This window comes from Pseudophryne corroboree, chromosome 10, assembly GCF_028390025.1.
Source record: "Pseudophryne corroboree isolate aPseCor3 chromosome 10, aPseCor3.hap2, whole genome shotgun sequence".
NCBI classification, from domain to species: domain Eukaryota; kingdom Metazoa; phylum Chordata; class Amphibia; order Anura; family Myobatrachidae; genus Pseudophryne; species Pseudophryne corroboree.
The window spans coordinates 140,595,480-140,739,658 of record NC_086453.1 but is presented as its reverse complement, the minus strand read 5'-3'; the positions used below and the strand labels follow the sequence as shown (position 1 = coordinate 140,739,658).

Sequence of the window (144,179 nt, the reverse complement as noted above, 5' to 3'; positions counted from 1 at the left end):
GGGATGTAACTTGAATTAGTTTGTATATAAATTTCTCCAATTAACTATAACTCCTTTGCTTAACTGTACTGTGCTGGTACTCCTTAGATGAGTCTCAGAACTGATAAAAATTATTTTCTATTCACTTTAGCTTGCTACAGCTTGCAGGGGAGTCTTTCTGTGCTTAGATCAGGATGACAAGATAGCAGAGTGAATGGCTGATATAGCTATTATTTTCTGTGTCTGTGCTGCTGCTGCTGCGGTAAGTCTATCTCTATCTGAAGCCAAAATACGTTGGTTTTACTGACTGGCTTTTGGTCCTTAACACCATGTAATATTGTCTCCTTTTACTTTAAATAGCCAATTTCATTAGAAATCTTCCCCAACTGTCCATTCAGGCTACATGCATGTCAAACTGTGAGGTACTGTGCTAAATTCCCTTCAGGATGAGGACCCTATAAACCAGTCTCTAGTGTGGTATTAGGGTAAATCCCCTTCAGTGTAAGGTCTTTTTCCAGAGTCTATGCAGGACCACCCCAACCCTTATATGGGGTGTCTGGAGCCACCTCCCGCTATCTCCTGTACATACACTCACTGCTACTGCATCAGCGTTGCTCCAGCCAGGTTGGTTACAGAGGTTTGGGCCACCTCGCTGAAGGCATCTCTGGGGCTGGATCACCCAGCGCTACCCAGTCAGGTCTTTCCTCGTACACCTCCGTCACTGCTACAGCTGCACCTCAACAGGATGCCCTCCTCAATGGGATAACAGCAGGAGACTGCCGGAGACGAAGTCAGGTGAGTAATCCGGTTCTCCTTCACCTCTGTTACTGGCAGCGGCTCTCCCTCGCTCGGATGGTCACCCGGCTCTGACAGCGCAGCTCCGCCATCACTCAGGATCCCCTCAGACTCTTCTCAACGGTCCTCCCATCTCTTGTTTTCAAAGCTCCATTTCAGGCACCCGGATCAGTCCCTCCAGCCACTCTCTGCTCGCGCCGGCTTTTTCCTCCCGTCAGAGGCGCCCAGAGCTCCCCTATAATCCTGTTAATGGATCAGTCCTGGGGCCATGAGCCCATATAACTCATGGCACATTAACTGTTCTGCCCAATCCATTTACCCTCCGTGGGGGTCCATAACTAAAAGTCTATCCCCTCTATGAGGGGAACATAAATTTATAAAAGTATTTTCCCTCTGTGATTGTAACATAAGTCAATAGAAGTCCCTTTCCCTCTGCGAGGGTAACATAAAATTTAATAATTACCCCTGTAAGTGGTACCACTTTAACTTAGGTCCTATTCTTTTATAATATATTCCATAGACAAAAAACCTTACGGTTTCACATGTCCCATTAAGGCTTCTTAGACATAATCGAAATTTCAGAAACCTGTTGTAACTCTTCCACTCAAACTCCAAAAAGCAATGAAATTCCGATCATTAAGGCTGACGCCTTAATGGACGTGTTCCTTGCGCAATGCAGATATGGTGTGCCATCACAGCCTGTGGGTAAGTGCAGATTCAGCACTCTCACAGAGTGAGATTGCTGTCACTCACACAATGGTGGAGCTGCTAATTCACAGATTTGTGTGCTCATTGGAATACACACATGCAGTCTATGCAACTGAAGGTCTGAGCAGTTATGTGGTACTCCCATCACACACAGTGCCCACAACCATCCCATTCGGTCACCACAACAATCCCACCTTGTTACAACATCCTTGTTACTCCATATATCCATCTCACTTAGTATACACATTTTGCTCCCTCAAACATCTTGGTTAAGTGCTAAAACTTTAATACCTCATCTACGGTCTATGCATATACACATACTTCCCCTATACACCCCCATGCTGCTCTGTTTTCCCCAATCCCTACTGCTGTGTTCTCCCATCTGTGCTAGTCTTTACTAAATTATCTGCACCATCTGTCTTTCCCCACCTGTGCCTTGTCTGTACCGCCATTTCCTTCTCTCTGTGCTGCTCAGTGTTTCCCTCTTCAATGTCACTCTGCCTCCTCCAATACATGGCACACTGTCTTCTCTCCCATCTGCACCAGTTTTCTATCCATCCGTGCCAGTGTTTTCAACCCATCTGCATCGTTGCCCCCATCCGCACCACTCTGTCTCCCTTCCCATATTTGCTGCTTAATCTACCCCCTATCCATACCACTCTTACCCCATTCATGTAGCTGACATGCTGAAGGTAAGTTTCGTGGGTCACTATTGGGGGGGGGGGGGTTTGCCCTATCCTACCCACCCAAGGATTAAACCTAGCTGCCACCCACGAAGGGAAGGTAAAAATACTTATCCCCTCCGATGTTGGGACTGTATTCCCCTCATCCATGCTGCTCTGCCTTCCTCATCCGTGCCGTTTCTTTCCATCTGTACTGCTCTTACCCCTCCCACATCTGTGCTGCTATTTCCCCCTCATCCACACGGCACTGTCCACCCATCCACACAGCTCTGTCTCCCCACCACTGTCTTTCCCCCATCTGTTGCACTCTTTTACCTCCCCTAATTCAGAGTTGATCGTAGATGTGCTAAATTTAGTACATCTGTGATCATTTACTCTAACATGCGGGGGGACGCCCAGCACAGGGCTAATTTGCCCCGCATGTCAGGCCCTACCCCCCCCCCCCCACGGGTAGCAGCTCCAGCGCTCTTGGCAGGGGGGTAGCCTCTGCAGCCTGCCCCCCCAATGGTCCGTAAGCGCCTCCGTTGTGCTGACCATGCCCCGCCAATGGCGTTCTAACGCCGTTGGTATGCCTCCCTCCTTCCCCGCAACTGCCTCTACCTGTCGATCAGGCAGGGCGATCGCAGCCAGTGAGATGCTGATAGCATCTCTCTGGGCTCCCAGGGTACACACGCACAGTGCGGCCGTTGCGCGTGCGCACCCCACAAACTAATTCAGACTGCGATCGCTGCCGCTGCAGTCTGAGTTATCCCATGTTTCATTGTCCCCCCCATCAGTGCTGCTTAGTCTTCCCTCTATCCACACACTTTTGTTTCCCCATCCACACTGCTCTGTCTCCTCCCTCCAATCAACAACACTCTTACCTCATCCGAGCAGCTTTGTCTTCCGCTCAGACCTTCAGTTGCATAGACTGCATGTGTGTATTCCAATGAGCACACAAATCTGTGAATTAGCAGCTCCACCATTGTGTGAGTGACAGCAATCTCACTCTGTGAGAGTGCTGAATCTGCACTTACTGTGATGGCATACCATATCTGTATTGCGCAAGGAACACGTCCATTAAGGCGTCAGCCTTAATGATCGGAATTTCATTGCTTTTTGGAGTTTGAGTGGAAGAGCTACAACAGGTTTCTGGAATTTCGATCATGTCTAAGAAGCCTTAATGGGACATGTGAAACCGTAAGGTTTTTTGTCTATGCAATTTCATAGCTTTTTTTCAATTTATTTTTTTTAATTCAGAAATGTAAAAATTTCATTGTAAGAATAAAGATTTGATTTTTTAAATGTTTAATGAAAATGTTCGTATAACATCACTGTTCTGTGCAAAATGCAAAAATAATTTTATTTACCAAACAGAATTGTTATACTTTTAACTTTGGACAAAATACTTTGCTGCCTTTGCGGATGATGCAGGGAGGGGGTAGGTGGCAGCAGCCTGTGACTGAGGCTGGAGGCATGTGTGATATGCCTTGTGTGTACGTGTGTGCCAGGTGCCGTGTATATATGTGTTTGTCAGGTGCTATGTGTATATATATATATATATATATATATATCTTTGTGTGTCTGGTGCCGTGCGAATATATGTGTGTGTGTGTGTGTGTGTGTCAGGTGCCGCGCGTATATATGTGTGTATCAGGTGCCGCGCGTATATATGTATGTGTCAGGTGCCGTGCATATGTATGTGTCAGGTGCTGCGCGTATATATGTGTGTGTGTCAGGTGCCCCGCGTATATATGTGTGTGTGTGTGTGTGTGTGTGTGTGTGTCAGGTGCCCCGCGTATATATGTGTGTGTGTGTGTGTGTGTGAGGTGCCCCGCGTGTATATATATATATATATATGTGTGTGTGTGTCAGGTGTCGCACATATATATGTGTGTATCAGGTGCCCTGCGTACATATGTGTGTGTCAGGTGCACCGCGTATATGTGTGTCAGGTGCCGTGCGTGTATATGTGTGTGTGTCAGGTGCCGCGCGTATATATGTGTGTGTGTCAGGTGCCGCATGTAAATATATGTGTGTGTGTCAGGTGCCGCGCGTATATATGTGTGTGTGTGTGTGTGTGTCAGGTGCCGCGCATATATATGTGTGTGTGTGTCAGGTGCCGCTGTATATATGTGTGTGTGTCAGGTGCCGCACGTATATATGTGTGTGTGTGTGTGTCAGGTGCCACGCACATATATGTGTGTGTCAGGTACCGCACGTATATATGTGTGTGTGTGTGTGTGTGTGTCAGGTGCCGCGCATATATGTGTGTCAGGTGCCGCACGTGAATATGTGTGTGTGTCAGGTGCCGCGTATATATATATGTGTGTGTGTGTCAGGTGCCGCGCGTATATATGTGTGTCGGGTGCCGCGCGTATATGTGTGTGTGTGTCAGTTGGCGCGTGTGTATATATATATATATATATGGGTGTGTGTTTTTCAGGAGCCGCGCGTGTGTGTGTATCAGGTGCCGCGCATGTACATACGTACATGTATGTGTGTGTGTGGTGCCGCCACGCATGTATGTGTGTGTCAGGTGCGGTGCGTGTATATGTGTGTTTGTTAAATGCTACATCTGTGTATATGTGCATGTGTGCCAGGTGCTGCGTAAATACAATGTGGGTGTGTGTGTGTCAGGTGCTGCGTGTTTGTGTGTGTCTGGTGCTGCGTGTTTATGTGTGTGTGTGCCAGGTGCTGCATGTTTGTGTGTGTGTACCCCATGGTACTAAATGGAAACCCAGCATCCTCTAGGATGTAAGAGAAACACACTCTTCAAACAGTTAAACCATTCGGCCTGAACGATATGCTGTCATATACCTGTTTTTTATGAATTGAGTAACTCTGTCTTATTACTTATATTGCATACTTTTGCATTAATTGCTATTACTTATTAGTATTAACCACCACAGCTACGTTCATTTTCATTATGCCGACTGTTTGGGTTCAGGTCTGATTGCATTAACTGTCACATTTAGTTTTATTTCAGCATGTTTACTGCTTATCCTCATTTGCTACATAGTATTGCTGCCTCTCCGTTCAATCCGTTTTGCATTTTCACTGCTAATGTTCCTTTCCAGCCCCCTTACACTTGTTCCCATGGTGATGGTACACATCCTTGTTCCACGCCCCCTGGAGACGCCGGGGCGCCGGCGCCGGCGCGCGCCTATGACGTCAGCGGGTCTCCCGGTGAGCGGCGGTCGTCTACACATGTGGTGCTTTTGGTAATGTATAAATTTATGTTCTTTTGTCTGTAAAGTTAGTCTTGATAAAAGGGCAATGCCCTGAAACGTTGACCTTTAACTACAGTATCTGTGTCATTTTTTGCAAGTCTCTGAGAGTGCCAGCATTTTTTCCTGTATGTATACTTTGCAGTCGTGACTGTCGCAGGGCACCGGAGCAATCTGCATATGCTTACTGGGAGTGCCAAGCAATACTCTGTTATATTTCTCCTGCCGGTTCTTGCACCATTGGGAGTAGTTTGGGCACCCTGCATTTTTCACTTCAAGTCTGGACGATTTTTTTCTTTCCTATTTTTTTCTCACCATTTTTAACCTTTTGGGCGCTGGACAAGTTATGTCATCCACGGAAGCAGTACCTGGATATAGCAGCATTTCTTTACCAGTGGGTGAAGCACTCGTCCTTACTGATTCGGACGCAGAATCCATCCTATTTACGGATAAATTCCAAGACTCCTGTGGGAGTGAAACCACTGAACAAATATTCCTGACACTTAACAGACTCAAAAAACGGGAAATTGACTTCTATTATCACGGAGTGACACTCTCCGATTACTATCGGGATAAAAAAATCCCCCGTGGGTTCCGTATACGCAATACCCCCACCATCGGCCGACACAACCCAGATTTTTGCCGACGCTGGGCGGCCGTACTAAACAAGTGTTCGTACGATTTGATTCTCCTGGTGATAGAGGAATCTCGCAGAGAACTCAATCTTGCCAAAGAAAAAATTACCACATTTGAGGCATCTCACCAGGATATACTAAAATCTTCAACCGCACAGGATCTTGTTAATAAGCTGACGACGGACATTGATAAATACCGCACAGAACTAATCCAGTTCAAAAAATCCAAACGGGTTACAGTGGACAAAGACTATTCAGAACATAAGGTCTACGCGTGGGCCTACAACCGTAATCCCACTACTGACAGAAGACCAAGGTTTAGACGACACAAGAAGTTTAATTTGGACACCGATAATTCCAGTGCAAGATCTTCCAGCGATACGGAATGTGCAGAAGCAACTACTTCATCAAAAAACTCCAAAAGACCCCCATCGGGGGTCACCACCAGGGCAAAGCGAGCCCCCAAAAAAGGCGTTATACCCGTCGAGGTGGACAGTGGACGAGGATCTTCAAAAAAGACCGCCAACAAGAAGACATAGTCTTCAATTTGTCCACTCGTACCCTCACCCCAGAGGAAATAACAGTCCTCAACAAAGGACTGTCCTTCGTCCCGACACATAAATCCGACGCCTTTCAGAACAAAGTAGACCTATTTAAATTTGGCAGACGAGTACGCCTTAAAGAATTCTTCAGCGAGGAGATCACTCCCCCTGCACCTATGGCTCCAGTGTCCAAACCTTCTACCTTTGACCCTGTATCAAATAACCCGAATATCAAATGCTTTGTCAATCACATGAGCAACATGTATGATCACATTGACAAGCAACATGTCCCCGTTAAGGGTAATCTCAACAAGTCCGAGTACGAAGCTTTAAAAAATCTGGGTACTTATACTGACATAGTCATACGTCCCGCCGACAAAGGCGGCGGCGTGGTCATACAGGACCTCACGGCTTACAAAAGTGAAGTCTATTCTCAACTACAGGACGGTGCTACATATTCATTATTGTCGAATGATCCCACAACGACGTACAAAAGGGAGTTGGATGACATTCTCCAGCAAGCTAACATGGAGCACATTATTGATAACAAAGTGCTAGAGGCACTGAAACAGGATTGGCCTACTACTCCAGTACTATACACCATACCCAAGCTCCACAAGAATCCTGTTAGCCCCCCTGGGCGTCCGATAATTGCTGCTCGTGATTCCCTGTACTACATGGTATCCAAATATTTGGATCACTTTCTCCAACCTGTAGTACAAAGTCAGATCACTTGCCTCAAGGACACCACAGCCTTTTTATCTAAATTGGCTACCCTCACTCCACTTCCTGAGCGACTACTGATGTGTACAGTTGATGTGGTCAGTCTTTATACCAACATCCCCCATCAACGCGGCCTTCAGGCCATCAGGAGGGCCATCTCTGGTAACATCAACTACACTGGCCCTGATGTCAACTTTTTCATCCAACTACTTGAACTGACCCTGACCCGTAACTATTTTATTTTTGATAATCGCATCTACCTACAAATGTCTGGATGCGCAATGGGGTCTTGTGTGGCTCCGAGCCTAGCCAATTTATTTATGTGCGAGGTCGAACAAGACTTGTTCCTGTCAAACCCCACAGTAGCGCATAAAATTAAGGCATATTTTCGCTACATTGATGACATCTTCTTATTATGGGATGGCTCGGAGGATAGCTTCATTAAGGCTATGCAAGATATCAACACTCTGGACTCATCTATCAAATTCACCTTTACCTCCAGCTTTGAGCAAATCCATTATCTGGATGTCACCATCAGTCAAGATGAGGCCCATAGACTCCACACATCTCTGTTTGTAAAACCAACAGATAGAAACACCTCCTTGCATGCAGTTAGCTATCACCCGCCAGCTTTAAAATGGGGCTTACCATATTCTCAATTTATCAGAATTTTACGCATCTGTAGTGACCGCCATGATGCCATTTTTCACATTGACCAGATGTCACGCAAATTCCTCAATAGAGGATACCAATGGCATCACCTGAAGAAAGCGAAGGAAAGAGCACTATTGCAGGACCGCACGACACTTTTACAGACCACTCCCAAGAGTCAGCCACAGAACAGAATTCCATGGCCTCAAGATTTCTCTGCCACTAGCAGCACAGCCATGAGAACGGCTAAACGTCTATGGCCCATCATTTCAGAAGATAAACAGCTTCCTAGATTGAGTAAATCTAGAATTTTACCCTCATTTCGCAGAGGTAGAAACATTAAGGACATAGTGGTCCACAACGACATCTCTAAGATGAAATCTTCTGTGCCCATGCATTTCCTTTCGCGCAAGGCAGGTAACTACAAGTGCTTAGGCTGCACTACGTGTAGCAGCCTAGAAACCGGCGATGCTTTTTTTCACCCCAGATCTGGCAAAAAATTTAATATTACTCAATCCTTCACCTGTTCCAGTCGTTACGTGATTTATTACATCAAATGCCCTTGTGGGCTGCTTTACATTGGCAAGACTATAAGACAATTTAAGGAGCGCATTGCGCTGCATCGCTCCAGTATACGGGCCGCCCTGGATGGACGTGGGTCAGACCAACCCGTTGCCCGTCACTTCAAAGAACTCCATCACACTCTTGCCTCTATTCGGTATAAAATAATCGACGGAATTCCAGATAATGCCAGAGGGGGTAATCGGGGTCGCCGCCTTCTACAGAGAGAAGCCCGCTGGATCCACACTCTTCAAACAGTTAAACCATTCGGCCTGAACGATATGCTGTCATATACCTGTTTTTTATGAATTGAGTAACTCTGTCTTATTACTTATATTGCATACTTTTGCATTAATTGCTATTACTTATTAGTATTAACCACCACAGCTACGTTCATTTTCATTATGCCGACTGTTTGGGTTCAGGTCTGATTGCATTAACTGTCACATTTAGTTTTATTTCAGCATGTTTACTGCTTATCCTCATTTGCTACATAGTATTGCTGCCTCTCCGTTCAATCCGTTTTGCATTTTCACTGCTAATGTTCCTTTCCAGCCCCCTTACACTTGTTCCCATGGTGATGGTACACATCCTTGTTCCACGCCCCCTGGAGACGCCGGGTCGCCGGCGCCGGCGCGCGCCTATGACGTCAGCGGGTCTCCCGGTGAGCGGCGGTCGTCTACACATGTGGTGCTTTTGGTAATGTATAAATTTATGTTCTTTTGTCTGTAAAGTTAGTCTTGATAAAAGGGCAATGCCCTGAAACGTTGACCTTTAACTACAGTATCTGTGTCATTTTTTGCAAGTCTCTGAGAGTGCCAGCATTTTTTCCTGTATATATATATATATATATATATGGGTGTGTGTTTTTCAGGAGCCGCGCGTGTGTGTGTATCAGGTGCCGCGCATGTACATACGTACATGTATGTGTGTGTGTGGTGCCGCCACGCATGTATGTGTGTGTCAGGTGCGGTGCGTGTATATGTGTGTTTGTTAAATGCTACATCTGTGTATATGTGCATGTGTGCCAGGTGCTGCGTAAATACAATGTGGGTGTGTGTGTGTCAGGTGCTGCGTGTTTGTGTGTGTCTGGTGCTGCGTGTTTATGTGTGTGTGTGCCAGGTGCTGCATGTTTGTGTGTGTGTACCCCATGGTACTAAATGGAAACCCAGCATCCTCTAGGATGTAAGAGAAACATATATATATATATATATATATATAGTGGAAAGCAACACTCAGGGCACAGGGGACTTTACTGAAGGGGGCAACAAGCAAGGCACGGGACTGGACGGGGGGCGGCACGCAGGCACAGGACTGTACGGGGCATCGACACTCAGGGCACAGGGGACTATACAGGGGGATGACACATATGGCGCAGGGGACTATACAGTGCGGAAATGCACAGGGCGCATGGGACTATACAGGGGGACAACACACAGGGTGCAGAAGACTGTATAGGGGGCGACATACAGGGTGCAGGGGACTGTTAGGGAGGGGTTACACGCAAGGTGCAAGGGGACTGTATGGGGGGGGGCAACACGTAGGGCACAGGGACTTATGGGGGTACGCAGAGGACTGTAAGGGTGGGGGTGACATGCAGGGTGCAGGGGACTGTACAGGGGGGGCAACACGAGGGGCACAGGGGACTGTATGGGGAGGCTGCACGCATGACGCAGGATATTGTACAGGGGTTACACGCAAGGCGCAGGGGACTGTACAGTGGAGCAACACGCAGGAGGTACGGGGGGTGACACACAGAGGACTAAGGGAGTAGGGCAACATGCAGGACGCAGGGGACTGTAGACTGTACGGGGTGGTGACACGCAGGTGCAGGGGACAGTATCGGGTGTAAGCGACACGCTGGGTGCAGGGGACTGAACTGAGGGGTTCGACATGCAGGGTGCAGGGGACTGTCCAGTGAGGGCAACATGCAGGGCGTAGGGTACTGTAAGTGGGACAACATGCAGGGCCAGGGGACTGTACGGGGGGGTGCGGCGACAGAGAGGGTGCAGGTAACTGTACGGGTGTGTGGGCAACATACACGGAAATGTACAGTGGTAGGGTGACCTGCAGGATGCAGGGGACTGTACGGGCATGTGTGACTTGAAGGGCGCAGGGGACAGTACCGGGTAAAGCAACACGCAGGGGACTGTACTGAAGGGGGGGCGACATGCAGGGCGCAGGGGATTGTACACGCAGGATGCAGGGGACAGTACCAGGGGAAAGCGACACTCAGGGTACAGGGGACTGTACTGAAGTGGGGACTGTATGGGGGAGCAGAATGCAGGGCGCAGGGGACTACGTGGGGACTGACACGCAGGGCGCATGGGACTGTACATGGGGCAACACGGAGAGCGCAGGGGATTTTACAGGGAGGGGGGTAACGCAGGGCACATGGGGACTATACGGTGGAGGTGACACGCAGAGCACAGGGAACTGTACAGGAGGTGACATGCAGGACACAGGGTACTGTACGGGGGGTGACATGCAGGGTGCAAGGGACAGTATCGGAGGAAAGGAACACGCAGTGTGCAGGGGACTGTATTGAAGGGGGCGACATACAGAGCGCAAGGGACTATACTGAAGGGCTCGACACGCAGGGTGCAGAGAACTGACTGTACAGGGGTGGGCAACACGCAAGGCGCAGGGGACTGTACGGTGGAGGAAACACACATAAGGCGCAGGGGACTGTACCAGGGGAAAGGGACATGCAGGGCACAGGACTGGGTGAAAGTGACATGCAGGGGACAGGCAGGGTACAGAGTACTGTATGGGTGGGGGCAACACGCAGGGGAGTGTACAGGGGTAGGGTGACATTCAGGACGCAGAGGACTGTACGTCTAAGGGGGGGGGTGGCACGCAAGGGACAGTGCTGGGGAAAACGACGCACAGGGCACAGAACATGGGGAAAGCAACACGCAGGGCAGGGTGCAGAGGACTGTACTGAAAAGAGGGCCACTGGATGGAGAAGCCGCTGGATGCCGCCGGAGAAGAGGCAGCCGCCAAAACCGCTTGAGACTGAAACACCGGTAAGCTTGTACACAACACACATAGTTAAATGAAAAAAAAAAATTGCGTGGGGTCCCCCCTCCTAAGCATAACCAGCCTCGGGCTCCCTGAGCCGGTCCTGATTGTAAAAATTCAGGGGAAAAATTGCGTAGGGTTCCCCCATATTAAAACAACCAGCACCGCGCTCTGCGCCTGGTCCTGGTTCCAAAAATATGGGGAACAAAAGATGTAAGGGTCCCCCGTATTTTTAAAACCAGCACCGGGCTCCACTAGCCAGAGAGATAATGCCACAGCCGGGAGACACTTTTATATAGGTCCCTGCGGCCGTGGCATTACCCCCCCAACTAGTCACCCCTAGCTGGGGTTCCCTGGAGGAGTGGGAATCAGGGGTGAAGCCCGAGGCTGTCCCCCCCATCCGTGGGTGGTGGATGGGAGGCTGATTGCCTTTGTGTAAAAAATAGAATATGTTTTTTGTGGTAGAACTACAAGTCCGAGCAAGCCTCCCCCGCAAGCTGGTACTTGGAGAACCACAAGTACCAGCATGCGGGGAAATAACGGGCCCGCTGGTACCTGTAGTTCTACTACAAAAAAAATACCCCCAGAAAAACACAACGCACACACCATGAAAGTACAAGTTTATTACATACATGCACACCTACATACACACATACTTACCTATGTTGATACGAAGCCCCTCGGTCCTCTTCTCCAGTAGAATCCACGGGGTACCTGTAAATAAAAATCATACTTACAAACAATCCTTGCGTAGTTCTGTCCTCTTCTTTTCCGATGCAATCCACAAACTTGATTAAAATAAAAAAACGGAAACCCGATCCATGAGACTAAAGGGGTTCCATGTTTACACATGGAACCCCTTTTTCCGAATTTCAGGACCCCCCGTGACTTCTGTCACTGAAGGTCCCTGTAGCCAATCAAGGAGCGCCACATCATGGCACTCTCCTGATTGGCTGTGCACTCCTGCCCTGTCAATCAGGACGAGCGCACTGCCTAGAATGGAGGGGAGTGCTCCTCCACTCTAGTCAATGATGGGAACTTTGCGGCCTACGGTAGGAGGGTGGGTGGCCGGACACACAGCGGGAGAGGGGGGGTGGCCGGACACACAGCGGGGGGGGGGGGGGGAGACCGGACACACAGCGGGAGGGGGATGGGGGGGTGGCCGGACACACGGCGGGAGGGGGATGGAGGGTGGCCAGACAAACGGCGGGAGGGGGATGGGGGGTGGTGGACACACAGCGGGAGGGGGATTGGGGTGGCCGGATACACAGCGGGAGGGGGGGAGGTGGCCAGACACACAGCGGGAGGGAGGTGGCCGGACATACAGCGGGAGAGGGGGGGAGGAGACCGGACACAGCGGGAGAGGGGGGATGGCCGGACACACAGCGGGAGAGGGAGGGGTGGTCAGACACACAGCGGGAGGGTGGGGGGGGTGGCCGGACACACAGCAGGAGGGAGGGAGGTGGGGGTGGTCGTACAAACAGTGGGAGGGAGGGGAGGGATGGCCGGACACACAGCGGCAGGGGGATGGGGGGTGGCCGGACACACAGCGGGAGGGGGGGAGCAGGGCACACAGCGGGAGGGAGGTGGCCGAACACACAGCGGGAGAGGGGGAGAGGAGACCGGACACACAGCGGGAGAAGGGGAGAGGAGACCGGACACACAACGGGAGAAGGGGGGATGGCCGGACACACAGCGGGAGAGGGGGGTGGCCGGACACACAGCAGGAGGGAGGGAGGTGGGGGTGGGCGGACACACAGCAGGAGGGAGGGAGATGGGGGTGGTCGGACACACAGCGGGAGGGAGGGAGGTGGCCGAACACACAGCGGGAGAGGGGGGGAGGAGACCGGACACACAGCGGGAGAGGGGGGGGGACCGGACACACAGTGGGAGAGGGGGGGAGGAGATCGGACATACAGCGAGAGAGAGGGGAGGAGCCCGGCCACACAGCGGGAGAGGGGGGGGATGGCCAGACAAACAGCGGGAGAGGTGGGGGTGGTCGGACACACAGCAGGAAGGAGGGAGGTGGGGGTGGTCGGACACACAGCAGGAGGGAGGGAGATGGGGGTGGTTGGACACACAGTGGGAGGGAGGGGAGGGATGGACGGACACACAGCAGGCGGGGAGGGGGTGGCCGGACACTGTGGGAGGAGGGGGAGGGTGGGGTCGGACACACATCAGGAGGAGGAGGGGTGGCCGGACACACAGCGGGAGAGGGGGGGATGGCCGGACAAACAGCGGGAGAGGTGGGGGTGGTCGGACACACAGCAGGAGGGAGGTGGGGGTGGTCGGACACACAGCAGGAGGGAGGGAGATGGGGGTGGTCGGACACACAGTGGGAGGGAGGGGAGGGATGGACGGACACACAGCGGGCGGGGAGGGGGTGGCCGGACACTGTGGGAAGAGGGGGAGGGTGGGGGTCGGACACACAGCAGGAGGAGGAGGGGTGGCCGGACACACAGCAGGAGGGAGGGAGGTGGTCGGACACACAGCGGGTGGGAGGGGAGGGATGGCCGGACACACAGTGGGAGGGGGATGTGGGGTGGCCGGACACACAGCGGGAGGGGGGGAGCAGGGCACACAGCGGGAGAGGGGGGGGAGGTGGCCGAACACACAGCGGGAGAGGGGGGGAGGAGACCGGACACTCAGCAGGAGAGGAGATCGGACACACAGCAGGAGAGGGGGGGAGGAGACCGGACACACAGCGGGAGGAGGGGGTGGCCGGACACACAGGGGGGGTGGCCGGACACACAACAGGAGGAAGGGAGGTGGGGGTGGCCGGACACACAGCAGGAGGGAGGGAGGTGGGGGTGGTCGGACACACAGCAGGAGGGAGGGAGGTGGGGGTGGTCGGACACACAGCAGGAGGGAGGGAGGTGGGGGTGGTCGGACACACAGCAGGAGGTGGATGGGGGGTGGCCGGACACACAGCGGAAGGGGAATGGGGTGTGGCCGGACACACAGCGGGAGGGGGATGGATGGTGGCCGGACACACGGTGGGAGGGGAATGGGGGTTGGCCGGACACAAAGCGGGAGGGGGATTGGGGGTGGCCGAACACACAGACGGAGGGGGATGGAGGGTGGCCGGACACACAGCGGGAGGGAGGGAGGTGGCCAGATACACAGCGGGAGGGAGGGAGGTGGGGGTGGTCGGACACACAGCAGGAGGGAGGGAGGTTGGGGTGTTCGGACACACAGCAGGAGGGAGGGAGGTGGGTGTGGTCGGAAACACAGCAGCAGGGAGGAAGGTGGGGGTGGTCGGACACACAGCAGGAGGGAGGGAGGTGGGGGTGGCTGGACACACAGCGGGAGAGGGGAGGAGGAAACCGGACACACATGGGAGAGGAGGGAGGAGACCGGACACACAGCAGGAGAGGAGACTGGACACACAGCAGGAGAGGGGGGGGGGGGGAGACCGGACACACAGCAGAAGAGGGGGGAGGAGACCGGACACACAGCGGGTGGGAGGGGAGGGATGGCCGGACACACAGCGGGAGGGGGATGGGGGGTGGCCGGACACACAGCGGGAGGAGGATGGAGGGTGGCCGGACACACGGCGGGAGGGGGATTGGGGGTGGCCGGACACACAGCAGGAGGGGGATTGGGGGTGGCCGGACACATAGAGGGAGGGGGATGGTGGGTGGCCGGACACACAGCGGGAGGGAGGTGGCCAGACACACAGCAGGAGGGAGGGAGGTGGGGGTGGTCGGACACACAGCAGGAGGGAGGGAGGTGGGGGTGGTCGGACACACAGCAGGAGGGAGGGAGGTGGGGGTGGTCTGACACACAGCAGGAGGGAGGAAGGTGGGGGTGGTCAGACACACAGCAGGAGGGACGGAGGTGGGTGTGGCTGGACACACAGCAGGAGAGGGGAGGAGGAGACCGGACACACAGCAGGAGAGGGGGGGGAAACCGGACACACAGCGGGAGAGGAAGCCGGACACACAGCGGGAGAGGGGGGGTGGCCGGACACACAGCAGGAGGGAGGGAGGTGGGGGTGGCTGGACACACAGCGGGCGAGGGGAGGAGGAAACCGGACACACATGGGAGAGGAGGGAGGAGACCGGACACACAGCGGGAGAGGAGACCGGACACACAGCGGGAGAGGAGACTGGACACACAGCAGGAGAGGGGGGAGGGAGGAGACCGGACACACAGCGGAAGAGGGGGGGAGGAGACCGGACACACAGCGGGTGGGAGGGGAGGGATGGCCGGACACACAGCGGGAGGGGGATGGGGGGTGGCCGGACACACAGCGGGAGTAGGATGGAGGGTGGCCAGGCACACGGCGGGAGGGGGATGGGGGGTGGCCGGACACACAGCAGGAGGGGGATTGGGGGTGGCCGGACACATAGAGGGAGGGGGATGGTGGGTGGCCGGACACACAGCGGGAGGGAGGGAGGTGGCCAGACACACAGCAGGAGGGAGGGAGGTGGGGGTGGTCGGACACACAGCAGGAGGGAGGGAGGTGGGGGTGGTCGGACACACAGCAGGAAGGAGGGAGGTGGGGGTGGTCGGACACACAGCAGGAGGGAGGAAGGTGGGGGTGGTCGGACACACAGCAGGAGGGACGGAGGTGGGTGTGGCTGGACACACAGCAGGAGAGTGGAGGAGGAGACCAGACACACAGTGGTAGAGGAGGGAGGAGACCGGACACACAGCGGGAGAGGAGACCGGACACACAGCAGGAGAGGGGGGGGAGAACGGACACACAGCGGGAGAGGAAGCCGGACACACAGCGGGAGAGGGGGGGTGGCCGGACACACAGGGGGGAGGTGGCCGGACACACAGCAGGAGGGAGGGAGGTGGGGGTGGCCGGACACACAGCAGGACGGAGGGAGGTGGGGGTGGTCTGACACACAGCAGGAGGGAGGGAGGTGGGGGTGGTCGGACACACAGCAGGAGGGAGGGAGATGGGGATGGCCTGATACACAGCAGGAGGGAGGGGAGGGATGGCCGGACACACAGCGGCCGGGGAGGGGTGGTGGCCGTACACACAGCGGGCGGGGAGGGGAGGAGACCGGACACACAGCGGAAGAGGGGGGGAGGAGACCGGACACTCAGCGGGTGGGAGGGGAGGGATCGCCGGACACACTGCGGGAGGGGGATGGGGGGTGGCCGGACACACAGCGGGAGGAGGATGGAGGGTGGCCGGACACACAGCGGGAGGGGGATGGGGGGTGGCCGGACACACAGCAGGAGGGGGATTGGGGGTGGCCGGACACATAGAGGGAGGGGGATGGTGGGTGGCCGGACACACAGCGGGAGGGAGGTGGCCAGACACACAGCAGGAGGGAGGGAGGTGGGGGTGGTCGGACACACAGCAGGAGGGAGGGAGGTGGGGGTGGTCGGACACACAGCAGGAGGGAGGGAGGTGGGGGTGGTCTGACACACAGCAGGAGGGAGGAAGGTGGGGTGGTCGGACACACAGCAGGAGGGACGGAGGTGGGTGTGGCTGGACACACAGCAGGAGAGGGGAGGAGGAGACCAGACACACAGTGGTAGAGGAGGGAGGAGACCGGACACACAGCGGGAGAGGAGACCGGACACACAGCAGGAGAGGGGGGCGAGACCGGACACACAGCGGAAGAGGAAGCCGGACACACAGCAGGAGGGAGGGAGGTGGGGGTGGCTGGACACACAGCGGGAGAGGGGAGGAGGAAACCGGACACACATGGGAGAGGAGGGAGGAGATCGGACACACAGCGGGAGAGGAGACCGGACACACAGCGGGAGAGGAGACTGGACACACAGCAGGAGAGGGGGGAGGGAGGAGACCGGACACACAGCGGAAGAGGGGGGGAGGAGACCGGACACACAGCGGGTGGGAGGGGAGGGATGGCCGGACACACAGCGGGAGGGGGATGGGGGGTGGCCGGACACACAGCGGGAGGGGGATGGGGGGTGGCCGGACACACAGCAGGAGGGGGGGAGGGAGGTGGCCAGACACACAGCAGGAGGGAGGGAGGTGGGGGTGGTCGGACACACAGCAGGAGGGAGGGAGGTGGGGGTGGTCGGACACACAGCAGGAGGGAGGGAGGTGGGGATGGTCTGACACACAGCAGGAGGGAGGAAGGTGGGGGTGGTCGGACACACAGTAGGAGGGACGGAGGTGGGTGTGGCTGGACACACAGCAGGAGAGGGGAGGAGGAGACCAGACACACAGTGGTAGAGGAGGGAGGAGACCGGACACACAGCGGGAGAGGAGACCGGACACACAGCAGGAGAGGGGGGAGAACGGACACACAGCGGGAGAGGAAGCCGGACACACAGCGGGAGAGGGGGGGTGGCCGGACACACAGGGGGGAGGTGGCCGGACACACAGCAGGAGGGAGGGAGGTGGGGGTGGCCGGACACACAGCAGGACGGAGGGAGGTGGGGGTGGTCGGACACACAGCAGGAGGGAGGGAGGTGGGGGTGGTCGGACACACAGCAGGAGGGAGGGAGATGGGGATGGCCGGACACACAGCAGGAGGGAGGGGAGGGATGGCCGGACACACAGCGGCCGGGGAGGGGTGGTGGCCGTACACACAGCGGGCGGGGAGGGGAGGAGACCGGACACACAGCGGGAGAGGAGACCGTACACACAGCGGGAGAGGAGACCGGACACACAGCGGGAGGAGACCGGACACACAGAGGGAGAGGGGGGGGGTGGCCAGACACACAGTGGGGGGTGGTTTGGCCGGACACACAGCGGGGGGGGGGGGGGGGAGGAGACCGGACAGACAGCGGGAGGGGGATGGTGGGTTGCCGGACACACAGCGGGAGGGGGAAGGAGGGTGGCCGGACACACAGCGGGAGAGGGGGGATGGCCGGACACACAGCGGGAGAGGGAGGGGTGGTCAGACACACAGCGGGAGGGTGGGGGGGGGTGGCCGGACACACAGCAGGAGGGAGGGAGGTGGGGGTGGTCGTACAAACAGTGGGAGGGAGGGGAGGGATGGCCGGACACACAGCGGCAGGGGGATGGGGGGTGGCCGGACACACAGCGGGAGGGGGGGAGCAGGGCACACAGCGGGAGGGAGGTGGCCGAACACACAGCGGGAGAGGGGGAGAGGAGACCGGACACACAGCGGGAGAAGGGGAGAGGAGACCGGACACACAACGGGAGAAGGGGGGATGGCCGGACACACAGCGGGAGAGGGGGGGTGGCCGGACACACAGCAGGAGGGAGGGAGGTGGGGGTGGGCGGACACACAGCAGGAGGGAGGGAGATGGGGGTGGTCGGACACACAGCGGGAGGGAGGGAGGTGGCCGAACACACAGCGGGAGAGGGGGGGAGGAGACCGGACACACAGCGGGAGAGGGGGGGGACCGGACACACAGTGGGAGAGGGGGGGGACCGGACACACAGTGGGAGAGGGGGGGAGGAAACCGGACACACAGCGAGAGAGGGGGGGAGGAGACCGGCCACACAGCGGGAGAGGGGGGGATGGCCAGACAAACAGCGGGAGAGGTGGGGGTGGTCGGACACACAGCAGGAAGGAGGGAGGTGGGGGTGGTCGGACACACAGCAGGAGGGAGGGAGATGGGGGTGGTTGGACACACAGTGGGAGGGAGGGGAGGGATGGACGGACACACAGCGGGCGGGGAGGGGGTGGCCGGACACTGCGGGAGGAGGGGGAGGGTGGGGTCGGACACACATCAGGAGGAGGAGGGGTGGCCGGACACACAGCGGGAGAGGGGGGGATGGCCGGACAAACAGCGGGAGAGGTGGGGGTGGTCGGACACACAGCAGGAGGGAGGTGGGGGTGGTCGGACACACAGCAGGAGGGAGGGAGATGGGGGTGGTCGGACACACAGTGGGAGGGAGGGGAGGGATGGACGGACACACAGCGGGCGGGGAGGGGGTGGCCGGACACTGTGGGAAGAGGGGGAGGGTGGGGGTCGGACACACAGCAGGAGGAGGAGGGGTGGCCGGACACACAGCAGGAGGGAGGGAGGTGGTCGGACACACAGCGGGTGGGAGGGGAGGGATGGCCGGACACACAGTGGGAGGGGGATGTGGGGTGGCCGGACACACAGCGGGAGGGGGGGAGCAGGGCACACAGCGGGAGAGGGGGGGAGGTGGCCGAACACACAGCGGGAGAGGGGGGGAGGAGACCGGACACACAGCAGGAGAGGGGGGGAGGAGACCGGACACACAGCGGGAGGGGGGGTGGCCGGACATACAGGGGGGGTGGCCGGACACACAACAGGAGGAAGGGAGGTGAGGGTGGCCGGACACACAGCAGGAGGGAGGGAGGTGGGGGTGGTCGGACACACAGCAGGAGGGAGGGAGGTGGGGGTGGTCGGACACACAGCAGGAGGTGGATGGGGGGTGGCCGGACACACAGCGGAAGGGGAATGGGGTGTTGCCGGACACACAGCGGGAGGGGGATGGATGGTGGCCGGACACACGGTGGGAGGGGAATGGGGGTTGGCCGGACACAAAGCGGGAGGGGGATTGGGGGTGGCCGAACACACAGACGGAGGGGGATGGAGGGTGGCCGGACACACAGCGGGAGGGAGGGAGGTGGCCAGATACACAGCGGGAGGGAGGGAGGTGGGGGTGGTCGGACACACAGCAGGAGGGAGGGAGGTTGGGGTGTTCGGACACACAGCAGGAGGGAGGGAGGTGGGTGTGGTCGGAAACACAGCAGCAGGGAGGAAGGTGGGGGTGGTCGGACACACAGCAGGAGGGAGGGAGGTGGGGGTGGCTGGACACACAGCGGGAGAGGGGAGGAGGAAACCGGACACACATGGGAGAGGAGGGAGGAGACCGGACACACAGCAGGAGAGGAGACTGGACACACAGCAGGAGAGGGGGGGAGGAGACCGGACACACAGCGGGTGGGAGGGGAGGGATGGCCGGACACACAGCGGGAGGGGGATGGGGGGTGGCCGGACACACAGCGGGAGGAGGATGGAGGGTGGCCGGACACACGGCAGAAGAGGGGGGGAGGAGACCGGACACACAGCGGGTGGGAGGGGAGGGATGGCCGGACACACAGCGGGAGGGGGATGGGGGGTGGCCGGACACACAGCGGGAGGAGGATGGAGGGTGGCCGGACACACGGCGGGAGGGGGATTGGGGGTGGCCGGACACACAGCAGGAGGGGGATTGGGGGTGGCCGGACACATAGAGGGAGGGGGATGGTGGGTGGCCGGACACACAGCGGGAGGGAGGGAGGTGGCCAGACACACAGCAGGAGGGAGGGAGATGGGGGTGGTCGGACACACAGCAGGAGGGAGGGAGGTGGGGGTGGTCGGACACACAGCAGGAGGGAGGGAGGTGGGGGTGGTCTGACACACAGCAGGAGGGAGGAAGGTGGGGGTGGTCAGACACACAGCAGGAGGGACGGAGGTGGGTGTGGCTGGACACACAGCAGGAGAGGGGAGGAGGAGACCAGACACACAGTGGTAGAGGAGGGAGGAGACCGGACACACAGCGGGAGAGGAGACCGGACACACAGCAGGAGAGGGGGGGGGGAACCGGACACACAGCGGGAGAGGAAGCCGGACACACAGCGGGAGAGGGGGGGTGGCCGGACACACAGCAGGAGGGAGGGAGGTGGGGGTGGCTGGACACACAGCGGGAGAGGGGAGGAGGAAACCGGACACACATGGGAGAGGAGGGAGGAGACCGGACACACAGCGGGAGAGGAGACTGGACACACAGCAGGAGAGGGGGGAGGGAGGAGACCGGACACACAGCGGAAGAGGGGGGGAGGAGACCGGACACACAGCGGGTGGGAGGGGAGGGATGGCCGGACACACAGCGGGAGGGGGATGGGGGGTGGCCGGACACACAGCGGGAGGAGGATGGAGGGTGGCCAGGCACACGGCGGGAGGGGGATGGGGGGTGGCCGGACACACAGCAGGAGGGGGATTGGGGGTGGCCGGACACATAGAGGGAGAGGGATGGTGGGTGGCCGGACACACAGCGGGAGGGAGGGAGGTGGCCAGACACACAGCAGGAGGGAGGGAGGTGGGGGTGGTCGGACACACAGCAGGAGGGAGGGAGGTGGGGGTGGTCGGACACACAGCAGGAGGGAGGGAGGTGGGGGTGGTCGGACACACAGCAGGAGGGAGGAAGGTGGGGGTGGTCGGACACACAGCAGGAGGGACGGAGGTGGGTGTGGCTGGACACACAGCAGGAGAGTGGAGGAGGAGACCAGACACACAGTGGTAGAGGAGGGAGGAGACCGGACACACAGCGGGAGAGGAGACCGGACACACAGCAGGAGAGGGGGGGGAGAACGGACACACAGCGGGAGAGGAAGCCGGACACACAGCGGGAGAGGGGGGGTGGCCGGACACACAGGGGGGAGGTGGCCGGACACACAGCAGGAGGGAGGGAGGTGGGGGTGGCCGGACACACAGCAGGACGGAGGGAGGTGGGGGTGGTCGGACACACAGCAGGAGGGAGGGAGGTGGGGGTGGTCGGACACACAGCAGGAGGGAGGGAGATGGGGATGGCCGGACACACAGCAGGAGGGAGGGGAGGGATGGCCGGACACACAGCGGCCGGGGAGGGGTGGTGGCCGTACACACAGCGGGCGGGGAGGGGAGGAGACCGGACACACAGCGGAAGAGGGGGGGAGGAGACCGGACACTCAGCGGGTGGGAGGGGAGGGATGGCCGGACACACAGCGGGAGGGGGATGGGGGGTGGCCGGACACACAGCGGGAGGAGGGTGGCCGGACACACAGCGGGAGGGGGATGGGGGGTGGCCGGACACACAGCGGGAGAGGGGGGGGACCGGACACACAGTGGGAGAGGGGGGGGACCGGACACACAGTGGGAGAGGGGGGGAGGAAACCGGACACACAGCGAGAGAGGGGGGGAGGAGACCGGCCACACAGCGGGAGAGGGGGGGATGGCCAGACAAACAGCGGGAGAGGTGGGGGTGGTCGGACACACAGCAGGAAGGAGGGAGGTGGGGGTGGTCGGACACACAGCAGGAGGGAGGGAGATGGGGGTGGTTGGACACACAGTGGGAGGGAGGGGAGGGATGGACGGACACACAGCGGGCGGGGAGGGGGTGGCCGGACACTGCGGGAGGAGGGGGAGGGTGGGGTCGGACACACATCAGGAGGAGGAGGGGTGGCCGGACACACAGCGGGAGAGGGGGGATGGCCGGACAAACAGCGGGAGAGGTGGGGGTGGTCGGACACACAGCAGGAGGGAGGTGGGGGTGGTCGGACACACAGCAGGAGGGAGGGAGATGGGGGTGGTCGGACACACAGTGGGAGGGAGGGGAGGGATGGACGGACACACAGCGGGCGGGGAGGGGGTGGCCGGACACTGTGGGAAGAGGGGGAGGGTGGGGGTCGGACACACAGCAGGAGGAGGAGGGGTGGCCGGACACACAGCAGGAGGGAGGGAGGTGGTCGGACACACAGCGGGTGGGAGGGGAGGGATGGCCGGACACACAGTGGGAGGGGGATGTGGGGTGGCCGGACACACAGCGGGAGGGGGGGAGCAGGGCACACAGCGGGAGAGGGGGGGAGGTGGCCGAACACACAGCGGGAGAGGGGGGGAGGAGACCGGACACACAGCAGGAGAGGGGGGGAGGAGACCGGACACACAGCGGGAGGGGGGGTGGCCGGACATACAGGGGGGGTGGCCGGACACACAACAGGAGGAAGGGAGGTGAGGGTGGCCGGACACACAGCAGGAGGGAGGGAGGTGGGGGTGGTCGGACACACAGCAGGAGGGAGGGAGGTGGGGGTGGTCGGACACACAGCAGGAGGTGGATGGGGGGTGGCCGGACACACAGCGGAAGGGGAATGGGGTGTTGCCGGACACACAGCGGGAGGGGGATGGATGGTGGCCGGACACACGGTGGGAGGGGAATGGGGGTTGGCCGGACACAAAGCGGGAGGGGGATTGGGGGTGGCCGAACACACAGACGGAGGGGGATGGAGGGTGGCCGGACACACAGCGGGAGGGAGGGAGGTGGCCAGATACACAGCGGGAGGGAGGGAGGTGGGGGTGGTCGGACACACAGCAGGAGGGAGGGAGGTTGGGGTGTTCGGACACACAGCAGGAGGGAGGGAGGTGGGTGTGGTCGGAAACACAGCAGCAGGGAGGAAGGTGGGGGTGGTCGGACACACAGCAGGAGGGAGGGAGGTGGGGGTGGCTGGACACACAGCGGGAGAGGGGAGGAGGAAACCGGACACACATGGGAGAGGAGGGAGGAGACCGGACACACAGCAGGAGAGGAGACTGGACACACAGCAGGAGAGGGGGGGAGGAGACCGGACACACAGCGGGTGGGAGGGGAGGGATGGCCGGACACACAGCGGGAGGGGGATGGGGGGTGGCCGGACACACAGCGGGAGGAGGATGGAGGGTGGCCGGACACACGGCAGAAGAGGGGGGGAGGAGACCGGACACACAGCGGGTGGGAGGGGAGGGATGGCCGGACACACAGCGGGAGGGGGATGGGGGGTGGCCGGACACACAGCGGGAGGAGGATGGAGGGTGGCCGGACACACGGCGGGAGGGGGATTGGGGGTGGCCGGACACACAGCAGGAGGGGGATTGGGGGTGGCCGGACACATAGAGGGAGGGGGATGGTGGGTGGCCGGACACACAGCGGGAGGGAGGGAGGTGGCCAGACACACAGCAGGAGGGAGGGAGATGGGGGTGGTCGGACACACAGCAGGAGGGAGGGAGGTGGGGGTGGTCGGACACACAGCAGGAGGGAGGGAGGTGGGGGTGGTCTGACACACAGCAGGAGGGAGGAAGGTGGGGGTGGTCAGACACACAGCAGGAGGGACGGAGGTGGGTGTGGCTGGACACACAGCAGGAGAGGGGAGGAGGAGACCAGACACACAGTGGTAGAGGAGGGAGGAGACCGGACACACAGCGGGAGAGGAGACCGGACACACAGCAGGAGAGGGGGGGGGAAACCGGACACACAGCGGGAGAGGAAGCCGGACACACAGCGGGAGAGGGGGGGTGGCCGGACACACAGCAGGAGGGAGGGAGGTGGGGGTGGCTGGACACACAGCGGGAGAGGGGAGGAGGAAACCGGACACACATGGGAGAGGAGGGAGGAGACCGGACACACAGCGGGAGAGGAGACTGGACACACAGCAGGAGAGGGGGGAGGGAGGAGACCGGACACACAGCGGAAGAGGGGGGGAGGAGACCGGACACACAGCGGGTGGGAGGGGAGGGATGGCCGGACACACAGCGGGAGGGGGATGGGGGGTGGCCGGACACACAGCGGGAGGAGGATGGAGGGTGGCCAGGCACACGGCGGGAGGGGGATGGGGGGTGGCCGGACACACAGCAGGAGGGGGATTGGGGGTGGCCGGACACATAGAGGGAGAGGGATGGTGGGTGGCCGGACACACAGCGGGAGGGAGGGAGGTGGCCAGACACACAGCAGGAGGGAGGGAGGTGGGGGTGGTCGGACACACAGCAGGAGGGAGGGAGGTGGGGGTGGTCGGACACACAGCAGGAGGGAGGGAGGTGGGGGTGGTCGGACACACAGCAGGAGGGAGGAAGGTGGGGGTGGTCGGACACACAGCAGGAGGGACGGAGGTGGGTGTGGCTGGACACACAGCAGGAGAGTGGAGGAGGAGACCAGACACACAGTGGTAGAGGAGGGAGGAGACCGGACACACAGCGGGAGAGGAGACCGGACACACAGCAGGAGAGGGGGGGGAGAACGGACACACAGCGGGAGAGGAAGCCGGACACACAGCGGGAGAGGGGGGGTGGCCGGACACACAGGGGGGAGGTGGCCGGACACACAGCAGGAGGGAGGGAGGTGGGGGTGGCCGGACACACAGCAGGACGGAGGGAGGTGGGGGTGGTCGGACACACAGCAGGAGGGAGGGAGGTGGGGGTGGTCGGACACACAGCAGGAGGGAGGGAGATGGGGATGGCCGGACACACAGCAGGAGGGAGGGGAGGGATGGCCGGACACACAGCGGCCGGGGAGGGGTGGTGGCCGTACACACAGCGGGCGGGGAGGGGAGGAGACCGGACACACAGCGGAAGAGGGGGGGAGGAGACTGGACACTCAGCGGGTGGGAGGGGAGGGATGGCCGGACACACAGCGGGAGGGGGATGGGGGGTGGCCGGACACACAGCGGGAGGAGGGTGGCCGGACACACAGCGGGAGGGGGATGGGGGGTGGCCGGACACACAGCAGGAGGGGGATTGGGGGTGGCCGGACACATAGAGGGAGGGGGATGGTGGGTGGCCGGACACACAGCGGGAGGGAGGTGGCCAGACACACAGCAGGAGGGAGGGAGGTGGGGGTGGTCGGACACACAGCAGGAGGGAGGGAGGTGGGGGTGGTCGGACACACAGCAGGAGGGAGGGAGGTGGGGGTGGTCTGACACACAGCAGGAGGGAGGAAGGTGGGGTGGTCGGACACACAGCAGGAGGGACGGAGGTGGGTGTGCCTGGACACACAGCAGGAGAGGGGAGGAGGAGACCAGACACACAGTGGTAGAGGAGGGAGGACACACAGCAGGAGAGGGGGGGGAGACCGGACACACAGCGGAAGAGGAAGCCGGACACACAGCAGGAGGGAGGGAGGTGGGGGTGGCTGGACACACAGCGGGAGAGGGGAGGAGGAAACCGGACACACATGGGAGAGGAGGGAGGAGACCGGACACACAGCGGGAGAGGAGACCGGACACACAGCGGGAGAGGAGACTGGACACACAGCAGGAGAGGGGGGAGGGAGGAGACCGGACACACAGCGGAAGAGGGGGGGAGGAGACCGGACACACAGCGGGTGGGAGGGGAGGGATGGCCGGACACACAGCGGGAGGGGGATGGGGGGTGGCCGGACACACAGCGGGAGGGGGATGGGGGGTGGCCGGACACACAGCAGGAGGGGGATTGGGGGTGGCCGGACACATAGAGGGAGGGGGATGGTCGGTGGCCGGACACACAGCGGGAGGGAGGGAGGGAGGTGGCCAGACACACAGCAGGAGGGAGGGAGGTGGGGGTGGTCGGACACACAGCAGGAGGGAGGGAGGTGGGGGTGGTCGGACACACAGCAGGAGGGAGGGAGGTGGGGGTGGTCTGACACACAGCAGGAGGGAGGAAGGTGGGGGTGGTCGGACACACAGTAGGAGGGACGGAGGTGGGTGTGGCTGGACACACAGCAGGAGAGGGGAGGAGGAGACCAGACACACAGTGGTAGAGGAGGGAGGAGACCGGACACACAGCGGGAGAGGAGACCGGACACACAGCAGGAGAGGGGGGGGAGAACGGACACACAGCGGGAGAGGAAGCCGGACACACAGCGGGAGAGGGGGAGTGGCCGGACACACAGCGGGAGAGGAGACCGGACACACAGCAGGAGAGGGGGGGGAGAACGGACACACAGCGGGAGAGGAAGCCGGACACACAGCGGGAGAGGGGGGGGGGCGGACACACAGGGGGGAGGTGGCCGGACACACAGCAGGAGGGAGGGAGGTGGGGGTGGCCGGACACACAGCAGGACGGAGGGAGGTGGGGGTGGTCGGACACACAGCAGGAGGGAGGGAGGTGGGGGTGGTCGGACACACAGCAGGAGGGAGGGAGATGGGGATGGCCGGACACACAGCAGGAGGGAGGGGAGGGATGGCCGGACACACAGCGGCCGGGGAGGGCGGACACACAGCGGGAGAGGAGACCGGACACACAGCAGGAGAGGGGGGGGAGAACGGACACACAGCGGGAGAGGAAGCCGGACACACAGCGGGAGAGGGAGGAGACCGGACACACAGCGGGAGAGGAGACCGGACACACAGCAGGAGAGGGGGGGGAGAACGGACACACAGCGGGAGAGGAAGCCGGACACACAGCGGGAGAGGGGGGGTGGCCGGACACACAGGGGGGAGGTGGCCGGACACACAGCAGGAGGGAGGGAGGTGGGGGTGGCCGGACACACAGCAGGACGGAGGGAGGTGGGGGTGGTCGGACACACAGCAGGAGGGAGGGAGGTGGGGGTGGTCGGACACACAGCAGGAGGGAGGGAGATGGGGATGGCCGGACACACAGCAGGAGGGAGGGGAGGGATGGCCGGACACACAGCGGCCGGGGAGGGGTGTTGGCCGTACACACAGCGGGCGGGGAGGGGAGGAGACCGGACACACAGCGGAAGAGGGGGGGAGGAGACCGGACACTCAGCGGGTGGGAGGGGAGGGATGGCCGGACACACAGCGGGAGGGGGATGGGGGGTGGCCGGACACACAGCGGGAGGAGGATGGAGGGTGGCCGGACACACAGCGGGAGGGGGATGGGGGGTGGCCGGACACACAGCAGGAGGGGGATTGGGGGTGGCCGGACACATAGAGGGAGTGGAATGGTGGGTGGCCGGACACACAGCGGGAGGGAGGGTGGTGGCCGTACACACAGCGGGCGGGGAGGGGAGGAGACCGGACACACAGCAGGAGGGAGGGAGGTGGGGGTGGTCGGACACACAGCAGGAGGGAGGGAGGTGGGTGTGGTCGGACACACAGCAGGAGGGAGGGAGGTGGGGGTGGTCTGACACACAGCAGGAGGGAGGAAGGTGGGGTGGTCGGACACACAGCAGGAGGGACGGAGGTGGGTGTGGCTGGACACACAGCAGGAGAGGGGAGGAGGAGACCAGACACACAGTGGTAGAGGAGGGAGGACACACAGCAGGAGAGGGGGGGGAGACCGGACACACAGCGGAAGAGGAAGCCGGACACACAGCAGGAGGGAGGGAGGTGGGGGTGGCTGGACACACAGCGGGAGAGGGGAGGAGGAAACCGGACACACATGGGAGAGGAGGGAGGAGACCGGACACACAGCGGGAGAGGAGACCGGACACACAGCGGGAGAGGAGACTGGACACACAGCAGGAGAGGGGGGAGGGAGGAGACCGGACACACAGCGGAAGAGGGGGGGAGGAGACCGGACACACAGCGGGTGGGAGGGGAGGGATGGCCGGACACACAGCGGGAGGGGGATGGGGGGTGGCCGGACACACAGCAGGAGGGGGATGGGGGGTGGCCGGAAACACAGCAGGAGGGGGATTGGGGGTGGCCGGACACATAGAGGGAGGGGGATGGTGGGTGGCCGGACACACAGCGGGAGGGAGGGAGGTGGCCAGACACACAGCAGGAGGGAGGGAGGTGGGGGTGGTCGGACACACAGCAGGAGGGAGGGAGGTGGGGGTGGTCGGACACACAGCAGGAGGGAGGGAGGTGGGGGTGGTCTGACACACAGCAGGGGGAGGAAGGTGGGGGTGGTCGGACACACAGTAGGAGGGACGGAGGTGGGTGTGGCTGGACACACAGCAGGAGAGGGGAGGAGGAGACCAGACACACAGTGGTAGAGGAGGGAGGAGACCGGACACACAGCGGGAGAGGACACCGGACACACAGCAGGAGAGGGGGGGGAGAACGGACACACAGCGGGAGAGGAAGCCGGACACACAGCGGGAGAGGGGGGGTGGCCGGACACACAGCGGGAGAGGAGACCGGACACACAGCAGGAGAGGGGGGGGAGAACGGACACACAGCGGGAGAGGAAGCCGGACACACAGCGGGAGAGGGGGGGTGGCCGGACACACAGGGGGGGGTGGCCGGACACACAGCAGGAGGGAGGGAGGTGGGGGTGGCCGGACACACAGCAGGACGGAGGGAGGTGGGGGTGGTCGGACACACAGCAGGAGGGAGGGAGGTGGGGGTGGTCGGACACACAGCAGGAGGGAGGGAGATGGGGATGGCCGGACACACAGCAGGAGGGAGGGGAGGGATGGCCGGACACACAGCGGCCGGGGAGGGCGGACACACAGCGGGAGAGGAGACCGGACACACAGCAGGAGAGGGGGGGGAGAACGGACACACAGCGGGAGAGGAAGCCGGACACACAGCGGGAGAGGGGGGGTGGCCGGACACACAGGGGGGAGGTGGCCGGACACACAGCAGGAGGGAGGGAGGTGGGGGTGGCCGGACACACAGCAGGACGGAGGGAGGTGGGGGTGGTCGGACACACAGCAGGAGGGAGGGAGGTGGGGGTGGTCGGACACACAGCAGGAGGGAGGGAGATGGGGATGGCCGGACACACAGCAGGAGGGAGGGGAGGGATGGCCGGACACACAGCGGCCGGGGAGGGGTGGTGGCCGTACACACAGCGGGCGGGGAGGGGAGGAGACCGGACACACAGCGGAAGAGGGGGGGAGGAGACCGGACACTCAGCGGGTGGGAGGGGAGGGATGGCCGGACACACAGCGGGAGGGGGATGGGGGGTGGCCGGACACACAGCGGGAGGAGGATGGAGGGTGGCCGGACACACAGCGGGAGGGGGATGGGGGGTGGCCGGACACACAGCAGGAGGGGGATTGGGGGTGGCCGGACACATAGAGGGAGGGGGATGGTGGGTGGCCGGACACACAGCGGGAGGGAGGGAGGTGGCCAGACACACAGCAGGAGGGAGGGAGGTGGGGGTGGTCGGACACACAGCAGGAGGGAGGGAGGTGGGGGTGGTCGGACACACAGCAGGAGGGAGGGAGGTGGGGGTGGTCTGACACACAGCAGGAGGGAGGAAGGTGGGGTGGTCGGACACACAGCAGGAGGAGACCGGACACACAGCGGGAGAGGAGACCGGACACACAGCAGGAGAGGGGGGGGAGAACGGACACACAGCGGGAGAGGAAGCCGGACACACAGCGGGAGAGGGGGGGTGGCCGGACACACAGGGGGGAGGTGGCCGGACACACAGCAGGAGGGAGGGAGGTGGGGGTGGCCGGACACACAGCAGGACGGAGGGAGGTGGGGGTGGTCGGACACACAGCAGGAGGGAGGGAGGTGGGGGTGGTCGGACACACAGCAGGAGGGAGGGAGATGGGGATGGCCGGACACACAGCAGGAGGGAGGGGAGGGATGGCCGGACACACAGCGGCCGGGGAGGGGTGGTGGCCGTACACACAGCGGGCGGGGTGGGGAGGAGACCGGACACACAGCGGGAGAGGAGACCGTACACACAGCGGGAGAGGAGACCGGACACACAGCGGGAGGAGACCGGACACACAGAGGGAGAGGGGGGGGGTGGCCAGACACACAGTGGGGGGTGGTTTGGCCGGACACACAGCGGGGGGGGGGGAGAGGAGACCGGACAGACAGCGGGAGGGGGATGGTGGGTTGCCGGACACACAGCGGGAGGGGGAAGGAGGGTGGCCGGACACACAGCGGGAGAGGGGGGATGGCCGGACACACAGCGGGAGAGGGAGGGGTGGTCAGACACACAGCGGGAGGGTGGGGGGGGGGGGGTGGCCGGACACACAGCAGGAGGGAGGGAGGTGGGGGTGGTCGTACAAACAGTGGGAGGGAGGGTAGGGATGGCCGGACACACAGCGGCAGGGGGATGGGGGGTGGCCGGACACACAGCGGGAGGGGGGGAGCAGGGCACACAGCGGGCGGGAGGTGGCTGAACACACAGCGGGCGGGGAGGGGAGGAGACCGGACACACAGCGGAAGAGGGGGGGAGGAGACCGGACACTCAGCGGGTGGGAGGGGAGGGATGGCCGGACACACAGCGGGAGGGGGATGGGGGGTGGCCGGACACACAGCGGGAGGAGGATGGAGGGTGGCCGGACACACAGCGGGAGGGGGATGGGGGGTGGCCGGACACACAGCAGGAGGGGGATTGGGGGTGGCCGGACACATAGAGGGAGGGGGATGGTGGGTGGCCGGACACACAGCGGGAGGGAGGGAGGTGGCCAGACACACAGCAGGAGGGAGGGAGGTGGGGGTGGTCGGACACACAGCAGGAGGGAGGGAGGTGGGGGTGGTCGGACACACAGCAGGAGGGAGGGAGGTGGGGGTGGTCTGACACACAGCAGGAGGGAGGAAGGTGGGGTGGTCGGACACACAGCAGGAGGAGACCGGACACACAGCGGGAGAGGCGACCGGACACACAGCAGGAGAGGGGGGGGAGAACGGACACACAGCGGGAGAGGAAGCCGGACACACAGCGGGAGAGGGGGGGTGGCCGGACACACAGGGGGGAGGTGGCCGGACACACAGCAGGAGGGAGGGAGGTGGGGGTGGCCGGACACACAGCAGGACGGAGGGAGGTGGGGGTGGTCGGACACACAGCAGGAGGGAGGGAGGTGGGGGTGGTCGGACACACAGCAGGAGGGAGGGAGATGGGGATGGCCGGACACACAGCAGGAGGGAGGGGAGGGATGGCCGGACACACAGCGGCCGGGGAGGGGTGGTGGCCGTACACACAGCGGGCGGGGAGGGGAGGAGACCGGACACACAGCGGAAGAGGGGGGGAGGAGACCGGACACTCAGCGGGTGGCCGGACACACAGCGGGAGGGGGATGGGGGGTGGCCGGACACACAGCGGGAGGAGGATGGAGGGTGGCCTGACACACAGCGGGAGGGGGATGGGGGGTGGCCGGACACACAGCAGGAGGGGGATTGGGGGTGGCCGGACACATAGAGGGAGGGGGATGGTGGGTGGCAGGACACACAGCGGGAGGGAGGGAGGTGGCCAGACACACAGCAGGAGGGAGGGAGGTGGGGGTGGTCGGACACACAGCAGGAGGGAGGGAGGTGGGGGTGGTCGGACACACAGCAGGAGGGAGGGAGGTGGGGGTGGTCTGACACACAGCAGGAGGGAGGAAGGTGGGGTGGTCGGACACACAGCAGGAGGGACGGAGGTGGGTGTGGCTGGACACACAGCAGGAGAGGGGAGGAGGAGACCAGACACACAGTGGTAGAGGAGGGAGGACACACAGCAGGAGAGGGGGGGGAGACCGGACACACAGCGGAAGAGGAAGCCGGACACACAGCAGGAGGGAGGGAGGTGGGGGTGGCTGGACACACAGCGGGAGAGGGGAGGAGGAAACCGGACACACATGGGAGAGGAGGGAGGAGACCGGACACACAGCGGGAGAGGAGACCGGACACACAGCGGGAGAGGAGACTGGACACACAGCAGGAGAGGGGGGAGGGAGGAGACCGGACACACAGCGGGAGGAGACCGGACACACAGAGGGAGAGGGGGGGTTGGCCAGACACACAGTGGGGGGTGGTTTGGCCGGACACACAGCGGGGGGGGGGGGAGGAGACCGGAAAGACAGCGGGAGGGGGATGGTGGGTTGCCGGACACACAGCGGGAGGGGGAAGGAGGGTGGCCGGACACACAGCGGGAGAGGGGGGATGGCCGGACACACAGCGGGAGAGGGAGGGGTGGTCAGACACACAGCGGGAGGGTGGGGGGGGGGTGGCCGGACACACAGCAGGAGGGAGGGAGGTGGGGGTGGTCGTACAAACAGTGGGAGGGAGGGGAGGGATGGCCGGACACACAGCGGCAGGGGGATGGGGGGTGGCCGGACACACAGCGGGAGGGGGGGAGCAGGGCACACAGCGGGAGGGAGGTGGCCGAACACACAGCGGGAGAGGGGGAGAGGAGACCGGACACACTGCGGGAGAAGGGGAGAGGAGACCGGACACACAACGGGAGAAGGGGGGATGGCCGGACACACAGCGGGAGAGGGGGGGTGGCCGGACACACAGCAGGAGGGAGGGAGGTGGGGGTGGGCGGACACACAGCAGGAGGGAGGGAGATGGGGGTGGTCGGACACACAGCGGGAGGGAGGGAGGTGGCCGAACACACAGCGGGAGAGGGGGGGAGGAGACCGGACACACAGCGGGAGAGGGGGGGGACCGGACACACAGTGGGAGAGGGGGGGGAGGAGACCGGACACACAGCGAGAGAGGGGGGGAGGAGACCGGCCACACAGCGGGAGAGGGGGGGATGGCCAGACAAACAGCGGGAGAGGTGGGGGTGGTCGGACACACAGCAGGAAGGAGGGAGGTGGGGGTGGTCGGACACACAGCAGGAGGGAGGGAGATGGGGGTGGTTGGACACACAGTGGGAGGGAGGGGAGGGATGGACGGACACACAGCGGGCGGGGAGGGGGTGGCCGGACACTGCGGGAGGAGGGGGAGGGTGGGGTCGGACACACATCAGGAGGAGGAGGGGTGGCCGGACACACAGCGGGAGAGGGGGGGATGGCCGGACAAACAGCGGGAGAGGTGGGGGTGGTCGGACACACAGCAGGAGGGAGGTGGGGGTGGTCGGACACACAGCAGGAGGGAGGTGGGGGTGGTCGGACACACAGCAGGAGGGAGGGAGATGGGGGTGGTCGGACACACAGTGGGAGGGAGGGGAGGGATGGACGGACACACAGCGGGCGGGGAGGGGGTGGCCGGACACTGTGGGAAGAGGGGGAGGGTGGGGGTCGGACACACAGCAGGAGGAGGAGGGGTGGCCGGACACACAGCAGGAGGGAGGGAGGTGGTCGGACACACAGCGGGTGGGAGGGGAGGGATGGCCGGACACACAGTGGGAGGGGGATGTGGGGTGGCCGGACACACAGCGGGAGGGGGGGAGCAGGGCACACAGCGGGAGAGGGGGGGGGAGGTGGCCGAACACACAGTGGGAGAGGGGGGGAGGAGACCGGACACACAGCAGGAGAGGGGGGGAGGAGACCGGACACACAGCGGGAGGGGGGGGTGGCCGGACACACAGGGGGGGTGGCCGGACACACAACAGGAGGAAGGGAGGTGGGGGTGGCCGGACACACAGCAGGAGGGAGGGAGGTGGGGGTGGTCGGACACACAGCAGGAGGGAGGGAGGTGGGGGTGGTCGGACACACAGCAGGAGGTGGATGGGGGGTGGCCGGACACACAGCGGAAGGGGAATGGGGTGTGGCCGGACACACAGCGGGAGGGGGATGGATGGTGGCCGGACACACGGTGGGAGGGGAATGGGGGTTGGCCGGACACAAAGCGGGAGGGGGATTGGGGGTGGCCGAACACACAGACGGAGGGGGATGGAGGGTGGCCGGACACACAGCGGGAGGGAGGGAGGTGGCCAGATACACAGCGGTAGGGAGGGAGGTGGGGGTGGTCAGACACACAGCAGGAGGGAGGGAGGTTGGGGTGGTCGGACACACAGCAGGAGGGAGGGAGGTGGGTGTGGTCGGAAACACAGCAGCAGGGAGGAAGGTGGGGGTGGTCGGACACACAGCAGGAGGGAGGGAGGTGGGGGTGGCTGGACACACAGCGGGAGAGGGGAGGAGGAAACCGGACACACATGGGAGAGGAGGGAGGAGACCGGACACACAGCAGGAGAGGAGACTGGACACACAGCAGGAGAGGGGGGGGAGGAGACCGGACACACAGCAGAAGAGGGGGGGAGGAGACCGGACACACAGCGGGTGGGAGGGGAGGGATGGCCGGACACACAGCGGGAGGGGGATGGGGGGTGGCCGGACACACAGCGGGAGGAGGATGGAGGGTGGCCGGACACACGGCGGGAGGGGGATTGGGGGTGGCCGGACACACAGCAGGAGGGGGATTGGGGGTGGCCGGACACATAGAGGGAGGGGGATGGTGGGTGGCCGGACACACAGCGGGAGGGAGGGAGGTGGCCAGACACACAGCAGGAGGGAGGGAGGTGGGGGTGGTCGGACACACAGCAGGAGGGAGGGAGGTGGGGGTGGTCGGACACACAGCAGGAGGGTGGGAGGTGGGGGTGGTCTGACACACAGCAGGAGGGAGGAAGGTGGGGGTGGTCAGACACACAGCAGGAGGGACGGAGGTGGGTGTGGCTGGACACACAGCAGGAGAGGGGAGGAGGAGACCAGACACACAGTGGTAGAGGAGGGAGGAGACCGGACACACAGCGGGAGAGGAGACCGGACACACAGCAGGAGAGGGGGGGGAAACCGGACACACAGCGGGAGAGGAAGCCGGACACACAGCGGGAGAGGGGGGGTGGCCGGACACACAGCAGGAGGGAGGGAGGTGGGGGTGGCTGGACACACAGCGGGAGAGGGGAGGAGGAAACCGGACACACATGGGAGAGGAGGGAGGAGACCGGACACACAGCGGGAGAGGAGACCGGACACACAGCGGGAGAGGAGACTGGACACACAGCAGGAGAGGGGGGAGGGAGGAGACCGGACACACAGCGGAAGAGGGGGGGAGGAGACCGGACACACAGCGGGTGGGAGGGGAGGGATGGCCGGACACACAGCGGGAGGGGGATGGGGGGTGGACGGACACACAGCGGGAGGAGGATGGAGGGTTGCCAGGCACACGGCGGGAGGGGGATGGGGGGTGGCCGGACACACAGCAGGAGGGGGATTGGGGGTGGCCGGACACATAGAGGGAGGGGGATGGTGGGTGGCCGGACACACAGCGGGAGGGAGGGAGGTGGCCAGACACACAGCAGGAGGGAGGGAGGTGGGGGTGGTCGGACACACAGCAGGAGGGAGGGAGGTTGGGGTGGTTGGACACACAGCAGGAGGGAGGGAGGTGGGGGTGGTCTGACACACAGCAGGAGGGAGGAAGGTGGGGGTGGTCGGACACACAGCAGGAGGGACGGAGGTGGGTGTGGCTGGACACACAGCAGGAGAGTGGAGGAGGAGACCAGACACACAGTGGTAGAGGAGGGAGGAGACCGGACACACAGCGGGAGAGGAGACCGGACACACAGCAGGAGAGGGGGGGGGGACGGACACACAGCGGGAGAGGAAGCCGGACACACAGCGGGAGAGGGGGGGTGGCCGGACACACAGGGGGGAGGTGGCCGGACACACAGCAGGAGGGAGGGAGGTGGGGGTGGCCGGACACACAGCAGGACGGAGGGAGGTGGGGGTGGTCGGACACACAGCAGGAGGGAGGGAGGTGGGGGTGGTCGGACACACAGCTGGAGGGAGGGAGATGGGGATGGCCGGACACACAGCAGGAGGGAGGGGAGGGATGGCCGGACACACAGCGGCCGGGGAGGGGTGGTGGCCGTACACACAGCGGGCGGGGAGGGGAGGAGACCGGACACACAGCGGAAGAGGGGGGGAGGAGACCGGACACACAGCGGGTGGGAGGGGAGGGATGGCCGGACACACAGCGGGAGGGGGATGGGGGGTGGCCGGACACACAGCGGGAGGAGGATGGAGGGTGGCCGGACACACAGCGGGAGGGGGATGGGGGGTGGCCGGACACACAGCAGGAGGGGGATTGGGGGTGGCCGGACACATAGAGGGAGGGGGATGGTGGGTGGCCGGACACACAGCGGGAGGGAGGGAGGTGGCCAGACACACAGCAGGAGGGAGGGAGGTGGGGGTGGTCGGACACACAGCAGGAGGGAGGGAGGTGGGGGTGGTCGGACACACAGCAGGAGGGAGGGAGGTGGGGGTGGTCTGACACACAGCAGGAGGGAGGAAGGTGGGGGTGGTCGGACACACAGCAGGAGAGACGGAGGTGGGTGTGGCTGGACACACAGCAGGAGAGGGGAGGAGGAGACCAGACACACAGTGGTAGAGGAGGGAGGAGACCGGACACACAGCGGGAGAGGAGACCGGACACACAGCAGGAGAGGGGGGGGGGGACCGGACACACAGCGGAAGAGGAAGCCGGACACACAGCAGGAGGGAGGGAGGTGGGGGTGGCTGGACACACAGCGGGAGAGGGGAGGAGGAAACCGGACACACATGGGAGAGGAGGGAGGAGACCGGACACACAGCGGGAGAGGAGACCGGACACACAGCGGGAGAGGAGACTGGACACACAGCAGGAGAGGGGGGAGGGAGGAGACCGGACACACAGCGGAAGAGGGGGGGGGGAGACCGGACACACAGCGGGTGGGAGGGGAGGGATGGCCGGACACACAGCGGGAGGGGGATGGGGGGTGGCCGGACACACAGCGGGAGGAGGATGGAGGGTGGCCAGACACACGGCGGGAGGGGGATGGGGGGTGGCCGGACACACAGCAGGAGGGGGATTGGGGGTGGCCGGACACATAGAGGGAGGGGGATGGTGGGTGGCCGGACACACAGCGGGAGGGAGGGAGGGAGGTGGCCAGACACACAGCAGGAGGGAGGGAGGTGGGGGTGGTCGGACACACAGCAGGAGGGAGGGAGGTGGGGGTGGTCGGACACACAGCAGGAGGGAGGGAGGTGGGGGTGGTCTGACACACAGCAGGAGGGAGGAAGGTGGGGGTGGTCGGACACACAGTAGGAGGGACGGAGGTGGGTGTGGCTGGACACACAGCAGGAGAGGGGAGGAGGAGACCAGACACACAGTGGTAGAGGAGGGAGGAGACCGGACACACAGCGGGAGAGGAGACCGGACACACAGCAGGAGAGGGGGGGGAGAACGGACACACAGCGGGAGAGGAAGCCGGACACACAGCGGGAGAGGGGGGGTGGCCGGACACACAGGGGGGAGGTGGCCGGACACACAGCAGGAGGGAGGGAGGTGGGGGTGGCCGGACACACAGCAGGACGGAGGGAGGTGGGGGTGGTCGGACACACAGCAGGAGGGAGGGAGGTGGGGGTGGTCGGACACACAGCAGGAGGGAGGGAGATGGGGATGGCCGGACACACAGCAGGAGGGAGGGGAGGGATGGCCGGACACACAGCGGCCGGGGAGGGGTGGTGGCCGTACACACAGCGGGCGGGGAGGGGAGGAGACCGGACACACAGCGGGAGAGGAGACCGTACACACAGCGGGAGAGGAGACCGGACACACAGCGGGAGGAGACCGGACACACAGAGGGAGAGGGGGGGGGTGGCCAGACACACAGTGGGGGGTGGTTTGGCCGGACACACAGCGGGGGGGGGGAGAGGAGACCGGACAGACAGCGGGAGGGGGATGGTGGGTTGCCGGACACACAGCGGGAGGGGGAAGGAGGGTGGCCGGACACACAGCGGGAGAGGGGGGGATGGCCGGACACGCAGCGGGAGAGGGGGGTGACCAGACATGCAGCGGGAGGGGGGGTGGCCGGACACACAGCAGGAGGGAGGGAGGTGGGGTGGTCGGACACACAGCGGGAGGTAGGGGAGGGATGGCCGGACACACAGCGGGAGCGGGGGGCAGGGCACACAGCGGGAGGGAGGTGGCCGAACACAGCGGGAGGGGGAAGGAGGGTGGCCGGACACACAGCGGGAGAGGGGGGGATGGCCGGACACGCAGCGGGAGAGGGGGGTGACCAGACATACAGCGGGAGGGGGGGTGGCCGGACACACAGCAGGAGGGAGGGAGGTGGGGGTGGTCGGACACACAGCGGGAGGGGGATGGGGTGTGGCCGGACACACAGCGGGAGCGGGGGGCAGGGCACACAGCGGGAGGGAGGTGGCCGAACACAGCGGGAGAGGGGGGGAGGAGACCGGACACACAGCGGGAGAGGGGGGGAGGAGACCGGATACACAGTGGGAGAGGGGGTGGGGTGGCCGGACACACGGGGGTAGGGGGGGGGGTGGCCGGACACACAGCAGGAGGGAGGGAGGTGGGGGTGGTCAGACACACAGCAGGAGGGAGATGGGGGTGGTCTGACACACAGCAGGAGGGAGGGTAGGGATGGCCGGACACTGCAGGAGGAGGGGGAGGGTGGGGGTCGGACACACAGCGGGAGGAGGAGGGGTGGCCGGACACACAGCAGGAGGGAGGGAGGTAGGTGGCCGGACACACAGCGGGTGGGAGGGATGGCCGGACACATAGCGGGAGGGGGATGTGGGGTGGCCGGACACACAGCGGGAAAGGGGGGGGAGCAGGGCACACAGCGGGAGAGGGGGGGAGGTGGGTGAACACACAGCGGGAGAGGGGGGAGACCGGACACGCAGCGGGAGAGGTGGCCGAACACACAGCGGGAGAGGGGGGTGGTGGCCGAACACACGGGGGGAGGGGGAGGGCCGGACACACAGCAGGAGGGAGGGAGGTGGGGGTGGTCGGACACACAGCAGGAGGGAAGGAGGTGGGGGTGGTCGGACACACAGCAGGAGGGAGGGAGGTGGGGGTGGTCGGACACACAGCAGGAGGGAGGAAGGTGGGGGTGGTCAGACACACATCAGGAGGGAGGTAGGTGGGGGTGGCCGGACACACATCGGGAGATGGGGGGAGGAGACCGGACACACAGCGGGAGGGGGTGGCCGGACACACAGGGGGGGGGTGCCCGACACACAGCAGGAGGGAGGGAGGTGGGGGTGGTCGAACACACAGCAGGAGGGAGGGAGGTGGTCGGACACACAGCAGGAGGGAGGGAGATGAGGGTGGTCGGACACACAGTGGGAGGGACGGGAGGGATGGCCGGACACTGCGGGAGGAGGGGGAGGGTGGGGGTCGGACATACAGCGGGAGGAGGAGGGGTGGCCGGACACACAGCAGGTGGGAGGGATGGCCGGACACACAGCGGGAGGGTGATGTGGGGTGGCCGGACACACAGCGGGAGGGGGGGAGGTGGCCGAACACACAGCGGGAGAGGGGGGGAGGAGACCTGACATGCAGCGGGAGAGAGGGGGGGAGGTTGCCGAACACACAGTGGGAGGTGGGGGGGGGGGGGGGGTGGCCGGACACACAGGGGGGGGTGGCCGTACACACAACAGGAGGGAGGGAGGGAGGTTGGGGTGGTCGGACACACAGCAGGAGGGGGGGAGGTGAGGGTGGTCAGACACACAGCAGGAGGGAGGGGGGTGGTCGGGCACATAGCAGGAGGGAGGAAGGTGGGGGTTGTCGGGCACACAGAAGGAGGGAGGGAGGTGGGGGTAGACGGACACCAGAGCCGGCCCTAACCAATATGATGCCCTAGGCAAGATTTTGGCTGGTGCCCCCTAGCACCGCCGCTAATTCTGCAGGAGATGCCTGGCATGAGTCAGCTGGCAGCTCTGCTAACGTCGGGGATTTTTTGTTTATGAAAATGCATCTTATTTGCATTACTATGTGGCCAGGACGCACAAACAGCTTCTGCTGATTAAAATGATATGCAGCATGTCTATATTCTGTGTGCGACTGCGGCTGTATCTGCATACGAAATGCTACATTACAGTGATTTCCAGGAATACACTGCAACGTAGCATTTCGTATGCAGATACAGCCGCAGTCACACACAGAATATAGGCATGCCGCATATCATTTTAATCAGCAGAAGCTGCTGGTGCCCCTAAGCATACCAAATGCCCTAGGCATTTGCCTAGTTTGCCTATGCCTAAGGCCGGCTCTGACGGACACACATCGGGAGAGGGGGGGTGGAGACCGGACACACAGCGGGAGAGGGGGGGAGGAGACCGGACATACATCGGTGAAGAGGGGGGGCTGAGACCGGACACACAGCGAATGTGGAGACCAGACACACAGGGGGAGAGGTGGGTAGGAGACCGGACACACAGTGGGAGATGGGGGGAGGAGACCGGACACACAGCGGGAGAGGGGGGAGGAGACCGCACACACAGCGGGAGAGCGCTGGAGGAGACCACACACACAGCGGGAGAGGGGTGGAGGAGACCGCACACACAGCGGGAGAGGGGGGGAGGAGACCGGACACACAGCGGGAGAGGGGGGGAGGAGACCGCACACACAGCTGGAGACGGGGGAGGAGACCGGACACACATCGGGAGAGGGGGGGGGGGGACCGGACACACAGCGGGAGAGGGGGGTGGTGGCCTGACACACAGTGGGAAGAGTGGCCGGACACACAGCGGGCGGGGGGTGGCCAGACACAGCGGGAGGAGGGGAGGGGGGTGGCCCGACACAGCGGGAGGGTGGGGGTCGGACACACAGCGGGAGGAGGGGGAGGGTGGGGGTCGGACACAAAGCGGGAGCAGGAGGGTGGAGGGGTGGCCGGACACACAGCAAGAGGGAGGAAGGTGGGGATGGTCGGACACACAGCAGGAGGGAGGAAGGTGGGGGTGGTCGGACACACAGCGGGAGAGGGAGGGATGAGACCGGACACACAGCGGGAGAGGAGACCAGACACACAGCGAGAAGCGGGGGGGGACGAGACCGAACACACAGCGGGAGAGGCGGGGAGGCGACCAGACACACAGCGGAAGAGTTGACCGGACACACAGCGGGAGGGGGGGAGGAAACCGGACACACAGCGGGAGAGGGGGTAGGTGGCCGGACACACAGTGGGAAGGGTGGCCGGACACACAGCGGGTGTGGGGGGGGGGGGTGGCCGGACACAGCGGGAGGAGGGGGGTCGGACACACAGTGGGAGGAGGGAGGGTGGGGGTCGGACACACAGCGGGAGGAGGAGGGGGAAGGGGTGGCCAGACACACATCGGGGGGGGGGGGGGAGGGTGGACACACAGGGGGGGGCTGGACACACAGCAGGAGGGAGGGAGGTGGGGGTGGTCGGACACACAGCAGGAGGGAGGAAAGTGGGGATGGTCGGACACACAGCAGGAGGGAGGAAGGTGGGGGTGGCCGGACACAGCGGGAGAGGGGGGGAGGAGACCGGACACACAGCGGGAGTGGGGGGGAGGAGACCGGACACACAGCGGGAGAGGGGGGGTGGAGACCTTACACACAGTGGGAAGGGTGGCCGGACACACAGCGGGTGGGAGGCTGGCCGGACACAGCGGGAGGGGGTGGTGGCCGGACACAGCGGGAGGGGGGGGTGGCCGGACACAGCGGGGGGTGGGGTCAGACACACAGCGGGAGGAGGGTGGGGGTCGGACACTTAGCGGGAGGAGGAGGGGGGAGGGGTGGCCGGACACACAGCGGGAGAGCGGGGGAGTAGACCGGACACACAGCGGGAGAGGAAGGGAGGAGACCGGACACACAGTGGAAGGTTGGGGAGGGATGGCCAGACACACAGCGGGCAGGGAGGGGGTGGCCGGACACTGCGGGAGGAGGGGGAGGGTGGGGGTCGGACACACAGCGGGAGGAGGAGGTGGTCGGACACACAGCGGGTGGAAGGGATGGCCAGACACACAGTGGGAGGGGGATGTGGGGTGGCCGGACACACAGCGGGAGGGGGGGAGCAGGGCACACAGCGGGAGAGGGGGGGAGGAGACCGGACACACAGCGGGAGAGGGTTGGGGTGGCCGGACACACAGTAGGAAGAGTGGCCGGACGCACAGCGGGCAGGGGGTGAGGGTGGCTGGACACAGCAGGAGGAGGGGAGGGGGGTGGCCGGACACAGCAGGAGGGTAGGGGTCGGACACACAGCGGGAGGAGGACGGGGGAGGGGTGGCCGGTCACAGAGCGGGGGTCGGCGTCGGCGTCCCCAGCACTCATACAGCCTGCAGCAGGAGACATAGAGGCACAGCAGGAGCACCCTGTCGGGCCGTGAGGAGGGGAACGGAGCCCGGCGGTCAGCGGCTGTCTGAGGCGCCTACTACTCCCAGCCGCACCCTGTCAGCCCACGGCACCACAGACCCAGGGAGGAGAAGCAGGCAGCCTCTAGGGATGGTCCGGCGGATGGCTGGTTATCTGGACACACAGCAGCTGGCTGGGATGGTGGTGGGGGGACACAGCGGGACTAGCTGCCCGCTCTTTCCTCCTATCTCCCCGCCCCCCGTTACCGTGCTGAGGCCGTGCTGTCCTCCTGTCCGCTGATCCGGATGTCTTCTTCCGTGCGGCGCAGCTCCAGATACCTCCTCTCCTGCCGCGGATCCCGCTTCGGGTAAGGGGGGAAGCGCTGTCAGTCAGGACCAGATGTCTCCTCCTCCTGCGGCGCAGCTCTGGCCATTCCTCCTGCTGCAGCTCCTCTCCGCTCTGTAGGGACTTGAGGAGAACGCAGTAAGCACACACCCAGGGTACCGCTGGCTCTCCTCCTGCCACCAGCAGCTACTTTTATAACCTCTCCTCAGCTTGCACGAAACCCCTTCCCTCACTCTCGCTCTCCTGGCGGCCACTGCGCGGCCGCTACAAATTGAAAAGCCCTATCTTTATAATGGGGCATAGGGGTGGTCTGACACACAGCAGGAGGGAGGAAGGTGGGGGTGGTCTGACACACAGCAGGAGGGAGGAAGGTGGGGGTGGTCGGACACACAGCAGGAGGGAGGGAGGTGGGTGTGGCTGGACACACAGCAGGAGAGGGGAGAAGGAGACCAGACACACAGTGGGAGAGGAGGGAGGAGACCGGACACACAGCGGGAGAGGGGGGGGTGGCCGGAAACAAAAGGGGGAGAGGGTGGCCGAACACACAGCAGGAGGGAGGGAGGTGGGGGTGGTCGGACACACAGCAGGAGGGAGGGAGGTGGGGGTGGTCGGACACACAGCAGGAGGGAGGAAGGTGGGGATGGTCAGACACACAGCAGGAGGGAGGAAGGTGAGGGTGGCCGGACACAGTGGGAGAGGGGGGGAGGAGACCGGAAACAGCGGGAGAGGGGGGAAGAGACCGGACACACAGCTGGAGAGGGGGGGAGGAGACCGGACACACAGTGGGAAGGGTGGCCGGACACACAGTGGGTGGGGGGCTGGCCGGACACAGCGGGAGGAGGGGAGGGGGGTGGCCGGACACAGCGGGGGGTGGGGTCGGACACACAGCAGGAGGAGGGTGGGGGTCGGACACTTAGTGGGAGGAGGAGGGGGGAGGGGTGGCCGGACACACAGCGGGAGAGCGGGGGAGTAGACCGGACACACAGCGGTAGAGGAGACCGGACACACAGCGGGAGAGGAAGGGAGGAGACCGGACACATAGTGGAAGGTTGGGGAGGGATGGCCGGACACACAGCGGGGAGGGAGGGGTGGCCGGACACAGCGGAGGAGGGGGGGTGGCCGGACACAGCGGGAGGAGGGGGGGGTGGCCAGACACACAGCAGGGGAGGGGAGGGTTGCCGGACACACAGCAGGGAGAGGGTGGCCGGACACACAGCAGGGAGGGTGGGGGTACCCGGACACAGCGGGAGGAGGAGGGGGGGTGGCCGGACACAGCGGGAGGAGTGGCCGGACACACACAGCAGGGAGGGCGGGGGGGGGACACAGCAGGGAGGAGGGGGGTTGGCCGGACACAGCAGGAGGAGGGGAGGGTGGCCGGACACACAGCAGGGAGGGGGGGGCGGACACACAGCAGGGGAGGGGGTGGCCAGACACACAGCAGGGGAGGGGGTGGCCGGACACACAGCAGGGAGGGAAGGGGGGGTGGCCGGACACACAGCAGGAAGGGGAGGGTGCCGGACACACAGCAGGGAGGGGGGGGGCGGACACACAGCAGGGAGGGCGGGGGTTCACACAGCAGGGAGGGCGGGGGGGGGATGGAAGGACACACAGCAGGGCGGGGGGGGACACAGCAGGGAGGGCGGGGGGACGGACACACAGCAGGGAGGGCTGGGGGGGACACAGCAGGGAGAGGGGGGGACGACGAATGGACATACAGCAGGGAGGGCGTGGGGGCTGGACGGACACACAGCAGGGAGGGCGGGAGGGGGGGACGGACGGACACACAGCAGGGAGGGCGGGGGGGGACGGACACACAGCAGGGAGGGCGGGGGGGGGGACACACAGCCGGGAGGGCGGGGGGGGGGGGACACACACAGCAGGGAGGGCGGGCGGGGACGGACGGACACACAGCAGGGAGAGGGGGGGGGCGAACGGACACACAGCAGGGAGGGCGGGGGGGGATGGACGGACACACAGCAGGGAGGGCGGGGGGACGGACGGACACACAGCTGGGAGGGCGGGGGGGGGACACACACACATGGACACACAGCAGGGAGGGCGGGGGGGGGAATGGACACACAGCAGGGAGGAGGGGGGGTGGACGGACAAAGCGGGAGGAGGGGAGTGGACGGGGGGGGCGGACACACAGCAGGGGAGGGGGTGGCCGGACACACAGCAGGGGAGGGGGTGGCCGGACACACAGCAGGGAGGGAGGGGGGGTGGCCGGACACACAGCAGGAAGGGGAGGGGGCCGGACACACAGCAGGGAGGGGAGACGGACACACAGCAGGGAGGGCGGGGGGGGTTTCACACAGCAGGGAGGGCGGCGGGGGACACACACACACAGCAGGGAGGGCGGGGGGGGGGCAGAAGGACACACAGCAGGACGGGCGGGGGGGATGGACACACAGCAGGGAGGGCGGGGGGGGGGGGGGACGGACACACAGCAGGGAGAGGGGGGGACAAACGGACACACAGCAGGGAGGGCGGGGGGGGACGGACACACAGCAGGGAGGGCGGGGGGGCACGGACACACAGCAGGGAGGGCGGGGCAGGGGGGTGGGGGACGGACACACAGCAGGGAGGGCGGGGCAGGGGGGGACACACAGCAGGGAGGGAGGGCCGGACACAGCGGGAGGAGGGAGGAGGGGCCGGACACAGCGGGAGGAGGGAGGAGGGGCCGGACACACAGGGGGGGGTGGGGGGCCTCCACAGCAGGAGACATACAGTGCTGCGGGAGCTCCCAGTTGGAACCGAGTCCGGCGGTCAGTGGCTGCCCGAGACGCCTCCTACTGCCAGCCGCACCCCGTCAGGAGCGACAGCAGCAGGCAGCCCACGGCACCACAGACGCGGGGAGGAGACGCAGGCAGCCACCAGGGGCGGTCCGGCGGGCGGCCGGGCACACAGCGGGAGGGAGGGCACGGTCGGGAGGGGAGGGTGGCCGGACACGCGGGGGGGGGGGGGAGGCGGGGAAAAGAAACTGGGCACACAGTGGAAGTGGAAGCTGGGTACACAGTGGGGGGCTGCCTGACAGAACTCAACCAGCGCTGCGCAGCTCCGGCTATCTCCTCCCGCTTCATGGACCTCAGTGAACTCACAGCCTCACACCCTGGGAACCGCTGGCTGTCCTCCTGCAGCTCCACGTGACTCCTTCCCTCTCTGTTTCCTCGTGCCCAACTGCCAGTGTATAGGCTACTAGAGCTACTCTCTGTACACCCCCTGCTGGCGGCCACTGCGCAGGCGCAACAAATTGAAATGCCCTATCTCTATAATGGGGCATATTTCTCTTAATTAAAAAAACCTATAACTTTCTGAAAAACCACAACCCCAAAAGGCACTACACTGGGGCATACTCTATCTAATAAAACAAACCCCATGGGGTTTATTTACTAATATTCGTGTTTTGTCCGTTTTGAAGGGTGTTTGAACTCGAATGGTATCGGGTGCATTTTAGAGATGAGCGCCTGAAATTTTTCGGGTTTTGTGTTTTGGTTTTGGGTTCGGTTCCGCGGCCGTGTTTTGGGTTCGAACGCGTTTTGGCAAAACCTCACCGAATTATTTTTGTCGGATTCGGGTGTGTTTTGGATTCGGGTGTTTTTTTCCAAAAACACTAAAAAACAGCTTAAATCATAGAATTTGGGGGTCATTTTGATCCCAAAGTATTATTAACCTCAAAAACCATAATTTACACTCATTTTCAGTCTATTCTGAATACCTCACACCTCACAATATTATTTTTAGTCCTAAAATTTGCACCGAGGTCGCTGTGTGAGTAAGATAAGCGACCCTAGTGGCCGACACAAACACCGGGCCCATCTAGGAGTGGCACTGCAGTGTCACGCAGGATGTCCCTTCCAAAAAACCCTCCCCAAACAGCACATGACGCAAAGAAAAAAAGAGGCGCAATGAGGTAGCTGTGTGAGTAAGATTAGCGACCCTAGTGGCCGACACAAACACCGGGCCCATCTAGGAGTGGCACTGCAGTGTCACGCAGGATGGCCCTTCCAAAAAACCCTCCCCAAACAGCACATGACGCAAAGAAAAAAAGAGGCGCAATGAGGTAGCTGTGTGAGTAAGATTAGCGACCCTAGTGGCCGACACAAACACCGGGCCCATCTAGGAGTGGCACTGCAGTGTCACGCAGGATGGCCCTTCCAAAAAACCCTCCCCAAACAGCACATGACGCAAAGAAAAAAAGAGGCGCAATGAGGTAGCTGACTGTGTGAGTAAGATTAGCGACCCTAGTGGCCGACACAAACACCGGGCCCATCTAGGAGTGGCACTGCAGTGTCACGCAGGATGTCCCTTCCAAAAAACCCTCCCCAAACAGCACATGACGCAAAGAAAAAAAGAGGCGCAATGAGGTAGCTGTGTGAGTAAGATTAGCGACCCTAGTGGCCGACACAAACACCGGGCCCATCTAGGAGTGGCACTGCAGTGTCACGCAGGATGTCCCTTCCAAAAAACCCTCCCCAATCAGCACATGATGCAAAGAAAAAGAAAAGAAAAAAGAGGTGCAAGATGGAATTATCCTTGGGCCCTCCCACCCACCCTTATGTTGTATAAACAAAACAGGACATGCACACTTTAACCAACCCATCATTTCAGTGACAGGGTCTGCCACACGACTGTGACTGATATGACGGGTTGGTTTGGACCCCCCCCAAAAAAGAAGCAATTAATCTCTCCTTGCACAAACTGGCTCTACAGAGGCAAGATGTCCACCTCATCTTCACCCTCCGATATATCACCGTGTACATCCCCCTCCTCACAGATTATCAATTCGTCCCCACTGGAATCCACCATCTCAGCTCCCTGTGTACTTTGTGGAGGCAATTGCTGCTGGTCAATGTCTCCGCGGAGGAATTGATTATAATTCATTTTAATGAACATCATCTTCTCCACATTTTCTGGATGTAACCTCGTACGCCGATTGCTGACAAGGTGAGCGGCGGCACTAAACACTCTTTCGGAGTACACACTTGTGGGAGGGCAACTTCGGTAGAATAAAGCCAGTTTGTGCAAGGGCCTCCAAATTGCCTCTTTTTCCTGCCAGTATAAGTACGGACTGTGTGACGTGCCTACTTGGATGCGGTCACTCATATAATCCTCCACCATTCTATCAATGTTGAGAGAATCATATGCAGTGACAGTAGACGACATGTCCGTAATCGTTGGCAGGTCCTTCAGTCCGGACCAGATGTCAGCATCAGCAGTCGCTCCAGACTGCCCTGCATCACCGCCAGCGGGTGGGCTCGGAATTCTGAGCCTTTTCCTCGCACCCCCAGTTGCGGGAGAATGTGAAGGAGGAGATGTTGACAGGTCGCGTTCCGCTTGACTTGACAATTTTGTCACCAGCAGGTCTTTCAACCCCAGCAGACCTGTGTCTGCCGGAAAGAGAGATCCAAGGTAGGCTTTAAATCTAGGATCGAGCACGGTGGCAAAAATGTAGTGCTCTGATTTCAACAGATTGACCACCCGTGAATCCTTGTTAAGCGAATTAAGGGCTGCATCCACAAGTCCCACATGCCTAGCGGAATCGCTCCGTGTTAGCTCCTTCTTCAATGCCTCCAGCTTCTTCTGCAAAAGCCTGATGAGGGGAATGACCTGACTCAGGCTGGCAGTGTCTGAACTGACTTCACGTGTGGCAAGTTCAAAGGGCATCAGAACCTTGCACAACGTTGAAATCATTCTCCACTGCACTTGAGACAGGTGCATTCCATCTCCTATATCGTGCTCAATTGTATAGGCTTGAATGGCCTTTTGCTGCTCCTCCAACCTCTGAAGCATATAGAGGGTTGAATTCCACCTCGTTACCACTTCTTGCTTCAGATGATGGCAGGGCAGGTTCAGTAGTTTTTGGTGGTGCTCCAGTCTTCTGTACGTGGTGCCTGTACGCCGAAAGTGTCCCGCAATTTTTCTGGCCACCGACAGCATCTCTTGCACGCCCCTGTCGTTTTTAAAAAAATTCTGCACCACCAAATTCAAGGTATGTGCAAAACATGGGACGTGCTGGAATTTGCCCATATTTAATGCACACACAATATTGCTGGCGTTGTCCGATGCCACAAATCCACAGGAGAGTCCAATTGGGGTAAGCCATTCCGCGATGATCTTCCTCAGTTGCCGTAAGAGGTTTTCAGCTGTGTGCGTATTCTGGAAAGCGGTGATACAAAGCGTAGCCTGCCTAGGAAAGAGTTGGCGTTTGCGAGATGCTGCTACTGGTGCCGCCGCTGCTGTTCTTGCGGCGGGAGTCCATACATCTACCCAGTGGGCTGTCACAGTCATATAGTCCTGACCCTGCCCTGCTCCACTTGTCCACATGTCCGTGGTTAAGTGGACATTGGGTACAACTGCATTTTTTAGGACACTGGTGAGTCTTTTTCTGACGTCCGTGTACATTCTCGGTATCGCCTGCCTAGAGAAGTGGAACCTAGATGGTATTTGGTAACGGGGGCACACTGCCTCAATAAATTGTCTAGTTCCCTGTGAACTAACGGCGGATACCGGACGCACGTCTAACACCAACATAGTTGTCAAGGACTCAGTTATCCGCTTTGCAGTAGGATGACTGCTGTGATATTTCATCTTCCTCGCAAAGGACTGTTGAACAGTCAATTGCTTACTGGAAGTAGTACAAGTGGGCTTACGACTTCCCCTCTGGGATGACCATCGACTCCCAGCGGCAACAACAGCAGCGCCAGCAGCAGTAGGCGTTACACGCAAGGATGCATCGGAGGAATCCCAGGCAGGAGAGGACTCGTCAGACTTGCCAGTGACATGGCCTGCAGGACTATTGGCATTCCTGGGGAAGGAGGAAATTGACACTGAGGGAGTTGGTGGGGTGGTTTGCGTGAGCTTGGTTACAAGAGGAAGGGATTTACTGGTCAGTGGACTGCTTCCGCTGTCACCCAAAGTTTTTGAACTTGTCACTGACTTATTATGAATGCGCTGCAGGTGACGTATAAGGGAGGATGTTCCGAGGTGGTTAACGTCCTTACCCCTACTTATTACAGCTTGACAAAGGGAACACACGGCTTGACACCTGTTGTCCGCATTTCTGGTGAAATACCTCCACACCGAAGAGCTGATTTTTTTTGGTATTTTCACCTGGCATGTCAACGGCCATATTCCTCCCACGGACAACAGGTGTCTCCCCGGGTGCCTGACTTAAACAAACCACCTCACCATCAGAATCCTTCTGGTCAATTTCCTCCCCAGCGCCAGCAACACCCATATCCTCCTCATCCTGGTGTACTTCAACACTGACATCTTCAATCTGACTATCAGGAACTGGACTGCGGGTGCTCCTTCCAGCACTTGCAGGGGGCATGCAAATAGTGGAAGGCGCATGCTCTTCACGTCCAGTGTTGGGAAGGTCAGGCATCGCAACCGACACAATTGGACTCTCCTTGTGGATTTGGGATTTCAAAGAACGCACAGTTCTTTGCGGTGCTTTTGCCAGCTTGAGTCTTTTCAGTTTTCTAGCGAGAGGCTGAGTGCTTCCATCCTCATGTGAAGCTGAACCACTAGCCATGAACATAGGCCAGGGCCTCAGCCGTTCCTTGCCACTCCGTGTGGTAAATGGCATATTGGCAAGTTTACGCTTCTCCTCCGACAATTTTATTTTAGGTTTTGGAGTCCTTTTTTTTCTGATATTTGGTGTTTTGGATTTGACATGCTCTGTACTATGACATTGGGCATCGGCCTTGGCAGACGACGTTGCTGGCATTTCATCGTCTCGGCCATGACTAGTGGCAGCAGCTTCAGCACGAGGTGGAAGTGGATCTTGATCTTTCCCTAATTTTGGAACCTCAACTTTTTTGTTCTCCATATTTTATAGGCAGAACTAAAAGGCACCTCAGGTAAACAATGGAGATGGATGGATTGGATACTAGTATACAATTATGGACGGACTGCCACGGTTAGGTGGTATAAAAAAACCACGGTTAGGTGGTATATATTATAATACAATTATGGATGGACGGACTGCCTGCCGACTGCCGACACAGAGGTAGCCACAGCCGTGAACTACCGCACTGTACACTGGTTGATAAAGAGATAGTAGTATACTCGTAACAACTAGTATGACACTATGACGGTATACAGAATGAAAAAAAAACCACGGTTAGGTGGTATATATTATAATAATACAATTATGGATGGACGGACTGCCTGCCGAGTTCCGACACAGAGGTAGCCACAGCCGTGAACTACCGCACTGTACACTGGTTGATAAAGAGATAGTAGTATACTCGTAACAACTAGTATGACTGACTATGACGGTATAAAGAATGAAAAAAAAACCACGGTTAGGTGGTATATATTGTAATACAATTATGGATGGACGGACTGCCTGCCGAGTTCCGACACAGAGGTAGCCACAGCCGTGAACTACCGCACTGTACACTGGTTGATAAAGAGATAGTAGTATACTCGTAACAACTAGTATGACTGACTATGACGGTATAAAGAATGAAAAAAAAACCACGGTTAGGTGGTGTATATTGTAATACAATTATGGATGGACGGACTGCCTGCCGAGTTCCGACACAGAGGTAGCCACAGCCGTGAACTACCGCACTGTACACTGGTTGATAAAGAGATAGTAGTATACTCGTAACAACTAGTATGACTGACTATGACGGTATAAAGAATGAAAAAAAAAACACGGTTAGGTGGTATATATTATAATACAATTATGGATGGACGGACTGCCTGCCGACTGCCGACACAGAGGTAGCCACAGCCGTGAACTACCGCACTGTACACTGGTTGATAAAGAGATAGTAGTATACTCGTAACAACTAGTATGACACTATGACGGTATAAAGAATGAAAAAAAAACCACGGTTAGGTGGTATATATTATAATACAATTATGGATGGACGGACTGCCTGCCGACTGCCGACACAGAGGTAGCCACAGCCGTGAACTACCGCACTGTACACTGGTTGATAAAGAGATAGTAGTATACTCGTAACAACTAGTATGACACTATGACGGTATAAAGAATGAAAAAAAAACCACGGTTAGGTGGTATATATTATAATACAATTATGGATGGACGGACTGCCTGCCGAGTGCCGACACAGAGGTAGCCACAGCCGTGAACTACCGCACTGTACACTGGTTGATAAAGAGATAGTAGTATACTCGTAACAACTAGTATGACTGACTATGACGGTATAAAGAATGAAAAAAAAACCACGGTTAGGTGGTATATATTATAATACAATTATGGATGGACGGACTGCCTGCCGACTGCCGACACAGAGGTAGCCACAGCCGTGAACTACCGCACTGTACACTGGTTGATAAAGAGATAGTAGTATACTCGTAACAACTAGTATGACACTATGACGGTATAAAGAATGAAAAAAAAACCACGGTTAGGTGGTATATATTATAATACAATTATGGATGGACGGACTGCCTGCCGACTGCCGACACAGAGGTAGCCACAGCCGTGAACTACCGCACTGTACACTGGTTGATAAAGAGATAGTAGTATACTCGTAACAACTAGTATGACACTATGACGGTATAAAGAATGAAAAAAAAACCACGGTTAGGTGGTATATATTATAATAATACAATTATGGATGGACGGACTGCCTGCCGACTGCCGACACAGAGGTAGCCACAGCCGTGAACTACCGCACTGTACACTGGTTGATAAAGAGATAGTAGTATACTCGTAACAACTAGTATGACTATGACGACGGTATAAAGAAAGAAAAAAAAATACCACGGTTAGGTGGTATATAATTATACAATTATGGATGGACGGACTGCCTGCCGAGTGCCGACTGCCGACACAGAGGTAGCCACAGCCGTGAACTACCGCACTGTACTGTGTCTGCTGCTAATATAGACTGGTTGATAAAGAGATAGTATACAACAATATACTACTATACTGGTGGTCAGGCACTGGTCACCACTAGTCACACTGGCAGTGGCACTCCTGCAGCAAAAGTGTGCACTGTTTAATTTTAAATTAATATAATATTATGTACTCCTGGCTCCTGCTTAGAGATGAGCGGGTTCGGTTTCTCTGAAACCGAACCCGCACGAACTTCATGTTTTTTTCACGGGTCCGAGCAGACTCGGATCCTCCCGCCTTGCTCGGTTAACCCGAGCGCGCCCGAACGTCATCATGACGCTGTCGGATTCTCGCGAGACTCGGATTCTATATAAGGAGCCGCGCGTCGCCGCCATTTTCACACGTGCATTGAGATTGATAGGGAGAGGACGTGGCTGGCGTCCTCTCCATTAGAAATTAGATTAGAAGAGAGAGAGAGATTGTGCAGAGTCAGACAGAGTTTACCACAGTGACCAGTGCAGTTGTTGTTAGTTAACTTTTATTTATTTTAATATAATATATCCGTTCTCTGCTATATCCGTTCTCTGCCTGAAAAAAAACGATACACAGCAGCAGCCAGTCACACAGTGTGACTCAGTCTGTGTGCACTCAGCTCAGCCCAGTGTGCTGCACATCAATGTATAAAAGGCAAAGCTTATAATAATTGTGGGGGAGACTGGGGAGCACTGCAGGTTGTTATAGCAGGAGCCCCCAGGAGTACATAATATTATATTAATTTAAAATTAAACAGTGCACACTTTTGCTGCAGGAGTGCCACTGCCAGTGTGACTAGTGGTGACCAGTGCCTGACCACCAGTATAGTAGTATATTGTTGTATGTATTGTATACTATCTCTTTATCAACCAGTCTATATTAGCAGCAGACACAGTACAGTGCGGTAGTTCACGGCTGTGGCTACCTCTGTGTCGGCAGTCGGAACTCGGCAGGCAGTCCGTCCATCCATAATTGTATTACAATATATACCACCTAACCGTGGTATTTTTTTTTCTTTCTTTATACCGTCGTCATAGTGTCATACTAGTTGTTACGAGTATACTACTATCTCTTTATCAACCAGTGTACAGTGCGGTAGTTCACGGCTGTGGCTACCTCTGTGTCGGCAGTCGGCAGGCAGTCCGTCCATCCATAATTGTATTATTATTATAATATATACCACCTAACCGTGGTTTTTTTTTCATTCTTTATACCGTCATAGTGTCATACTAGTTGTTACGAGTATACTACTATCTCTTTATCAACCAGTGTACAGTGCGGTAGTTCACGGCTGTGGCTACCTCTGTGTCGGCAGTCGGCAGGCAGTCCGTCCATCCATAATTGTATTATTATTATAATATATACCACCTAACCGTGGTTTTTTTTTCATTCTTTATACCGTCGTCATAGTGTCATACTAGTTGTTACGAGTATACTACTATCTCTTTATCAACCAGTGTACAGTGCGGTAGTTCACGGCTGTGGCTACCTCTGTGTCGGCAGTCGGCAGGCAGTCCGTCCATCCATAATTGTATTATTATTATAATATATACCACCTAACCGTGGTTTTTTTTTCATTCTTTATACCGTCGTCATAGTGTCATACTAGTTGTTACGAGTATACTACTATCTCTTTATCAACCAGTGTACAGTGCGGTAGTTCACGGCTGTGGCTACCTCTGTGTCGGCAGTCGGCAGGCAGTCCGTCCATCCATAATTGTATTATTATTATAATATATACCACCTAACTGTGGTATTTTTTTTTCTTTCTTTATACCGTCGTCATAGTGTCATACTAGTTGTTACGAGTATACTACTATCTCTTTATCAACCAGTGTACAGTGCGGTAGTTCACGGCTGTGGCTACCTCTGTGTCGGCAGTCGGCAGGCAGTCCGTCCATCCATAATTGTATTATTATTATAATATATACCACCTAACCGTGGTTTTTTTTTCATTCTTTATACCGTCGTCATAGTGTCATACTAGTTGTTACGAGTATACTACTATCTCTTTATCAACCAGTGTACAGTGCGGTAGTTCACGGCTGTGGCTACCTCTGTGTCGGCAGTCGGCAGGCAGTCCGTCCATCCATAATTGTATTATTATTATAATATATACCACCTAACCGTGGTTTTTTTTTCATTCTTTATACCGTCGTCATAGTGTCATACTAGTTGTTACGAGTATACTACTATCTCTTTATCAACCAGTGTACAGTGCGGTAGTTCACGGCTGTGGCTACCTCTGTGTCGGCAGTCGGCAGGCAGTCCGTCCATCCATAATTGTATTATTATTATAATATATACCACCTAACCGTGGTTTTTTTTTCATTCTTTATACCGTCGTCATAGTGTCATACTAGTTGTTACGAGTATACTACTATCTCTTTATCAACCAGTGTACAGTGCGGTAGTTCACGGCTGTGGCTACCTCTGTGTCGGCAGTCGGCAGGCAGTCCGTCCATCCATAATTGTATTATTATTATAATATATACCACCTAACCGTGGTATTTTTTTTTCTTTCTTTATACCGTCGTCATAGTGTCATACTAGCTGTTACGAGTATACTACTATCTCTTTATCAACCAGTGTACAGTGCGGTAGTTCACGGCTGTGGCTACCTCTGTGTCGGCAGTCGGCAGGCAGTCCGTCCATCCATAATTGTATTATTATTATAATATATACCACCTAACCGTGGTTTTTTTATACCACCTAACCGTGGCAGTCCGTCCATAATTGTATACTAGTATCCAATCCATCCATCTCCATTGTTTACCTGAGGTGCCTTTTAGTTCTGCCTATAAAATATGGAGAACAAAAAAGTTGAGGTTCCAAAATTAGGGAAAGATCAAGATCCACTTCCACCTCGTGCTGAAGCTGCTGCCACTAGTCATGGCCGAGACGATGAAATGCCAGCAACGTCGTCTGCCAAGGCCGATGCCCAATGTCATAGTACAGAGCATGTCAAATCCAAAACACCAAATATCAGAAAAAAAAGGACTCCAAAACCTAAACTAAAATTGTCGGAGGAGAAGCGTAAACTTGCCAATATGCCATTTACCACACGGAGTGGCAAGGAACGGCTGAGGCCCTGGCCTATGTTCATGGCTAGTGGTTCAGCTTCACATGAGGATGGAAGCACTCAGCCTCTCGCTAGAAAAATGAAACGACTCAAGCTGGCAAAAGCACAGCAAAGAACTGTGCGTTCTTCGAAATCCCAAATCCACAAGGAGAGTCCAATTGTGTCGGTTGCGATGCCTGACCTTCCCAACACTGGATGTGAAGAGCATGCGCCTTCCACCATTTGCACGCCCCCTGCAAGTGCTGGAAGGAGCACCCGCAGTCCAGTTCCTGATAGTGAGATTGAAGATGTCAGTGTTGAAGTCCACCAGGATGAGGAGGATATGGGTGTTGCTGGCGCTGGGGAGGAAATTGACAAGGAGGATTCTGATGGTGAGGTGGTTTGTTTAAGTCAGGCACCCGGGGAGACACCTGTTGTCCGTGGGACGAATATGGCCGTTGACATGCCAGGTGAAAATACCAAAAAAATCAGCTCTTCGGTGTGGAGGTATTTCACCAGAAATGCGGACAACAGGTGTCAAGCCGTGTGTTCCCTTTGTCAAGCTGTAATAAGTAGGGGTAAGGACGTTAACCACCTCGGAACATCCTCCCTTATACGTCACCTGCAGCGCATTCATAATAAGTCAGTGACAAGTTCAAAAACTTTGGGTGACAGCGGAAGCAGTCCACTGACCAGTAAATCCCTTCCTCTTGTAACCAAGCTCACGCAAACCACCCCACCAACTCCCTCAGTGTCAATTTCCTCCTTCCCCAGGAATGCCAATAGTCCTGCAGGCCATGTCACTGGCAAGTCTGACGAGTCCTCTCCTGCCTGGGATTCCTCCGATGCATCCTTGCATGTAACGCCTACTGCTGCTGGCGCTGCTGTTGTTGCCACTGGGAGTCGATGGTCATCCCAGAGGGGAAGTCGTAAGCCCACTTGTACTACTTCCAGTAAGCAATTGACTGTTCAACAGTCCTTTGCGAGGAAGATGAAATATCACAGCAGTCATCCTACTGCAAAGCGGATAACTGAGTCCTTGACAACTATGTTGGTGTTAGACGTGCGTCCGGTATCCGCCGTTAGTTCACAGGGAACTAGACAATTTATTGAGGCAGTGTGCCCCCGTTACCAAATACCATCTAGGTTCCACTTCTCTAGGCAGGCGATACCGAGAATGTACACGGACGTCAGAAAAAGACTCACCAGTGTCCTAAAAAATGCAGTTGTACCCAATGTCCACTTAACCACGGACATGTGGACAAGTGGAGCAGGGCAGGGTCAGGACTATATGACTGTGACAGCCCACTGGGTAGATGTATGGACTCCCGCCGCAAGAACAGCAGCGGCGGCACCAGTAGCAGCATCTCGCAAACGCCAACTCTTTCCTAGGCAGGCTACGCTTTGTATCACCGCTTTCCAGAATACGCACACAGCTGAAAACCTCTTACGGCAACTGAGGAAGATCATCGCGGAATGGCTTACCCCAATTGGACTCTCCTGTGGATTTGTGGCATCGGACAACGCCAGCAATATTGTGTGTGCATTAAATATGGGCAAATTCCAGCACGTCCCATGTTTTGCACATACCTTGAATTTGGTGGTGCAGAATTTTTTTAAAAACGACAGGGGCGTGCAAGAGATGCTGTCGGTGGCCAGAAAAATTGCGGGACACTTTCGGCGTACAGGCACCACGTACAGAAGACTGGAGCACCACCAAAAACTACTGAACCTGCCCTGCCATCATCTGAAGCAAGAAGTGGTAACGAGGTGGAATTCAACCCTCTATATGCTTCAGAGGTTGGAGGAGCAGCAAAAGGCCATTCAAGCCTATACAATTGAGCACGATATAGGAGATGGAATGCACCTGTCTCAAGTGCAGTGGAGAATGATTTCAACGTTGTGCAAGGTTCTGATGCCCTTTGAACTTGCCACACGTGAAGTCAGTTCAGACACTGCCAGCCTGAGTCAGGTCATTCCCCTCATCAGGCTTTTGCAGAAGAAGCTGGAGGCATTGAAGAAGGAGCTAACACGGAGCGATTCCGCTAGGCATGTGGGACTTGTGGATGCAGCCCTTAATTCGCTTAACAAGGATTCACGGGTGGTCAATCTGTTGAAATCAGAGCACTACATTTTGGCCACCGTGCTCGATCCTAGATTTAAAGCCTACCTTGGATCTCTCTTTCCGGCAGACACAGGTCTGCTGGGGTTGAAAGACCTGCTGGTGACAAAATTGTCAAGTCAAGCGGAACGCGACCTGTCAACATCTCCTCCTTCACATTCTCCCGCAACTGGGGGTGCGAGGAAAAGGCTCAGAATTCCGAGCCCACCCGCTGGCGGTGATGCAGGGCAGTCTGGAGCGACTGCTGATGCTGACATCTGGTCCGGACTGAAGGACCTGACAACGATTACGGACATGTCGTCTACTGTCACTGCATATGATTCTCTCAACATTGATAGAATGGTGGAGGATTATATGAGTGACCGCATCCAAGTAGGCACGTCACACAGTCCGTACTTATACTGGCAGGAAAAAGAGGCAATTTGGAGGCCCTTGCACAAACTGGCTTTATTCTACCTAAGTTGCCCTCCCACAAGAGTGTACTCCGAAAGAGTGTTTAGTGCCGCCGCTCACCTTGTCAGCAATCGGCGTACGAGGTTACATCCAGAAAATGTGGAGAAGATGATGTTCATTAAAATGAATTATAATCAATTCCTCCGCGGAGACATTGACCAGCAGCAATTGCCTCCACAAAGTACACAGGGAGCTGAGATGGTGGATTCCAGTGGGGACGAATTGATAATCTGTGAGGAGGGGGATGTACACGGTGATATATCGGAGGGTGAAGATGAGGTGGACATCTTGCCTCTGTAGAGCCAGTTTGTGCAAGGAGAGATTAATTGCTTCTTTTTTTGGGGGGGTCCAAACCAACCCGTCATATCAGTCACAGTCGTGTGGCAGACCCTGTCACTGAAATGATGGGTTGGTTAAAGTGTGCATGTCCTGTTTTGTTTATACAACATAAGGGTGGGTGGGAGGGCCCAAGGATAATTCCATCTTGCACCTCTTTTTTCTTTTCTTTTTCTTTGCATCATGTGCTGATTGGGGAGGGTTTTTTGGAAGGGACATCCTGCGTGACACTGCAGTGCCACTCCTAGATGGGCCCGGTGTTTGTGTCGGCCACTAGGGTCGCTAATCTTACTCACACAGCTACCTCATTGCGCCTCTTTTTTTCTTTGCGTCATGTGCTGTTTGGGGAGGGTTTTTTGGAAGGGACATCCTGCGTGACACTGCAGTGCCACTCCTAGATGTGCCCGGTGTTTGTGTCGGCCACTAGGGTCGCTAATCTTACTCACACAGTCAGCTACCTCATTGCGCCTCTTTTTTTCTTTGCGTCATGTGCTGTTTGGGGAGGGTTTTTTGGAAGGGACATCCTGCGTGACACTGCAGTGCCACTCCTAGATGGGCCCGGTGTTTGTGTCGGCCACTAGGGTCGCTTATCTTACTCACACAGCGACCTCGGTGCAAATTTTAGGACTAAAAATAATATTGTGAGGTGTGATGTGTTCAGAATAGGCTGAAAATGAGTGTAAATTATGTTTTTTGAGGTTAATAATACTTTGGGATCAAAATTACCCCCAAATTCTATGATTTAAGCTGTTTTTTAGGGTTTTTTGAAAAAAACACCCGAATCCAAAACACACCCGAATCCGACAAAAAAAATTCGGTGAGGTTTTGCCAAAACGCGGTCGAACCCAAAACACGGCCGCGGAACCGAACCCAAAACCAAAACACAAAACCCGAAAAATTTCCGGCGCTCATCTCTACTCCTGCTATAACAACCTGCAGTGCTCCCCAGTCTCCCCCACAATTATTATAAGCTTTTATACATTGATGTGCAGCACACTGGGCTGAGCTGAGTGCACACAGACTGAGTCACACTGTGTGACTGCTGTGTATCGTTTTTTTCAGGCAGAGAACGGATATAGCAGAGAACGGATATATTAAATAAAAGTTAACTTAACAACAACTGCACTGGTCACTGTGGTAAACTCTGTCTGCACAATCTCTCTCTCTCTCTCTCTCTTCTAATCTATTCTAATGGAGAGGACGCCAGCCACGTCCTCTCCCTATCAATCTCAATGCACGTGTGAAAATGGCGGCGACGCGCGGCTCCTTATATAGAATCCGAGTCTCGCGAGAATCCGACAGCGTCATGATGACGTTCGGGCGCGCTCGGGTTAACCGAGCAAGGCGGGAAGATCCGAGTCGCTCGGACCCGTGAAAAAAAAAGTGAAGTTCGTGCGGGTTCGGATTCAAAGAAACCGAACCCGCTCATCTCTAGTGCATTTTACTGCAACTTTTTGAATCCTGATACGGTCATTCACTAAGCTGCCGAGTTTTGCACAATCGTTTTTTCCGATGTCGATGTGATTCGTAATATCAGGAAGTGTTTAACGGGAGTGATAAGTAAAACACTGCCTGAAAAAACACAAGGAAACCCGTCCGGATCTGTGATATCCGTGCAGGGCTTCATTGTGTACCTTAAAAAGTTCATTTAAGTCTTTAAAATCCTGGAAAAAATTGCGTGGGGTCCCCCCTCCTAATCATAACCAGCCTCGGGCTCTTTGAGACGATCCTGGTTGAAAAAATATGGGGTAAAAAATGACAGGGGTTCCCCTATATTTAATCAACCAGCACCGGGCTCTGCGCCTGGTCCTGGTTCCAAAAATACGGGGGACAAAAAGCATAGGGGTCCCCCGTATTTCTGAAACCAGCACCGGGCTCCACTAGCTGGGGAGATAATGCCACAGCCGGGGGACACTTTGATATCGGTCCCTGCGGCCGTGCCATTAAAACCCCAACTAGTCACCCCTGGCCGAAGTACCCTGGAGGAGTGGGGACCCCTTCAATCAAGGGGTCCCGCCCCCTCCAGCCACCCAAGGGCCAGGGGTGAAGCCCGAGGCTGTCCCCCCCCCCATCCAAGGGCGGCGGATGGGGGGCTGATAGCCTTTTTGAAAAAATTTGAATATTGTTTTTAGTAGCAGTACTACAAGTCCCAGCAAGCATCCCCCACAAGCTGGTGCTTGGAGAACCACAAGTACCAGCATGCGGTGGAAAACCGGGCCCACTGGCACCTGTAGTACTACTACTAAAAAAATACCCCAATAAAAACAGGAGACACACACCTTGAAAGTATAAGTTTATTACATACATGCACACCTCCAAACATACATACTTACCTATGTTCACACGAGGGTCGGTCCTCTTCTCCATGTAGAATCAATGGGGTACCTGTGGGAAAAATTATACTCACATAATCCAGTGTAGATCGGTCCTCTTCTGTTCTCTGTATAATCCACGTACTTGTCAAAAAAATAAAACGCAAACCCGACCACGCACTGAAAGGGGCCCCATGTTTTCATATGGGACCCCTTTCCCCGACTGCCAGGACCCCCCCCCCCCCTGAATCCTGTCTAAGAGGGTTCCTTCAGCCAATCAGGGAGCGCCACGTCGTGGCACCCTCCTGATTGGCTGTGTGCTCCTGTAGTGTCTGTCAGGCAGCACACGGCAGTGATACAATGTAGCGCCTATGAGCTTCATTGTAACCAATGGTGGGAACTTTGTGGTCAGCGGTTGACCGAAAGTAACCTCACCGCTGTCCACAAAGTTTCAGAAATATGGGGGACCCCTACGCTTTTTGTCCCCCGTATTTTTGGAACCAGTACCAGGCGCAGAGCCCGGTGCTGGTTGATTAAATATGGGGGAACCCCTGTCATTTTTTCCCCCATATTTTTTCAACCAGGATCGGCTCAAAGAGCCCGAGGCTGGTTATGATTAGGAGGGGGGACCCCACGCAATTTTTTTTTCTGATTTTAAACTAAACAGACCCTTTCCCATAGATAACCATGCACAGATCTCACTGATCCATGCATGGTTATCCAAACTCGACTGGAAAAAGCAGGTCTATTTTTTTGCTGCTTTTTTTAACGATTCGAAAAAAAACAGACCCGCACTTGAGCACTCAGAAACTAACACCCAAATACGAATGAATAGTGAATGGCCGTATTCTATGAAATAACAGCCGCTTTTGACCGATGGTCTATTCATTCGTATTTCGGGACGTTGTCATTCAAACCATTACGAATAGACCAGACACTGCCGAGATTGGTGCTTAGTAAATTCCCGGATTGGGACTTAGAAAAAAAAACACAAATCGACCAAACTCAGATTTTCAGTAAATACTGGCCCAAGTCTTTCTTTGTCCTCTACCCTGAGTTATGCCTTCCCAAAAATCTTTCCATTGACTATATGAGAAAACCATGCTCAAAAGTCACACAGGAAGTCGCAGAAAAAAACTGACAGTTGGAACTTTAGGTTACTCCCAATTCCTCATTTTTTATTATTTTGCCCTGAAATTTGGCATGCAGCACTGGGTGACGATTCTACGCGCCCATGCCAAATTTCAGCTCAGTACGTCCACTCACTTTTGAGGTGTAGTTCCTCAAACACCATGCCCCCATCTCAGAAGTTCCCTATGGGAGAATTCCGTTTGTTCGATTCAGCCTTAATATAAGGGCACGACCGTGCCCTTATAATACGCAATCATGCCCCTCATTAACACCAGGGCATTACACCCACACTCAGGGGGTCATTCTGATCCATCCGCACATAGCGGTTCTTTGCTGTGGAGCGAACGGATCGGAAATGCGCATGCATGGCGGGTGTATTGCGCATGCGCATCAGTGCCTGGCGACGATCGTCACCGGGCAACAATGCCACCAGCGACAAATGTGATCGCAGCAGCGATTGCAAGAAGATGGACAGGTGGGAGGCATTCCGGGGCAGATACTCACCGTTTCCAGATGTTTTCTGTGAGTGGTAAGAAGAACGCAGGCATGTCTAGGCGATCGGAGGGCGGATGTCTGACGTCAGGACCGGGACTTTCATCGCTGGATCCGTCGCACTGGGTAAGTAGATGCAGGGCTGGTCTTGTTTTGAGTGAAACTTTTTTAGCATAGCAGGGCTGCACAAGCATTCGCAGCCCTGCTATGCTAAAATACACTGCTCCATAGGCGGCTTCTAGTTGATCGCATGAGCAGCAAAAAGTTGCTACGTGCGATCAACTCGGAATTACTTCCTCAGTTTTAAGTTCTGGCACCAGATTTGTGGGCATTACATATGTAAACACATACAATTAAAGTGATGCAGTTAGCATCCCTGCAGACGGGATGCCGGCGTTCAGAATACCGGCATCAAAATCCCAACACCTGTCAGAATGCAGATGCCGAAATCCCGACAGCTGACATCCTGGATGTTAGTGCGCCAGGGTTAGACTGCAGGGAGGGAGGGTTGGGGAAGGGCAGGTTGACCCAGAGCCGTAACTACGTGTGTCATAGGTGTGCCTGGCACACAGCGCAGTTGCCCTGAGTTGTCCTTTGCCTAAAGTCAGCGGCATAGTAGTGAGTCAAACTGACTCATTATAAGCCGCCTGTGTGTGTGCGCTGCCACCGGAGAGTAGCAGCTCCAGGGGCAGGGGAGGAGGAGGGAGGGGGACTCCGTAGCCACAGCAGCGCTATGTAATTGGTGGCGGCGCCGCTGCAGCTGTCCCTCTCCTTCACATTGGCTGGCTGCGATCACTCACTCCCTGCTCCTGGCACACTTCTGCCAGGGAGCAGGGAGGGAGCGATTGCAGCCAGCCAATGTAAAGGAGAGGGACAGCTGCAGCGGAACCACTGGCGGTATGGCCCAGATGAAGTCAGAAGTGCCCACAAAGAGTAACTGCTTGTCCTCATAGCTGCGGCAGGTGACTGAAATTGGATCGCCGCTGCAGTGCTGGGGTTAAGGGTAGGCTGCTGGAGGAGGACATGGAGCAGGAGAGGACACTCCACTCTGTGTGCTTTCAGCTGCTGCTGCTGTTGCCACCGATGTACTGTCCATCCTCTTCCGGTGCCCCCTGGTCACTGTCCCGCAGCCTCTGCTCTGTGGATGTCGGACCCGGGTGGGGGAGATGACTGCAGCGCCGGCCTGGAGGCAGATCCTCAGGTGCCACTGCTGCTGGAGGATGGCGATGACCCCCGGCTGCTGCTCTGGGGGATAAGAGTGCCCACGAAGTTCCTGTATGATCCGCAGGTGTGCTGGTGAAGAGGAGCATGCTGAAAGGTGACACACTCTCTCTCTCTCTCTGTCTCTCTCTCTCTCTCTCTCTCTATCCCCCCCTCTCTCCTGTCCTAATGTGTAAAAAGTGGACTCTGCCTGCCGTAATGTGTAAAAAAGGGGGACTCTGCCACCATAATGTGTAAAAAGGGGACGCTGCCTGACGTAAAGTGTAAAAAGGTGGATTCTGCTACCTAATGTATAAAAAGGTGAACTCTTCTGCCTAATGTGTAAAAAGGGGGACTCTGCCTGCCTAATGTGTAAAAAGGGGGACTCTCCTGTTGTCATGTGTAAAAAGGGGGACTCAGCCTGCAGTAATGTGTAAAAAGGGGACTCTGCCTGTCGTAATGTGTAAAAAAAAAAAGGGGACTATGCCTGCCGTACTGTGTAAAAGGGGAAGCTACCTGACATAATGTGTGATAGGGGCTCTATCTGGAGTATGTGTAAAATGGGACTCCACCTGGTGTAATGTGTGTTAATGGCGCTACTTAAGCGCCTTGAGTCCTATTGGAGAAAGAGCGCTAAATAAATAAAATTATTATTATTATTACTGTGCAGTGTAATTTGAACAATGGAGACTTCTGTACAGCGTAATAATATGAATTCTTTTTTCGCCACACCCCTATATTTTTGGCACGCACCAACGGCGTGTACTGGCCCTGTTTTGTATATGGGGGGGCGCTGATGCTTCTTCTTGCACACAGCACTAAAATGTCTAGTTACGGAACTGGGTTGGCCATAGGGCTCGCCAGGAAGATTCCTGTTAGGTTGACGTGTCTGTGGAGCCTGTTTTGTGTGTCGTCACACACAAAACAGTGGGGTATGCAAGGGGGTTTCTGAGCACCAAGAAACCTCCCCGCACCCCCTGACAGACCAATTTTTTTTTTAATGCAATGGAGTCACCTGCCATGGCCTGCAATTAAGCCCCGCCCCTCTTCAAAACACCCACAAATCACGGGTTGTGCAGAGAACAGATAGCAAGCTAGATGGGATGTAATAATTGATGTTAAGTACCCATTAGCACCTACGGAGTGATAACACAGTACAGCCTAGCAAGAGTAATTGCTGTTATCATCAGACAGTTGTATACAATTCATCTCAGTATACTGTAAAGGCCCATATAGACGGGCCGATGCGGGAGAGATGTGTGCTGAGCGGTTCGCTCAGCACACATCTCTCCCGCCACTCAGCACAGATCGCGCTGGGGGGGGAGACGGGGGACCGCTCACTTCACCCAGCGGGTGAAGTGAGTGACCCGCTAGATTGGCCTGCACGGCAGGCCAATCTAGCACCAGCGATAGCGATGCGCAGGGCTGCGCATCGCTATCGCTGTTAGGGCTACACACGGAGCGATCTTGCTGAAAATCTAAGCAATCTAGTCAGATTGCTTAGATTATCGCTCCGTGTGTACCCCCCTTAAGTCGTCACTACCAAGTGCCTCAGTTAGTGCTCAGTTTTACCTGGATTTATTCAGTAACAGTTCACTTTGTACAATACGGAGTAATTTTATGACACCTCATAGGGAACTTAATAGAGAGTTTAGCCAGGAGTACCCTTCATCGTATGTAACAAGTTGACACTGACTGTGTCCAGGCTCAGACTGGGCCACCGGGAGCCGGTGAACTCTCCAGTAGGCCCTGCCGAGTATTAGCCATGCCCTCTTTTGTGTGAGGGTGGGGCTTACAAGAGTCGGATGGAGGGGGCATCTGTGTATTTGGCACTGCTGGGGGCATCCGTGTATCTGGCACTACACTACTGGGGGCATCTGTGTATCTGGCACTACTGGGGTTATTATTTGTATCTACTGTTCTGTCCCGGTATAACCCAGGAGTGTATACTACTGTTCTCTCCAGGTGTAACCCAGGCACATATACTACGGTTCTCTCCTGCTGTAACCAAGGCGCATATACTACTATCACTCCCGGTATAACCCATGTGCATATACCACTGTTCTCTTCAGGTGTTTCCCAAGCACATACATAACAGTCTGAAGTGGGCGGCGAGGTAGAGCTCTTTTTCGTTATATACTATGCTAGGTGGCGCCTATAATGGCTGGCCACTCATCTTTGGTCATGTGGCTACACCCCTTCCAGCATATGGCAACACTCCTTAGTGGGCCCCTGTTATTGCATTTCCCTGGTGTGCCCTTCATGCCCCAATCCAACACTGACTGTGTCTCACATTTGACGCTATTAATTAACAAGAACTTCATGTGCACCAATGCGATGGCCATTAGAAACTGTGCAGTATAGACTATAAGGGGAGATAATATTGATTGATATCCTTTCTAGTATAGATATAAAGGTATTTATTGCCAGTGCCGGCTCTTTTTAGTAATGTTTATGTAAAAGTTGCCAATAGCAAATGGGGTATGGGTCATTAGGTCGACCACACTTAGGTCGACAGTCATTAGGTTGACCACTACTGGTCAACATGCATTAGGTCGACATGGTCATTAGGTCGACATGAACATGGTCGACATGGAAATAGGCCGACATGAGGTTTTTTTACTTTTTTTGGTGTTGTTTTCTTCGTAAAGTGACGGGGAACCCCAATTAGTGCACTGTGTCCCCTCGCCATGCTTTGGGCAAGGTGACTCGCTGCGCTCGGCACAGGTTACTATTCCCAATCGTAGTCCACGTGGATCATAAAGTATGAAAAAGCAAAAAAAATGAAAGAAAGAAAAATGTGAAAAACGTATGTCGACCTTTTTCCATGTCGACCTAGTGACCATATCGACCTAGTGCATGTCGACCAATAGTGGTCGACCTAAGTGTGGGCGACCTAATGACCGTATCCCAGCATATGTATCCACCTGATACTATTTCAGGCGAGTTAGTTTGTTGCATTTAACTTAAAAGCATTTTGCTCCTTTAGGAAGGAAACAACTGAGAATACCAGTGACTGTGAAATAAATCCTTTTGTTTCGTTGTTGTGTAATTACCTGTTGAACGCGAACTATAGAACTAATTGCTATTAGTATTGATATTGCAGTTAGCAGCTGTTTAATAGGGGTATCTTTAAGCCCTATTATTAGAAAATAAAGTGAAGTGTTTATTCCAAGCAACCAAACTATTGTCTGGAGTGCCTTAATCATACTCACCTCTCTGTGAAGATCAGGACAACTGAAAGAAACCAGGGCCCTCATTCCGAGTCGTTCGCTCGTTCTTTTTTTTCGCATCGCAGTGAAAATCAGCTTAGAGCGCATGCGCAATGTTCGCACTGCGACTGCGCTAAGTAATTCTGCTATGAAGAAAGGATTTTTACTCACGGCTTTTTGTTCGCACCGGCGAACGTAATGTGATTGACAGGAAATGGGTGTTACTGGGCGGAAACACGGCGTTTTATGGGCGTGTGGCTGAAAACGCTACCGTTTCCGGAAAAAACGCAGGAGTGGCCGGAGAAACGGGGGAGTGTCTGGGCGAACGCTGGGAGTGTTTGTGACGTCAAACCAGGAACGACAAGCACTGAACTGATCGCACAGGCAGAGTAAGTCTGGAGCTACTCTAAAACTGCTAAGTTTTTTTTGTTCGCAATATTGCGTAAACTTCGTTCGCACTTTTAAGATGCTAAGATACACTCCCAGTAGGCGTAGACTAAGCGTGTGTAACTCTGCTAAATTCGCCTTGCGACCGATCAACTCGGAATGAGGGCCCAGGTACGGCTATCCGAATATACAGCATACTCAGTATCATTCTTACATTGGGACTGGTGTCATAACCGTTAAGAGAGATTTACATATATATATATATATATATATATATATATAAAAACAGCAGTATCTTTATCTCGCGCCAACCTAGAAGCGGCACCATGGGAGAGATCTTTGTTGGGAGACCTCAAAAGCATACAAGAAAAAACACAAATTCCCAAGTGCGCTAAAGTGGAATGTAATTACACAGTTCTTCCAGCGTTATTTTCGGCGGAATGTAGACTGGAGGGTATTTAAATCTGGGGACCTGTAACAGACACCCCTCACCAAATAGTCACCCAAACAAGAGGCCAACAGGCCAATTAGTAAAAAGTTATTTTAATAACGTATACACAGTTCAAAGTATAAAATTGTGTCAATAATATGCAACTAAAAGAGTACACAGCCAACACGTTTGTAAGGTGGAATCTAGATATCCCCTCACCTTTTGCAAGGTGCGAGCTCGACAGGGAGTATCTTTACAGACTAGGTTGTGATTCTCTGACTGACAACCCAACGCGTTTCGCCTTATCGACTTCATCAGGGGTAACAAATATAGGAAAAGGCTAATTTGCTCATGATGAATTAATATAAAGGATCATAACCTCTAATGTACGATTATTCAGAATCTCCTATATCTGGACTTAGTGGATGAAGCTCTTATATCAGGGCTCCTAATTAGAGCTTAAGAGGTATTCCTTCTTAAATGTGTAATCGGTTGGATAATGGTGTTTTGTATAAACTACCTTAAAACTAATTGGGCGTAAATCCTTACAGGGTTGCCTAGGAATACTATTGGTTATAATCTCTTAGGAGTGCTGACAACCATATGTCGGCATTTTTGCAAACTACCTAAAGTGTGGTGTCCAATTTTAAATTCAAGACTATTTCTGATTCGGATGTTGACCAACGTACAACGAAATTCAAGAATTATATAGCTGGTTTAACAATCTCAAAAGTACAAGTGGTGTGGCTTCCTCAATAGGTCTCACAGAATAGATCCTGGGAGAGATTTGGCTGCATGTGGAAATCACAGAATCTGTGATTTCCACATGCAGCCAAATCTCTCCCAGGATCTATTGCAGATGGGGGAGGGGTCCGGAGGCACTGCAGGTGGGGGAGGGGCAGGGGTGCCACGGCTGGGGAAGGGGCAGGTGCGGGGATGTTGCGGATGGGTGAAGCGTTCCGGAGGTGCTGTGGGATGGGAAGGGGCAGGGGTGCCGGGGTTGGGGTAGGGGTCCGGAGGCATCGCGGGTGGGGGAGAGGCAGGTGTGGGTGGTGCAGCGGATGGGGAAGGGGGTCCGGAGGCACTGCAGATGGTGGAGGGGCAGGTGCGGGGCTACCGTGGGTGGGGACCGTGGATGGAGGAGGGTATCTGCAGATGATGTGGGTGGAGGGGGGGCAGGTGTGGGGGGAGACATGTATGGGGGGTGGATGGTGGAGGGGATCTGGAGGTGCTGTGGGTGGTGGAGGGGCGGGGGAGTGGGAGCCGCAGGTGGTGGAGGGCGTCTGGAAGCACAGCATGTGGGGGAGGGGTGGAGTGCCGCATGTGGTGGAGGGGAAGGTGCGGAGGTGTGGTGAATTGGGGAGGGGTCTGGAGGCGCTGCGGGTACTGTACCTGCCAAAAAGGTAGTTGGAGGGTATGCAGTAACAGGGCCAGGACAGGGGTGACAGGGTCAGAACAGGGGTGACGGGGCCAGGACAGGGGTGACAGGGCCAGAACAGGGGTGACGGGGCCAGGACAGGGGTGACGGGGCCAGGACAGGGGTGACGGGGCAAGTACAGAGGTGACGGGGCCAGGACAGGGGCAACGGGGCCAGGGCAGAAATTACATGGACAGGATAGGGGTGACAGGGCCAGGGTAGGGGCGGCAGGACCAGGACAGGGGTGACAGGGCCAGGATAGGGTTAACAGGGCAAGCACATGGGTGACAGGGCCAAGATAGGGGTAACAGGGCCAGGATAAGGGTGACAGGGCCAGGATAAGGGTGAAAGGGCCAGGATAAGGGTGACAGGGCAAGGCCAGGGGTGACAGGGACATGACAGAACACAGGGCACGGGAGAGATTGGTATTAGGGACAAAACAGTGGTGACAGACAGATGTGTCTTACCGGAGTCACTGCTGCTGGCTGCTGCTGTTCCACTCCAACCTGTTGGGATCTGCTGCTGGTGGAGAATTGGCATGGCTGTCTCTCTCAGGCTGGAGTCCTGCTTCCTCTGCCCGTCCGCATCCCTCCCCCCTCTCCTCAGTCACACACCGCGGACCTCACGCGGCTGCCGGGCACTGTGGTAAGAGGAGACTGGGAGTGATTGGTTAGCCCCCAGGAGACGCTGTGGCTGGAGGGAGGAGGGGGTCATAGCAAGCAAGTGGCGCGGACCTCGCGGCTGCCGGGCACTGTGGTAAGGGGAGACTGGGAGTGACTGGTTAGCCCCCAGGAGACGCTACGGCTGGAGGGAGGAGGGGGTCGGAGCCTGCAAGCAGCGCGGAATTCTGCAGCGCTGCCCGCCGGCTAAAGTTTGTGAAGGAGCTGGGCGCACCTCACTGCGGGCGGTAGCGCTGCAGCTAGCGGTGGGGTTGCTGGGGCTGGAGATAACAGAGGCAGTACGGAACCTGCACAGCAGCAGGTGCCCCACAAAACTGCAGCTAAGAAGCGTGGAGTGTCCAGAAAGTGATGCTCCTCCATGCCAGGGAGCCCCTGCTGAGTATGCTGATGTGAGGGGTCAAGCACACAGTGAGCCGGTGCCCATCTGTCTGTATGGCATCCCCCCTTTCACACACACCCATACCTCCCAACTGTCCCGATTTTCGCGGGACAGTCCCATTTTTTTGGGTCTGTCCCGCTGTCCCACCCACGGGCCGCAGTGTCCCGCGGTGTGTGTGTGGGGCAGTTGGGAAGCTCCTGTACTCGCTGTTCTGCTTAGCAGAGCAGCTGTGAATAGACGCTGTGCGCATGCGCACAGCGTCTATTTAGTAGAGGGAGAGGGGGCATCAGGGGGTACGGATTAAGGGTTAAGGGAGGTTCCAGCAGCAGAGCCGGATTAAGTGAGGGCCCAGGGGGTACATACTGCGGGCCCCACAGATTTAGGGGGCCCCGCGGCTGGAGTAGCTCTGTCCAGCTCTGAAGCTCCCCCGTCCTGCCAGCAGCAGCAGCATTGTGCTACAGTCAGCACACGCTGCTGCGTGTTGGCAGGTCTGTGGTGTTTTCTTCTGCCTGTGCAGGTGTGTAGGGGAAAGCGACCATCCCCTCTGGATTTACCCGTAGCTGAGGGGCCAAAATCCCATTTAAAAAAAATGACATTTGCATAAGGGGGCGTGGCCACGCGGGCCGCGATTAGGCCATGCCCCCAAACTCACAGCAGGCACAGCAATGAGATAGGGCCGCCCTGTCTCAAGTGTCTGGGCCACCCGGACTCATGATCCGCCCCTGGGGGCATGCCAGCAGCTCACAGAGCGCTGGGCATGCCATCTCACTGACGAAAACAGGGGCGTGGCTCACAATCACGGGTCCTCCCGTGAAGCCACGCCCCTTTTCATTGGCCACGCCCCCTTTTGCCACACATGTGTCCCTCCTTCTGCCTGAAGAAAGCTGGGAGGTATGCAGTTGCACCCCTGCCTGTGCCATGCCCATACCATTTGCTTGTGCTCCTAGTCTCCTATAGATTTGGCCAGATCTGTGACTCATTTGACTAACTCCGCCCAGTGTTGTGACTCCGCCCAGCGTTAGCAAATGAGGCACAAAGTCACAGAAGTCTATAGATTTGCCCAGATCTGTGACTCATTTGACTAACTCCGCCCAGTGTTGTGACTCCGCCCAGTGTTGGCAAATGCGGCACAAAGTCACAGATCTGGGCTATTATATAGGAGATGCCTGTGATACAGTACACCACACACTATCATGCCTGTGACACATTATGACACACTCCACAATGCCCGTTATACATTATGCCACACACTGTAATACCTAGAGATGAGCGCCTGAAATTTTTCGGGTTTTGTGTTTTGGTTTTGGGTTCGGTTCCGCGGCCGTGTTTTGGGTTCGAACGCGTTTTGGCAAAACCTCACCGAATTATTTTTGTCGGATTCGGGTGTGTTTTGGATTCGGGTGTTTTTTTCCAAAAACACTAAAAAACAGCTTAAATCATAGAATTTGGGGGTCATTTTGATCCCAAAGTATTATTAACCTCAAAAACCATAATTTACACTCATTTTCAGTCTATTCTGAATACCTCACACCTCACAATATTATTTTTAGTCCTAAAATTTGCACCGAGGTCGCTGTGTGAGTAAGATAAGCGACCCTAGTGGCCGACACAAACACCGGGCCCATCTAGGAGTGGCACTGCAGTGTCACGCAGGATGTCCCTTCCAAAAAACCCTCCCCAAACAGCACATGACGCAAAGAAAAAAAGAGGCGCAATGAGGTAGCTGTGTGAGTAAGATTAGCGACCCTAGTGGCCGACACAAACACTGGGCCCATCTAGGAGTGGCACTGCAGTGTCACGCAGGATGGCCCTTCCAAAAAACCCTCCCCAAACAGCACATGACGCAAAGAAAAAAAGAGGCGCAATGAGGTAGCTGACTGTGTGAGTAAGATTAGCGACCCTAGTGGCCGACACAAACACCGGGCACATCTAGGAGTGGCACTGCAGTGTCACGCAGGATGTCCCTTCCAAAAAACCCTCCCCAAACAGCACATGACGCAAAGAAAAAAAGAGGCGCAATGAGGTAGCTGTGTGAGTAAGATTAGCGACCCTAGTGGCCGACACAAACACCGGGCCCATCTAGGAGTGGCACTGCAGTGTCACGCAGGATGTCCCTTCCAAAAAACCCTCCCCAATCAGCACATGATGCAAAGAAAAAGAAAAGAAAAAAGAGGTGCAAGATGGAATTATCCTTGGGCCCTCCCACCCACCCTTATGTTGTATAAACAAAACAGGACATGCACACTTTAACCAACCCATCATTTCAGTGACAGGGTCTGCCACACGACTGTGACTGATATGACGGGTTGGTTTGGACCCCCCCCAAAAAAGAAGCAATTAATCTCTCCTTGCACAAACTGGCTCTACAGAGGCAAGATGTCCACCTCATCTTCACCCTCCGATATATCACCGTGTACATCCCCCTCCTCACAGATTATCAATTCGTCCCCACTGGAATCCACCATCTCAGCTCCCTGTGTACTTTGTGGAGGCAATTGCTGCTGGTCAATGTCTCCGCGGAGGAATTGATTATAATTCATTTTAATGAACATCATCTTCTCCACATTTTCTGGATGTAACCTCGTACGCCGATTGCTGACAAGGTGAGCGGCGGCACTAAACACTCTTTCGGAGTACACACTTGTGGGAGGGCAACTTAGGTAGAATAAAGCCAGTTTGTGCAAGGGCCTCCAAATTGCCTCTTTTTCCTGCCAGTATAAGTACGGACTGTGTGACGTGCCTACTTGGATGCGGTCACTCATATAATCCTCCACCATTCTATCAATGTTGAGAGAATCATATGCAGTGACAGTAGACGACATGTCCGTAATCGTTGTCAGGTCCTTCAGTCCGGACCAGATGTCAGCATCAGCAGTCGCTCCAGACTGCCCTGCATCACCGCCAGCGGGTGGGCTCGGAATTCTGAGCCTTTTCCTCGCACCCCCAGTTGCGGGAGAATGTGAAGGTGGAGATGTTGACAGGTCGCGTTCCGCTTGACTTGACAATTTTGTCACCAGCAGGTCTTTCAACCCCAGCAGACCTGTGTCTGCCGGAAAGAGAGATCCAAGGTAGGCTTTAAATCTAGGATCGAGCACGGTGGCCAAAATGTAGTGCTCTGATTTCAACAGATTGACCACCCGTGAATCCTTGTTAAGCGAATTAAGGGCTGCATCCACAAGTCCCACATGCCTAGCGGAATCGCTCCGTGTTAGCTCCTCCTTCAATGCCTCCAGCTTCTTCTGCAAAAGCCTGATGAGGGGAATGACCTGACTCAGGCTGGCAGTGTCTGAACTGACTTCACGTGTGGCAAGTTCAAAGGGCATCAGAACCTTGCACAACGTTGAAATCATTCTCCACTGCACTTGAGACAGGTGCATTCCACCTACTATATCGTGCTCAATTGTATAGGCTTGAATGGCCTTTTGCTGCTCCTCCAACCTCTGAAGCATATAGAGGGTTGAATTCCACCTCGTTACCACTTCTTGCTTCAGATGATGGCAGGGCAGGTTCAGTAGTTTTTGGTGGTGCTCCAGTTTTCTGTACGTGGTGCCTGTACGCCGAAAGTGTCCCGCAATTCTTCTGGCCACCGACAGCATCTCTTGCACGCCCCTGTCGTTTTTAAAAAAATTCTGCACCACCAAATTCAAGGTATGTGCAAAACATGGGACGTGCTGGAATTGGCCCAGATTTAATGCACACACAATATTGCTGGCGTTGTCCGATGCCACAAATCCACAGGAGAGTCCAATTGGGGTAAGCCATTCGGCGATGATCTTCCTCAGTTGCCGTAAGAGGTTTTCAGCTGTGTGCGTATTCTGGAAAGCGGTGATACAAAGCGTAGCCTGCCTAGGAAAGAGTTGGCGTTTGCGAGATGCTGCTACTGGTGCCGCCGCTGCTGTTCTTGCGGCGGGAGTCCATACATCTACCCAGTGGGCTGTCACAGTCATATAGTCCTGACCCTGCCCTGCTCCACTTGTCCACATGTCCGTGGTTAAGTGGACATTGGGTACAGCTGCATTTTTTAGGACACTGGTGACTCTTTTTCTGAGGTCTGTGTACATTTTCGGTATCGCCTGCCTAGAGAAATGGAACCTAGATGGTATTTGGTACCGGGGACACAGTACCTCCAACAAGTCTCTAGTTGGCTCTGCAGTAATGATGGATACCGGAACCACGTTTCTCACCACCCAGGATGCCAAGGCCTCAGTTATCCGCTTTGCAGTAGGATGACTGCTGTGATATTTCATCTTCCTCGCAAAGGACTGTTGAACAGTCAATTGCTTACTGGAAGTAGTACAAGTGGGCTTACGACTTCCCCTCTGGGATGACCATCGACTCCCAGCGGCAACAACAGCAGCGCCAGCAGCAGTAGGCGTTACACGCAAGGATGCATCGGAGGAATCCCAGGCAGGAGAGGACTCGTCAGACTTGCCAGTGACATGGCCTGCAGGACTATTGGCATTCCTGGGGAAGGAGGAAATTGACACTGAGGGAGTTGGTGGGGTGGTTTGCGTGAGCTTGGTTACAAGAGGAAGGGATTTACTGGTCAGTGGACTGCTTCCGCTGTCACCCAAAGTTTTTGAACTTGTCACTGACTTATTATGAATGCGCTGCAGGTGAGGTATAAGGGAGGATGTTCCGAGGTGGTTAACGTCCTTACCCCTACTTATTACAGCTTGACAAAGGGAACACACGGCTTGACACCTGTTGTCCGCATTTCTGGTGAAATACCTCCACACCGAAGAGCTGATTTTTTTGGTATTTTCACCTGGCATGTCAACGGCCATATTCCTCCCACGGACAACAGGTGTCTCCCCGGGTGCCTGACTTAAACAAACCACCTCACCATCAGAATCCTTCTGGTCAATTTCCTCCCCAGCGCCAGCAACACCCATATCCTCCTCATCCTGGTGTACTTCAACACTGACATCTTCAATCTGACTATCAGGAACTGGACTGCGGGTGCTCCTTCCAGCACTTGCAGGGGGCATGCAAATAGTGGAAGGCGCATGCTCTTCACGTCCAGTGTTGGGAAGGTCAGGCATCGCAAACGACACAATTGGACTCTCCTTGTGGATTTGGGATTTCAAAGAACGCACAGTTCTTTGCGGTGCTTTTGCCAGCTTGAGTCTTTTCAGTTTTCTAGCGAGAGGCTGAGTGCTTCCATCCTCATGTGAAGCTGAACCACTAGCCATGAACATAGGCCAGGGCCTCAGCCGTTCCTTGCCACTCCGTGTGGTAAATGGCATATTGGCAAGTTTACGCTTCTCCTCCGACAATTTTATTTTAGGTTTTGGAGTCCTTTTTTTTCTGATATTTGGTGTTTTGGATTTGACATGCTCTGTACTATGACATTGGGCATCGGCCTTGGCAGACGACGTTGCTGGCATTTCATCGTCTCGGCCATGACTAGTGGCAGCAGCTTCAGCACGAGGTGGAAGTGGATCTTGATCTTTCCCTAATTTTGGAACCTCAACTTTTTTGTTCTCCATATTTTATAGGCAGAACTAAAAGGCACCTCAGGTAAACAATGGAGATGGATGGATTGGATACTAGTATACAATTATGGACGGACTGCCACGGTTAGGTGGTATAAAAAAACCACGGTTAGGTGGTATATATTGTAATACAATTATGGATGGACGGACTGCCTGCCGAGTGCCGACACAGAGGTAGCCACAGCCGTGAACTACCGCACTGTACACTGGTTGATAAAGAGATAGTAGTATACTCGTAACAACTAGTATGACTGACTATGACGGTATAAAGAATGAAAAAAAAACCACGGTTAGGTGGTATATATTATAATACAATTATGGATGGACGGACTGCCTGCCGACTGCCGACACAGAGGTAGCCACAGCCGTGAACTACCGCACTGTACACTGGTTGATAAAGAGATAGTAGTATACTCGTAACAACTAGTATGACACTATGACGGTATAAAGAATGAAAAAAAAAAACACGGTTAGGTGGTATATATTATAATAATACAATTATGGATGGACGGACTGCCTGCCGAGTTCCGACACAGAGGTAGCCACAGCCGTGAACTACCGCACTGTACACTGGTTGATAAAGAGATAGTAGTATACTCGTAACAACTAGTATGACTGACTATGACGGTATAAAGAATGAAAAAAAAACCACGGTTAGGTGGTATATATTGTAATACAATTATGGATGGACGGACTGCCTGCCGAGTTCCGACACAGAGGTAGCCACAGCCGTGAACTACCGCACTGTACACTGGTTGATAAAGAGATAGTAGTATACTCGTAACAACTAGTATGACTGACTATGACGGTATAAAGAATGAAAAAAAAACCACGGTTAGGTGGTATATATTGTAATACAATTATGGATGGACGGACTGCCTGCCGAGTTCCGACACAGAGGTAGCCACAGCCGTGAACTACCGCACTGTACACTGGTTGATAAAGAGATAGTAGTATACTCGTAACAACTAGTATGACTGACTATGACGGTATAAAGAATGAAAAAAAAACCACGGTTAGGTGGTATATATTATAATACAATTATGGATGGACGGACTGCCTGCCGACTGCCGACACAGAGGTAGCCACAGCCGTGAACTACCGCACTGTACACTGGTTGATAAAGAGATAGTAGTATACTCGTAACAACTAGTATGACACTATGACGGTATAAAGAATGAAAAAAAAACCACGGTTAGGTGGTATATATTATAATACAATTATGGATGGACGGACTGCCTGCCGACTGCCGACACAGAGGTAGCCACAGCCGTGAACTACCGCACTGTACACTGGTTGATAAAGAGATAGTAGTATACTCGTAACAACTAGTATGACACTATGACGGTATAAAGAATGAAAAAAAAACCACGGTTAGGTGGTATATATTATAATACAATTATGGATGGACGGACTGCCTGCCGAGTGCCGACACAGAGGTAGCCACAGCCGTGAACTACCGCACTGTACACTGGTTGATAAAGAGATAGTAGTATACTCGTAACAACTAGTATGACTGACTATGACGGTATAAAGAATGAAAAAAAAACCACGGTTAGGTGGTATATATTATAATACAATTATGGATGGACGGACTGCCTGCCGACTGCCGACACAGAGGTAGCCACAGCCGTGAACTACCGCACTGTACACTGGTTGATAAAGAGATAGTAGTATACTCGTAACAACTAGTATGACACTATGACGGTATAAAGAATGAAAAAAAAACCACGGTTAGGTGGTATATATTATAATACAATTATGGATGGACGGACTGCCTGCCGACTGCCGACACAGAGGTAGCCACAGCCGTGAACTACCGCACTGTACACTGGTTGATAAAGAGATAGTAGTATACTCGTAACAACTAGTATGACACTATGACGGTATAAAGAATGAAAAAAAAACCACGGTTAGGTGGTATATATTATAATAATACAATTATGGATGGACGGACTGCCTGCCGACTGCCGACACAGAGGTAGCCACAGCCGTGAACTACCGCACTGTACACTGGTTGATAAAGAGATAGTAGTATACTCGTAACAACTAGTATGACTATGACGACGGTATAAAGAAAGAAAAAAAAATACCACGGTTAGGTGGTATATAATTATACAATTATGGATGGACGGACTGCCTGCCGAGTGCCGACTGCCGACACAGAGGTAGCCACAGCCGTGAACTACCGCACTGTACTGTGTCTGCTGCTAATATAGACTGGTTGATAAAGAGATAGTATACAACAATATACTACTATACTGGTGGTCAGGCACTGGTCACCACTAGTCACACTGGCAGTGGCACTCCTGCAGCAAAAGTGTGCACTGTTTAATTTTAAATTAATATAATATTATGTACTCCTGGCTCCTGCTATAACAACCTGCAGTGCTCCCCAGTCTCCCCCACAATTATTATAAGCTTTTATACATTGATGTGCAGCACACTGGGCTGAGCTGAGTGCACACAGACTGAGTCACACTGTGTGACTGCTGTGTATCGTTTTTTTCAGGCAGAGAACGGATATAGCAGAGAACGGATATATTAAATAAAAGTTAACTTAACAACAACTGCACTGGTCACTGTGGTAAACTCTGTCTGCACAATCTCTCTCTCTCTCTCTCTCTTCTAATCTATTCTAATGGAGAGGACGCCAGCCACGTCCTCTCCCTATCAATCTCAATGCACGTGTGAAAATGGCGGCGACGCGCGGCTCCTTATATAGAATCCGAGTCTCGCGAGAATCCGACAGCGTCATGATGACGTTCGGGCGCGCTCGGGTTAACCGAGCAAGGCGGGAAGATCCGAGTCGCTCGGACCCGTGAAAAAAAAAGTGAAGTTCGTGCGGGTTCGGATTCAAAGAAACCGAACCCGCTCATCTCTAGTAATACCCCTGAGACATTATTGCACATATCACAATGCCTGTGATATAGTATACCATACACCGTAATGTCTATGACACATACCACAATGCCCGTTATACCTTAGACCCCACACTGCAATGCACATTATACATTATGCCACACACTGCAATGCCCCTGAGACATTATACAACATACCACAGTGCCCGTGATATAGTATACCACACACCGTAATGCCTGTGACACATTATGACACACACCGCAATGTCCGTGATACATTATCCCACACACCACAATGTACGTGATACATTATTCCACACACCGCAATTCCCATTACACATTAAGCCCTTCAGTAAGGCTTCTAATTACTTTTGAATTACCTGCTCATTGCCAGGGATCTCATCATGCTCTTGGTTCCATGCACGTTGCCAGGGGTTTTCATGCTCAGGGTGTCATGCTTGTTGCCAGAGGTATCATTTGCTGGGTGTCAAGCTCATTGCCAGGGGGTAATATTCGTTGCCAGGGGTTTCATGCACTGGGTGTCATGCTTGTTGCTAGGGGATAATGCTTGTTGCCAGGGATTTCATTTGCTGGGTGTTGTGCTTGTTACCAGGGGGTAATGCTTGTTGCTAGGGCTGTGCTCCCAGTGCCACATATGCCCCCAGTGCCAGATATTCCCCCACAGTGCCAGATAAAAAATATGCACCCATAATGCCAGAAACACATATGTCCCCAGTGCCAAATATGCCCCCCCCCCCCCTCCCCAGTGCCAGATACACTTATGCCAGGTACACACCCTCCCCTGCTGCTGTGAGTCCGGGAAGGAGCCGGAGGGCACAGCGCGTGCCTCTCATGGCTGTGTTCGTCCTGTGTCTCCAGTGGTGTGTCTGTCAAATGAAGTGCTGGTTCATGAGACAATCAGAGCTCACGGACCAGCAGCTGCCAGTCCGCGAGCTCTGATTGGCTCACGAACCGGCACTTCATTTGACAGACATGCCGCCGCCAGAGACCCAGGAGGGACACACAAGAGAGGCACGCGCTATGCCCTCTGGCTCCTTCCCAAAACTCACAGCAGCAATCAGTGGCGACAGCGCCACCGCAGTGGATGCGGGGATAGGAGTTACGCCTCTGATATAGTGTATATATACTGTACATGTATCTATATACACATGTTTAACAGACCAGGTATATACTGGTTCACCTCAGTCTCAACCCCCATGCTTGGCTCCACCCCTCTCTGGAACCCCCCTTGATAATCCTGCACTTGCCCCTGCAAAACAGCAGCCCACTGCACTCAGTATACTGCCCCAATTGTCCCAATTTCATTCTGTTATTCCATCTCTGCAGTACAGCAACTCTTGTACTGCCCATGTTGGGCCACTTCTACAAAATTTTACAGGACCACTTTAACTTCCCAATGCGCCCCTGGTCTCAGACACGACTGCAGCAAAAGATGCAAGGAAGGCCGCAACTGCATATAATCAGGCCCTATGAGTAGGAATCCTGCCCCCTCAGCAGATCCTACCCCCTCATCAGACCACACCCCCCATTAGGGCTGCTTCCATAAATTTCCCGAGCTGGTTTTCCATCCCAATTTGCCCCTGGGGAAAGGTAAGGGTTCATTAATTTCATTAAAAATGTCAGTATGACGATGGTCAGGATGCCATTGTCGGTATTCTGACCATTGGCATCCCATACCCAGCCCCAATTAAATATCCACACTAGACCCCATATACAGTGTGTGTATATATATATATATATGTATATATATATATATATATATATATATATATACATACACTGCTCAAAAAAATAAAGGGAACACTAAAATAACACATCCTAGATCTGAATGAATGAAATATTCTTATTAAATACTTTGTTCTTTACATAGTTGAATGTGCTGACAAAAAATCACACAAAAATTATCAATGGAAATCAAATTTATTAACCCATGGAGGTCTGGATTTGGAGTCACCCTCAAAATTAAAGTGGAAAAACACACTACATGCTGAGCCAACTTTGATGTAATGTCCTTAAAACAAGTAAAATGAGGCTCAGTAGTGTGTGTGGCCTCCACGTGCCTGTATGACCTCCCTACAACCCATACAAGTGGCTCAGGTAGTGCAGCTCATCCAGGATGGCACATCAATGCGAGCTGTGGCAAGAAGGTTTGCTGTGCCTGTCAGCGTAGTGTCCAGAGCATGGAGGCGCTACCAGGAGACAGGCCAGTACATCAGGAGACATGGAGGAGGCCGTAGGAGGGCAACAACCCAGCAGCAGGACCGCTACCTCCGCCTTTGTGCAAGGAGGAACAGGAGGAGCACTGCCAGAGCCCTGCAAAATGACCTCCAGCAAGCCACAAATGTGCACGTGTCTACTCAAATTATCAGAAACAGACTCCATGAGGGTGGTATGAGGGCCCGATGTTCACAGGTGGTGGTTGTGCTTACAGCCCAACACCGTGCAGGAAGTTTGGCATTTGCCAGAGAACACCAAGATTGGCAAATTCGCCACTGGCGCCCTGTGCTCTTCACAGATGAAAGCAGGTTCTCACTGAGCATATGTGACAGACGTGACAGAGTCTGGAGACGCCAAGGAGAACGTTCTGCTGCCTGCAACATCCTCCAGCATGACCGGTTTGGCAGTGGGTCAGTAATGGTGTGGGGTGGCATTTCTTTGGGGGGCCGCACAGCCCTCCATGTGCTTGCCAGAGGTAGCCTGACTGCCATTAGGTACCGAGATGAGATCCTCAGACCCCTTGTGAGACCATATGCTGGTGCGGTTGGCCCTGGGTTCCTCCTAATGCAAGACAATGCTAGACCTCATGTGGCTGGAGTGTGTCAGCAGTTCCTGCAAGACAAAGGCATTGATGCTATGGACTGGCCCGCCCGTTCCCCAGACCTGAATCCAATTGAGCACATCTGGGACATCATGTCTCGCTCCATCCACCATCGCTACGTTACCACAGACTGTCCAGGAGTTGGCGGATGCTTTAGTCCAGGTCTGGGAGGAGATCCCTCAGGAGACCATCCGCCACCTCATCAGGAGCATGCCCAGGCATTGTAGGGAGGTCATTCAGACACATGGAGGCCACACACACTACTGAGCTTCATTTTGACTTGTTTTAAGGACATTACATCAAAGTTGGATCAGCCTGCAGTGTGTTTTACCACTTTAATTTTGAGGGTGACTCCAAATCCAGACCTCCATGGGTTAATACATTTGATTTCCATTGATAATTTTTGTGTGATTTTGTTGTCAGCACATTCAACTATGTAAAGAACAAAGTATTTAATAAGAATATTTCATTCATTCAGATCTAGGATGTGTTATTTTAGTGTTCCCTTTATTTTTTTGAGCAGTGTATATATATATATATATATATATATATACACACACACAGTGGGGCAAAATACACAGTGGGGCAAAAAAGTATTTGGACAGCCACCGATTGTGCAAGATGACCCACTTAAAAAGATGAGAGAGGTCTGTAATTTCCATCATAGGTACACTTCAACTGTGAGAGACAGAATCTGAAAGAAAAAAAAACAGGAAATCACATTGTATGATTTTTAAACAATTTACTTGTATTTTCTTGTGGAAAATAAATATTTGGACACCTACCAAGCAGCAAGATTTCTGGCTCTCACAGACCTGTTACTTCTTCTTTAAGAATCTCTTCTATCATCCACTCGTTACCTGTATTAGTGGCACCTGTTTGAACTGGTTATCTGCATAAAAGACACCTGTCCACACCCTCAAACAGTCAGACTGCTACCTCTCCACCATGGCCAAGACCAGAGAGCTGTCTAAGGACACCAGGGACAAAATTGTAGAGCTCCCAAAGGCTGGGATGAGCTACTCAACAATAGGCAAGCAGCTTGGTGAGAAGAGATCAACTGTTGGCGCAATTATAAAAAAAATAAAAAAAATGGAAGAAATACAAGATCACTGACAATCTCCCTCGACCTGGGGCTCCATGCAAGATCTCACCTCATGGGGTATCAATTATCTTGAGAACGGTGAGGAATCAGCCCAGAACTACACGGGGGACCTGGTCAATGACCTCAAGAGAGCTGGGATCACAGTCACAAAGGTTACCATTGGTAACACACTACGTCGTCATGGATTGAAATCCTGCAGCGCCTGAAATGTCCCCCTGCTTAAGCTAGCACATGTCCAGGCCCGTCTAAAGTTTGCCAGTGACCATCTGGATGATGCAGAGGAGGGTTGGGAGAATGTAATGTGGTCAGATGAGAGCAAAATTTAACTTTTTGGTATAAGCTCCACTCACCATGTTTGGAGGGAGAAGAAGGATGAATGGCATCCCAAGAACACCATACCCACTGTGAAGCATGGGGGTGGAAACATCATGCTTTGGGGCTGCTTTTCTGCAAAGGGGACTGATCTGTATTAAGGAGAGGATGAATGGGGCCATGTATCATGAGATTTGGGGCAAAAACCTCCTTCCCTCAGTAAGAGCATTGAAGATGGAATGTGGCTGGGTCTTCCAGCATGACAATGACCCCAAATACACCTCCCGGGCAACTAAGGAGTGGCTCCGTAAGAAGCATTTCAAGGTCCTGGAGTGGCCTAGCCAGTCTCCAGACCTCAACCCAATTGAAAATCTGTGGAGGGAGTTGAAAGTCCGTGTTGCCCAGCGACAGCCCCAAAACATGACAGATCTAGAGAAGATCTGCATGGAAGAGTGTGCCAAAATACCTGCTACAGTGTGTGCAAACCTTGTCAAGAACAACAGGAAACGTTTGACATCTGTAACTGCCAACTGAGGTTATATTACAAAATATTGAGTTAAACTTTTGATTGTTCAAATATTTCTTTTCTGCCAGAATATACAAATAAATTGTTTATAAATCATACAATGTGATTTCCTAGCTTTTTTTTTTTTTTCAGATTCTGTCTCTCACAGTTGAGGTGTACCTATGATGGAAATTACAAACCTCTCTCATCTTTTTAGGTGGGTCAACTTGCACAATCGGTGGCTGCCCAAATACTTTTTTGCCCCACTGTGTATATATATATATATATATATATATATATATATATACACTGCTCAAAAAAATAAAGGGAACACTAAAATAACACATCCTAGATCTGAATGAATGAAATATTCTTATTAAATACTTTGTTCTTTACATAGTTGAATATGCTGACAACAAAATCACACAAAAATTATAAAATGGAAATCAAATTTATTAACCCATGGAGGTCTGGATTTGGAGTCACACTCAAAATTAAAGTGGAAAAACACACTACAGGCTGATCCAACTTTGATGTAATGTCCTTAAAACAAGTCAAAATGAGGCTCAGTAGTGTGTGTGGCCTCCAAGTGCCTGTATGACCTCCCTACAATGCCTGGGCATGCTCCTGATGAGGTGGCGGATGGTCTCCTGAGGGATCTCCTCCCAGACCTGGACTAAAGCATCCGCCAACTCCTGGACAGTCTGTGGTGCAACGTGGCGTTGGTGGATGGAGCGAGACATGATGTCCCAGATGTGCTCAATTGGATTCAGGTCTGGGGAACGGGCGGGCCAGTCCATAGCATCAATGCCTTCGTCTTGCAGGAACTGCTGACACACTCCAGCCACATGAGGTCTAGCATTGTCTTGCATTAGGAGGAACCCAGGGCCAACCGCACCAGCATATGGTCTCGCAAGGGGTCTGAGGATCTCATCTCGGTACCTAATGGCAGTCAGGCTACCTCTGGCGAGCACATGGAGGGCTGTGCGGCCCCCCAAAGAAATGCCACCCCACACCATTATTGACCCACTGCAAAACCGGTCATGCTGGAGGATGTTGCAGGCAGCAGAACGTTCTCCTTGGCGTCTCCAGACTCTGTCACGTCTGTCACATGTGCTCAGTGAGAACCTGCTTTCATCTGTGAAGAGCACAGGGCGCCAGAGGCGAATTTGACAATCTTGGTGTTCTCTGGCAAATGCCAAACGTCCTGCACGGTGTTGGGCTGTAAGCACAACCCCCACCAGTGGACGTCCGGCCCTCATACCACCCTCATGGAGTCTGTTTCTGATCGTTTGAGTAGATACATGCACATTTGTGGTTTGCTGGAGGTCATTTTGCAGGGCTCTGGCAGTGCTCCTTCTGTTCCTCCTTGCACAGAGGCGGAGGTAGCGGTCCTGCTGCTGGGTTGTTGCCCTCCTACGGCCTCCTCCACATCTCCTGATGTACAGGCCTGTTTCCTGGTAGCGCCTCCATGCTCTGGACACTACGCTGACAGACACAGCAAACCTTCTTGCCACAGCTCGCATTGATGTGCCATCTTGGATGAGCTGCACTACCTGAGCCACTTGTGTGGGTTGTAGACTCCGTCTCATGCTACCACTAGAGTGAAAGCACCGCCAGCTTTCAAAAGTGACCAAAACATCAGCCAGAAAGCATAGGAGCTGAGAAGTGGTCTGTGGTCACCACCTGCAGAACAACGCCTTTATTGGGGGTGTCTTGCTAATTGCCTATAATTCCCACCTGTTGTCTATTCCATTTGCACAACAGCATGTGAAATTGACTGTCAATCAGTGTTGCTTCCTAAGTGGACAGTTTGATTTCACAGAAGTGTGATTGACTTGGAGTTGCATTGTGTTGTTTAAGTGTTCCCTTTATTTGAGCAGTGTATATATATATATATATATATATATATGTAAAATTGTCTTTTACAATTCCTGACATGCTGGCTGGATAGTATATAAAAAGAATAGATGGCACTAAAGGACTTTTAAAGTGAAAGTATAGTGCGCAAAGTCCTTTGTTTACTATATACTTTATCACTTTTTAAAGTCCTTGAGTGTTGTCTCTTTTCTCTGAATATGTATACTGATGCAATCCAACCCAGCCCACCTGCATCTCCCCTCCGACAGGTGGTGGTGAGGTGTTGCAGGTTAGAGGGCGCTCAGCTGAAGCTTTGCATAGGGTGTAGCGAGATCTTGGCTACTGTTAGGGGTCCTAGATCTCAGTGGTCTCTGGAAAATGTACACCTCTGTCTGCAAAGATCTGCTGTGAATTGTTTTGCAACTTGTGACTTGCTGGTAACTACTGATGTTCAGCTGTGAATTGTCAGTCTGTGGAAAAGCTGTGGAAAAATAAACCTTTTCAATTGCAACTTTTACCCAGTGTATGTGATCCTTATCATATTTGGTACCCAAAAAGGAACCCTTTTGGTTGGACGCTACTACTCAGCAAAGAGTCCAGCAAGACGTATTGCAGAATGCCACCAGCTGCACCGTGACATGGTGAAACTGAGCAGCACTGACAGCAGCTGGGTAAGTGAGTCAGGCAGGCCGGCCATTAAACTGCAATTGTTTATAGTTAACATTATTGATGTGGGTGTATGTGGGAGATGTGTTTAAGATGCCGGCTGTCGGGATCCCAGTAGTTGGAATACCGATGCCAGAATCCCAACACCATCAAAATGCCGATGACAGAATCCCAACAGCTGGCATCCTGAATCCCATAGCGGGCGGGTTTGGGTTACGTTTAGGCACCACTTGGGGGAGGTTAGGATTAGGCTGCAGGAAGGGAGGGTTAGGGGTAGGGGAGAGGGTGGAATATATTTGCCTCACCCCAGTTGGGATTTCACACTTTGATATTCCGGCGTAGGTATTGTGACCATTGGCATCCCGTCCGGCGGTCAATCATACTGAATCCAAATGTGGCTTAGAGACCAGGAAATGCTGTATTGTGTGTTTACTTATGGCCGCGTGGTCAATAGGGGTGAAGCACACCCAAAGCTAGCTGCCATTTTTCACTTTGGCTTTTAAAACTGGCTAGACAGAGAGATTTAATTAAGCCTGCTAAGTTTATCCACAAGGTGGAAACACTGTGCAAAATGGAGGAGCGTTTATAGTTGTTTATAGATAGCTACAGGCCAGCAAACACTAATACAGAGCCAGCAAACCCAGATTCAGTTCATTAGTGGAAATAAGGAAAGGAGGACGGGAGCAGGAGGTGTTGAAGAAGGTGACACCATCAGATGATGTACAGTAGAGGCATTTTTGTGCACCTTTGAATTCACAGCGACCAGGCTAAAGTGGCCAAAGGAGCAATGGGACACAAGATTAGTTCCCTGTCCCACAGGGGAAGCAATGGGACACAAGATTATTTCCCTGCCTAACAGGGGAAGCCCAGAGGGCTATGTGGATTTGCCGGTATCAGAAGCAGACTCCAATCCTCACCTGAAAAAGCCATCCTCGCCATGATTGGGGTGACAGGGCTCAGCAAAACTCAAAAATTCATGACTAGCGACTGAACCCCTCTCAGACCCTGAAGGTCCAAATGGTGGAACTAGCCAGAATTAGTAGAGCTTGGCTACAGCCGGACAAAAACACCCCTTAGCGTATAGTGGAAGTTTTTGCTTTAGACCATGCTATATGGGTGTGAGATCGCACTATACAACAATAAACTTTTCAGGATGACCCCCCAAACATTTGTGGAGTGATTGTTGAATGGTATCTGACCCTTGGAAAACTTTATAAAACTAAGCAAGGGTTACAACCAGTTCCTAAGTCCAGGACTCAGGTCCCACTTGTTAAAACGTATAAGTTATCCACGACTGTGTGTTTTGACTTCAGTGAACCTGGTCATGTATGCTGGGACTGCCCAAACCGGGATCAGCTGATGGACTATAGTATGGGTAAGTCAGATCGACCTTTTTGTTAGCAAGTTTGCAGAAAACATCTCCCAGGCAGAAAACACCCTGTTTCGGATAACAACCCAGATTGAAGGCCTAGCAGTCTAGGCATCAGCTGGCATCCTGAATCCCATAGCGGGCGGGTTTGGGTTACGTTTAGGCACCACTTGGGGGAGGTTAGGATTAGGCTGCAGGAAGGGAGGGTTAGGGGTAGGGGAGAGGGTGGAATATATTTGCCTCACCCCAGTTGGGATTTCACACTTTGATATTCCGGCGTAGGTATTGTGACCATTGGCATCCCGTCCGGCGGTCAATCATACTGAATCCAAATGTGGCTTAGAGACCAGGAAATGCTGTATTGTGTGTTTACTTATGGCCGCGTGGTCAATAGGGGTGAAGCACACCCAAAGCTAGCTGCCATTTTTCACTTTGGCTTTTAAAACTGGCTAGACAGAGAGATTTAATTAAGCCTGCTAAGTTTATCCACAAGGTGGAAACACTGTGCAAAATGGAGGAGCGTTTATAGTTGTTTATAGATAGCTACAGGCCAGCAAACACTAATACAGAGCCAGCAAACCCAGATTCAGTTCATTAGTGGAAATAAGGAAAGGAGGACGGGAGCAGGAGGTGTTGAAGAAGGTGACACCATCAGATGATGTACAGTAGAGGCATTTTTGTGCACCTTTGAATTCACAGCGACCAGGCTAAAGTGGCCAAAGGAGCAATGGGACACAAGATTAGTTCCCTGTCCCACAGGGGAAGCAATGGGACACAAGATTATTTCCCTGCCTAACAGGGGAAGCCCAGAGGGCTATGTGGATTTGCCGGTATCAGAAGCAGACTCCAATCCTCACCTGAAAAAGCCATCCTCGCCATGATTGGGGTGACAGGGCTCAGCAAAACTCAAAAATTCATGACTAGCGACTGAACCCCTCTCAGACCCTGAAGGTCCAAATGGTGGAACTAGCCAGAATTAGTAGAGCTTGGCTACAGCCGGACAAAAACACCCCTTAGCGTATAGTGGAAGTTTTTGCTTTAGACCATGCTATATGGGTGTGAGATCGCACTATACAACAATAAACTTTTCAGGATGACCCCCCAAACATTTGTGGAGTGATTGTTGAATGGTATCTGACCCTTGGAAAACTTTATAAAACTAAGCAAGGGTTACAACCAGTTCCTAAGTCCAGGACTCAGGTCCCACTTGTTAAAACGTATAAGTTATCCACGACTGTGTGTTTTGACTTCAGTGAACCTGGTCATGTATGCTGGGACTGCCCAAACCGGGATCAGCTGATGGACTATAGTATGGGTAAGTCAGATCGACCTTTTTGTTAGCAAGTTTGCAGAAAACATCTCCCAGGCAGAAAACACCCTGTTTCGGATAACAACCCAGATTGAAGGCCTAGCAGTCTAGGCATCAGCTGGCATCCTGAATCCCATAGCGGGCGGGTTTGGGTTACGTTTAGGCACCACTTGGGGGAGGTTAGGATTAGGCTGCAGGAAGGGAGGGTTAGGGGTAGGGGAGAGGGTGGAATATATTTGCCTCACCCCAGTTGGGATTTCACACTTTGATATTCCGGCGTAGGTATTGTGACCATTGGCATCCCGTCCGGCGGTCAATCATACTGAATCCAAATGTGGCTTAGAGACCAGGAAATGCTGTATTGTGTGTTTACTTATGGCCGCGTGGTCAATAGGGGTGAAGCACACCCAAAGCTAGCTGCCATTTTTCACTTTGGCTTTTAAAACTGGCTAGACAGAGAGATTTAATTAAGCCTGCTAAGTTTATCCACAAGGTGGAAACACTGTGCAAAATGGAGGAGCGTTTATAGTTGTTTATAGATAGCTACAGGCCAGCAAACACTAATACAGAGCCAGCAAACCCAGATTCAGTTCATTAGTGGAAATAAGGAAAGGAGGACGGGAGCAGGAGGTGTTGAAGAAGGTGACACCATCAGATGATGTACAGTAGAGGCATTTTTGTGCACCTTTGAATTCACAGCGACCAGGCTAAAGTGGCCAAAGGAGCAATGGGACACAAGATTAGTTCCCTGTCCCACAGGGGAAGCAATGGGACACAAGATTATTTCCCTGCCTAACAGGGGAAGCCCAGAGGGCTATGTGGATTTGCCGGTATCAGAAGCAGACTCCAATCCTCACCTGAAAAAGCCATCCTCGCCATGATTGGGGTGACAGGGCTCAGCAAAACTCAAAAATTCATGACTAGCGACTGAACCCCTCTCAGACCCTGAAGGTCCAAATGGTGGAACTAGCCAGAATTAGTAGAGCTTGGCTACAGCCGGACAAAAACACCCCTTAGCGTATAGTGGAAGTTTTTGCTTTAGACCATGCTATATGGGTGTGAGATCGCACTATACAACAATAAACTTTTCAGGATGACCCCCCAAACATTTGTGGAGTGATTGTTGAATGGTATCTGACCCTTGGAAAACTTTATAAAACTAAGCAAGGGTTACAACCAGTTCCTAAGTCCAGGACTCAGGTCCCACTTGTTAAAACGTATAAGTTATCCACGACTGTGTGTTTTGACTTCAGTGAACCTGGTCATGTATGCTGGGACTGCCCAAACCGGGATCAGCTGATGGACTATAGTATGGGTAAGTCAGATCGACCTTTTTGTTAGCAAGTTTGCAGAAAACATCTCCCAGGCAGAAAACACCCTGTTTCGGATAACAACCCAGATTGAAGGCCTAGCAGTCTAGGCATCAGCTGGCATCCTGAATCCCATAGCGGGCGGGTTTGGGTTACGTTTAGGCACCACTTGGGGGAGGTTAGGATTAGGCTGCAGGAAGGGAGGGTTAGGGGTAGGGGAGAGGGTGGAATATATTTGCCTCACCCCAGTTGGGATTTCACACTTTGATATTCCGGCGTAGGTATTGTGACCATTGGCATCCCGTCCGGCGGTCAATCATACTGAATCCAAATGTGGCTTAGAGACCAGGAAATGCTGTATTGTGTGTTTACTTATGGCCGCGTGGTCAATAGGGGTGAAGCACACCCAAAGCTAGCTGCCATTTTTCACTTTGGCTGTTAAAACTGGCTAGACAGAGAGATTTAATTAAGCCTGCTAAGTTTATCCACAAGGTGGAAACACTGTGCAAAATGGAGGAGCGTTTATAGTTGTTTATAGATAGCTACAGGCCAGCAAACACTAATACAGAGCCAGCAAACCCAGATTCAGTTAATTAGTGGAAATAAGGAAAGGAGGACGGGAGCAGGAGGTGTTGAAGAAGGTGACACCATCAGATGATGTACAGTAGAGGCATTTTTGTGCACCTTTGAATTCACAGCGACCAGGCTAAAGTGGCCAAAGGAGCAATGGGACACAAGATTAGTTCCCTGTCCCACAGGGGAAGCAATGGGACACAAGATTATTTCCCTGCCTAACAGGGGAAGCCCAGAGGGCTATGTGGATTTACCGGTATCAGAAGCAGACTCCAATCCTCACCTGAAAAAGCCATCCTCGCCATGATTGGGGTGACAGGGCTCAGCAAAACTCAAAAATTCATGACTAGCGACTGAACCCCTCTCAGACCCTGAAGGTCCAAATGGTGGAACTAGCCAGAATTAGTAGAGCTTGGCTACAGCCGGACAAAAACACCCCTTAGCGTATAGTGGAAGTTTTTGCTTTAGACCATGCTATATGGGTGTGAGATCGCACTATACAACAATAAACTTTTCAGGATGACCCCCCAAACATTTGTGGAGTGATTGTTGAATGGTATCTGACCCTTGGAAAACTTTATAAAACTAAGCAAGGGTTACAACCAGTTCCTAAGTCCAGGACTCAGGTCCCACTTGTTAAAACGTATAAGTTATCCACGACTGTGTGTTTTGACTTCAGTGAACCTGGTCATGTATGCTGGGACTGCCCAAACCGGGATCAGCTGATGGACTATAGTATGGGTAAGTCAGATCGACCTTTTTGTTAGCAAGTTTGCAGAAAACATCTCCCAGGCAGAAAACACCCTGTTTCGGATAACAACCCAGATTGAAGGCCTAGCAGTCTAGGCTTTCGTGGATACAGGTAGTGAACTGTCTATTATCTCAGCTAACCTAGTTCCAAAAGGGGCTGACCAAGTTTTACCCTCGGTCAAGTTAATGTATATCCATGGATACATGGTAGAATACCTTCAAGAACAACTGCAGATGGTTTTAAAAGGGTGACTACTTAAAATAGTAGCTGTGGTGACTCCTAGGTCTCCTTATCCCTTGCTGTGATTTCCTGCTGTTACAAGAGGTAATTGCTTGGTGTGACAGTGGAAGAGACCAGGCGGATGAGGTTTCCAGAAAAAGGGAAACAGTAAGGAGCCAGAGTACTGTAAAACCTTCCTTGGCTGGTGAACAGCGAGAAGAAAATGGTTTGAAACTAACTGGTCACCCATTGATAAAAATGTTTCCTTACAGGATTTTGCTCAAGATCAGCAGAATGATTACAATTTTTATATATGCATTTGAGAATGTTGTAATGGTAAATGGTAAAATAGAAACTGCATTGTCATCTGTAGGCACACCATATTTTGTGTTAAAAAATTATTTGTTGTACCAGGCTGTTTATCTGCAAGGGAAAATGATAGATCAGTTGCTGGTCCCAAGAAAACACGGGCAGTTTATACTGAGGGTAGCTCATATGCATTTACGGGATGGTCAATTAGTAGAAGAGAAAATACTCCAACAAATTTAGTTCAAGTTCTTTTGGACAGGCATCCATGCTGCAGTAAAAAAGTATTGCCAGGAATTCCCAGTGTGCCAAAAGACAGCACCACGGCCAGAGTTTAGGGCACCTTTGGTTCCCTTAGATGTAATTTCTCTACCTTTCGAGTGAATTTGTATGGACCTGATAGATCCGGTGGAAAAATCTGCTCATGGGCATCAATATATTTCAATGCTAGTTGACTATGCTACCAGGTATTAAATATTACGTCTAGCACTATCGCCCAGGAACTGATAATGCTTTATATGTGCTTGGGCAGAGCCAGCCCTAACCAATATGATGCCCTAGGAAAGATTTTGGTTGGTGCCCTCTAACACCACTGCTAGCTCCTCCTCTGACCATGCACCCCTTTCCCAGCACCATCACCCCTCACCCATAGCAGTTCTCGTTTTGGTGCTCCTTCCCCCTATATTGTGCAGCCCTAAAAGGGGTGTGTTCATGCTGGGAAGTGGCATGAACACACAATAGTACCCCCAATTCAAATTACTCCACACAGTAGTGCAACTTTATTCACATTATATCATGCAATAGTGTCCCTTATTCACGTTATTCACGTTACATCACACAGAAGTAGCACTTTATTTTAAATACATTACTCCTCACAGTAGTGCCCCTTATTCACATTACATCACACTGAATTGCCCCTTATTCACATTACACCACACCATATCGCTCTTTATTCACACAGTAGTGCCCTTTCTATATGTTACACCACACAATAATGCCACACATGAGTAATGCCTTTATACACATAATGCCACACAGTAATGTCCCTCACACATATGACACACATTATTAATGTCCTTATAAACATAATGCACCTTACACATATGCCACACATTATTAATGCCCTTATACAAATAATGACACACACAATGCCCATTACACATATGCCGCACATTATTAATGCATTCATGCACATGGCACACATCATGCCCCTTACATATATGCCAAACACTATTGCACAACCAACCCACCCGCACACAGCACTCACACGGCTGCTAACACTGTGACATCTGCCTCTACTTGAATACAGATGTGTCCTCATACATCTTGCCTCAATACCCCATGCAGCAGGAGATGCCTGACATGAGTCAGCTGGCAAGCTCTGCTAACGTCAGGCACCTTTTTTTTGCTAAAAATACATCTTATTTGCATTGCTATGTGACTAGGATGCACAAGCAGCTTCAGCTGATTAAAATTATATACGGCATGCCTATATTCTGTGTGAGACTGTGGCTGTATCTGCATGCAAAATGCTACATTACAGTGATTTCCAGGAATACACTGTAATGTAGCATTTCATAAGCAGATACAGCCGCAGTCACACACAGAATATAGGCATGCTGCATATCATTTTAGTCAGCAGAAGCTGCTTGTGCCCAATGGCATTTAAAATGCCCGAGGCATTTGCCTAGGTTGCCTATACCTAGGGCCGGCTCTGTGCTTGGGGTCCCAAATGAGGTATTGACTGATCAGGGTACACCTTTTATGTCTAAGTTAATAGTTGTAACCAGAAGTGGTTTATGGACAGAGGCTCCTAACAGGGCATGTGTCATGGAACCGACAATTATTAGATATTCTGTAAAGTACAGTCTATTATATGGTCAGTGGTGATCCCAGAGTCAGTGGTTAGTACAATTTATATAAAAAGGGGAAAAGAAAGACTCTTTGATGGGGCACTCTTGAAAAGATAGACAAAACTTAACTTTTACTAATAATCAATGTCAAATATATGCTATAGAAGCAAAGAATATTTTCACAAACATAGGACACAAAAAAATAAAAAAAGCTTAATTTATTTTTAAGTGAGATAAATGTTCAACTTGAATAAGCCAAGGGTGAAAATATTTATTCTTTTGGATGGTATTGCCAGTCATGATGTGGGGCTTAAGATACATGATTTGCAGGCTGTGTATTACCATCAGAGTCTTCGTAAGGTATATAATTTATTGTACCATGCATAGGGAAATAACCTGTAAGAACATGATTGATGACAAGTGTCAAGTATCTTGGGTTAGCACTTTGTTACTATGATAGCTCCTGATCTGTGTGTATCTCATTGGGACCCAAAAGTGTCATAAATTCACACTTTGTCACAATGGTGTCCTCAGAAGTTGGTATTCTGAGAGAGACAGAAATATAGCTCCTGTATCACACTGGGAATTCAGTTGTCTGTACAGGTAACTCCAAGGTTTTTATGCAAGAGAGTAACCTAATCCTAGTGCAGCATCAGACACATGCATAATCGGTCATAGCATAAGAAGTAACAATCATGCAACGGAAGAATGGAATTCATTTTGTACTGCTATTTTGTGAGATTTGTAGTTGTGGAGTTATGATTATGTATTGTTTGCACGGGCCTGCTAAATTTGAACACAAAATAATTTTTGAAAAACCCCTCATATAGGGTGTGGAATTTTATTTCTGTTTTTCACCAAAAGAACGTTACTGCACCTGGATTCCTAGGTGGTCTCCAATCCAGGTACTAACCAGGCCTGTCACTGATTAGCTTCCAAGATCGGATGAGATTGGGCGTATCTGGTGAAGTATGGCAGTAATCTGCTGAATAATAGATTACCGTATATACTCGAGTATAAGTCGACCCGAATATAAGCCGAGGCACCTAATTTTACCACAAAAACCTGGGAAAACTTATTGACTCGAGTATAAGCCTAGGGTGGGAAATGCAGCTGTAGCTGTACACTGCCCTCAGTGCCAGATATGCCCTCATACTGCCAAATATGCCCCCACAGTGCCAGATATGCCCTCATACTGCCAGATATGCCCCCACAGTGCCAGATATGCCCCCACAGTGCCAGATATGCCCTCATACTGCCAGATATGCCCCCACAGTGTCAGATATGCCCCCACAGTGCCAGATATGCCCCCACAGTGCCAGATATGCCCTCATACTGCCAGATATGCCCCACAGTGCCTGATGTGCCAGATATGCCCTCATGCTGCCAAATATGCCCCACAGTGTCAGATGTGCAAGATATGCCCTCATGCTGCCAGATATGCCATCATGCTGCTGCCAGATGTGCCCCTCATGCTGCTGCCAGATATGCCCTCATGCTGCTGCCAGATATTCCCCTCATGCTGCTGCCAGATATGCCCCTCATGCTGCTGCCAGATATGCCCCTCATGCTGCTGCCAGATATGCCCCTCATGCTGCTGCCAGATATGCCCCCTCCCCAAGTGCCAAATATGCTCCCCCAGTGCTGTTACTTACCCCTCCGTCGATCCCGCGCTGTCTTCTGAAGGAGGGACACGGAGCGCACAGCGCGCGGCTCTCCTGTGTCCCTCCTGCATCTCCGGCGGCCGCGGCGGGTCTATTAAAGGAAGTGCCGGTTCGTGATCAGAGGTCACGAACGGGTACTTCCTTTAATAGACCCGCCGCTGCCGCCGGAGATGCAGGAGGGACACAGGAGATCCGCGCGCTGTGCGCTCCGTGTCCCTCCTTCACACTGCACTCCCTGTCACACTGCACTCCCTGTCACTGTGCACTGACTCGAGTATAAGCCGAGGTGGCTTTTTCAGCACAAAAAAAAGTGCTGAAAAAGTCGGCTTATACTCGAGTATATACGGTATATGTTCCACTAAGTGAGGGATAAAGAATGTACTTATACTTTTCAAATGGGTATGCTCATGTGTCTCTGTTACCTTAGCATCGCAAAGACTTGAACTGCCACTTTTGGAAGAGAGGGTAAATGGAAATTTAGATTTATCAGGAGAAGTATACGTGATAAGAGAAGGAAAGGTCTGTACTAATACTTCTGCTTTCGCATTGTCATATGACTTGATGGAGGACAATAGATGAGAGAGTACAGAGCAAAGAGCCTTTCTAGGAGGGATTAGATAGTGAGAGTCCAATTTACAGTATGTGGTTGGAACTGATTGCATGGATTAAATGCAATTCATTTAGTTGCAAGAAGTGCGTCCATGTGATTTGTTGACAAGTTTCCCAATCAGGGAACAGCACACAAGTACTTATGGTGGTCTAAGTGTACTTTTTAAACTTAGAAACAATAGCACAATGAGTATGTATTGTAGTGTAACCAATGGATTTTTCTATGTATGATATGCAGTCTTAAGCAGATCACCAGTTAATAAACACAGTTTTAGATAGTATCAGCAGTGTAGTCTTGGTTAAGGAAAGAGATTTATATAGGTGTGCTATAGGTGGCAGGTTTCCCAAGCAGTAAGCAACACATAAACACTGATAGTAGTATACGTATACTATTCAACCACAGAAACAATATCACAATGTATTACAATGAGCATGTATTACAGCATTGCTCCTGGGTTTTTCTATATACAGTTTGATATGTAATCTCAGGCAGGTTCACCAGTTAATAAACACAGTTTAGACAGTATCAGCAGTGTAGCACTGGTTAAAGAGAAAGGTATACACAGGCAATGCTAGAATGCATGTGCAGTACAGGTATAGGTATCCTCTACCATGGATACATTTTTAGAGCATAATAGCATAGAAACCCAAATGGGTGTATATGATACCAGGTACTCTGGGAGTGGGTCCAGGCTGTGCACTACCCGGTGCCCTAGTCAGACGTCCGTTTCACCGATAGGAGGCTCGTTTACTGGTGCAGTAAGTCGCACAATGTAGTGTATTTAAAGAGTAAGGTATAAGGATGATAAGTCAGCAGTTAAAAGGTTGACAGTCAATAGGTCGACACTAATAGTTCAACACATCATATTGTCGACATGAGTTTTTTTTTTACTTTATCAGTCTTTGCTATACACGTGGACTACAACTGGGAATAGTAACCTGTGCTGAGCGCAGAGGTAGCAGAGCGAGGCACCTTGCCCAAAGCATGGTGTACGCTAATTTGGGTTCCACGTGCGGTAAGGTCAAATTTGACACAAAAATAACATAAAGAACTCATGTCAACCTTTTCATTTGTCGACCATTTCCATGATGACCTTTTGACCATGTTGACCATTTGGTGTCGACCTAAACACTGTCGAACATTTGACTGTCAACCTATTATACTATTACCACAGAATAATTGACAGAAAAAACTAGACTTGTTTCTATAGAAGTTCTTAAATATTGAGTTTTATCAAAGGAGATTAGGTCAGGAGCGCCACAACCTTTTTGGTTGGGGGGGTCAAAATATAATTTTATTTTGGCGCCCTATATCACTGATTGTTACCCCCTCAGGGGCAGCTAGACTTACCTGCAGCACCATCTACATGATGACAGAGATATCTACTCTATCTATCTATATATACATACTGTACATGCTGTTTATTGAGACTTAGACTTCATAAATACAATTTCTTATTGCCGCTATTTGGGCAATAAGAAATTATTTTCTGCCAAGATGTATTAAAAATCCCATCCAGGGAAAGGCACTCCGATAGGAGCCCATCCCAGCAATGTGTAAGCTAAAGTGATCGCATCAGAGATAATTTTAATTCATACTGCAGACCTACTGCGCATGCTTGGTCATTAGACAGCACATGCACCAGTGACTGTTACCGGGGAGGGATCTAGATAATCCCTCTCCCAGTAAATTGAGTTATGTAGCCCATAGACTACAATGGCTAATGCCATCGCCATTGTCATGAGAAACAGGGAAAGTGCAGCAAATATCTTTGATATCTGCTGCGGAATCCCAGTAATACTTTAAGGTGATACTTACTGTATATTTTAAGGTTATCCTGATTTTTCATGTGATTTCCCACAAAATGGGTATTATAAATATGAAATATGCCCCCAAAACTGTAACATATAAGTGACTTAATGTAGAAGATGAAGAGACAGGAAACACTCATAGCTCACACCCTGGCTGAGACTTTACAGAGTAATGAGACTTTACAGGGTACATTTCCAGCTGAACCCAGTTGGAAATGGCGGGATATAAGGAGGTACTGCAATAGAAGGGGGTGGGAGGACAAAGGGGAGCTGAGCAGTAAAAGGTGAAAAACATATGAAGAGGGAGTTAAGAAGGGCACAGGGCTAATCCCAGAGATCTAGACACACACTGTATGGGTGAGAGCTGGGTGAAGGGGGGGAGTAAGACCCAGGAGGCAGGCCGAGAAGGGCTATGGGGAGGGAGAATAGGGAACAGCCGGAAAGGGTGTTATCTCCGCCCTGACACTGCCCATATTAACGATAGATGGGAGCCATACTTTCCCCCGCGGCCTAGTACTTTGGAACCCATCATATATTTGGGCGGTGGGAGAGCAATCTCCATGTTCCAATGCCTTTGGGTAAGGTTCTTTGAATTTCAGATTTAGGAATCTAGTTATCAAATTGCACATAAAAAGCTGGAGAAAAGCGTTCTGTTTGTTTTATAAATAGACCTGTAACTGTCCAGGAGAAGTATTATTAATAAATCATGTTATTTACAATTTTTTTTTTATTTCTGTGAGTGCAGGAAACATTAGGAAAACAACAGAATGTTGATTTTAAAAAAAACACACAAATATTCCGTTTATTCAGATTTCCACAGAAAGTCATCTTGGGGCTTGGCAGTAACTGAGAGGGCTATCAACAGCTGGGCTCCATAGTATGTTGACATGACAATAGCGCGAGCATTGGTGACAGGGAAGCAGAATTTATCAACTGCCAGCACACAGTCCGAGACCATAAAGAAGATTGATCCCAATGCAGCAGAGATACATGCCCAGGAGAACTTGTGCGATGCCAAACTGACCCGGCACAGTGCCCTCCATGCCATAGTACAAATCAGCATGGAGTATCCAGCCACCATATAAACAAAAGGTCCACTTAGATAAGAGACAGTTGCAGAGTAAAAGGTGACACCGAACAGAGCAAGGACAATGAAGATTCGAATATTCAGAGGATAGAAGCCGAAGGCGATTGTGTACATGAGATGAGCCAAGCCAAACATAAGCATACCTGTAAGAGAACAAAACATAAGCATACCTGTAAGAGAACAAAACATAAGCATACCTGTAAGAGAACAAAACATGTTTTATGTAAATAATCCATTCAGATACTTATTTGAGCTCACACATTGCATGAACAAACAAAAATATTGCATGCAAAAAATAAAATAGAACAAACAAGCCATCCTTACTTCATCATCATGGAAAATAAATACAAACATTTGATTTTATAATAAAAAGCATTAACATATGAGTATAACATTTGCATTATTTAAAAAATTAAATACATAAAGCATTGTATTTTTATGTCTTCAAGCAATCATGTTTTTAGCATCACCAGATCTATAATTTATGGTATTGTATAATCCACTTTGCCCCATAAATTCCTTGAGTAGAAAATAAGTCACTCCTATAGATAGTTCTGTCAATTGGATAATAAATCTGCCTGTCAATGCTTTTGAACATTAGTTCCCTTCTTTGCACATTATTTTAACTTTAAAATCCTGTGCATAAGGATCGGCCCCAGTCTCTCAATCTCAACTACGTATATCCTGCAGGGTTCAGTTCATCAGGGAGCTTGCATGATTCTTACAACTTAACCACACCCTCCCACCTTCACACCTTTATACTGTGAATCCTCTCCATGAGTGTGTGATTTGGAGCTGTGGCTTATTTTTTTCCTATACAATAATTGTTGGTCCCTTTGTCGTGGATCATCCCTGCTGTTACTACAGTATGTCACCACAATGCCAGAATGACCCAGCCGTGGTCCCTTCCAGTAAGCTTTCTCAACAATCTCCTTCTTCTCAAACTACAAATGGCACTGCTATGTCGGAGAAAGGTCCTAAGCAATTGCACATATTTGCTGTCTCTACCAGGCCCACGTTACTAGTCATTGATCAGAATGATGACCTGGGCGATGACGCACCATTGACCTTAGGCTCCATGCAGTGGCGTAACTACTGCCCCCACAGCCACTGCAGTGGCTTGGAGGCGCAGGGCTGCGGGTGCGCCGCCGCCACTGATTGCTGCTGTGAGTTTTGGGAAAGAGCCGGAGGGCACAGCGCGTGCCTCTCCGGTGTGCCCGTCCTGGGTCTCTGGCAGCGGCGGCGGCATGTCTGTTAAATGAAGTACTGGTTCGTGAGCCAATCAGAGCTCATGGACCGGTCCGCGAACTCTGATTGGCTCATGAACTGGAACTTCATTTGACGGACTCACCGCTGGAGACACACACAGGATGGACACAGCCAGGAGAGGCACACGCTGTCCCCTCCGGCTCCTTCCCAAAACTCACAGCAGCAGGGGAGCCTGGGGAGGGTGTGTAACTGGCACTGGGGGCATATTTGGCACTGGCAGTATATGTGTAACTGCCACTGGGGGGGCATATTTGGCACTGGGGGTATATGTGAACCTGGCATGGGGGGGGCCTATTTGGCACTGGGGGTATATGTGTAGCTGGCACTGGGGGCATATGTGTATCTGGCACTGGGGGGCATATTTGGCACTGGGGGCATAGGTGTTTCTGACACTGGGGGCATATTTTTATCTGGCACTGTGGGGGAATATCTGGCACTGGAGGCATATGTGGCATTGGGAGCACAGCCCTAGCAACAAGCATTACCCCTTGGTAACAAGTACAACACCCAGCTCATGAAATCCCTGGCAACAAGCATTACCCCCTAGCAACGAGCATGACACCCAGTGCATGAAACCCCTGGCAACGAATATTACCTCCTGGCAACAAGCTTGAAACCCAGCACATGATACCTCTGGCAACAAGCATAACACCTAGCACATGAAACTCCTATAGATTGTAAGCTTGCGAGCAGGGCCTTCCTACCTCTATGTCTGTCTTTGTCCAGTTTTGTTCTATAACTGTTGTTCTAATTGTAAAGCGCAACGGAATATGCTGCGCTATATAAGAAACTGCTAATAAATAAATAAACGAGCATGACACCCTGAGCATGAAAACCCCTGGCACCAGGGGCGGAACTCTGGGAGGCAGTGGAGTCGGCTGCCGCCGGGCTCCTGACCTCAAGGGGGCACATCTCCTCCACACTGTCTCCCGCTGCCTGACTCCTGAAGAGGAGCTTTCGTGTCAGTGTCAGGGGGAGCCCGCAGATCAGGAGGAGGACTGGAGGAACTACTCGCAGCCTGGAGCCTGTCACCGGAGGAGGAGGAGCTCGTAGCAGCATGCGCACGCTCAGCGTTCCGAGGGAAAATCCCACCGGCCAGCCGCTGTGTGCTCCGGCTCTGCGGGTAAGTGGAGGTCCAGGGCAGCCACACTTACCCATCCTTGTGACGGTCACATTATCATGCCGAATGCCGGTGATTGGGCGCGCGCGCGGGGGGTCTCATTGTATACATTGCTGGGAGGTGCTGCACTTAGGATCCCTTCAATAATGACACACAGCAGCACCATTACATAATCAATATTTCAATCTGGTATAGATTGTCACCAGGATACCATACATGATGACAATCTATAGTACCAGATTGAAATATTGATTATATAATGGTGCTGCTGTGTGTCATTATTGAAGGGATCCTAAGTGCAGCACCTCCCAGCAATATATTAGAACTTCTTGTGGGGGCACAAGAATAAGTAAATGTGTATATATATAGAGAGAGAGATGTGGAATTCAGTGGCACTCCACAGACTTGAATATATTAATAATAATTAATCCATGAATTAAATAAAGTATGGAGAATTAACTATATACAAGTCTGTGGAGTGCCACTGAATTCCACATCTATATGAGACCATTGCTCTGACCTAAGGAGGGCACCACAGCAAGAATTCATTGTACCCTCAAAGGATTGCCAGACTCACAGTCCTATATATATATATATATATATATATATATATATATATATATAGGCAAAGTGTGACATCCCTAGATGCTCCCAGCACCAGGTAAGAGATACTGCATGGCACTCCAGGACTTCTTTGAATCAACTACATTTTACTGCAATATATAAACGTTTCTGTTGATCAGATCCTGATGACGGGTCTCTAGTAACCCAGAATCGTTGATATATTGCGGTAAAAGTTTATTGATTTAAAGAAGTCCTGGAGTGCCATGCAGTATCTCTCACCTGGTGTTGGGAGCATCTAAGGAAAGGACGCCACACTTATATACATCATTATCAGCAAGGGCACCCAGGCAACTGCATTTACAATAGTGAGTACTGAACCACAAGATGGGGAAAAAAAATAATATATATATATATATATATATATATATATATATATAGTATTATCATTAACTGTATCAGTGCGCAGTATGTTACTGTCCATGGAATAAAGTGACTTGCATACTCCCTTTAGTGTGGACGGTGTGATGGTTATCATTATGCATCACAGCACTGAGGTCATGGGTTCTGTTCCCACCATGGCCCTAACTGTGTAGAGTTTGTATATTCTCCCATTGCTGGCGTGGATTTCCACCAAGTACTCTGGATAGGTAGGTTATTTGGCTCCCAACAAAAATTAACCCTAGTGCATGAGTGTACAGGGGCAGACTACATAGGCCAAGTATTTCTTATCTGCCATCAAATTCTATGTGACAGGTCTCGCAATAGTACAGCTGCCTGGTTCTCGCCTCCGGCCGGGGAGATGGAGTGCAGACTAGAGTCCTGGGAGCTGCTATCCACCTCCTCCTTCTCCAGTGTGACCTGCCACCTCCACACTTCCCTATGATTTGTCCCTGAACTGTGATCAGGACTAACGCTAGGAGAGAAAGCCTTGTGATGAACATCTGCTTACCTCTCCATGTCCGCCACCCTGCATGACACCCTGCCTGCTGTATGTGAGAGTGTAGAGAGCAGTCACTGGACGTTGTGTCCCCTATACTGACCGGGATGTCAGAGTTATTTCTGCGTCTTCTGTCATTCTGCTGCGGAGCCCATCCACACACTGTTGATGCGGGGGTCACCCACTTTATAGGCTGCTACACAGGTACTTAAGGTGTTAAAATAGGAAGAAGAGCTGTTGTGTAGCCTACAGATGGAGCCCTCCTCATCAATCCCTATAATAGGATTAACTGAGCCAGGGCAGTCGGACTTAATCCCCTGCTGTATTGTTCTTGAAAGTGGCGTTTTTGTGTTTTTCTGATATATATATACTGCGCCAAAGCATCTACATTGTGACACGCTGGCGGGTGAGGGAGTACTGTAGGTTTGCTATAAAGGTATGCAGGTGTCTATTTTATTGTGATGACTGACTTGGAGTGCGTCCACTTTGTATGTGTATCTATATTAATATTGGGAAAGGCACCTGAGCACGCTACTACTGTTCAACATGAGTGCCGGATAGCTACATATGAAGGGTGTGTGTGTATACAGTATGTAGGGGGGGGGCACCAACACTTATCATGCCTCCGGGCGACTGGGGCGAACTTACGCCACTGCCTGGCACCATGCATGGAACCAAGTGCATGAAACCCCTGGCAACGAGTAGGAAATTTAAAAGTAATTAGAAGCCTTACTGTAGGGCTTAATGTGTAATGGGCATTGTGGTGTATGGCATAATGTATCACAGGCATTACGGTGTGTGGTATACTATATCACGGGAATTGTGGTATGTGGTATAATGTCTCAGGGGCATTGCAGTGTGTGACATAATGTATAACAGGCATTGCAGTGTGTGGCATAATGTATTACGGACATTGCAGAGTGTGGCATAATGTATCACGGACATTGTGGTGTGTGTCATAATGTGTCACAGGCATTGTATGTGCTATAATGTATCAGGGGCATTGCAGTATGTGGCATAATGTATACTGGGCATTACTATAAGGAGGAAAAATGACAAATAATGTAAGGGGCATGAATCAGGATTATTTTTTTTCTGTGGTGGCCAACTTCTGGGAGTGCAGGTTGCAAAACTGGGATATAAGGTAGTCTTTTCCTGCAATACCACGCCCCTTTCTGCAAAGCCACGCCCATTTCAGCAAGGCCACACCCCCTTTTGCTGATTCATCACTTTGCTAGTGGCAATTATGGGGGGGGGGGGGCGCAACAGAATGTTTTGGCTTGGGGGAGAAAATTTTCTAGTTACGCCACTGGCTCCATGAAACAGCTGCTGGCCTCCTTCAAAGCAGATACTGTATCTCTGCGGAATTTGAAGTGTCACTGTAGACCTGTCAACAATCTTTTGACGCTCTCAGTCATTGCATAGATCATCTTGAAAATAAACTGGTGGAAAGTGGTTAGATCCCATTATGTCCTGATCACCCTACTTGAGTAACTCCAGACGGAGGTCATGGCCTTGAATCTAAAGATAGACCATCTAGAAGACAGATCATGGCGGAATAATATCAAGAGACAAGACAATCGGTTTCCAACTCAGACCTCAAGGAGTTTGCTACTGACCTTTTTATTAAGTTGCTTCCTAATGTCACCATCACCGACTTCCTTCTGGACCGCATATATCGTCTTCCCTGGCAGGCATCCCTAGAGACACATTGATGTGTCTCCACTACTTCCATTGAGATTGCTTTGTGTAACTGAGTTTTCCATTTGTGTACTTCCTCTTCTCTTCCGGTCTCCCTTCCCTTTTTTATTTCTTCTGTACACTGCATCCCTATCTAAATGTTTAACTTCATTAAATATGTAATATTGAAGAAAAAAAATCCAGCGTATATGCTCCAGAATGCCGTTCATTTGGCAATGATGTCAGTGGACTCAGATCTCTATACCAGACCTTCCATCAGGTACAAAATACTCTGTTCCTGTAAATCTCTCAACTATTGTCCAGTGAAGAGCAGGACCCTTGTGTGCGCCAAAGGCATGCAGGCACACTAAAGGGCTATAGTTTTGTGGTTAGGGGTGTGGCCTAATGGGAGAAGCTGCACCAAGAGACACGCCACAAACCTTTCCCCCACCATAGGACATTGCGTACTGCATGTGGGTTGGTGGGACAGTGCCCAAAAAGAGGGATAGTCCTGGTAAAATTGGGATGGTTGGGTGGTATGTGCTCCTGGACGTCCCTCTTTATTTATGATTGCTCTGTTGAACTAGTTAATTTATGAGAATGGTGTTTCAACACAGATGATGGCAATCACTAAGCAGATAACGTGGAGGAAATCTCCTTTGAAATTGCAGTGGGATGCAGCAATAGACACAGGGGGAATGTATTATACCTGTGCGGTATAACAATTCCTGCTTCTTCTTTTTACCGAGGTGAAGCATGAAGCAGAAGCATCAAGGTGTAGGCACTGCTGCTGTAATACATGGAGTAGAAGCGGTATCAGAGCACATAACATGCACTGATACTACTTCACCCCCATATCAACGAATCTTACAATTACCCCACAGTCTCATGGGATGCAACCATATCAGCTCAAGGCCAGCAATCACACTAGGTAAGTGGTCAAAATTACAGACATCACCTCGGTGCTCAACCTGACCACTGGGGATATATTTACTTAAAGTCGATTTTGGTCAATGTTGATCGATCGTTTGGTCGATGTTGGTTCGATTTTTTTTCTATCATTATTATTTTTGTAATCGATTTTGATTTTCACGGTCTAAATTACACATTTACTAACAGGTAATTTTTGACATCCTTTAAAAAATATATGTCAAAAATCATCTGTTAGTAAATGTGGAATTTATGGGTATATATACTAAAAATCGATCTGGGTCGATTTTTTTTTTGTCAATGTTTTATCTGTGTTTGGTCGATTTTGTCTTTCAGGGTCATTTTTAACATTTTTTTAAACGTTGTCAAACATCATCTGTTAGTAAATGTGTAATTTAGACCCTGAAACACCAAATTGATTACAAATCGACCAAACATCAACCCAAATCAACTTTTCGCAAATATTCCCCCTGGGGGTATATTTTTGATCGATTTTGTGTTTCAGGGTCTAAATCACACATTTACTAACAGATGATGTTTGACATTGTTTAAAAAATGTCACAAATATTGTATGTAAATGTGGAATTTAAACCCTGAAATACAAAATCGACCAAACATCAACCTAAAATGGACCCAGATTCACTTTTAGTAAAATATACCTCTAAAACACACATTTACTAACAGATGATTTTATTTATTTATTTATTTATTTATTTAAAGAATGTGAAAAATCATCTGTTAGTAAATGTGTGATTTAGACCCTGAAACACAAAATCGATCAAAAGTAGACAAAACATCAACCAAAAAATTGATCAAAATCAACCCAAATGGACTTCTAGTGACTATACCCCCTTGTTCTATAGGCTGAACTGCTGTACAAAGTGCATTAGTCACACACACTGTTGTGACCTATGACTATATTTTACAACAACGTTGTCAAAAGTAATCAATTGTGAGTAATTGCTGTGCATCCTTAGAAAATGCTTCATTACAATACTAAAGTATTTGTTACCTTTAACTGTCCTCTGCTATCATGTGAGGTGGCAATAGAGAAAGGAAGACAGTGTCAGTGCTCATGTCACTGAGGTTCTTGTTAAATAGGCAGAAAGTCTTCATCGAGGGAGTCTTAGCGAAAGCTATCACTAGTGATATCGGGCGTATTAAGGTGGGAGGGTAGCCAGCGGAAGTGCAGTAGACTGACTCTGAGCACTAGGAGCACAGTAGACTCTAGACCCCCCTGTGCAGGTCGGCACCTAGTTTATTCAAGTAATTGTTTTAAAGGGGGAGTGGTCACACTTCTGTGATTAGCCATGCCCTCTGCATTACCCTGCATAGTTGATAATTTATAATGCACAAGTTTAAATTAGAAAAAAACCTATTACTTAACACACACAAACATCTACACTGTCTTACAACAACAGACAGACACATTGGCAGAGACTGATACTGGAGTCTGATCATGTGCCCTGCTGGAAGTAATGATCACATGACTTCTTGTTTGTTAACACAGGATATTTGTTTGGGCTTTGGGAGCTGCTGGTGTTCTCATGAAGGAGTGCAGAGAAGTACAGTAGTATTGTCCATCGATAAGTTTTTATCATCAATTGTCAGTTCTTTTCAACCACTGGGGGAATCATCAATGGTTAGGCCATCAATGGCTCATGTGGTCTGCACATGTGCAAACAATCAGGAGACAGCTTAATACAGAAAAGCAATGGACATAAAAGCCCATCGCTTTTCTGTACTGCACATTTGAAAACCTTAGCCATTCAGACCATCAATGGTAAAACCTTTGACCATCTAGGTGTAAACATCGATGGTTGATGGCCAACACCAGTGTTCAGTAGGGGATCCTCCATGAAAGGTTAAAGAAAAAAAAAAATCACTTTTTTTTTATAATTAGTGCATTCTGATGTCATTCATAAATGTATGGGTCTATGTACTAATGTATATAGGGTCTTTGTGCTTTATATCTGCACCAGAGCAGCATTGTCCATAAAAGTGGAGCATAACAGGCTACATGGTAATGATGAGTATGCATTGCTAGCCATTCCCCCAATACACACCCTCTGGATTACCCATGATTACCTTGGTTCATGGACCCTATTATTTACAGACAGGTGAATGGTGAGTGGGTGACAGAAGTAAATTCATGAACTGTCCTGTGCGATGATTAACAAATGTTGGCTTTATGTAGTCATGAACCTGACAGTATTTACTGTATATACCATGGCTACCTGGACTATAAGTGACTGTACTAGACTGAAACTGTCATTGGAGCAACCGCACAAGGGTGGAATGCACTAAAGCTGCGGACTATTTTCCGCCAAGCATCGCTATGATACTAATCTCATATGTACTAACTGAAAACAGGGTTTTTACTGTATTTTTCCTTTAGTACATCCCGTCCTTAGGCAGATCTTCATTAAAGTTTGGTGAGAGATAAAGTGGAGAGAGAAAAAGTACTGACCAATCTGTGTTTGCAAAATAAAAATAACTTTATCTCTCCAAGCTTTGAAACATCTCACACTATCTCTCTTCAAGCTTTGATAAATCTCCCCCTTAGTCAGAAGTAATTTTATGGCCAGTTTATGAACATCTTACCAAAGAGGAAATACTCTGGCCAAACCAAGCAGATGTCACCAGCTGCAGAGAAGAGTAGCCCAAGAAAGATTTTCTTAGCGTAAGGGCTGAACCTGCCCACACCAATGGAATGGACGATGGTGAAAAACCCCAGACTGAGAATTGGCAGACACTTAATCAGAGCATTGTACCAGTCTGGCTGAGAGAGTGGGATCCACAGCACATAATAATTACATACGCTCATCAGGAAGGGTAGCAGCTTTGGCACAGTGTTCCTTACCTACACAAACAAGAAACAATTACACAATATTATTGTGACTGCATGTTATGTGGTAGATTGTATGTTCTTGCTGAGACTGAATTAGATAGAGTGCTATAATAGTGTCTCCAAGTCACCTACACAGGCAGGGCTGGACTAAGGGGCACTTTAGACAGGGGGGCCCCGGTGGACGGGTGTGTGTGTGTGGGGGGGGGCTGTGTATAAGATTGTGCATACCTCCCAACTTGGCCCATTCCAGGAGGGACAACATGCTCTTTACATGGACTTCCCTCTAAATATATGATTGTAGTCACCTGTGTTAAACTATTTAATTGATAAGCGAGGTGTTTCAACACATGTGATTGCTATCAATACTTAAGATGGAAGCCCAGGTAGAGAGCATTTTGTCACTCCTGGAATGGGTCATGTTGGGATGTATGGATTGTGTATATTAAATGTAGCCCAATGGTGTATATTAGATTTAAACTAATAGTTTAACAATGCCTGGGTACTGTTTATAGCTTCACCTAATTGAAAAACAACTTTTTTTTAATAAAATGTTCTTGTAGTGGAACAGAGAGAACTTTAACAACCTTAAAATACACATAGTATAATAAAATCTATAATTTATCTTGTCACATGCAAAAATAGCAGCAACTTCTGTACTACTTACACACTGGGACAGGACCCTAGACCCTCATTAGATAACAAGTTACACAGGGCTCCCATCCTGTGTCACTTACAGCTCTCTCCACCCTCCTATCTCTCCTCTGGTTGAGAAGTTCCATTGATATGTCATGAAATCTGATACTCCTGTGTCTCTGCCTGCACTGCATACTGTCCTGCTCGCATTCTGGCTGTCTGGTTCTGCTGCTGCATAAGAGAGAAAGCTAGTGATGTCAGTGTGCTCTGACAGAAGGGGGCCCGGGGTACAGTATGCCCTGCATCCTCCCCTTAATCTGGCTATGTACACAGGACAAGAGGGTTGTAGCAGCATAAACATTATTGATAGTAATAATAATAATAGTAATATTTATATAGTGCTTCCAATAGTGCTCAACGTCTGCAAATTAAAAATTATATGATACAATTAAACAAGTATTAACAGACTCCTTTCGGTCTTTTTTATTTAAGGCTAAAGAGGCACTAAATAAATGCTTGAGTAAAGTGTGAGCCTATTTTTGCAAGGTTTCTAGAGTGGAAGCCTCTGGAACTGTGTGAGGCAGTGGGTTTCAGAGAGGCAGAGCAGCAAAACTAAAAGCTTGACTTTCAAACGAAGCAAGGAATGTACTAGGTACTTCTGAGAGTCTTTCATCTGCATACTTAAGTAAACGAATCGGGGTGTAGTGAATCTAACGCTGCTTCAAGCACTTAGGACCATGGCTATGTAAACTAAAATCGAAATAGATTTGCCATCTTACCAGTAAAGGGAGTAGAGAATGGGTATTATGTAGAAATGTGCACCGGAAATATTTTGGGTTTTGTGTTTTGGTTTTGGATTCGGTTCCGCGGCCGTGTTTTGGATTCGGACGCATTTTGCCAAAACCTCCCTGAAATTTTTTTGTCAGATTCGGGTGTGTTTTGGATTCGGGTGTTTTTTTACAAAAAACCCTCAAAAACAGCTTAAATCATAGAATTTGGGGGTCATTTTGATCCCATAGTATTATTAACCTCAATAACCATAATTTCCACTAATTTTCAGTCTATTCTGAACACCTCACAATATTATTTTTAGTCCTAAAATTTGCACCGATGTCGCTGGATGGCTAAGCTAAGCGACACAAGTGGCCGACACAAACACCTGGCCCATCTAGGAGTGGCACTGCAGTGTCAGGCAGGATGGAACTTAAAAAAAATAGTCCCCAAACAGCACATGATGCAAAGAAAAAAAGAGGCGCACCAAGGTCGCTGTGTGACTAAGCTAAGCGACACAAGTGGCCGACACAAACACCTGGCCCATCTAGGAGTGGCACTGCAGTGTCAGGCAGGATGGCACTTCAAAAAAATAGTCCCCAAACAGCACATGATGCAAAGAAAAAAAGAGGCGCACCAAGGTCGCTGTGTGACTAAGCTAAGCGACACAAGTGGCCGACACAAACACCTGGCCCATCTAGGAGTGGCACTGCAGTGTCAGGCAGGATGGCACTTCAAAAAAATAGTCCCCAAACAGCACATGATGCAAAGAAAAAAAGAGGCGCACCAAGGTCGCTGTGTGACTAAGCTAAGCGACACAAGTGGCCGACACAAACACCTGGCCCATCTAGGAGTGGCACTGCAGTGTCAGGCAGGATGGCACTTAAAAAAATAGTCCCCAAACAGTACATGATGCAAAGAAAAATGAAAGAAAAAAGAGGTGCAAGATGGAATTGTCCTTGGGCCCTCCCACCCAGCCTTATGTTGTATAAACAGGACATGCACACTTTAACGAACCCATCATTTCAGCGACAGGGTCTGCCACACGACTGTGACTGAAATGACTGGTTGGTTTGGGCCCCCACCAAAAAAGAAGCAATCAATCTCTCCTTGCACAAACTGGCTCTACAGAGGCAAGATGTCCACCTCATCATCATCCTCCGATTCCTCACCCCTTTCACTGTGTACATCCCCCTCCTCACAGAAAATTAATTTGTCCCCACTGGAATCCACCATCTCAGATCCCTGTGTACTTTCTGGAGGCAATTGCTGCTGGTGAATGTCTCCACGGAGGAATTGATTATAATTAATTTTGATGAACATCATCTTCTCCACATTTTCTGGAAGTAACCTCGTACGCCGATTGCTGACAAGGTGAGCGGCTGACTAAACACTCTTTCGGAGTACACACTGGAGGGAGGGCAACTTAGGTAGAATAAAGCCAGTTTGTGCAAGGGCCTCCAAATTGCCTCTTTTTCCTGCCAGTTTACGTACGGACTGTCTGACGTGCCTACTTGGATGCGGTCACTCATATAATCCTCCACCATTCTTTCAATGGTGAGAGAATCATATGCAGTGACAGTAGACGACATGTCAGTAATCGTTGGCAGGTCCTTCAGTCCAGACCAGATGTCAGCACTCGCTCCAGACTGCTCTGCATCACCGCCAGCGGGTGGGCTCGGAATTCTTAGCCTTTTCCTCGCACCCCCAGTTGCGGGAGAATGTGAAGGAGGAGCTGTTGACGGGTCACGTTCCGCTTGACTTGACAATTTTCTCACCAGCAGGTCTTTGAACCTCTGCAGACTTGTGTCTGCTGGAAAGAGAGCTACAACGTAGGTTTTAAATCTAGGATCGAGCACGGTGGCCAAAATGTAGTGCTCTGATTTCAACAGATTGACCACCCGTGAATCCTGGTTAAGCGAATTAAGGGCTCCATCCACAAGTCCCACATGCCTAGCGGAATCGCTCTGTTTTAGCTCCTCCTTCAATGTCTCCAGCTTCTTCTGCAAAAGCCTGATGAGGGGAATGACCTGACTCAGGCTGGCAGTGTCTGAACTGACTTCACGTGTGGCAAGTTCAAAGGGTTGCAGAACCTTGCACAACGTTGAAATCATTCTCCACTGCGCTTGAGTCAGGTGCATTCCCCCTCCTTTGCCTATATCGTGGACAGATGTATAGGCTTGAATGGCCTTTCTCCATCCTCTGAAGCATATAGAGGGTTGAATTCCACCTCGTTACCACCTCTTGCTTCATATGATGGCAGGGCAGGTTCAGGACTGTTTGCTGGTGCTCCAGTCTTCGGCACGCGGTGGCTGAATGCCGAAAGTGGCCCGCAATTCTTCGGGCCACCGACAGCATCTCTTGCACGCCCCTGTCGTTTTTTAAATAATTCTGCACCACCAAATTCAATGTATGTGCAAAACATGGGACGTGCTGGAATTTGCCCAGATGTAATGCACGCACAATATTGCTGGCGTTGTCCGATGTCACAAATCCCCAGGAGAGTCCAATTGGGGTAAGCCATTCTGCGATGATGTTCCTCAGTTTCCGTAAGAGGTTGTCAGCTGTGTGCCTCTTATGGAAAGCGGTGATACAAAGCGTAGCCTGCCTAGGAACGAGTTGGCGTTTGCGAGATGCTGCTACTGGTGCCGCCGCTGCTGTTCTTGCTGCGGGAGGCCATACATCTACCCAGTGGGCTGTCACAGTCATATAGTCCTGAGTCTGCCCTGCTCCACTTGTCCACATGTCCGTGGTTAAGTGGACATTGGGTACAACTGCATTTTTTAGGACACTGGTGACTCTTTTTCTGACGTCTGTGTACATTTTCGGTATCGCCTGCCTAGAGAAATGGAACCTAGATGGTATTTGGTACCGGGGACACAGTACCTCAATCAAGTCTCTAGTTGCCTGTGAATTAACGGTGGATACCAGACCAGGCTGACAAGACCTGAGTTATCCGCTTTGCAGCAGGATGACTGCTGTGATATTTCATCTTCCTCGCAAAGGACTGTTGGACAGTCAATTGCTTACTGGAAGTAGTACAAGTGGTCTTCCGACTTCCCCTCTGGGATGACGATCGACTCCCAGCAGCAACAACAGCAGCGCCAGCAGCAGTAGGCGTTACACTCAAGGATGCATCGGAGGAATCCCAGGCAGGAGAGGACTCGTCATACTTGCCAGTGACATGGCCTGCAGGACTATTGGCTTTCCTGTGTAAGGTGGAAATTGACACTGAGGGAGTTGGTGGTGTGGTTTGCAGGAGCTTGGTTACCAGAGGAAGGTATTTAGTGGTCAGTGGACTGTTTCCGCTGTCATCCAAAGTTTTTGAACTTGTCACTGACTTCTGATGAATGCGGTCCAGGTGACGTATAAGGGAGGATGTTCCGAGGTGGTTAACGTCCTTACCCCTACTTATTACAGCTTGACAAAGGCAACACACGGCTTGACACCTGTTGTCCGCATTTGTGTTGAAATAATTCCACACCGAAGAGGTGATTTTTTTTGTATTTTGACCAGGCATGTCAATGGCCATATTCGGCCCACGGACAACAGGTGTCTCCCCGGGTGCCTGACTTAAACAAACCACCTCACCATCAGAATCCTCCTTGTCAATTTCCTCCCCAGCGCCAGCAACACCCATATCCTCATCCTGGTGTACTTCAACAGTGACATCTTCAATTTGACTATCAGGAACTGGACTGCGGGTGCTCCTTCCAGCACTTGCAGGGGGCGTGCAAATGGTGGAAGGCGCAAGCTCTTCCCATCCAGTGTTGGGAAAGTCAGGCATCGCAACCGACACAATTGGACTCTCCTTGGGGATTTGTGATTTAGAAGAACGCACAGTTCTTTGCTGTGCTTTTGCCAGCTTAAGTCTTTTCATTTTTCTAGCAAGAGGATGAGTGCTTCCATCCTCATGTGAATCTGAACCACTAGCCATGAACATAGGCCAGGGCCTCAGCCGTTCCTTGCCACTCCGTGTCGTAAATGGCATATTGGCAAGTTTACGCTTCTCATCAGACGCTTTCAATTTAGATTTTTGGGTCATTTTACTGAACTTTTGTTTTTTGGATTTTACATGCTCTCTACTATGACATTGGGCATCGGCCTTGGCAGACGACGTTGATGGCATTTCATCGTCTCGGCCATGACTAGTGGCAGCAGCTTCAGCACGAGGTGGAAGTGGATCTTGATCTTTCCCTATTTTAACCTCCACATTTTTGTTCTCCATTTTTTAATGTGTGGAATTATATGCCAGTATCAATAGCAATGGCCTACTACTATATATACTGCGCACAACTGAAATGCACCACAGGTATGGATGGATAGTATACTTGACGACACAGAGGTAGGTAGAGCAGTGGCCTTCCGTACCGTACTGCTATATATACTGGTGGTCACTGTCAGCAAACTGCAAAACTAAAATGCACCACAGGTATAGAATCTAGATGGATAGTATACTTGACGACACAGAGGTAGGTAGAGCAGTGGCCTTCCGTACCGTACTGCTATATATACTGGTGGTCACTGTCAGCAAACTGCAAAACTAAAATGCACCACAGGTATAGAATCTAGATGGATAGTATACTTGACGACACAGAGGTAGGTAGAGCAGTGGCCTTCCGTACCGTACTGCTATATATACTGGTGGTCACTGTCAGCAAACTGCAAAACTAAAATGCACCACAGGTATAGAATCTAGATGGATAGTATACTTGACGACACAGAGGTAGGTAGAGCAGTGGCCTTCCGTACCGTACTGCTATATATAGTGGTGGTCACTGTCAGCAAACTGCAAAACTAAAATGCACCACAGGTATAGAATCTAGATGGATAGTATACTTGACGACACAGAGGTAGGTAGAGCAGTGGCCTTCCGTACCGTACTGCTATATATACTGGTGGTTACTGTCAGCAAACTGCAAAACTAAAATGCACCACAGGTATAGAATCTAGATGGATAGTATACTTGACGACACAGAGGTAGGTAGAGCAGTGGCCTTCCGTACCGTACTGCTATATATACTGGTGGTCACTGTCAGCAAACTGCAAAACTAAAATGCACCACAGGTATAGAATCTAGATGGATAGTATACTTGACGACACAGAGGTAGGTAGAGCAGTGGCCTTCCGTACCGTACTGCTATATATACTGGTGGTCACTGTCAGCAAACTGCAAAACTAAAATGCACCACAGGTATAGAATCTAGATGGATAGTATACTTGACAACACAGAGGTAGGTAGAGCAGTGGCCTTCCATACCGTACTGCTATATATACTGGTGGTTACTGTCAGCAAACTGCAAAACTAAAATGCACCACAGGTATAGAATTTAGATGGATAGTATACTTGACGACACAGAGGTAGGTAGAGCAGTGGCCTTCCGTACCGTACTGCTATATATAGTGGTGGTCACTGTCAGCAAACTGCAAAACTAAAATGCACCACAGGTATAGAATCTAGATGGATAGTATACTTGACGACACAGAGGTAGGTAGAGCAGTGGCCTTCCGTACCGTACTGCTATATATACTGGTGGTTACTGTCAGCAAACTGCAAAACTAAAATGCACCACAGGTATAGAATCTAGATGGATAGTATACTTGACGACACAGAGGTAGGTAGAGCAGTGGCCTTCCGTACCGTACTGCTATATATACTGGTGGTCACTGGTCAGCAAAACTCTGCACTGTTCTCCTCCTATATAATATACTGGTGGTCCCCAGTACCCACAATAAATAAAGCAGTGTGAGCACAGATATATGCAGCACACTGAGCACAGATATGGATCGTTTTTCAGGCAGACAACGTATACTGGTGGTCACTGGTCAGCAAAACTCTGCACTGTACTCCTCCTATATAATATACTGGTGGTCCCCAGTACCCACAATAAAGCAGTGTGAGCACAGATATATGCAGCACACTTAGCACAGATATGGAGCGTTTTTCAGGCAGACAACGTATACTGGTGGTCACTGGTCAGCAAAACTCTGCACTGTAGTCCTCCTATATAATACTGCTGGTCCCCAGTCCCCACAATAAAGCAGTGTGAGCACAGAGATATGCAGCACACTGAGCACAGATATGGAGCGTTTTTCAGGCAGAGAACGGATAAAACTGGTGGTCACTGATCAGCAAAACTCTGCACTGTACTCCTCCTATATAATACAGCTGCTCCCCAGTCCCCACAATTAAGCAATAAGCACAAACGGAGAGGACGCCAGCCACGTCCTCTCTCTAACACTTCCAATGCACGAGTGAAAATGGCGGCGACGCGCGGCTCCTTATATAGAATCCGAATCTCGCGAGAATCCGACAGCGGGATGATGACGTTCGGGCGCGCTCGGGTTAACCGAGCCATACGGGAGAATTCGAGTATGCCTCGGACCCGTGTAAAATGGGTGAAGTTCGGGGGGGTTCGGTTTCCGAGGAACCGAACCCGCTCATCACGAGTATTATGTGGCAGAATACGGCTGATTAGGTAACAGCCTGGCTGCTGTATTTGTACCAGGTCTAAGCAGGAATAATAGGATTTTGGTACTTACCAGATAAATCCTTTTCTTGAATCCATAGGGGGCACTGGAGTACTCTTGGGATATGGACGGTTCCACTGGAACTAGGCACTGAACAGTTAAACTTTGACTATATATCCCCTTCATATCCCAGAGTACCTCAGTGTTTTTTTTACTGAGCCGAACTGGAGCTATAGAGGTTGACAATGGAGACATACATATAACAAAAAAAAAATGGACAACAATAAAGTTGACACAAACAAAAAATGACAACTAACAGTTAACACCAACCCAACAGAATTTCTAATTTGAAACAGTCGGTAAGAGTGTGTTACCATAATATTCCCTGCACTTACCACAACCAGATAACAACTGCTCTGGGTGGGCGTCCAGTGCCCCCTATGGATTCAAAGAAAAGGATTTATCTGGTAAGTACCAAAATCCTATTTTCTTTTTCATCCACTAGGGGTCACTGGAGTACTCTTGGGACGTACCAAAGTTTCCCCCGTGGGCGGGAGAGCTATTTGGCACCTGTAACACTAAACGGCCAAAGCTAGATGCTGATGCCGCAAAAGTATCAAACTTATAAAAGCGCACAAACGTGTGCACTGACGACCATGTAGCCGCCCGGCAAAGCTGTGTCGTAGAAACTCCCCGACCAGCTGCCCATGAAGTTCCCACAGAACGTGTGGAATGAGCTGTTACCGAAGTAGGCGGCTGTAACCTAGCCTGAAGATAAGCCTGACGTATGGTCAGTTTTATCCATCTGGATAAGGTCTGCTTAGAGGCTGGCCAACCCCTCTTGGCAGCATCATAGAGAACAAACAACGTATCCGTCTTACAAACCGTGGACGTTCGAGATACATAAACGCGTAAAGCGCGTACCACATCCAGAGTTTCAGAATGTCCTGATAACACAGGAACTACTATTGGTTGGTTGATGTGAAAAGATGACACTACCTTTGGTAAGAAAGCGGAATTCGTCCGAAGTTCCGCTCTGTCATCATGAAACACCAAATATGGCGGCTTGCATGACAAGGCACCCAAATCTGAAACCCGCCTTGCCGAAGCCAAGGCTAGAAGAAAAATTGTTTTCCAAGTGAGAAATTTAATATCCACTTGTTGTAAGGGTTTCAAAATGAAAAGACTGTAAGAAATCTAAAACCAGATTCAAGTCCCATGGCGCCGTAGGTGGAATGAATGGAGGCTGTACTCTGAGGACACCCTGCATAAAGGTGTGTACTGATGGCAAAAGAGCCAATCGTCTTTGAAAGTAAATTGACAAAGCAGATATCTGCACTTTTAGTGTGGATAGACGTAGACCTCCATCTAACCCCATCTGTAGAAATAACAAAAGACGGGATAACTTGAAAGAAGATGTCGGAAATTTGCGAGCTTCACACCAACCTATATAGGCACGCCAAATTCTGTAATAATGAGCTGCCGTAACCGGCTTTCTAGCTCGTAACATGGTTGGAATGACTGATTCTGGAATGCCCTCTCTTCTTAAGAGGGCGGTCTCAACAGCCACCCCGTCAAACGCAGCCGCGCTAAATCGGGGTAAAGAAACGGACACTGTTGTAACAGGTCCGGACGTAGTGGGAGCGGCCAAGGATCGTCTGCGAGTAATCCGCGAAGATCCGAGAACCAAGCTCTCCGTGGCCAATGAGGCGCCACTAGTATGACTGTGACGAACTCTCTTTTGATCCATTTTAGCAATAGCGGGAGCAGCGGAAACGGTGGAAACAGATACACTAGACTGTATGGCCACCGGACTGTGAGAGCATCCACCGCCACTGCCTCTGGATCTCTCGTTCTGGATACATACTGGGGCATTTGATGATTGTGGCGAGATGCCATCAAGTCCACCTGCGGGTAACCCCACCTCTGGACCAGCATGAGAAATACTTCTGGATTTATTGCCCATTCTCCTGGATGAAAATCCCGACGACTGAGATAATCCGCCTCCCAGTTGTCCACTCCCGGAATGAACACTGCCGACAATATGACCTGGTGGTATTCTGCCCAATTGAGGATTCGAGCTACTTCCCGCATTGCCATGCGGCTTCTCGTTCCGCCTTGTTTGTTGATGTATGCGACCGCCGTCGCATTGTCTGATTGCACCTGAACCGCCTGCGCCTGCAGGATGTGCACTGCCTGTCGCAATGCATTGTAAATTGCCCGGAGTTCCAGGACATTTATGGACAGCAATCTTTCGTGATCCGCCCAGAGACCCTGGAGCTGAAGATTCTGAACTACAGCTCCCCAACCTCTGAGACTTGCGTCTGCCGTGAGAGTTATCCAATTCCAGGTGCCGCACTGTTTCCCTGCGGTTAGATTCTGTACCCTGAGCCACCAGAGTAGAGACACTCTGGTCCTTGGAGACAACCTTACCCTGTGGTGAATCTGTAAGTGTGAGCCCGACCACTGTGCGAGCACATCCAGTTGAAAAGGACGTGAGTGAAATCTCCCGAACTGAAGTGCTTCGAAAGCCGCCACCATTGTGCCTAAGAGGCGAATGCACAAAAGAACCGAGACTGTGCGTGGCTTGAGCACTAATTGTACCAGATGACGAATGACCCGTACTTTCTATTCGGGTAGGTAAATCCTTTGGTCTACCGTATCGAGAATCATACCTAGGAATTGAAGTCGTTGGGACGGAACTAGATGTGACTTCTTGAAGTTGAGAATCCAACCGTGGTGAACCAGAACATTGTATGTCAGCAATGCCTGTTGAAGTAGTATTTGTTGAGACGGAGCTTTGATGAGCAGATCGTCCAAGTATGGAACTATTATCACTCCTAGAGATCTGAGATGAGCTATCAACACAGACATCACCTTGGTGAATACCCGAGGTGCTGACGAGAGGCCAAATGGTAGAGCCTGAAACTGATAATGGTTCTGTCGTATTGCAAACCGCAAAAACCTTTGATGAGGAGGCCAAATCGGAATGTGTAAGTACGCATCCTTGAGATCCAGCGCAATCATAAACTCCTGTGGCTCTAGACCTGCAATTACTGATCGTAGAGATTCCATCTTGAATCTGTAGTAAGTGACGTACTGGTTGAGGCCCTTGAAGTTCAATATTGGCCTGACTGAGCCATCCGGCTTCGGTACTACAAACAGACTGGAATAATAACCCTGACCCTGTTGGTGCACAGGGACCGGAACCAAAACTGCTGCGTCCAGCAAAGACTGAATGGCAGTCTGCAGAATCGCCCTCTTGTCGTCCGACCGAGGCAGTCCTGTCCTGAAAAACCGAATTGGTGGGAGACAGTCGAACTCTATTTTGTAACCTGTTAAAACTAGATTGCGGATCCACCCATCTGTGGACGTCTGAAGCCACGCCAACTGGAATGACTGAAGACGTGCTCCTACAATAGGAGATCCGAGATGGGCTGGGAGACCGTCATGCCACTGGCTTACCGGTGACTTTAGTATCCTGACGAGTGGTATTGGCTCGTTGGAAACTACGTCCCCGACCTCGTCTACCTGGTGTGGCCGTTCCCCTGCCACGCCCGCGAAAGGACTGAGGTGTAAAAGATTTGAACGCCGGTCCAGAATATCTTTTTCTAGGCACTGTTGGAGGAAATGGTAAGAAAACCGAGTTTCCTCCCGTGGCCTCAGAAATCCATTTGTCCAATTCAGGACCGAATAACCTCTCGCCCTCATAAGGTAATGCTTCTATTCCTTTTTTTACCTCTGCCTCAGCTCGCCAAGAGCGTAGCCAGAGCGCACGTCGTGCTGTGACTAGTGATGAAGAAAGGCGAGAAGTAAGCTGACAGACGTCAGTAGAAGCTGTACATAAATAGTCAGCCGCTTCCCAGATTGGATCAGCGAGAAATATAAGATGATCATCAGTTAAGGCAGATCTGAGTTCTGTTATCCATACCATTAGTGCTTTAGTTACCCAAATGCCACTCAACCCAGGTCTAAGCAGCACTCCTGCCGCTGTATACATGGACTTCAGCATAACCTCTATTTTACGGTCCGAAGGGTCCTTGAGTGTAGTTGCAGCTGGTACTGGTATGGTTAATTTCTTTGTAAGTTTAGACACAGATGAATCCACCAACGGCGGATTCTCCCATGTAGCTGTCATAGACTCTGGAAACGGATAGCTAGACCTAACTCTGTGAGGTACAGAAAACCGTTTATCCGGATTCTTCCTTGTTTCTAGTAACATTTTATTAAGAGATTCTGACACAGGAAAACAAACTGGAGTTCTTTGTCGTTTAGTAAAAACGACCTCATCATTTGTCAGAGGCTCCTCAGTTTCTGTAAAATTCAGAGACTGACGCACTGCTCTGATGAGATTATCAATACCTGGCCTGTCAAAATCGTCACCCTCTAACTGCTGGTCTACTTCGCCCTCCTCACCCATATCTTGTAAAGTGAGGTCTGGCGAAGAATCATCAGACATTAACATAGCAGCCGGTAGCTTATAGGAAAAATGAAACTTATCCCCTTTAGTCAAAGAAGATCTGGACCTTTGGTAAGGCTGAGACCCCTCAGGAAGTTCTAGCGGTCTCACCCTAGATTCAGATCTTGCCGCCTCTCGCTCCTGCCGAGAGGCGGCCAACTCTGATTGCAATCCAGCTAAAACATCTGCTAATATAGCCCATGGCGGGTCCGGGGTAGAAACTGGATTTGGAACCGAAGCAGGAGTTGTATTTGTTTCGGAATTTACCACACATACTTTACATGTGGTAAATCCATCAGGTAATACACCCTTACAGACATTGCAGTAAACCTGCTTCTTGGACTTTGCTGGTGTCTTACTCATTATGCCAAAAAAAAAAAAAAAACAATACAAATACAAAGACAAAGAACCTGTGCGACTCAGTAAATAGCACTAAGGTGTCTCTATATCTCTGGCCAAATGTGCCAGTAATATGTCTGATCCCAAAATCCCCCTAACACCCCAGCGCCTTCAATGGTGGAGAGATGTATACAGGAAATTCTGAAAAGAAACAGGAAAAACAGGAAGCATGGTTTATATATGTCCCCATGCTCACAGAATATCACAAAGTGCAAACATTAATCTATGTAGCAGATTATACTTAAATGCATATATTCCTGTTACTTATCTATACAGCGCTGCTGGCTCTGTGTTAGGTCATACATACTTTCAAAGAAGTGTGCCTCCCCCTCTCCCCCGTGCTCCATGTACCGCTACTCTGTACATGGAGACTGGCCTTGTGCGCCCTCCGGAAGTGCATCGGAGCAGACGATATGCCGCGTGGAGCGTCCTCCAAAGACCAGCGTGGCTCAGCGCAGCGGTAGAGACATTAACACAGCGGCGCTGGAAGCGGCGGCGGGCGGCTGCGGGCAGCGGCGTGGCACAACTACACACACAGTAATCCCACACAGCGGGGCGGCAGCATGAGCTGACCGCCCCAAACAACATACCTGGACCCTGTGGTGAGGGCAATGACGGGGCTTCTCTGTAAGCACTGTCAGCCTTTTACTGCAGGTGTCCTGCACGTGGAAGTGAGGGAGCTCTTTTTAGAGAGGTCCGACACCCACAGCTGCAACAGCAGCTTTCACTATCCCAAACCCTCGCCTTCTTGGAAGGGGGAAAGGGATGTTTTCAAAAAATAATCAAAGAAAAAATCAATAATTGTGGATCCACCTCCACAAGCCTAGTTGCTCTGTGAGCACCGAAAAAACACTGAGGTACTCTGGGATATGGAGGGGAGATATAGTCAAAGTTTAACTGTTCAGTGCCTAGTTCCAGTGGAACCGTCCATATCCCAAGAGTACTCCAGTGACCCCTAGTGGATGAAAAAGAAATTCTTTTGCTAGTAAACCTAGTACATTGAGTGGGGTATTCAATTAAGTGCTGTTTTTTTGACCGTTTGAAAAAAACGGTAGTAATTCGACACAGGGTACTCAATTGTGGACATTTTCACCCATTTTTTAGGGGGTTGTCTCTCCCTCATGATTTCACCTCATGATTTCAGGTGCCATTTGACTCAGGAGATTGCAATGGTAATATGGGCATATTTGACTGAAAATTTCTGGACATTAATATTATTGATGCTAATGATACTATAGGAGCAAAAACAGATCCAAGTCACATGATTTTAGCTGTTTTCATAGATTTTTATCTGTTTTTAAAGAAACCCGGATCCAAAACCAAACCCACAAATGAACCAATGACACTTGAGGGTAGAGGGGTTGTTAGCAAAACACAAGGATCTGCGCACATCTTTAGAATCAATTGCTTGATTCTGGCTATGTTTCTCAGATGACAGAATGAAGATTTGATTATGGCTGGCACCTGATGCTTTAGTGCACAGCCACAATAAAGGAAAAGCAAGATTCTGCACAGTCAGTGTTCTGCAACTCTAAACTTAAGTCTAAGTAGCTGGTAAAGTTGTAGTCTTGTCATTTGACTGTGGGCTCTTATCCTATGACCCCTCTGTTTTATTAAGATTCAGTTGGAGCAAACTGGCATTCATCCACTCCTTGACCTCACCTAGACAGCCATTTATGGTTGGGGGATGCGGTCAAGATCCTGCCGGATGGAATCCCGGCGGTCGGAATCTCGATACCGGGATCACGACCGGCACAATCCCAACATATTCTCCATCTGTGGGTGTCCACGACACCGAAAGAGGGAGAATAAATTAGTGTGCCGAGCGTAGTGAGCCCGCAAGGGGCTGCGTTGCACTCGCCCCCCCTGTCGGGATTGAGCCGGTCGGGGTGTCGGTGTCGGTATTACAACCAGCCGGATCTTGTCCGGCGGGATCTCATACTGATCCCATGGTTGGTATTGGGTTATCAGTACTTGTTACAAAGAACAGGCACAGTTGTGTATCATCTGCATAGCATTGATAGGCCAGACTATGATGTCTGATTATTTCACCCAAGTGGTAGCCTGTATACTGCATATACAATAGCATGGGAGTTATGCTATGTACACATTATGCGATCCCATACGATACAATATCGTATGATATTGTGTAAGATATCAGATCGGATCGTGTGTACACACTATAAACGATGTCACACTGGAGTTCAAAACCACACAATATAACCTCATCAAGACTGCATGCAGTCCGACGTACGACGTTGCATGCAACTCGCGGAAGTGCGCATTGTACGTCGGATCATGCATACACATTATGCAATATCATTTAGGTCTGAACAATATCGTTCAGATTGGGAACGATATTGCATAGTGTGTATGGGCCATTAGGAGACCACCATGTGGAACACCAAATGGCTTTGGCACTGGTGACAACTATTATGCACCTGAAGAAACAATCTGAACCAGTTAAGGACTGTGCCATGTAGTCCACAGTAATTTTTCAATTGCTCAATTAGAAATGTATGGTCCGTGGTATTAAACAGACATGTGCGCAGACGTCATGTTTTGGTTCTAAATCATCATTGAGGGTTGTTTTACCAAAACCAAAATACAAGTTGTTTTGGATCTGAATTTATTAAAAAATTATGAAAACAACTAAAATCATGCAATTTGGACCTGTTTTTGGTCCTACTGTATTATTAATATCAATAACGTTAATTCCCAATGGCTCCTGAAATCATGATGAAAGCACTTAACCACTTGCCTGGCATGGTCACATCAGATGCGACCATGCCTGCAAGTGCTTTATCTGACCTGCTCGCACATGATGCGACCAGTCAGATAAACTGTGTTAACAGTGGCAGGGAAGGGAAATTTCCCTCCGCTGCTGCTGTCAGAGGACCGGATGGTCCCTCTGCCTCCATGCACTCTCCCCACGTCTGCCGTGCTGTCGATAATTGCTGATCGGTCACCACGCCAGGATCCCCCCTCAAGCGGCTGCAGACAATAGTAGCCACTGGGGAAGTGTAAATTAGCCCCCCCCCCCAAGACCCCCTGTGTACCTGGAGGCTGTCCCGACTTTCAAAATGAAAGCTGCGATGGTCGCAATGTTCCCAATGGTCGCTATGTTCCCGATTGATGTTTCGATGTATGGATAGGGTAAAAGTCATGTTCTTCACCTAATTCACTCATAAAAAAAACCAACAATTTCGGAGCGGTTTTAGGCAAAATAAATAATTAAGTGGTTAGGGGGGTACACATGGAGCAGAGATTACTTAGAAATTAGTTGAACATCGCTCCGTGTGTAGGGGTGCCAGCAACAGCGATGCGCAGTCCCGCGTGTCGCTATTGCCGATGCTAGATTGGTCTGCATGCAGGCTCAATCTAGCAGGTCGCTCATTTCACCGCTGGGTCCCCCGTCCATCCCCACCTCGCTCAGCACACATCGTGCTGTGCTGAGCGGGGGGAGAGATGTGTGCTGAGCGGTCTGTGTTAGACCGCACCGCACACGTCTCAGGGGAAATCTCCCCGTCTTAACAAGCCATCCAAACATGCAAGATTAGGATTTCAGTAGAGATGAGCGCCTGAAATTTTTCGGGTTTTGTGTTTTGGTTTTGGGTTCGGTTCCGCGGCCGTGTTTTGGGTTCGACCGCGTTTTGGCAAAACCTCACCGAATTTTTTTTGTCGGATTCGGGTGTGTTTTGGATTCGGGTGTTTTTTTAAAAAAACACTAAAAAACAGCTTAAATCATAGAATTTGGGGGTCATTTTGATCCCATATTATTATTAACCTCAAAAAACATAATTTCCACTCATTTTCAGTCTATTCTGAATACCTCACACCTCACAATATTATTTTTAGTCCTAAAATTTGCACCAAGGTCGCTGGATGACTAAGCTAAGCGACACTAGAGGCCGACACAAACACCTGGCCCATCTAGGAGTGGCACTGCAGTGTCACGCAGGATGTCCCTTCCAAAAAACCCTCCCCAATCAGCACATGACGCAAAGAAAAAAAGAGGCGCAATGAGGTAGCTGACTGTGTGAGTAAGATAAGCGACCCTAGTGGCCGACACAAACACCGGGCCCATTTAGGAGTGGCACTGCAGTGTCACGCAGGATGTCCCTTCCAAAAAACCCTCCCCAATCAGCACATGACGCAAAGAAAAAAAGAGGCGCAATGAGGTAGCTGACTGTGTGAGTAAGATTAGCGACCCTAGTGGCCGACACAAACACCGGGCCCATTTAGGAGTGGCACTGCAGTGTCACGCAGGATGTCCCTTCCAAAAAACCCTCCCCAATCAGCACATGACGCAAAGAAAAAAAGAGGCGCAATGAGGTAGCTGACTGTGTGAGTAAGATTAGCGACCCTAGTGGCCGACACAAACACCGGGCCCATTTAGGAGTGGCACTGCAGTGTCACGCAGGATGTCCCTTCCAAAAAACCCTCCCCAATCAGCACATGACGCAAAGAAAAAAAGAGGCGCAATGAGGTAGCTGACTGTGTGAGTAAGATTAGCGACCCTAGTGGCCGACACAAACACCGGGCCCATTTAGGAGTGGCACTGCAGTGTCACGCAGGATGTCCCTTCCAAAAAACCCTCCCCAATCAGCACATGACGCAAAGAAAAAAAGAGGCGCAATGAGGTAGCTGACTGTGTGAGTAAGATTAGCGACCCTAGTGGCCGACACAAACACCGGGCCCATTTAGGAGTGGCACTGCAGTGTCACGCAGGATGTCCCTTCCAAAAAACCCTCCCCAATCAGCACATGACGCAAAGAAAAAAAGAGGCGCAATGAGGTAGCTGACTGTGTGAGTAAGATTAGCGACCCTAGTGGCCGACACAAACACCGGGCCCATTTAGGAGTGGCACTGCAGTGTCACGCAGGATGTCCCTTCCAAAAAACCCTCCCCAATCAGCACATGACGCAAAGAAAAAAAGAGGCGCAATGAGGTAGCTGAATGTGTGAGTAAGATTAGCGAACCTAGTGGCCGACACAAACACCGGGCCCATTTAGGAGTGGCACTGCAGTGTCACGCAGGATGTCCCTTCCAAAAAACCCTCCCCAAACAGCACATGACGCAAAGAAAAAGAAAAGAAAAAAGAGGTGCAAGATGGAATTGTCCTTGGGCCCTCCCACCCACCCTTATGTTGTATAAACAAAACAGGACATGCACACTTTAACCAACCCATCATTTCAGTGACAGGGTCTGCCACACGACTGTGACTGATATGACGGGTTGGTTTGGACCCCCCCCAAAAAAGAAGCAATTAATCTCTCCTTGCACAAACTGGCTCTACAGAGGCAAGATGTCCACCTCATCATCACCCTCCGATATATCACCGTGTACATCCCCCTCCTCACAGATTATCAATTCGTCCCCACTGGAATCCACCATCTCAGCTCCCTGTGTACTTTGTGGAGGCAATTGCTGCTGGTCAATGTCTCCGCGGAGGAATTGATTATAATTCATTTTAATGAACATCATCTTCTCCACATTTTCTGGATGTAACCTCGTACGCCGATTGCTGACAAGGTGAGCGGCGGCACTAAACACTCTTTCGGAGTACACACTTGTGGGAGGGCAACTTAGGTAGAATAAAGCCAGTTTGTGCAATGGCCTCCAAATTGCCTCTTTTTCCTGCCAGTATAAGTATGGACTGTGTGACGTGCCTACTTGGATGCGGTCACTCATATAATCCTCCACCATTCTTTCAATGGTGAGAGAATCATATGCAGTGACAGTAGACGACATGTCCGTAATCGTTGTCAGGTCCTTCAGTCCGGACCAGATGTCAGCATCAGCAGTCGCTCCAGACTGCCCTGCATCACCGCCAGCGGGTGGGCTCGGAATTCTCAGCCTTTTCCTCGCACCCCCAGTTGCGGGAGAATGTGAAGGAGGAGATGTTGACAGGTCGCGTTCCGCTTGACTTGACAATTTTCTCACCAGCAGGTCTTTCAACCCCAGCAGACTTGTGTCTGCCAGAAAGAGAGATCCAAGGTAGGCTTTAAATCTAGGATCGAGCACGGTGGCCAAAATGTAGTGCTCTGATTTCAACAGATTGACCACCCGTGAATCCTTGTTAAGCGAATTAAGGGCTCCATCCACAAGTCCCACATGCCTAGCGGAATCGCTCCGTGTTAGCTCCTCCTTCAATGTCTCCAGCTTCTTCTGCAAAAGCCTGATGAGGGGAATGACCTGACTCAGGCTGGCAGTGTCTGAACTGACTTCACGTGTGGCAAGTTCAAAGGGCATCAGAACCTTGCACAACGTTGAAATCATTCTCCACTGCGCTTGAGACAGGTGCATTCCACCTCCTATATCGTGCTCAATTGTATAGGCTTGAATGGCCTTTTGCTGCTCCTCCAACCTCTGAAGCATATAGAGGGTTGAATTCCACCTCGTTACCACTTCTTGCTTCAGATGATGGCAGGGCAGGTTCAGTAGTTTTTGGTGGTGCTCCAGTCTTCTGTACGTGGTGCCTGTACGTCGAAAGTGTCCCGCAATTTTTCTGGCCACCGACAGCATCTCTTGCACGCCCCTGTCGTTTTTTAAATAATTCTGCACCACCAAATTCAAGGTATGTGCAAAACATGGGACGTGCTGGAATTTGCCCATATTTAATGCACACACAATATTGCTGGCGTTGTCCGATGCCACAAATCCACAGGAGAGTCCAATTGGGGTAAGCCATTCCGCGATGATCTTCCTCAGGTGCCGTAAGAGGTTTTCAGCTGTGTGCGTATTCTGGAAACCGGTGATACAAAGCGTAGCCTGCCTAGGAAAGAGTTGGCGTTTGCGAGATGCTGCTACTGGTGCCGCCGCTGCTGTTCTTGCGGCGGGAGTCCATACATCTACCCAGTGGGCTGTCACAGTCATATAGTCCTGACCCTGCCCTGCTCCACTTGTCCACATGTCCGTGGTTAAGTGGACATTGGGTACAACTGCATTTTTTAGGACACTGGTGAGTCTTTTTCTGACGTCCGTGTACATTCTCGGTATCGCCTGCCTAGAGAAGTGGAACCTAGATGGTATTTGGTAACGGGGGCACACTGCCTCAATAAATTGTCTAGTTCCCTGTGAACTAACGGCGGATACCGGACGCACGTCTAACACCAACATAGTTGTCAAGGCCTCAGTTATCCGCTTTGCAGCAGGATGACTGCTGTGATATTTCATCTTCCTCGCAAAGGACTGTTGAACAGTCAATTGCTTACTGGAAGTAGTACAAGTGGGCTTACGACTTCCCCTCTGGGATGACCATCGACTCCCAGCAGCAACAACAGCAGCGCCAGCAGCAGTAGGCGTTACACGCAAGGATGCATCGGAGGAATCCCAGGCAGGAGAGGACTCGTCAGAATTGCCAGTGACATTGCCTGCAGGACTATTGGCATTCCTGGGGAAGGAGGAAATTGACACTGAGGGAGTTGGTGGGGTGGTTTGCGTGAGCTTGGTTACAAGAGGAAGGGATTTACTGGTCAGTGGACTGCTTCCGCTGTCACTCAAAGTTTTTGAACTTGTCACTGACTTATTATGAATGCGCTGCAGGTGACGTATAAGGGAGGATGTTCCGAGGTGGTTAACGTCCTTACCCCTACTTATTACAGCTTGACAAAGGGAACACACGGCTTGACACCTGTTGTCCGCATTTCTGTTGAAATAGTTCCACACCGAAGAGCTGATTTTTTTGGTATTTTCACCAGGCATGTCAGCGCCCATATTCCTCCCACGGACAACAGGTGTCTCCCCGGGTGCCTGACTTAAACAAACCACCTCACCATCAGAATCCTCCTGGTCAATTTCCTCCCCAGCGCCAGCAACACCCATATCCTCCTCATCCTGGTGTACTTCAACACTGACATCTTCAATCTGACTATCAGGAACTGGACTGCGGGTGCTCCTTCCAGCACTTGCAGGGGGCGTGCAAATGGTGGAAGGCGCATGCTCTTCACATCCAGTGTTGGGAAGGTCAGGCATCGCAACTGACACAATTGGACTCTCCTTGTGGATTTGGGATTTCGAAGAACGCACAGTTCTTTGCGGTGCTACTGCTTTTGCCAGCTTGAGTCTTTTCATTTTTCTAGCGAGAGGCTGAGTGCCTCCATCCTCATGTGAAGCTGAACCACTAGTCATGAACATAGGCCAGGGCCTCAGCCGTTCCTTGCCACTCCGTGTGGTAAATGGCATATTGGCAAGTTTACGCTTCTCCTCCGACAATTTTATTTTAGGTTTTGGAGTCCTTTTTTTACTGATATTTGGTGTTTTGGATTTGACATGCTCTGTACTATGACATTGGGCATCGGCCTTGGCAGACGACGTTGCTGGCATTTCATCGTCTCGGCCATGACTAGTGGCAGCAGCTTCAGCACGAGGTGGAAGTGGATCTTGATCTTTCCCTAATTTTGGAACCTCAACATTTTTGTTCTCCATATTTTAATAGGCACAACTAAAAGGCACCTCAGGTAAACAATGGAGATGGATGGATACTAGTATACAATTATGGACGGACTGCCGAGTGCCGACACAGAGGTAGCTACAGCCGTGAACTACCGTACTGTGTCTGCTGCTAATATAGACTGGTTGATAAAGAGATGTCGTAGTATGTATGTATGAAGAAGAAAGAAAAAAAAACCACGGTTAGGTGGTATACAATTATGGACGGACTGCCGAGTGCCGACACAGAGGTAGCCACAGCCGTGAACTACCGTACTGTACTGTGTCTGCTGCTAATATAGACTGGTTGATAAAGAGATGTCGTAGTATGTATGTATGAAGAAGAAAGAAAAAAAAACCACGGGTAGGTGGTATACAATTATGGACGGACTGCCGAGTGCCGACACAGAGGTAGCCACAGCCGTGAACTACCGTACTGTACTGTGTCTGCTGCTAATATAGACTGGTTGATAAAGAGATGTAGTAGTATGTATGTATAAAGAAGAAAGAAAAAAAAACCACGGGTAGGTGGTATACAATTATGGACGGACTGCCGAGTGCCGACACAGAGGTAGCCACAGCCGTGAACTACCGTACTGTACTGTGTCTGCTGCTAATATAGACTGGTTGATAAAGAGATGTCGTAGTATGTATGTATGAAGAAGAAAGAAAAAAAAACCACGGTTAGGTAGTATACAATTATGGACGGACTGCCGAGTGCCGACACAGAGGTAGCCACAGCCGTGAACTACCGTACTGTACTGTGTCTGCTGCTAATATAGACTGGTTGATAAAGAGATGTCGTAGTATGTATGTATAAAGAAGAAAGAAAAAAAAACCACGGTTAGGTGGTATACAATTATGGACGGACTGCCGAGTGCCGACACAGAGGTAGCCACAGCCGTGAACTACCGTACTGTACTGTGTCTGCTGCTAATATAGACTGGTTGATAAAGAGATGTCGTAGTATGTATGTATGAAGAAGAAAGAAAAAAAAACCACGGTTAGGTGGTATACAATTATGGACGGACTGCCGAGTGCCGACACAGAGGTAGCCACAGCCGTGAACTACCGTACTGTACTGTGTCTGCTGCTAATATAGACTGGTTGATAAAGAGATGTCGTAGTATGTATGTATAAAGAAGAAAGAAAAAAAAACCACGGTTAGGTGGTATACAATTATGGACGGACTGCCGAGTGCCGACACAGAGGTAGCCACAGCCGTGAACTACCGTACTGTACTGTGTCTGCTGCTAATATAGACTGGTTGATAAAGAGATGTAGTAGTATGTATGTATAAAGAAGAAAGAAAAAAAACCCACGGGTAGGTGGTATACAATTATGGATGGACTGCCGAGTGCCGACACAGAGGTAGCTACAGCCGTGAACTACCGTACTGTGTCTGCTGCGACTGGATGATAAATAATGATATAAAAAATATATATATATCACTACTGCAGCCGGACAGGTATATATATTATATAATGACGGACCTGCTGGACACTGTCAGCAGAATGAGTTTTTTATAGAATAAAAAAAAAACACCACACAAGTGAAGTCACACGACGAGTGTTTAACTTTTTCAGGCAATCACAATATAGTATACTACTAACTATACTGGTGGTCAGTGTGGTCAGGTCACTGGTCAGTCACACTGGCAGTGGCACTCCTGCAGCAAAAGTGTGCACTGTTTAATTTTAATATAATATGTACTCCTGGCTCCTGCTATAACCTATAACTGGCACTGCAGTGCTCCCCAGTCTCCCCCACAATTATAAGCTGTGTGAGCTGAGCACAGTCAGATATATAATATATACATAGATGATGCAGCACACTGGGCTGAGCAGTGCACACAGATATGGTATGTGACTGTCTTGTACTCCTGGCTCCTGCTATAACCTATAACTGGCACTGCAGTGCTCCCCAGTCTCCCCCACAATTATAAGCTGTGTGAGCTGAGCACAGTCAGATATATAATATATACATAGATGATGCAGGCATGCAGCACACTGGGCTGAGCAGTGCACACAGATATGGTATGTGACTGAGTCACTGTGTGTACCGTTTTTTTCAGGCAGAGAACGGATATATTAAATAAAACAACTGCACTGCTGGTGGTCACTGTGGTCAGTCACTAAACTCTGCACTCTCTTCTACAGTATCAGCCTCAGGTCAATCTCTCTCTCTCTCTCCTAATCTAAATGGAGAGGACGCCAGCCACGTCCTCTCCCTATCAATCTCAATGCACGTGTGAAAATGGCGGCGACGCGCGGCTCCTTATATAGAATCCGAGTCTCGCGAGAATCCGACAGCGTCATGATGACGTTCGGGCGCGCTCGGGTTAACCGAGCAAGGCGGGAAGATCCGAGTCGCTCGGACCCGTGAAAAAAAACATGAAGTTCGTGCGGGTTCGGATTCAGAGAAACCGAACCCGCTCATCTCTAGTTTTCAGATCAGAGACTCGAACTTGGTGAGAAGACTCAAGCCGGGACTCAGTTCATCTCAAAACACCAAAGGTCGGGTGTGTTCGGTTTTCAGCAAAATAGAACTGCTCATCTCTAGTATCAAATTCTGCAGAGAGATCCAGTAGGATTGAGAATGAACAATCACCTCTGTCTCTTGCCATGAGAAGATCATTTAGCACTCTCTAGGTTTCAGTGCTATGTTGTCTGGAATGAACAATACATTTTATGTGTTAACAGATGGGCTTCTGGTCTTTTCAATAACTTTTCCTACACAAGGAAGGCTACTAATCTGTAGTTAGTCATGCAGTCAGGATTTCAATTATTATTATTATTATCATCATTATTATTATTATTTAATTTATTTATTTTTAAAAGAAGTCTTATGTAGCCCATACACTTATACAATATGGCATACAATTTTTCGATTTTGATCGCATCTGTGCGATCAGTCACATGATTGTATGCACATATTGAGCACCATGCAACGCGATGTGCAGGCACGCCGCTCAAATATCGCGTTGTAAAATAGTAGGTGCTGCACTTAATATTTATTGCATCGCAGTGCGATTGCATGTGTTTTTAAAACACATGCGATATATCGCACTGCGATGCGCAATGTGCATCCGCCGGGAGCAGCCAGAGGCCACTCCCACTCGGCGGTGGCGTGCCCATCAAATGATTACCATGCGGTCTATCGCATGATCGCATGGTAATCACTTTGGCAGTTCAGGTGCGATTTCATCGCACCTGAACTGCCGGTGCGATGCCCCGCGATGTCACTTCGCAGGGCATCGCACATGTGTATGGGCACCATAACAGTTGCTTTAGTGGTGCAGGTAAAATGCCTGTCTGCAAAGGGGATTGTACTAATTTGGCAAATACTGGGTCAATTATGTTAATACACCCTATCAGGAGCTTGGGTGAAGTCGTTACATGCCTATTACAGTAACGGACAAAATGAACAAGGATCTTCCCAGGCATGTTTACATTTTCGGGACATTTACAGCATACTGTATGATTATTATTTTGGGAGGTTCCTTGGTCCCAGGAGTTTCCTAATGCAATTACAGCAGGACTATTTTCAAGTAAGCTTTTATTATTATTTTATTATGAGCAAATACATTTTGTTGTTCTTTTTAAAACACATTACACTTTTGTGGTCCTCTCTTATTCTATTTACATTATATCAACAAGACATATCAGTTTTAAAAGTAGTTCATCTCCCCCTGCTTGGATCCATCAGAATGATTTAACAGAAAATTAAAGAAAGGGGCATGGCTTCGTGGGCATGCCGCAATCGCGAGCCATGCCTCCAATTTTCGTAGCTGTGGGGGCATGATCAGCGTTCCTTGAGTTGCTGGCATGCCTCTAGTCCCTTTGTCTCTTGCGAATAGATGCTGTGCGCATGCACACAGCGTCTATTCACCGCTGCTCTGCTCTGAACTGAGCAGAGCAGCGAGTGCAGGAGCCTCCCAACTGACCCCCCCCATCGTGGTACACTGTGGCCTGAAAAGCGATCCTTCGCCCTCCATCCCAGGCATCTCAGCACAGCAGGTATTGCCAGACACTACGGCTATCTGCTCGGATGTAGTGGGGTGGGGACTAGGGCTATGTGCTGTGTGGGAAGGCTATGTATGTGTTGGGAGTGGGGGAGGCTACTGCTACAGTATGTGCTAAGGGTGGACTACAGCTATGTGCTAGGAGGGGGATGGGGACTATGGCTATGTGCTTGGGGAGGTAAGGGGCAATGTGCAGGGAAGGGGACTATGGCTATCTATACTGGCAGGGAACTATTGTTATGTGATGGGAGGAGGGTGGGGAATACTGTATGACTGTGTTGGGAGAGGTGGAGACTACGTCTATGTGCTGGGGGGACTATGGCTATTGCTTGGAGAGGTGGGGAGGCTATCGCTATTTACTGGGAGGGGACTATGGCTATGTGCTGGGAGGGGGAGGGGGACTTTGACTGTGCTGGGAGGTGGGAAATAACTATGTGCTGTGTTCTGGTGGGGGCTATGGCTATGTGCTGAGGGGGGACTACAGCTATGTACATTTGAATAGGAGAGTTAGGTAGTGCCAGTGCTGCAAGTATGGCGGTACTGCGTTCCTGGTAAGAAATTCCCAGCCGATACACCACCTTGCAGACACCATGGAGAGAGGAGAGAGGAGAGCGCAGCATGCGCCTCTTTTTCCCCCTTCAGTCCGTAGACCAGCGGTTTCTCCCCCCTGAGTCCGGCGGCTGCGGCGGCATGTACTAAAATGCTGGTTTGTGTGCCAATCAGAGCTCGCGGACCGGCAGCCAATCAGGAGCCGCCACTGCTCTGATTGGCTCGCGGACCGGTGCCAGAATCTGAGCTACAGGATGCCGCCGCTGCAGGAGGAGACCGGAATGAGGGAGGAGAGGCGCGTGCTGCGCTCTCCTCTCCCCGACAGCAGCAGCAGACAGTGCCGGCCCCAGGCAGCAGCAGCATCAACAATGGTGAGTTGCGCTGCTGGGGGCACATCTAGCACTGTGGGGGCATATCTGGCAATGTGGGGCATATCTGGCAACCTGGGGGAATATGTGTATCTGGCAATGTGGGGGCATATCTGGCAACCTGGGGGAATATGTGTATCTGGCACTGTGGGGGCATATCAAGCACTGTGGGGGCATGTGTATCTGGCAATGTGGGGGCATATCAGGCACTGTTGGGGCATATGTGTATCTGGCACTGTGGGGACATATCTAGCACCGTGGGGGCATATCTGGCACTGTGGGGGCATATGCGCATCTGGCACTATTGGGGGCATATGTGTATCTGTCACTGCATTATTGGGGTCATATGTCTATCACGCCCCCATTTTCATTGGTCACGCCCCATGTGGCCACACATTTTTTTGACATGCGCGCGATGAAGGCATGCGCATACAGTACCACTAAGAATTTTTTTCTACTTGCACCATTTGGTAGTGCACTGCACTTCTTTGCACTACTATTTGATTATACTACCTGGCCTTGGGTGGCGTTGCCTTCTCAGCCAGGCCAGGCACTGCTGATGTCTCCTCAGTGTTATAAGGATTTACTGTGTGGGAATAATGTGTAAAGGGAACTGTTACTGTGTGTGCATGATGTGTATAAGGGTAACTACTGTGTAGCATAATTTGAATTGGGGGAACTATTGTATGGTCATGCCCCTTTCCCACAAGATCATGTTCCTTTTTTGCACATGCACCTTCCTTATTTCAAAAATGGAGGGCGCCAGTCCCTTACTTTGCCAGGGGCGCCCAGACCCCTAGATACACCCCTGCATATATCGAAGACTTAGTATATCTATGTAGTGAACTAGCTCAATGAATCCGTTGATTCTTCTATAGTAAACTGACAAGCCACACATACAGTATTTTTGTAGTCAAGTAAGCTCCACCCACAAGTGTGACATCACTCATTTTCAATCTTTCTTATTTCCTGCATTCTACCCCAAAAAAGTTTAGCATGTAGCATATCATGTCATACGGGGTATATTAATAATGTCTTGCAGGGACACAAGCTCTGAATATTAATAAATAGACCCCTAAATGTCCTCTAATGTTAATAAGCTTCAGACACAATACATCAGTTTGATGAACAATGGTTCTTGTTAACTGTTATATTTGTTACCTGTGCTATAATTAATAAGTAAATTGAAATTCACTCAGCAACTTTCTTGAGCTATCAATTACTATCTCAGTGTTAACACCCCCCCACCCCCACCCCCCATCTCCCCCTTTATTCCCCAGCTGCCAATAATAGTGACACTTACAGTAGCCTGGGATTTCTTCTTATGTCTTGAGCTTGTCTCTAGAATATCCATGTTTCCTATTAACAGTAATGCCGATCACAAAACAAAACTTCATCAGTGTCTGCCCTTCTGTGGAATTGAAGAATGAATTAAGTTGATGTGAACACACATTGTGAGTCAGTTACACTTTAACCTGTAATCTAGTGGCCTGGACTTTTAACTTTACCAAAGTGTGTCCGTACTGATAGTGGGGTGTCTGTGCTTCACCCGTCCGGGCAAAGAGCAACAGTAATGAGACATAAAATATTTAGTCTTGTGTAAATGGTGTGCAGTCAAAGGCATTATTAATAGTATATCTATCAATAGAAAATAAGGTATATTAGTGGAAACTACAATAAAGGTAAGGGATATGCTGATATTGAGGATATTTTCAACACCGATGGGAGGAAAAAGCATTGCATTTTACAGATTCCATATTTGATCATGTGTAAAAAGATATGCAGTGGTGCCAAGAGGGGAGGGGGGGGGGGGGGGGAGGAAGTACTTTTTACCTGGGCCCAGGTCTGATGGAGGGGCCCAATTTGTTGCCCCCTCTTTACTTAGGCATCAGCGGCTGCAGCTCTTCTCCTCAGCCCGGCACATGCTGCTGTGTGCTGTGCTGCAGTGGGTATGGGTCGTTGGGTCGACTCAACTTAGGTTGACAGTCATTGGGTCGACCATGGAAGGTCGACATGCATTAGGTCGACAGGGGCAATAGGTCGACATGGTCATTAGGTCAACGTGTACTAGGTCGACAGGTCAAAAGGTCGACATGGGTTTTTGGACTTTTTCTTCGTGAAATTACGGGGAACACCAATTAGTGCACAGTGTCCCCTCGCATGGCGAGCGAGCTTCGGGCAGGTTAATCATTCCTGATTGTAGTCCACGTGGATCGTCAAGTATGAAATAGTCCAAAAAATGGGGGGGAAAAGTGAAAAACCCATGTCGACATTTTTGACCGGTTGACCTAGTACATGTCAATCTAATGACCACATCAACCTATTGACCATGTTGATCTAATGCATGTCAACCTTCAGTGGTCGACCTAATTACTGTCGACCTAAGCTGTGTCGATCTAACGACCATATCCCGCTGCAGTGTGGCCAGTTAGGTGCTTAAAGTACTATTTTTCTGTATTTTTTCAAAGGGTGCAGGGCCACGCCTCCCATGGTTAGGCCACACCTGCCATGGTTAGGCCACATCTCATGAAAAGTACCTGGACCTGGACAGGCTCTCTACTGCCCTTGATATATGCGCCGTATACACAAGAGTTTGAAGTATCCCGGTTATATTGAATGAGTTCTGTTGCACACAACTGGCATAATAATTGCCAAGCAATTACGCTCACATAAACTAGGAGACATTGGGGGTAATTCCAAGTTGATCGCAGCAGGAATTTTGTTAGCAGTTGGGCAAAACCATGTGCACTGCAGGGGAGGCAGATTTAACATGTGCAGAGAGAGTTAGATTTGGTTGTGGTGTGTTCAATCTGCAATCTAATTTGCAGTGTAAAAATAAAGCAGCCAGTATTTACCCTGCACAGAACAAAATAACCCACCCAAATCTAACTCTTTCTGCAAATGTTATATCTGCCTCCCCTGCAGTGCACATGGTTTTGCCCAACTGCTAACAAAATTCCTGCTGCGATCAACTTGAAATTACCCCCATTGACACAATCACCACAAAACATAATGAATCCATTATAAGATGACCGGTACACTGTAATATCATATTGTCCAATTGTCCCAGCTGTAGAACAGTTTTACTTAGAATTCCTGCGTGTTACCATATTCTGTCAGGGGAGAGGTGATGAATGACCACAAGTTATAGTTCATTTGTATACACTTTTAATTGCACATTGTGCTAACATACGAGGGGTGTGCAATAAATTTACGTATGTGCAGTGTACATAAAACTGTAATCTTTGACTACAGTTCTTGTGAAATGTCAAGGCTCAGAACTGTATATAAGCAGCACTGCACTGCACACAGAAGAAGTCAGCATGTTCACTTCCTTCACAAACTCGTTACGGAGCTCAGCAGAGACCACTGGAGAGAAATTATCTTCTACGACTACAGGAGAGGTCTGCGACAGCAGGAGAGTTCTGACCGACTGCGAGCTGCTTTTGGGGAGGAAGCACCGCCCCCGAACCACTCAAACCACTTGAGCGGTTTGCATAATTTTGGCGCATAAGAAGGTCCCTGGAAGAGAAGAATTGCTGCGGCCAACCTGTGTCTGCTAACCCGATGATAAAGTTGAGGTGGCCCAGTTAGATAAGAAGATAGGCATCTCATCAGGATCCATCAGCTTGATACTACACGACAAGCTTAGCCTGAGCTTAGTTTTTGCACGCTGAGTGCCCCATCAGCTGACTCAAGAGCAGAAGGAGGCTCGGGTGACTTGGTACCGCAACATGCTGGCCAGCTTTGATGGTGGTAGCTAGATTGTCTAGGAGATCATCAGTTGCGATGAATCCCGGATCTATAGTTTTGACCCCGAGACCAAATAGTTGAGCCAGTGGAACCCAGTTGGAGGTACGCTACCAGAGAAATTACGTCTTGAGCAAAGAACGCACTTGATAAGTGCTACCTTATAGCTGATTGGTTGCCATGGGCAACTTCTCCACTATATTCACTGCTTCATACATTTCCCCCAGAGTACTTATCTCTTCCATCCTGATACATGAACAATCAAACATTGTTTAAATGAGGGGACTACCCTTATTTAAAAAATGTGATCCCTTAGTAGTTATTGTCAGGTGATCACCAGGTAATAACACCCTATACTACAGCACAAGTAAATGCATTCAGATGTGGGGGTTTCTAATGCCCAGATTTCCCTCATAATGGCATCAATACAGGAGACCCCCTCATTTAATGTGTTACAAGGTCTACTTTTCATGTCTTGTTGGTTTACCACATTGTTACTACATATTATATACTTTTAGTTCAGACTCACTAGGGAAAAAATAGTAACCATTTACAAGTGCAGATTTTATTAGGAGAACCTATATGTAGAATACAGCCTTTTTATGTATTTTTTGCTAATTGCTAGGTCACGTTTTTAGTCAGTTTAGGTAGTTTGCCTTTGCTGGGTTAGGAGAAATAAGTAACGTATTACTATATTCTGAAAAAACCCAAGATATAATTTGTTAGGGCGCTGCAGAAATAATTATCGATATTCATGGTGGAATAGCAAATGAGTGAGATATTTGATGGACACTAGTCTCTTGTAAGATATTTCATTTACAACCAGTTGGACTTTTTCACAAATGAATTGGCATACTAGAGGCTCCATGTTGTCCAGGATATATTTAGTAATACAATGCTCTTTAGCTGCCGTGCTACCCCTATTACTATTAAGCAATCATTTTATGGCTGCTTCATACAAAGTCCATCATTGATATGGAGCACAGGTGAAATCTGGACTATTGCTCCTTACATCATAAAGTGCAATATCAGCCTTGCTCTATAAATCTACATATCACTAGTTCTGTAAGTACATTTCACTTACTGAATATTGGGGGTAATTCTGAGTTGATCGCAGCAGAAGGTTTGTTAGCAATTGAGCAAAACCATGTGCACTGCAGGGGGTGCCGATATAACATGTCCAGAGAGAGTTAGATTTGGGTGGGTTATTTTGTTTCTGTGCAGGGTAAATACTGGCTGCTTTATTTTTACACTGCAACTTAGATTTCAGTTTGAATACATCCCACCCAAATCTAACTCTCTCTGCACATGCTATATCTGCCCCTCCTGCAGTGCACATGGTTTTGCCCAACTGCTAACAAAGTTGCTGCGATCAACTCAGAATTAGGCCCATTACCATTTTAGAAAGCATCTAGGACATGACAAGGGACACATGCGTGAAGCAGCATGGGAGCATCTGCAATAGACCTTGGCCCTCATTCCGAGTTGATCGCTCGCTAGCTGCTTTTAGCAGCAGTGCAAACGCTAAGCCGCCGCCCTCTGGGAGTGTATCTTAGCTTAGCAGAAGTGCGAACGAAAGGTTAGCAGAACAGTGCTGACATTTTTTCAAACAGTTTCAGAGTGGCTCCAGACCTACTCCTTCCTTGCGATCACTTCAGTCTGTTTGGTTCCTGGTTTGACGTCACATACACGCCCTGCGTTCGGCCAGCCACTCCCCCGTTTCCCCAGGCACGCCTGCGTTTTTTAGCACACTCCCGGAAAACAGCCAGTTACCACCCACTTCCTGTCAATCATTCAATGAACAACAGTGCGACTGAAAAGCGTCGCTAGACTTTGTGTGAAACTGCATAGTTTTGTGTGAAAGTACATTGTGCGTGCGCACTGCGGGCCGTACGCATGAGCAGAAATGCCGATTTTTAGCCTGATCGCTGTGATGCGAACAACGGCAGCTAGCGATCAACTCGGAATGACCACCCTTGTGCCATACTGTTGGTTACACAGCAAAGTAGGTTGTCAGAATACAATTGTGTATGATTGCGGTGGTTAGTATTACTGCATCCGAGTCAAGTGTTCAATTATAAACCAAGAGCCTTTATGTGTGTGGAGTTTGCACGTTCTCTCCACATTTGCATGAGTTTCCTCTAAGTCAGGGGTATTCAACATGAGGCCTTCCAGTTGTTGTGGATCTACACATTCCAGCATGCCCTGCCACAGTGTTGCCATTAGGAAATGCTGAAACGATGGCAGGGCATGCTGGGGTTTGTTGTCCCACAACAGCTTGAGGGCCACATGTTGAACATCCCTGCTGTAAGGGGATGCAGTTAAAATGCCACCGGGAGGGATCCCGGCAGAAACAAAACCGACTACAGAATCCCACCCGGCGGTCATAATAATGACATCACAATACTGATAGAGGTGGGATTCCCAGCGTCAAAATACTGACACCGGGAATCCTGATCGTCCTCTCAGAGGGACTCGCTGGCGTCCTGCAGGGTGGGGGGGGGGGAGTTAGGTTTAGGCAGAAGTGGGGTTAGGGAGCAGGGCCAGGAAGGTTAGGGTTAGGTGTACTGGGGGGGGGGGGGGGGGGGGGGCATTTAAAAGGGAAGGTTAGGGTTAGGCACCAAGTGGGGAGGGTTAGGTTTAGGGAGCAGGGAAGGGAGGCTTAGGCACCCACATGGTTGGGCACTGGGGAGGTTTAGGTGGTTCACTGCGGGGCTGTCGGGATTTCCCTGAACAGGATGCCGATGTCTGTATTCAGACCATCGGGAATACATACTGAACCCACTGTAAGTGCTCTGGCTTCCTTCCACCCACCTGAAAACGGAAACATTAATCAATACACAGGACGAATCCTGATTACTATATCATTATAGTCCTGTGAGTACCGCCCACTCGCTCCTGCTGGATTAATGTGTCTATTTTAGGGAGGGCACCCAGACACTGCCTAATATGTATGGTGCTATTAAAATACAAATATACACATCATACAGGGTGTTTAAACACAAAAAAGGTAACTGAAATTGCCGTAACGTCCTTTATTATGATTAGCCACGGACCATGTTTGCTGGAACATTTCCACCCAAGATGAGATAGTTTTGTTTGGTGGTGCACGTCTCTGGAAATTGTCCTGGAACCCAGTTGTTACGGATGCCAGGGAAGGCCCGCCATTCCATCCTGTCCTTCCGAAATAATGTTCCACACACCATGTAAGTTCCTGGATGGTGTACTGTGGCATACTGGCTGTCACTCAACGTCTAAACATAAGATACACATACAGTTTTCAGTTACCTTTCATTTTAAACACCCTGTATAATAGTAACATTTAGATATAAAGCAGCTCCTATTGGATACTTCAGCCAGCCGCAGATCTAAAAAAAACAGACATACAACAATACATGAAGGCTCTCATAGGGGGGGAATTCAATTAGGCACAAGTTTTTCCCTGCAAATAAAACATTTTTAGATTACTGTGGGCTGCATGTGCGTTCTGCAGTATCACATTTTTAAAAAAGTGCATGCAGGGTTTTCAGCTTTGGATACCCTGCGGCGCAAGAAACAAAAATAATTTGTTTTTGCTTACCAGTCTGGTGGTCCATCTTTTGCACTGGCAAGGGGGCTCCTGGGAGATGCAGTTCTCCCAGCTGCTGCCTGCGGGGAGGGGGGTGTGATCACACACACACATACACCCCGCTGCTGCGGGAGTCCGGATCCTTATACTGGAGTAGACGACGCCCAAACAGGTCTTTTCATGTTCGCGCCCATTTAGTTGGGTTTAGGTGCTTTGCGCACCTAAACCCGACTGTACTGAGCGCGATAGGGGCAATAACTGGGTCCATTTGAATATCGCCCCTCTATCCCCCATCACTTTAGACGGGAGATAGGGGACGCGTTAAGATTTGAATCCGCCCCATTGTGTACTATGGGCCGAATTCATATAAACCCAATGTTTTTAGATCTCGCAGGAGCCACAGCATGCATGTGCAGATCTGGGCCTGTGATGTCGCTCAGTGCCCAACATGACAAAGCATGACTGACATGGTGCTGGATTTGTGGGTGACAATAGGCACTGTTACACAAAATGGGGGTGTCCAGACCATTTTCTGGGCATGCTGAAGCCAGTGGCTTTGTACTCGGAGGCAGCTTTACTGACTTCAGCAACGTTATTCACCAGGCATCCTGAGGGTTTACGGAGATGTACGATGGTCACACAGTGGATCTGATGCTGCGTACTTCACTCAAGATGCTACCTGCGGCTTCTGCATATTCTCGCACCACGCTGCTTAGAAAGATGCAGCGGCTGTGCACTTACTGTTCAGCTCTGAATCAGCAACTATGTTCCAAATGATCTGAGGATGGTCCTGCAGCTTATCCATTCTTCATCATATAGGACAGTGGTTCCCAAACTGTGTGCCGTGGCACCCTGGGGTGCCTCGGGACACTTGGAGGGGTGCCTTGGGTTGGTCGTCCAGAGCCAATTCAAATTCTGCATGGTCAATGTAAAAAGCAAAACCAGTGTTAATGGCTGCCAATCATAAAATATATTGACAATCAGAAGCAAATCTTGTCCCTCACCACATAAGGTACCCTAAGGATGACATATAAAGACAATTTACTTAATTTAATATTTATTTCTAAATTTTTCAATAAGAAACTATTGGCTTAGGGGTGCCGTGAAAACAATTCTGATACTCTAGGGTGCCGTGATTCAAAAAAGTTTGGGAACCACTGATATAGGAGATCTGCTCCAGTCAGCTCACACTTTTGAATTCCATCTTCCAGGAGTATTGGTGAAATCTGTGATATGCTCTGATCCCATAATATTGAAGTGAAGGTTTTTTTTTTATTGTGTATAACTATATTATATAATTTACTACACTATGATGGCTGGTGTAGTTGGCTCTCAATATAGAAAATATGAATTGTTCATCTGATTCACCCTAAAAAATGTAATAAGCTGTCTGTGTCCAGACTGAAAGATATGGATACTTTAAGATAGAATAAAATGTAGCTTATTATCTCAGTTTATGAACACATTCCTGTTTTGTTGCATATATATATATATATATATATATATATAGCAGCATAGGACTGGCACTCCACAATCATTCAAGCTTAGCCGGTGCCTTCACATATACAAACGTATAAAATATATATGCACTATCGTCAGGATCCTGACGATAGTGCATAATTGGCACTGAAACGTTGAAATAATATGGTTTAATGTCTTCATATATGTGTGTATATCTATCTATCTATATATATATATATATCTATATATCTATTAGATAAAGAAAAATCAGCGGCACTCCAGGACTTCAAAGTAATAAAGATGTGTATTAAAACATCACAAAATACAAACTGTGACCGACGTTTCGGGGCCCGTAGCCCCTTTTTCAAGGTGTATGTACATACACCTTGAAAAAGGGTCTACGGACCCCGAAACGTCGGTCACAGTTTGTATTTTGTGATGTTTTAATACACATCTTTATTACTTTGAAGTCCTGGAGTGCCGCTGATTTTTCTTTATCTATTGTTGCATTATCATGGAGGACACCCGGGTCTGTCATTGGACATACTCAAGGAGTGCCGGGCTGTTCCATTCTATTTATATATATATATATATATATATATATATATATATACATATATACACACACATACACTGCTCAAAAAAATAAAGGGAACACTAAAATAACGCATCCTAGATCTGAATGAATGAAAATAAGATTTTACTTACCGGTAAATCTATTTCTCGTAGTCTATAGAGGATGCTGGGGACTCCGTAAGGACCAAGGGGAGAGACGGGCTCCGCAGGAGACATGGGCACTTTAAGAAAGAATTTAGTTCCTGTTGTGCAGTGGCTCCTCCCTCTCTGCCCCTCCTCAAGACCTCAGTTAGAGAACTGTGCCCAGAGGAGATGGACAGTACGAGGACAGGATTTTTGTTAATCTAAGGGCAAGATTCATACCAGCCACACCAATCACACCGTATAACTTGTGATAACAATCCAGTAAACAGTATGACAATAAAATAGCATCAGTTCACGCCCGATGCAACAATAACGTAACCCTTATTGAAGCAATAACTATATACAAGTATT

General features: G+C 51.8%; 1 protein-coding gene and 1 pseudogene across 1 annotated transcript; both read right to left on the bottom strand.

Annotated features, from left to right (window-relative positions):
- Positions 1 to 94,564: 94,564 nt before the first annotated feature.
- On the bottom strand, positions 94,565 to 94,682 carry LOC134968184 (5S ribosomal RNA; annotated as a pseudogene).
- Positions 94,683 to 98,493: 3,811 nt separating this feature from the next.
- Positions 98,494 to 135,777, bottom strand: TMEM86B (transmembrane protein 86B). Its single transcript, XM_063941647.1, has 3 exons — positions 135,633 to 135,777; positions 107,976 to 108,234; positions 98,494 to 99,014 (listed from the first exon to the last, which is right to left on the bottom strand). The coding sequence occupies exons 1-3, from the start codon at positions 135,681 to 135,683 to the stop codon at positions 98,587 to 98,589; spliced, it is 738 nt and encodes a 245-aa protein (XP_063797717.1). The 5' UTR covers positions 135,684 to 135,777; the 3' UTR covers positions 98,494 to 98,586.
- Positions 135,778 to 144,179: the final 8,402 nt, after the last annotated feature.

Coding starts and splice junctions, on each gene's coding strand:
- TMEM86B (XM_063941647.1), bottom strand. CDS start 135,683: ATGGATATTCTAGAGACAAGCTCAAGACATAAGAAGAAATCCCAGGCT. Junction 108,235..135,632: donor AGAAGAAATCCCAGGCTACT/GTAAGTGTCACT, acceptor TTGTTTGTGTAG/GTAAGGAACACTGTGCCAAA. Junction 99,015..107,975: donor GCCAGAGTATTTCCTCTTTG/GTAAGATGTTCA, acceptor GTTCTCTTACAG/GTATGCTTATGTTTGGCTTG.